The 144,179-nt window shown below is 38.4% G+C and overlaps 3 protein-coding genes and 1 pseudogene across 3 annotated transcripts; 3 read left to right on the top strand and 1 right to left on the bottom strand.

Moving 5' to 3' along the window:
- Nucleotides 1-892: 892 nt before the first annotated feature.
- Nucleotides 893-20,895, bottom strand: LOC115426607 (uncharacterized). Its single transcript, XM_030144755.1, has 12 exons — nt 20,760-20,895; nt 16,671-16,961; nt 11,471-11,710; nt 8,782-8,886; nt 8,400-8,633; nt 7,835-8,137; nt 6,318-6,569; nt 4,121-4,214; nt 3,964-4,021; nt 3,795-3,884; nt 3,626-3,715; nt 893-3,546 (listed from the first exon to the last, which is right to left on the bottom strand). The coding sequence occupies exons 1-12, from the start codon at nt 20,812-20,814 to the stop codon at nt 3,424-3,426; spliced, it is 1,935 nt and encodes a 644-aa protein (XP_030000615.1). The 5' UTR covers nt 20,815-20,895; the 3' UTR covers nt 893-3,423.
- A 7,929-nt stretch (nt 20,896-28,824) lies between these two features.
- Nucleotides 28,825-96,090, top strand: LOC115427752 (zinc finger protein GLIS2-like; annotated as a pseudogene).
- A 4,826-nt stretch (nt 96,091-100,916) lies between these two features.
- Nucleotides 100,917-106,651, top strand: LOC115426412 (beta-1,3-galactosyltransferase 1-like). The gene is made up of 2 exons (XM_030144567.1): nt 100,917-101,046; nt 105,326-106,651. Exons 1-2 carry the CDS (start codon nt 101,003-101,005, stop codon nt 106,455-106,457), a joined length of 1,176 nt encoding a protein of 391 aa, XP_030000427.1. The 5' UTR covers nt 100,917-101,002; the 3' UTR covers nt 106,458-106,651.
- Nucleotides 106,652-126,215: 19,564 nt separating this feature from the next.
- On the top strand, nt 126,216-127,546 carry LOC115417530 (zinc finger protein GLIS2-like). Its single transcript, XM_030131521.1, has 2 exons — nt 126,216-126,252; nt 126,771-127,546. Exons 1-2 carry the CDS (start codon nt 126,216-126,218, stop codon nt 127,451-127,453), a joined length of 720 nt encoding a protein of 239 aa, XP_029987381.1. The 3' UTR covers nt 127,454-127,546.
- The last annotated feature ends 16,633 nt before the right edge of the window (nt 127,547-144,179 follow it).

Here is a 144,179-nt window from a genome sequence, read left to right as displayed (position 1 = left end):
CGCACAAAAACGGTAACACTGATTCAAAGAATTTGGCTAACTTTTGATGCCCTACTTCTCTAGATACTGTACACCGATTTTGAGCTCATTTGGCCAAACGGCTTAGTAGGAGATAGTTAAAATACGTCAGCGAAAACGCTGACTCAGCATTTTGGAAATTTCAATCCAATATGGCCGACTAAGGGTTGGTTTTGGGGCGTGGCCATAATAATATTTTTTGTTTGTCTCCTCATGATGAATCTGTGTACCGATTTTCGTGGCTCTACGACAAACTTTGTGTTGGACGTGCTCCCATTGGCGCAATGCATTTCCACTTTTCAAGGGGGCGCTGCCGCAACATTTCTTTACTGACATCTACGAAACCTATATGTAAATTCAATTTTGCACATTTCTGAATTTTGGGCAAAATTTGGTGAGTTTTCGTAAATGTTCAGGGGGTCAAAATTGAGCTCAAAGCGCAGGAGAAAGAAAAAAAAAAAAAAAAAATAATAATAATCTGAGCAAGAACAATATAGCCGTTTCTATGGCAACCACATATTTGGCCTTATTTGAAAGCTCTCGAGCTCCCCCACATGTCTGTGGGGTCAGATGTCACGTGTCGTGCACTTACACACACGTGACTGACCCCAAGTGGGCGTGTCCCATTGACTCCCATTCATTCAGAGCAGGTGTAAATATGCGATTTGTGCACATGTCATGTACATCGTTGGAAAGGTCTCAGTGCCATGAATGTGAATGTGTGTGAGAGTGGCGACAGTGGCGAAAGGTGACCGCGTCACTGGCAATTTTGTCCCCATGCGCCCACTGCAGACTCAATAGGCCCTGCGCCGGCTTTACTCGGCTCGGGCCTAAAAAACTGAGTTGTCTTAGAAATACAAAAATGATACAAACCAACAAATCAGTACTTATCACCTGTTTCTACACACTTCTGTCTGCTCATGAGACAACATTTTCCCATTTACTACAAGTTTTTAAACAACACTTGTAGAAGATGCATTCACCTTTGATTTCCACCTTTGTGTAAATAAACATTAGCATTAGCATAAAAAATAGCATTAACTTATTAAGCAAACAGGCCTTCTGCCCATTTAAAATTTAGTTCAAGTAGGTACTATTTATAACTTGTTTCTTTGATATAATGACTTATTGTTTTGATGGATCATTGATTAATTACCCCAGTGTCATCTAATGGTGAAGTTGTAGTTCGCAATGAGCAAAACAAAACAAACAAACAAAAAAATTTGAATCCCTTAGTATTTGTCTTATAATAACAATATTAACTCTGGTGCACAAACAGGTGACAGTAATGCACCTTAATACAGGTGGGCATGCTGTAAAATGGTAAAAAGAAGAAAAGGAAAGTTTAGAGTGACAGTAGAAACATGGTGGTGCAACATGGCAGATGTACAGTCATACAGTCAAAAGGTTTGGCACAAATAATACAATTATACTGCTTTGACAAGCTTTGCTGCTTAATTTTTTCCCCTTCTTTTGTTCCCTCACATGTTTAAGAGTTACACTGAAGAACAACTATAAGCACTTTGTACATTTCACAGACATTCATTGGCAATTAACACATTCATACAAAGGCTCTACTTGTTACTGGAAAACTGCACATATAAAAGACTCATTATAAAAACCTCTTATTTTCATATGATTACATAAAAAAGAAATTAATATTACATTCAATTTCCTTCATTAGATTCTCTTAATCCCCCATAAATTCTGTCTTTTGGACCCATTTGTTAAATCCTTTCCTCTAACAATTGAATTTTGTGATGAACCCTGCTCCCAAAGGTCTTTCCTATTTCATGTTAAGGCATCTTCATTTTCAGGAAGCAGTGTGGTTGAAACTGCTCCCCAGGATGAACAAACATGCATGTAATATATGGTATTAAAAAAAAGCAACATTTTACATAAATTGAATTAAAGAAAAACTTTATATATATATATATATGGATTAACAGAGAGAATGGCTATTATCACATAAATACAACATCAAACTAAAAAATCATATGCAAATTTGACATGATATATAAACCAAAATGTTCTGATTAAAATTATAAGCAGTGAAAGCAAGTGCATTCTTTGCAATCCATCTATTACGTGTCACTCACCTTCAGTAAACGAATAGATGATTATAGAACCAAGACATCTCCCAAAGGCTATTCACAAACAGCAAAGAAATAATGAGAAGCAGAACTTAGTTTTACAACCATTTTCACTTAAAAAAATGACAAAACCACACGTTACAATGTTATATCTCCTCTGTAAGATGTAGTATTGTCTTTGTGTTATGGTAAGTGTGCAGTATCAAATATTAACCAGCAGGTGTCACCATGTTAAATGCATCCTGTCTGTCAAAACTAAACGACTTAATGCTTTACTTGTACCCAGCTCTCCTGAAATTATCACACGTTTTTTCAGGTTAAATGACTGAAATTATCTAACATTTAGTAGCGAATTTTCCCTGAGAACTTAAAACCGGGGCTCATGGCTAAAAGTTTTAGCAGTAACACAAATTTTCTTTTGGCAAGCTTTGCTGCTTCAGTTTTTTTTTCTACACACAGCACTGTGCAAAAGTCTTTATCAGCCTTTAGCTTTGTTGTTTTCTGGAGGGAATGTCAGTATTTAGTGTGACCTCCTCTCTTGGGTCGACTGTGTGGATGTTTTCTTAAAATAATCTTGTGTCATATTACACACCTTCAGAATGACCTGGAGGTTTTCATGGTCTTTTATCCTTTTCTCTCTCCAGATGATCCCATGTAGCATCTACAATATTCAGATTCTTTTCTGAAATGTATTTTTGTTTATAATATTCTTTACACATTTGTTGTATATTCCAGTTGTACATATAGTACCACAAAGACTGAAAAATGCATATATGTGTAATGCATTTCATAAAATAAATGTGAATTAATTTGTTTGTGTGTGTTTCAATACTATGCACATATTCCCTACATACTTCTTGTTAGGAATAAAGTCACACTTATTACAACCCAGCAAATACAACAAAGCTAAAGGCTGCGTAAGACTTTTGCACAGTACCTACCTCTGAGGGAAACAGGGGAATACAAACCTTTTATAATCAGACTTTTGTTAGCAAATAAGACATATTTTTGCTGCATCAATTTGTCACCATGACCATATAAAAATATATAGAAGGTTCAGGTTTCATAGATAATACAGATATTTTGTAATATTGGGACCAATTGTTCCTTTTTTGGACTGATTTAATAAAAGCAAAACTTGAGTAACATTACCACAAGTACTTTTTCTTGAGCAGATATATGACTCAAAGATAAGAACACTATCTGAAGCAGGAAGCTGATAGATAAGGTTTGGTAGCGTTACACTTCATTTTGTATTGTGTAATAAATTCCACCGTCCTTTAGTTCAGAGGTTTGTCTCATCTCAGAATGCTCAAACTTCTTCTGGCAGCTGGGAATCTGGGTAGTTATTCTTCGGCTGCTCTGCCTCTTTTCCCCTCGCTGCAGTCACAGGCTTCTGGGCCGTCATTGGGATGCTCTCGTAACGCAGTTCCATCTGATGTGTAGACAAACACATGACCAATCAAAACACAAACACATGATGTATTTACACAACAAGCTGACTCTGAACTCACTTTATTCTTCGGCTGCTCTGCCTCTTTTCCTCTCGCTGCAGTCACAGGCTTCTGGGCCGTCATCGGCATGCTCTCGTAACGCTGTTCCAACTGATGTGTAGACAAACACATGACCAATGAAAACACAAACACATGATGCACTTACACAACAAGTTGACTTTGAACTCACTTTATTCATTGGCTGCTCTGCCTTTTTTCCCCTCGCTGCAGCCACAGGCTTCTGGACCGTCATTGGGATGCTCTCATAAAGCATTTCCATCTGATGTGCAGATAAATACATGACCAATCAAAACACAAACACATGATGCACTTACACAACAAGCTGACTCTGAACTCACCTGATCAATCTGCACTTTATTCTTTGGCTTAGTGGCAGAAGTTGGAGTTTTCTTCCTTCTAAATTTTAATATTAGCCAGAGTGTGAGTCATTAGGTCAGCTCAAAGGTGCTGAATGTAGAAATGAAATGTACAAATATAAAAAAGTGAACATCTCACCTGATATAGAAGCAGAAGAGATATACAGCAGGTGGTATCAGCAATAACAATATCACTTTTATTGCATTCAGTATTAACACTGCTTTCGTCTGAGCTGGAAAGAGACAGATGTGAAGTTTGAATCACCAGAGCAACATGTGTTCTAATGCTATATGAACATAATAGCACCTAAGAACTTACTACAACATTACAACAGGAGCTGGAAACAGTACACAGGTTATTTAGTCCAGATAGTTTTGTGATAAAAGAGTATCGCAAAGTAGATCTAAGAATTATGCTTCTTTATTGTAATTAAAAACAAAAAAGTTTAGACTCTGTAATGTAGGAGAAGCAGGAGAAGTGAAAGTATAAAAGTAAAAAGTACTGGGTGTTTGCATGAAATGAAAGTTAAAAGTAAGATAACTGAACCTCATGTCATGTTAATAAAATACGAAGAGTTTTAAACCACTCTCTTTTCAAATAAAATATCTAAAAATACACTGAAATTGTCATGAACATCATCTTAACTCCAAAGTACACATCAGCTTTCAGTGTCTGCAATAGTTCTCGAAATAATTGGACCAATTTGGCCAAATTCACCAAAATCTAATAAGCTTTTATCAGCTAAAGTCCTTCATACTGAATGTTAAACTTGAAAGTTAAGGGTTATTATATCAAAAACAGAGAAAACTGAAGAAAAAGTCACTTTTTCAGCAAATATATCAATAACTGAACATAAAACAAGTGTCTCCAACCACTGTCATTGATCCAACTTCGTGGGTTTTACTGGTGAATCAATGTTGTAGAAGATGACGGTGTTTCCATGGTAACTATGGAGCCTCTGAACGTCCAAATGGGTCATATCTGATGACCATGAAAAGATGACAAACTGCATTTTACACCAATTATTTACATATGTTGATAGGGTTAGTGGATCAACAGTTATTAAATATTAGAGATAAGTAGATGCTTTTGGTCACTGGTGGCTTTGTGGGTCTTTATGGGTTAAGTAAATTAACCCATGAAGACCCAGTGCTACTTATATGGCAGTTCATACATGCATTTTTTTTCTCTCTATTTAACCTTTCTTTAGGGATTTATCACTATTTATTATAATATTATCCTCTTTATTTTGCTTTTTTTTTGTAGAGTAAATCATGTATTTTCTTATATTCAGTGTACCAATCATGTAGATGTTCATAAAAGTTCAGATTAAAGTTCAGGGTTATTATGTCAGAAACTGAGAAAACAGAAGAAAAGGTGACTTTTTACAAATATTTTAGCAAAGATGTCAACAACTGAACGGAAAAACAAGTCTCTCCATCCACTGGCATTGATCCAACTCCATGGGTTTTACTGGTGAATCAATGTTGTAGAAGATGACGGTTTTTCCACGTTCACTACGGAGCCTCTGAACGTCCAAATGAGTCATATCTGATGGCCATGAAAAGATGACAAACTGTATTTTACACCAATTATTTACATATGTTGATAGGGTTAGTGGATCAACAGTTATTAAATATTAGAGATAAGTAGATGCTTTTGGTCACTGGTGGCTTTGTGGGTCTTTATGGGTTAAGTAAATTAACCCATAAAGACCCAGTGCTACTTATATGGCAGTTCATACATGCATTTTTTTTCTCTCTATTTAACCTTTCTTTAGTGATTTATCATTATTTATTGTAATATTATCCTCTTTATTTTGCTTTTTTTTCCTAGTGTAAATCATGTATTTTCTTATATTCAATGTACTGATTATGTAGATGTTCACAAAGTTCAGATTAAAGTTCAGGGTTATTATGTCAGAAACCGAGAAAACTGAAGAAAAGGTGACTTTTTAAACATTTTTTAGCAAAGATGTCAACAACTGTATGGAAAAACAAGTCTCTCCATCCACTGGCATTGATCCAACTCCATGGGTTTTACTGGTGAATCAATGTTGTAGAAGATGTCTGTTTCCACAGTAACTACAAAGCCTTTGAATATCCCAATGGCTCATATCTAATGACCATGAAAAGATGATAAACTACATTTTACACCAACTATTTATATGTATTGATAATAAACCACCTTCTTAACTGGAATTTTGACCTGGTTTACTCCTGACATCTCCATAGAAACTAAATTATTTAACACTAAATAGACATATCACAGTTTTCCCGGCACTTTCATCAGGCTTCATATTCACACTTCGCTCCTGATGTAAAGTTTCACTCACGTTGAACAGTGAGAGCCTCTTCAGAGGAGCTGACGTTCTGAGGGGTTGCAACAGCGCAGGAGTAGTTTCCTGCATGTTGAAGGCCGACTGGGTCCAGAACCAGGTGTTTATTTGGATTCTCCTTCAGGGTCAGACCGTTGAAGAACCAGATGTACGTCAAGGTGTGAGTCAGAGGACAACTGGTGGTGCAGGTCAATGTGACTCTATGGCCCTCTGTCACCACGGCAGAGGGAAACATGGTCACTTTAACACCTGGAAAAAGAACGTCAAGTTGACTTAAGTGTGATAATATGCACCCATGCAACATATATGAAACAGGACATACTCAGTGCAGAAGATGAAGATTCTACTGAACATGACACGAAATTTAGGAGCATATTTATTTATCATTCTGTCATTTTCCTACATGGTATTCTGCTGCGCTAAATGTCATTATCCATATAATCCATATATTTATTTACTGGGATGTCCATTTGTTTCATTTGTGTGTTTTAGGTATATTTTACATTTTGTGTCTGTTTGACTGTCTGTTATTACACTTCATCTTCTTTTTTAAGCCAAGTCATCAACTGGAAATTCATTATCTGTATGTACTGTAGAATGACAATAAAAACGTATGTGTTGTGTCTTAATAAAAAATCCTATGGGATGATGTTTGTGTCATTTTGAAACTTAATTTATTTTTATTTTCATTTAGTCTTTAATATTAATATTTTCCCATAAGTCACAACTTCAGGAATGGACCAGTTTCAGTGAAGTGTTCATATTGTTTGAGGCATAACAAGAAGAGCTCATGTTATTGTGGTATCACCTCAAATATTTTATTACGTTATTGGCTTTGTTGCATTTAAACTGGCCAAAATTATGATGTTATTGGCCCTTATTCTGTTATTGATTGCTACAGAGTGACTGAGGATCCTCCAGGTGTTTGGATTTGGAATGACTGTCTGGGGTTTTTAATGCTATCAACAGGTTTTTGAGGTCCAAAGACCAGCTCCAGCTCATGGCGCCTAAGACGAGACTTAAAACCAGGGGGGACAGGGCTTTCTCTGTGGTCGGCCCCAGATTCTGGAATGCCCTGCCCCCCCATGGTGGAGTGTTTTGGGTCTCATCTTAAGACCCACTTTTATTCTCTGGCTTTGAACTCTGCATGAGTTGTGTGGTCCTGTGGGTCTTTTATTTATCTTGTTACTTTTAACTATTTGATTTTATTGGATTTTTTTTATAGCACTGTTGTAGTTCCATGTACTTATTTACTGTTTTTAGTGTATTTTCTTTTATTTGTTTTATTGTATTTATGATTCTATGTGCAGCACTTTGGAAACATTCTTGCTGATTAAATGTACTATATAAATAAAGTGGATTGGATTTTGTATCTTCAAGTTTCACTGTGGGAATGGAACTCAACCCGTCTATCTCACTAACCTGCCTTCAGTGGGAACACATGTTAAGATTTGCTGCCACATGTTAAAGTTGTGTCAGATATTTCATTAAAAACATATTGAACTTAAAATGACCTGTGATGATCAAAATCATTCCAGGAAAAAAATCATCAGGCCTTTCTTCTTCTCTTTTTGTCCTCATGTATTCTCCAGAGTAGTTCTTCATCAGGTGTTTCACAGTCAGGTCAGTGTGGTACTCACTCACTTCCATATAATCTGCTTCCACTTGCAACTTTACACGATCAGGTTTCGTCTCTGGTTCATACCATGACTTAAACTTCCAAACACTGTAACTAGAAGTACCAGGACTGGAAATAGTCACTGAGGATCCTTCCAGAGCACAGACTCTCCTGAGGCTGAATTTAATGGCATCACCATCTAGAAAAGAAGTCAAAACTTTTAAAGCGTGCTGGAATAAACATAGGATGACAATTTCAGCCATTTTAATTTCTTTTTATATGAATGAATCCTGTTTTCACCAAGCAGTTCATCATCAGCCCCATGTCGAAGTCAACCCCCAAATAATTTACACAAAAAAAGTAAACATGGGGACCCTTTGGGTGACTGTGTTTAATGAAATGTTGTGTTTTATAAAAGGTCATTAAAAAAATCTTACATACAGACAAAAGCTCGTACTCACCGAATTCATCAGAATGCAGATCTTCGTGGCCTTTTACAGCACAGGTGAACGTGTCATAGCTAACTCGATCAGTCTTGCGAATTGTAATGTATTGATTCTCACAGTGTCTGAACAGCTCTCTGTTGATGAACCACTTGAAGACGTTGTAAGAGTCGGCCTCAGGACAGCTGCTGTTACAGTTCAGTGCGAAAAAATCCTTTTTTTCCTCTAATAATTCTTTAATAATGACTACATCTAGAAAGATAAAATAAAAACATTTAGCACTGGTTAATGTGATGTATAAAAAAAGCCTCACAGCTGTTTATTTAAAATGAGTTTTATCCACAAATACAAACTTAAAAGCATTTTTACAGACATCCTTTTAATGATAAGAGTAGATTACTTTTGGGGTATGTGATGGAGCAGGACTTTTCCACTGACATCTGCTTATACGAACACATCCTTCCCTCTGCATAGCTCACAGTGAAACAGGCTGAACTGACAGAATCTGGACACAAGACATAGGATACAGTATTTAATAAGACATGCATTTCCTGAATGTCTCTCTTTCAATATTACAGTTTTTATTCCCACATTTTTGCAGAATTTGTGTCAAAGCTCTGGACAAAAGCTCAATAAGATGCAAGACATGGAGATGCACAACTCACTTACATTATAATTAATGCAATGGAATCACCCACAAATGTACAATATGAATAGAATAGGATAGAATAGAATAGAATAGAATAGAATAGAATAGAATAGAATAGAATAGAATAACTGACAGGAGTTATCAGATTATTAGTAATCATATAAACATAATTTATCAGACAACAGCAGAAATGTGATTAAGAGAAATCAGATTAACTCACTTGGATTACTCCCCAGTATGTCTGCCTGCATGTATACCTGTTAAACCATTTATTTCATTCTTTTACATCTGCAGACATGAAAAAACAATTACAGTGGAACCTCCCAAATTTCATTTGTTCCATGACCGTGCTCATTTTGCAATTTACTCATTTTATGAAACAATTTTCCTCTCTGAAATGAATTGAAATAGAACTAGAAGCACTCGGAGAGCGCATACCTCCGCCAAGGCTGATCAGTGGCCCCCCCCCCCGTGGGCCCCCCCACGCCAAGGAGGTTATGTTTTTGCCAGGGTTTGTTTGTCTGTCTGTCTGTTTGTCTGTCTGTTAGTGTGCAACATAACTCAAAAAGTTATGGACAGATTTTGATGAAATTTTCTGGTCTGCACCCCCCCCGTGGGCCCCCCCACCCCCGATCACCACCAAAATTTAATCATTTCTTCCTTATCCCATTTCCAACAGACCCTGAAAATTTCATCAAAATCTGTCCATAACTTTTTGAGTTATGTTGCACACTAACGGACAGACAAACAGACAGACAAACAAACAAACAAACAAACCCTGGCAAAAACATAACCTCCTTGGCGGAGGTAATTAATCCATTCCGGTCCCCCAAAAACCAGGGTTTGAGTATATTTTTAAAGCAGAAAAAGTGCAGTTAGAAAGAAAATAACAACTATAAAAACAAATAACGTGGTTTTATTAACTTATTTACCTTTAAGATGAGATGATTAGTGTGTGAGGAAGATGGTGGGGTGAGGAGGAGGAGGAGGAGGAGGAGGAGGAGGAGGAGGAGACGGAAGAAGAGGAGGAGGAGGAAGAGAAGGGGAGAGGAGAAGGACCAGGAGGAAGAAGAGGAGGAGGGTCATTCTCTGGAAGGCGAATCTCCTTCAGGTTGGAGATTCATAAGGTTGAAGAATTTCTGTTTGTTTTTTTTTTTCCTCACTTCATTTCATTTCTTCTTTCTGGCCTCACTTTCAGCACTGTTGGCACTTGCAGGTTGTTTCAGTGAAAAACCATCCAAACAAATCTGCTTTATTCTGCTTTTTAAAATAAAACATGCATTTGTCTGTATGATTTTTTTTTTCAACAAAACCATAAACCTCTGTCCTCTTTGCTAACACTTGTTTTCATTTCCTGGTAGAGATCGTCTCCTCCATTACACTGTCCTCATTCTGTAATGTCTTAATCTCCTCCTCCATCTGAATACTGGTTCTCCTGAATATGAGGTGAACCTGCGGAGGCTGCACCTGTTGGAGGAACACCTGCTCGTATTGTGGATTTACACTCGTATTTACTGACAAAAATTCCCATGAGCTGCGGTTCATAAAGTGAATTTCTTGTACTGTGGTGCGCTCGTACTGTGAGGATCCACTGTATACAATTTTCTTTCTTCTTTTGTATCAGATGACCATGAGCAGCTGAGAATTTGCATGTTTTTTTCTCCAAAGTTTTTTTTAATTTAATTTTTATATTGAAACTAGAAGCACTCGGAGAGCACAGACCTCCGCCAAGGCTGATCAGTGGCGCCCCCCGTGGGCCCCCCCACCCCCGATCACCACCAAAATTTAATCATTTCTTCCTTATCCCATTTCCAACAAACCCTGAAAATTTCATCCAAATCTGTCCATAACTTTTTGAGTTATGTTGCACACTAACGGACAGACAAACAAACAAACAAACAAACAGACAGACAGACAGACAGACAGACAAACAAACAAACAAACAAACCCTGGCAAAAACATAACCTCCTTGGCGGAGGTAACAATCATAACTGTAAAATCCGAACCCTGAGTCCCAACCCTGATGCACCTCGTACTCCAACCAAAATCTATAAACTCACACATCCAAAATAGATACATAAATAAATACATAAAATCAACTAAAGTAAAGTAATTCATTAAAAAAAAGAATATCCTTAGTTAAAATGAGAAGCTGTTTGCATCCATCTTTTCAATATAAAATAAGACAGGCTGCCAGACTGTATAAAATTTGACTGCATCGCCTCTTGTGGCATGTCTTATTTTCTCTAACACCAAATAGTTCTTAAAGTCTTTCATCCAGAGGTCAAATATCAGGAGATTTCCATCTTTCCGTTTGAGAAATTACATTGTACCTCAATTATTTCTGTGTGCTGTTAGTAGATACCTTGGGTGGTGGCAGGTCAGTTCTTGGAGGGTTAAACCGGGTTAAACTGGGTGAAATTAGGTTAAAGTGACTCACCCACTGAGACGTGAGGAGCTCTGACAGCCTCGTGTCCTTTGATGGAGCAGGAGTAAGTGGTGTCTTTGTCACCGCTGAGCACCTCCTGGTACCAGGGAGACCAGTCCTCGTACAGAAACTGTCCGTTCTTGTACCAGATGTAGGATGTGGGCTTCTCAGTCAGATCACAGCTGGTGGTGCACATCAGCGTTACTGCCTGTTCATCTGGACCTTCAGCAGGAAGCACCTTCACCTGCACGTCTGCCATCGCAATGAAAACAAACCTGTCAGCATCTGTATTAATGCTAAAGTTCATGAAGAAATGGAATAATAAGAAACCAGAAAAGCACTCGGAGAGCGCAGACCTCCGCCAAGACAGATCTGTGCCCCCTGATCACCACCAAAATTTAATCATTTGTTCCTTGTGCCAGTATCAACATTTCCTGAAAATTTCATGAAAATCCATCCATAACTTTTGAGCTATCTTGCTAACCAACCAACCAACCAACCAACCAACAAACAAACCCTGGTAGGGGGGGGTGATAATTGGGATGAAAATTAAAATTTTGGAATTTGATTACGTCCACTTCAGGAGTGATGCATAAGGCTATTTAAAGGTATTTGGCACAAGAAATTCGTATCTACCTTTTAAAAAAAAAACCACCCCTTGCGAAGAACAAATCGTGGTATTAACCTTGCGATCGGTTGTTTCTGCAGCCGGAACTTAATGCTGGTATGTGTGGTAAATGTTGGTGAAACACACAGTGGATACCTAAAATGCAGTTGTTGAACATGGTTTTAGCGTGTGTTTATTTTATATTTTGCAGTTTCACCAGAACTTGTAGCAGTCCAATAGTAAGTTACCATGGCAAGTAGTCAACCAACCCCGTTACCAAGCCTAAAACCCGCTCCGAAACTAAAGAGTTTAATGCTGATAGAGACTTTCCTCCTTGTGAACATTTCCAACCTCCATCAAAACTGCCCACTGTTCAGAGTGTGATAGGACTGCTAAGGTACCACTTGGAGGTGAGCAAGGCAAAGGTCACTACAGATATTGCGGTACGAGAAGTGGCAAAACAGATATACGCCAAGTACTATCATGACACTGTGTACTGCGTGTCGATCAGTACCATTCAGAGGAGAGTGGAGGCTCTCAGGAAGCAGTTCAGTGAAGGAAGAAAGCGGTACGGACAGAAAGGAAAAGATAATGCAAAGGTTGTGAAAGAATACAAAGAGCTATTTGAGAGGAAAGGCAAACTCTTCGATGTGTATGCTGACGATACCATGCGCCAGCAATCTTTGCAGAAGGAGTGGGGAGTCAGCATGAGTATAATGGAACATCAGTACTACGAGGACCAGAAGACAGAACGCAAGATGATCTATTCCAAAGGAGTGGACCCTGTCTGGTATCACAGTACAATGCGAGCCCAAAGGATGAGAGAAAGACCAGAGGAATACAGGAGAGAGAGAGAGCAACAGTTTCAGTACAAGACCCTCGAAAGTATCACTGAAATGCTCGTGGAGGCTGGCGAAATTCCTACAACATGCAGCAGTAGTGACGAGGATGAAAACGACCAGGCCCATAAGCGACAAAAAACTGAAACACGAGAAACACAAATGACAGAGAGACATTCTGCTGACACGAAGAGAAAAAAGAAAATACTCTTTAAAGACGTTGATGAGCAAGACACAAATGATCCACTTCCGAAAGAGTTTCAGCACATAAGAATCTCTGAGAGAAAAGTCCGCGATGAATTTTATAAAACTGTGGCCAATCTCTCTGGGAAGGGTCTTTCAGTGAATGAATCCAGCTCCGCTGTTGTTGAAGTTGGCAACACAATGTTTGGACGCCAGTGGAAAAATGCTGGAGATTCTGAAGAGAACTTTGACATAAATACCACTCCAACTAACAGGAACATCAGAACGGCTCTGGAGCAAATTGAAGCACAGAGTCTGTCACTCGTTGTTGATAAGCTTCAGGAGGAGAAACAGAAGGGTAAAATGGTAACGCACGCGTCAGACAGTACCACGAAGAAAGGTGTAGGTCAATTCATCGTCCAGGGATTGCATGTTGGTCAGAATACCCCGTTTCCTCTGCCTATTCTGTCAATCCATGGCGAGACAACTGAGGACATAGCTATGCAAGTGGACATGGGCTTCGAAATTCTGGCGTCTGTCAGGGGAGTTGAAGCAAAAGACGTGTACAAGCTTGTAGATACACATATGACAGATAGCACCGAGCACAACAAGGGGTTTGCAAAACTGCTCGCTGAGATGTACAACCTTGACACACCTGCGGGCCAGCTGTTTTGTGGCACCCACACTACACTGGGCTTCAGCAGTGCCATGAACAAAGTTATGAGGCTTGTGGAAGCGGACATGAAGATGGAACAGGTTTTGAAAGGTTTCATGGTGGATCTTGAGGTGGACAGTAAGAATGACAGCTTGGCTGGACAAGCACTTGACATGTGTCTCAAGTTAGTCGCTCCTGAGTATGCTCATAAGCCATGGAACCGCTACAAACAATTCCTACTTTTTCTCGAACAAAGACAAGTATCCAGTGTGCTATTTGCATACAAGGACAGCAGGTTTGGATGCCTGTCCAGGGCAGCAGCAGTGCTGATCTACAACTATGATCACCTTGTAGATTTCCTAAGACAGAACCCTCACATCAACAACAGACTAGCCTGCTTAGTAAGAGAGGTGATGGAGCTCCCGTACCTCAAGGTAGTGCTCGTTACGTTTGCCTGCCTGGGTGTAAATGTGGTGGAACCATTCTATGCGAGAATGATCGAGAAAGACGCCACTCATTCCCAGCTCAAGGAGTTCTACAAAGGTTTGCATGCCGGCCTGGGTCAGCCAATCAGCGAGGAATATACAATGTTCACAAAGCCAGAGTATCCTGTCGTGTCGAATGAACTGTTCCTCGGTGTCAAGAAGACATACAAAGAACAAGTCTTGAAGGCTGTGTCAGATGTAGCTGATGAGCACACAGATGAAGTGTGAAAACTCACCAACCTGATGCTACCTCATCTACAAACTGTTCTAGCCAGGCAAAGGAGAGACTATGGACTCAACGAGGAGACCTTCCCGGTGGACTATCCAGTGAGTGAGCAGGCAACGAACATTGATGAAACCCCTGTCCACAATATTGGCATGGAGTGTCAGTGTGGGAAGGTAGACTATAGGCTGAAGAAACTAGGCACGCTCAATGCAGTAAGCAGGTCCATCATCTTTCAGAAAAGTCAGGAATTGAGAGCTGGTCAGATACCTTCGTTCAGGGGTTTCAAGGCAGCAGTCGAAGCCAAAAGGGAGGTTGAACTGAAGTGGAGTAATTACACAAAGGAGAAGTTTGAGAAGGGAGCAGACCAGAAACAGGAAATGGCTCAGAGGAATGAGCGGAAAAGGCTAGATATGCTGGATAAACTCAAAGCCAGTGGTGGTCCTTTCACCGATAGTGGGGAAGTTGAAAAGTATCTTGCAAACGATACTCTGAGCGACAGCGCAAAGCAACAGAGGATGAAGTTGGAGCTACTGTTTGCCAGGGAGAGTTCCACACTTCTTCCTAAGGTAGATCCCATCTTTCGCATCCAGATGACACTGCCAAGTGGAAAGAGGAGGATGAAAACTGCAGAGGAGTTTGGAGATGCCCTTATGTCGTACTTGGGTAAAAGAAGTGACAGAACGACACTGGAGTTTGAAAGGTTCCAGCAAAGTCTTGACAAGCTGTCAGTTTCTTAAAGACGCTCTGTAGACCCTGATACATGTGTCTAGTGTCAATCTGTTGAGTATTTGACCGAAATAAATGAAGTTTATCAAATCAATGGCTGTTTGTAAAGTTTATTCATATCCGCAATATCGCTCGCGAAAATCCTAGAAATCACGATTTAGGGGCTGTATTTCATTTGCAAGAGGTGGGGTGTTTTTCTAGAGATACAGCCTTAATTTTGGTGGCAATGTATCTGTATGACAGGTGTTAATCATATCCCAAGTGGACGTTTTTGAATTTTGACCTTCGGATTTACCACCCCCTACTACCCTGGCAAAAACATAACCTCCTTGGCGGAAGTAACAATGGAACCACTAAGAACACATCTGAGAAAAATATAGTACAACTGATTCAGCTTAAACAAGAACAGCTAGAAGTAAAAATGTTAAATTAAAGATTTTTTATTGCTCCAAGGATTGAAATGATGCAGTAGAACTAGATTTTTCCACATCAGTAGAAACGTTAGAAATGTTATTAAATCAGTTGAGTTCACTGGTCCATGTTAAAGCTTAACCCTTTAAAGCCTAAGCCTAAAATGGTCCACCTGGACTTATTTTCTAACCTGTATTATAAAAGCCAAGTGGCCTCTGTGTGTGTGTTCAATTCAATTCAATTCAGTTCATTTCATTTAATTTCAGTTCAGTTCAGTTCAATTCGATTTGATTCGATTCAGTTCAATTCAGTTCTGTTCAATTCAGTTCATTTCAGTTCAGTTCAATTTGATTTGATTTGATTTGATTCATTTCAGTTCTGTTCAGATCAGGTCTGTTCAATTCAATTCAGCTTAATTTAGTTCAATTCAATTCGGGTCGATTTGATTCAGTTCAATTCAGTTCTGTTCAAATAAGTTCTGTTCAATTCAGCTTAATTTAGTTCAATTCAATTCGAGTCGATTTGATTCAATTCAGTTCTGTTCAAATAAATTCTGTTCAATTCAGCTTAATTTAGTTAAATTCAATTCGAGTTGATTCGATTCAATTCAGTTCAATTCAATGCCATTCAATTCAGTTCAGTTAAATTCAATTCAGTTTGATTCAATTCAGTTCAATTCAGTTCTGCTCAATTCAATTCAGGTCAATTAAATTTAGTTCATTTCAATTCTGTTCAATTGAATTAAGTTCAATTCAATTCTATGCTTTATTATCATTGTATAAAAAACACAATGAGATAGAAGTCCAAGCATCTTTCAAATAATACTTGTATTTTGTTTTATCTTAATTTTAACAGTATTTTAACAGTATATATATATATATATATATATATATATATATATATATATATATATATATATATATATATTTTTTTTTTTTACCCTGCTACCTTTTATTGAAATTGCTAAATAGCATTTCATTGTTTTTAAATTTCCCTCTTTAAGCAGTGATCATAAATCTGATTCTGATTGTATTTTTAGAAATGCTTTTGTGATTTTAAAGGAAAACTGAAAAATTGTACCTGCAACTTGAAGTTCACAGCCGTTCTTCCAACATTGTTCTGTATTTTCAGAGCAGCAGTAAATGTTTTCATCAGCGTCTGTCACATGGTTGATGGTCAGAGTGGCGTTGCCCCCTTCAGTCAGGTTGACTTTTATCCGGGTCGAATCTGCAGGGATCTCCTTCTGAAAGTACGAGTCGTTGGATTGGTGGACAGTGTAGCATGTCGGGTTTGGCTCAGGTTTACTGTAGCACAACATCTCCAAAGATGAACCTTTTAAGGCACAGATTCTGTTTCTCTCTCCCTGAACATCTGGATGAAAAAAAAAAAAAACAGTACACAGTAAATTAAGGACATCTGTCATTTGTATGAACCATAATAGCTGATATATAACTGTACTTACAATGTGTGTTCAGTTATTTCTGATCACTTTTCCGGGTTTTTTAAATTTTATTTTATTAAACTGTCCAAAGTGCTATCCTCTGCCGCTTTAACACATGAAGACCCAGTGCTACTTTTGTGGTGGTTCGCAAATGAATTTTTCTCTATATTTACCCTTACTTAAGTGATTTATCACCATTTATTGGAATATTATCCTCTTTATTTTCCAATTCTTCAGTAAAAATCAGGTATTTTTCTATATTTAATTCACTGATCATGTAAATGTTCATAAAAAGCTGAGAGTAAATTCATAGGTTATTATTACAGAAACAGAGAAAATTAAAGAAAAAATGACTTTTTCAGTCAAACCTATCATTAACTGAAAATAAACCCAGTGTCTCCATCCACTGTCACTGATCCAGCTCCATGGGTTTTACTGGTGAATCAATGTTGTTGAAGATGACGGTGTTTCCATGGTAACTACAGAGCCTCTGAACGTCCAAATGAGTCATATCTGATGACCATGAAAAGATGATAAACTGCGTTTTACACCAATTATTTACATATGTTGATAGGGTTAGTGGATCAACAGTAATTAAATATTAGAGATAAGTAGATGCTTTTGGTCACTGGTGGCTTTGTGGGTCTTTATGGGTTAAGTAAATTAACCCATGAAGACCCAGTGCTACTTATATGGCAGTTCCCACATGCATTTTTTTCTCTCTATTTAACCTTTATTTAGTGATTTATCACATTTATTATGATATTATCCTCTTCATTTTGCTTTTTTTCTGGTGTAAATCATGCATTTTCTTATATTCAATGTACCAATCATGTAGATCTTCATAAAAGTTCAGGGTTATTATGTCAGAAACCGAGAAAACTAAAGAAAAGGTGACTTTTAATAAATTTTTTTAGCAAAGATGTCAACAACTGAACGGCAGAACAAGTCTCTCCATCCACTGTCATTGATCCAACTCCATGGGTTTTACGGGTGAATCAATGTTGTAGAAGATGACAGTGTTTCCACATTCACTACGGAGCTTCTGAACGTCCAAATGAGTCATATCTGATGACCATGAAAAGATGATAAACTGCATTTTACGCCAATTATTTACATATGTTGATAGGGTTAGTGGATCAACAGTTATTAAATATTAGAGATAAGTAGATGCTTTTGGTCACTGGTGGCTTTGTGGGTCTTTATGGGTTAAGTAAATTAACCCATGAAGACCCAGTGCTACTTATATGGCAGTTCCCACATGCATTTTTTTCTCTCTATTTAACCTTTATTTAGTGATTTATCACTATTTATTGTGATATTATCCTCTTCATTTTGCTTTTTTTCTGGTGTAAATCATGCATTTTCTTATATTCAATGTACCAATCATGTAGATCTTCATAAAAGTTCAGGGTTATTATGTCAGAAACCGAGAAAACTAAAGAAAAGGTGACTTTTAAAAAAATTTTTAAGCAAAGATGTCAACAACTGAACGGAAGAACAAGTCTCTCCATCCACTGTCATTGATCCAACTCCATGGGTTTTACTGGTGAATCAATGTTGTTGAAGATGACAGTGTTTCCACGTTCACTACGGAGCCTCTGAACATCCAAATGGGTCACATCTGGTGACCATGAAAAGATGATAAACTGTATTTTACACCAATTATTTACATGTGTTGATAGGATTAGTGGATCAACAGTTATTAAACAGTGTACATCAGTAGATGGTCTTAGTCACCAGTGACTGTTTGGGTCTTTATGGGTTAAAAAAAAAGTCATGTTTTAACAAAAAATACTTCTTTGCCTAAATCATCAAATACTCAATTTCTGGTGAATCAATGTTGTAGAAGATGACGCTGTTTCCACGGTAACTACAGAGCCTCTGAACATCCAAATGGGTCATATCTGATGACCATGAAAATATGACAAACTCCATTTTACACTGATTATTTACATGTATTGATAGGATTAATGGATCAACAGGTATTAAATATTATAGATCAGTAGATGGTTTTGGTTGATGGTGGATTTTTGGGTCTTTATGGGTTGAACAAGTAATAATACGAATAACTGACCAGACATGACTCACAGGATTAGAGTTCAGTCAAAGGCAAAAGTTTAACTAAAAAAGACTTAATGTTGTTTTCTCTACTGACTGCTCGTCATCTGATGCATCATTTACTGTTATATTTAAAACCATTTGACTGAAATTTTCAGGCAAAATAAATTAAATTGCAGGAAAAATCCTCAGTGTTAAGTAGGTTGTATTCTTTCCACTTTGGAGTCATTTAATTGGTTTTGGATTCAATATTATTTAAGCTTATTTAGTGACATTATGGGTTTTGCTGTTTTGGTTGCCTGGTCACAGAGACACAATAAGGAAGATTGTATCAGTTTGCTTGTTTCCCTTATTCACATTTTGCAATCTGTGGTTATAAAAGTATGGTTTGGTATTTCCTTAAAGATAGGATGATGGTTATGATATCTGATGTAATAGACATTTTTTCTCAGGAGTCATTTTTTAACCCTTGTTTATGCAGCAAACACAAAAGAAGCCACGGTAGTTTGAGAAAAAATAAAGACACTTAGGAACTTTATTGCATTGTAGTTTCCAACTAGAAGCACTCGGAGAGCGCAGACCTCCGCCAAGGCTGATCAGTGGCGCCCCCCGTGGGCCCCCCCACCTCCGATCACCACCAAAATTTAATCATTTCTTCCTTATCCCATTTCCAACAAACCCTGAAAATTTCATCCAAATCTGTCCATAACTTTTTGAGTTATGTTGCACACTAACGGACAGACAAACAAACAAACAAACAAACCCTGGCAAAAACATAACCCCCTTGGCGGAGGTAACAATGAAATTATTTCCAGCTTTCTCACTCAAAATGTGCAGCAAGTAATATGAATTAAAACAGCAAATATAATAGTAAAAACTGTTAAAAAATAAATAAATAAATAAATAAAAAAGACAGTTTTACGTAACAGCAGCATGGACTATAGCTTTTATTGCACCAGATGAAACTTTTCTGTCAGTCTTTGTGTAAAATACATTTTAAAACTAACAAAATGGTCCAATTTCATTTCCTGATGTCATACTTGTATTTTGGAAATTAATTCTAAGTGAGTATTTTAAAAAACATTTTAAACATGAATCACAGATATTTCATTGCCAACACTAGAAGCACTCAGAGAGCACAGACCTCCACCAAGGCTGATCAGTGGCGCCCCCCGTGGGCCCCCCCCACCCCCGATCACCACCAAAATTTAGTCATTTCTTCCTTATCCCATTTCCAACAAACCCTGAAAATTTCATCCACATCTGTCCATAACTTTTTGAGTTATGTTGCACACTAACGGACAAACAAACAAACAAACAAACAAACAAACAAACAAACGAACAGACAAACAAACAAACAAACCCTGGCAAAAACATAACCTCCTTGGCGGAGGTAATAAACTGCATGAGGCATGATAAAATTGTTCAGTGCTTTGCTTGACCATGTAATCTGATAAAAGGAAAAAAAAAGGACACTTCACAGTTCAGAGGTTTAATTTTTCAGCAGAGAAATAATGCGTTCAAACATAACTGAACTGAACTAACTTTTCCAAGTAAACAAAATGTAATAAGATTCATCTTGTGTGAAGTCTGACCTTTAGTTAGATCTAATTTCTATGAAACTAACAGTTTATCATGTTTGGAAAGTGATGAAGAGTTATTGTTACCTGAGTTGTGCAGGATGACGCCGACAAACAAAAAAACAGCTTCAGCAAACCACATGTCTGTTAAAACGCTTCTGATCAGAAAATGCTTCGATTGATATTTGCACCCATTTAATGACAGCTGCTCCGTTCAGCACAAGGTGTTTGTACAAAGTGAAGGCGGTAAAAGACAGAGTAGACTATGGATTATTGTGAACAAGATAAACTAAACTTCATTTCCTTTCTGTCTGAGTGATGCAAGCAATTGAACTGATAAGATATTAATTATATCTACTTCTACTTCGACCATACTTCAGGAAGTCAACATTTTATCCCATCTGATGCAGCTCTGTCATACTATTGCATGCATGCAGGGAGAAAAGGGAGAATGACTTTGATGACTTCTGAAAAGTATGTTCATTTCTATGAACTCGATACTTGGTTGGGCCTCCTTTTACATGAATGGACTCTATGCACAGTCCCACTACCTCCTGAACTTCAGGTGGGTCCTTTATTTCCTGTCTTTCATTATTGGACACACTGATTAATCCAGGTGTGTCTGCTACATCTTGTTGTGACTACTGATTAATTAGGCACACCTGGATTAATCAGTGTGTCCAATAATGAAAGACAGGAAATAAAGGACCCACCTGAAGTTCAGGAAGTAGTGGGCCTGTGCATAGAGCCCATTACTGCATCAAAGCGTTGTGGCAATGGAGGCAATAAGCTGCAGCACTGCTCAGGTAGAATGGAAGCCCAGGTTGGTTTGATAGTGTCCTTCAGGTCACACTGGTCTACAATTTTTTTTAGAAATGATTTGCTTCAGACATTAAATGTGCTAAATGTTACGTATTTTAATAAGATTAATTGGGAAAAAAATGACAAAAGTGCCGGTTTGCTGATGTTTTCAAGGTATATGATTAAGTGTTATTACACATATACAGGGTGGGGAAGCAAAATTTACAATGAACATTTAGTTGTTTTTTTCTCAGCAGGCACTACGTCAATTGTTTTGAAACCAAACATATATTGATGTCATAATCATACCTAACACTATTATCCATACCTTTTCAGAAACTTTTGCCCATATGAGTAATCAGGAAAGCAAACGTCAAAGAGTGTGTGATTTGCTGAATGCACTCGTCACACCAAAGGAGATTTCAAAAATAGTTGGAGTGTCCATAAAGACTGTTTATAATGGAAAGAAGAGAATGACTATGAGCAAAACTATTACGAGAAAGTCTGGAAGATACTATTAAAGAAGAATGGGGGAAGTTGTCACCCGAATATTTGAGGAACACTTGCACAAGTTTCAGGAAGCGTGTGAAGGCAGTTATTGAGAAAAGAGGAGGACACAGAATAAAAACATTTTCTATTGTGTCAGTTTTCTTGTAGCAAATAAATTCTCATGACTTTCAATAAACTAATTGGTCATACACTGTCTTTCAATCCCTGCCTCAAAATATTGTAAATTTTGCTTCCCCACCCTGTATATTGGTTTATGTACATTTATATAATAGTTTTATAAATCTTCCACTAAATAGAACCTGTAAAGTGAATGTATTCTAATGTGCAGACAGTGTTTTGAAGTAGATCTTGTAGCTCTGAGACAAATATTCCTTTTGAGTCAAACCCATTCTCTCGTTAATTCTTGAGTTTCACATTTTGACCCAAGGCTGTATCTTGGAAAGTTCAGCCAACCAGCATTTTTGACTTGATTTTTCTTTATCAGTGACTCTCATACGGTAAAATTTCATTACTTTTATTCTGGAAGCATTTTCCTTGTAGACCAGTGTCATCTGCATTGTTAGATCTGGTGTCTCTCATCTTCCTCTTGACAATATTCTATAGCAGGGGTGTCAAACATGCGGCCCGGGGGCCAAATCCAGCCCACCGAAGGGTTCAGTCCGGCTTGTGGGATGAATTTGTGAAATACAAAAATTACACTGAAAATATTAACAATCAAAGATGTTAGAATAATTTTAGGTCAATTAATTCTAAAGTGGATCAGAACAGTAAAATACTATCATAATAAACCATAAATAATGAAAACTGCAAATTTGTCTCTTTGTTTTGGTGTAAAAAATGTAAAATTACACAAAAATGTTCACATTTAGAGATGAATCTTTTACCAAACAAAAAGTGAATATCTGAAATGTCTTAAGAGAAGTATGCAGAATTTTAATAATATTCTCCCTAGGTGTATTTGTAGATCCACTGTGATCTCTAAGTTGTGATTCACGTGTATAAATGATAAACTAAGGCGTAATATTGTTAACATTGCACTTATTTTACTAAAGAATTTTCAGGTTGTCCATATTTGTTCATGTTATGTTCAAGTACAATTCACAGATGTAAACATTTTAATTATGGAATTTAAGTGTATTTTTGTGTGTATTGTAGGATATTAAGCATATTTCAGTGTATTTTTGTGTGTATTGAAGGATTTTTGAGCATAATTAAGTGTATTTTTGCGTGTATTGTAGGATATTTAAGCATATTTAAGTGTATTTTTTATTTTACGGAATTTACTTTTTTCATTCAAAAGTTCTTATCTTATTGTTTATATTACTTTACTGGTCCGGCCCACTTTATATCATATTAGGCTGGATGTGGCCCCTGAACTAAAATGAGTTTGACACCCCTGCTCTATAGCTCTATGGGGTTCAGGGCAGGTGAGTTTTCTGGTCAATCAAGCACAGTAACACCATGGTCGTTGAACCAGCTTTTGGTACCTTTGGCAGTGTGGGCAGGTGCCAAGTCCTGCTGGAAAAGGAAATCAGCATCTCCATAAAGTTTGTCAGCAGAAGGAAGCATGAAGTATTCTAAAATGTCCTGGTAGATGACTACGTTGACTGTGGACTTCAGAAAACACAGTGGACCAACACCAGCAGATGCCATGGCAGAACAAACCAGCACTGACTGTGGAAAGTCCAAAGTCTTCTGTTCAGATGAAAGTCAATTTTGCATGTCATTTGGAATTCAAGGTCTCAGAGTCTGGAGGAAGAGTGGAGAGGCACAGAATCCCCATTGCTTGAGGTTCAGTGTGAAGTTTCCACAGTCAGTGCTGGTTTGTTCTGCCATTGCATCTGCTGGTGTTGGTCCACTGGGTTTTTTGAAGTCCACAGTCAACACCCCCATCTACCAGAACATTTTAGAATACTTCATGCTTCCTTCTGCTGACAAACTTTATGGAGATGCTGATTTCATTTTCCAGCAGGACTTGGCACCTGCCCACACTGCCAAAGGTACCAAAACCTGGTTCAGTGACCATGGTGTTACTGTGACTGATTGGCCAGAAAACTCACCTTACCTGAACCCCATAAAGAATCTATGGAGTATTGTCAAGAGCAGGTGTCTCGAACTCATTTTCGTTCAGGGGCCACATTCAGCCCGATTTGATCTCAAGTGGGCTGGACCAGCAAAATAATAGCATAATAACCTATGAATAATGACAACTCCAAATTTTTGTCTTTGCTTTAGTACAAAAAACCCCCATTAAATCATGAAAATACTTACTTTTATAAACTATCCAAACAAAAAAGATGTGAATAGCCTGAAAAGACTGAAATTTCTTAGGAAAAATAAGTGCAATTTTAACAATATTATGCCTCAACTTATCATTTATACATGTGTTTTATGGATCGGATCTACAGACACTAAACACTTAATAACTGGCAGGAAATTGTTAAAATTGTGCTTAATTTTCTTTAGATATTTCAAGTTGTTTATATTTATTCAGGTTATTCATATTTTACTGTTACAGGATGGTTTGTAAACGTAAATATTTTCATAAACAGACAAAAATTTGAAGTTGTCATTATTTATAGGCATAATGTAATTTTTTCAAACTGAGAAGAAAATATGGAGTCATTATTTTTTGTTGGTTATTATGCTGTTATTTTATTTGAGATCATATTGGTCTTTATCTGGAACTTGAGCTAAAATGAGTTTGACAGTTTTGACAGTGGAATTTTTGCACTTTGCAAATTCATCCCACGGGCCAGATTGGAACCTTTGGTGGGCCTCATTTAGCCCCTGGGCCACATGTTTGAGACCCCTGGTCAAGAGGAAGATGTGAAACACCAGATCCAACAAATGCAGATGACCTGAAGGCCGCTTTATCAAAAATTCAAATTATTTATTTATGTAGCGCCAAATCATAACAAAAGTTATCTCATGACACTTTACATATAGAGTTGGTCGAAACCAGACTCTAAGCCAATTTACAGAAACCCAACAGAATCCTCCAGGAGCAAACACTTGTGACTAGTGACAGTGGCGAGGAAAAACTTCCTTTTACCAGCAGAAACCTGGAGCAGAACCTGACTACTGGAGGATGGATGTCTGCTTGACCAGTTGGGGTTAGAGATAGAGGGTAAAGGAGGAGAAAAAGAGAGAGTGATAGAGATAGAGAGAGACTGGGGGAGAGGGGGAAGTAGGAGGAGACACATGGCTGGAACTGATGCACAGATAACTGAACTAGAACTGTCAAAAGTAAATCAGCTGGTGTTAATATAATTACTAGAAACCTGAACAAAGGTCCATAACTGTTAATATTACTACTACAAATACGAGTACTAACAGTGGATATACTACTACTAGAACAGTTAGTACAAATAATAGAAACCTCTACCATCTATGGAACTATATAATAAACACTATCATAACTATATGGATAAGTGAGTGATGACAATGAAGGCTGGAGAGAGGCAGGACCACAGCAGCAGGTCCAGAGTCAAATTAATGCAACCTGGGCTTCCATTCCACCTGAGCAGTGCCACAGGCTGATCACCTCCATGACACAACACACTGATGTAGTAATTAATGTAAAAGGAGGCCCAGTCAAGTATTGAGTTCATAGGAATGAACATACTTTTCAGAAGCCTGAAATTTCTGTTTAAAATATCCTTTTTTAAAAATTGATTTTATGCAATATTCTAATTTTCTGAGACACTGAATTTTGGGTTTTCATAATCTGTAATCATCAAAATTTCAGGAAATAAAGCTTGAAATATTTCACTGTATGTTTAAAGAGTCTATATAATATATGGGTTTCACTTTCTGAAATGAGAGACAAAAAAAATTGAACTTTTTCATGATATTCTAATTTTTGGAGATGTACTTGTATATGGTTAGTGGATAAAAGGGTATTAAACATTTTGATTAGATCAGTAGATTTTGGTTTATGTCTTTAAGGGTTAAGACATGAGAACACATTATCTGGGTTTAGTTTGTGGTTGGTTCAGAAAAAATTGAGGAGGAAGCTGAGTCTAGAGTCAACAATCTTATAATTAAGATTGCCTCATTATTCATCCTCTTTATCAAAATATTGTGTTTCATGTTTCATGGTCTAAATATTATCTTCCTGAATATGTTGATGTTGAGGCCACAAATACATGCAGCAAATGGAAGGATGTAACGCTTTCAAATACATCTGTGTTCAGTATCCAGTTGTGCAAAAAGTGCATTAAATAAAAATATATACTTGACTAAAACAGCCATTGTCATCATAAAACCTGATAAATAAAACTAATTTAACATCAATTACAGATCATAACTATATAATCAGACATAAGTATCATAGAAATGATCTGCCTTGGAGAGTAAATGTGTGGAATCTTACATAACTGGAAACAAATGACTAAAGTCCTGTTTATCTGATGTTTTCAATATATATGATAAAATGTTAATAGACACACACACACACACACACACACACACACAAACACACACACACACACACACACACACACACACACATATTACTGTGCAAAAGTTCTAGGCGGCCTTTAGATTTGTTGTTTTTGCAGCGTTGAAATGAACATGCATATTTATTTCTCAGTCTCTTTTCTTCAGATACAAGAAAATACAGAACTACACGGGTTCTAAAGGTTAAAGTCAGCGTTAAGGCTGTGCACATACTGTATTTCCTGTATTTTCTTGTTGTATCTGAAGAAAAGACACTGAGAAATAAATATGCATGTTCATTTCAATGCTGCCAAAACAACAAATCTAAAGGCTGCCTAAAACATTTGCACAGTACAGTATATATATTGTTTTATGTCCATTTATCCAATAGATTCATAAATGTTCCAGCGTAAAGAACCTGTAAAGTGAATGTATCGTAATGTGCAGACAGTGTTTTGAAGTAGATCCGGTAGCTCTGACACAAACATTCCCTTGGACTAAAACCCATTCTCTCATTAATTTTCACTATTTCACATTTTGACCCAAGACTGTATCTGTGAAACTACAGCCAACCACGATTTGGACTGAATTTGTCTTTATTACTGACTCAAACTTGGTCAAATTTCACTACTTTTATTCTGGAGGTTTTTTTTACTTGTAGACCAGTGTTATTTGTGGTCGTATTTAGTTTTGATGGTGTTTGTAAATATCTCCAGAACATCCAGATGAGGGTGCTAGAGGAAAATGTAGTTGGTTCTTATTCACAGTCACCAGACATAAGCTCATGTAGACCTTTAAGAACACAGTAACATATCTGACATAAAGTTTCTGATGTGAAGTATAGTCTCCAATGAATAAGTACTTCTGCACACCCAAGCAGCATTAATCCTTAAACACCTAAAGAGCTGGAACCAAAGCATCTACTGATCTAAAACATTTAATACCTGTCGATCCACTAATCCTATCAATATATGCATATGATTAACGTAAAATGCAGTTTGTGCATATGATACAATATGATGCAAATTAGTGACATTAGGTATAACTGGCAGAACTTTTCCAATCTTAGACATGTAGATTATTTTTTTGATGCTGCTGTTGATCAGTTCCTCCACTCAACAATCCAAACAAAACAGAAATGATTCAAAAATCAGTAGAATGTCATGAAGTTAACCCTTTCATGCATGAATTACGAGAACCTTAATCAAGATTTTTTTTCCTAAGTGTTTTTATTCCTCTTTAGGCATAAAAAAAACCAAAAAACAATGTGATTGATTTTTTTTTTTTTTAACGTATTTTTCATAGCACTACAAAAAGATCCACTCAGCTGAACACCATGTGTTTAATTTTTGAAGCAAAAAAACATGCATTTACTGACATACTGTGTGGAAAAATATGAAATAAAATCATTTTTATCCTCCTGAGACCCAGCAATGCATTTTTGTCCTCTGCAGGGGACAAAAGTGTGAAAGTTTCACTTAAAAAATGCTATCCATTGCAAAGGACATTCCATTAAAAATATAAATAAATACATACATACATACATACATAAATAAATACATAAATAAAATGTCTTTGAAAAATCAAACAAAAAAAAACCTGTTGCATTATGCAGTTTCCAATCAAGACAACTGTTTAATGGAAAAAAGCTAAAATTTTCACTTTCCTGGGTCTCAGGAGGTTAATGCTGCTAATCTGATGTTTTCTCTCATTTGAACATACTATATTTCTAGGTATTACTCCTTCAGATAATAATAAAAAAAAAAAAAAAAAAAAAAAACAAACTCTGTAAATTACAGTCTAATAACAATTAGCAAATGATTTAGATAAAAGAACAGGAACGTTACAGTAATGGTATGAATGTCAGTGTATGGGATGATGCATTAGTGTCCACTGTGTTGGTTGATATGACACTAAAACAACAAAACCCATGAATATATAAGAGAACAGCTGTAGAATAACTGTCCACTGGAGTGACCACTATGCATGAAAGGGTTAATAACATCATGAAATGTACCAATGAACATAAGGGGTCATAGGTCACCAGGTACATTCACAGAGTGTTGAGCAGCTTTTCATGACAAAAACAGTGGAATACTGAGGTCAATTCACAACAGTAGTCTACAAGGGGTTAAACACGGAGCACCAAGGGATCAAATCAAAAGAATGAATGACTAAAATGAGGCCTGGAGGAAAAAACTGACACGTTGAAACATTAGATGTCAGTTAATATGAACCATGTGGTTTCGGAATCAGCGTCTAGTGGCCATCTGCGTCACTGTGCCTCCTGCTTCCTTCACACTGTGAGGAGTTAACTGGAGGCTGGATATCTCCTCCCTGGTGTCCGTCCTCTCCACCCTCTGCCTCTTTCCCTGTATCCTCCCTCATCACCGCCGCTGGAGCTCAGTTGACCAGCGTCGCAACTGAGCGATGCGCCTCCAGGAGCGCCTTTACGCATGTGTGGCGGATTTGACATTCATATCGCAGCCTGCATCGACCCGATCCAAAACCAATTAGTTTGTATTCTCTTGTCAGTCATTGAGTCACTGATTCTAAGGGAAAACTATCACCAGGACAAGGTTTTCGATTGAAAATCGACTCGCAACAGGCATTTTTTTTTGTCTTTCACGATTCCCAGTGGGAGGATTTTTTTTTTTTTAACACAATACCAATTTCTTTCTTTCTTTCTTTTTTTTTTTTTTTTTTTTATGTTAACTTGACTGAAGATGGTTCGGGGAAAACCGACCAAGCTCGTCTGATTTAGGTGATCTGTGTCTTCAGTTTGTGTTTATTGACGCCTCGAAAGCATCTTCAGACAGACAAGTGGAGGCAGAGGAGGCTGCTTGACTTCAACAGGCTGAATAAAGGTAAATAAAAACGACATTCACTATTTTCATTTACCAAGTAGATTAATTTAACAACTCCTCAAAACTACAGTTATTATCCAAACAATGAGAGTATATTCCCATTAGTCCTTTTTATGCAGCTTTGGATAAATTACGCACGCATCTTTATTTATCATATATCGGTGCGCACGTTGAGGACAAATGTGGGCAGGGTTTACATATTCTACTGAGCCCAGATATCTGCTGCTCTATGTCCTACACTGTGTCAGAAAGCTGCTTCAGTGATGTTATTATTCTACTTGATACAGAGTTTGAAAGTTATTCTCCGTACAGATGTTGTTAAGGAGATATTTAGAAATCATGGCATGACTGTAGACATATGTAACGCCTACGTACTGTAATAATTATCAAGTGCATATACCATATTTTCCACCCACATAATCACATTCATACTTCACTGAGATGTGGGCAGGGGCGCAGTAAAAAAAAAAAAAAAAAAAAAAAAAAAAAAAAAAGGGTGGTGGTGGTGGGGGGGCTGGACAAGTTGATGGAGGAATGGATGAAGTATTCTAAGTATGGAAAAGTGGATATAGTGGCATCTCTCAGCCTTTACAAAAATGCAAAATGGCCATAAAATTGATTTTATTTGATATTTTACAGTATTTACTATGTCTTGGAATGATACCCATGTATTTATGTAAACACAAAATTATTGTTAGAGAGTGCTTCTAGCCAACAGTTCGGTTTAAATGAGTTTAGTTGTCAAGCTGCAAATCATGGCTGCACGATTTGGCAAAAAAAGTCAAATTGTGGCTGTTGCATGCAATAATATAATTTGCAGTTTGAGTTTTATTAAGGAAAATACACAGATTGCTAATGTTCAGTTATGTGTTTGTGTGTGTGTTTTTTTTTACTTGAAATAACACAAAAATACAAAAAGCAATTCATACCGACTTTGATTTTGTATGTTTCAGACAGTGTCTTTCTCTGCTCAGTGACACTAATCCTAAAATATCACCATAGAAAGAAAGGATGTGTTTAGGTCAGATCACTGTAAAACCTCTTAAATGTGGACTTTCAAGTTGCAGCCTCACCTGTCTTTTATGTGTTTTCAAATTCACCCAGTTATTACCCCCACCAACTCATCCATATGGAGTTCCTCAGGGATCTGTTCTGGTCCCACTCTTTCTCTTGTGTTTAGTTCCATTTTTAGAAAACACAATGTTAAGCTTGACTGAAATATCAATGGATACTGGCTTTTATGAGGATTTCACAGCATGTTTCAGGTTTACAGCCATGCTAAAAGTTCAGTAAGACTGAGATTGTACATATTCAATTATTCACAGCTGTGGTTTGAGCATAAACATCGGACATGGTGATATTAAGGCGGTAGAGTGTTTAGTACCATGTGAACAGACTGATGATGAGTAGTAGCATCATACCACATCAGGATGGAAACAGTGTGTCACTATGTGTCACCACTACTAATGAGTCAATATGCTACTAGTCTGGGGGCCATTAAGTTTATAACATACTCATGTATAGTTATTTTGGATGGTATTAAAAACACAGGTTTGGTTAATTAGATGTTAGGGTCTTTGATATTAAAGTTTAGCATGTCAGCTGAAGTGTGTACAACTGTGATTTAATCCAATACCATTCAATTATGTGTTATTTGAGGTCATTTGTTAGCAGTTGCCAACATATATTGTACAATTTCCACCACCAAAAGTCAGTAATAGTCAAAACAAAAGAGCAATAGAACAATATCTTCCAGTGTTGACCTTTATTACAGTGGTTACAGTGAGTCAATATTGTAGGTTTTAGCTCATGGTTTGCAGAATTGGTCCAAGAACCTGCACTAATTTGGTGGAAAAGGTCTACAAGAGGTACCTTTATTGGTGCTGTATTCACATTATGTCATTTCATTTTAGCAAAGTAGATGGAAGTTAGTAAACAGGGTAGGACACCATTGAAATGAAATATCTTGATACAGTGAATAAATTAGTTTTTCTCCAAATCATTGATGCCTACTTAGCACTTCTGTTGCTAGATATAGCAACTTTTCAGACTCCCCTAGCATCTTTTTCTCAAAAAGAGCACCTAGCAACAAATTTAGCTACTTTTAAAATCTTTGTGGAAACTTTGCAACTTTTTAAAAGTGACTAAAACGCTAAAATGCACACATTTTCCCTCGAAATGTGAGTCAGAAAAACACATGATCTGTACGCCTATAGGTGCAAAAGTTAGTGTTGCCAATTTAGCCAAATTTCCTTACTATATTTATTGATTTTTCAGACCCCTCTAGATCCTTTTTTTGATCACAAAAGTACTGAATATAAGTTTTTTCTTTTGTCTCTTTTGGTCCATTTAGATTGTTAATATAAACTGAAAATTAAAAATGTTATGGTTAAAAATGTTTATGTTTTACCGTGACTTGTTTAAAAACCAAACCAAACTTAAGAAAATGAAGCTAAAAACTAAACCAACCAAACAAACAATAAATAAAGAACCTAAGTATCTCCTCCAGAGTGTGTCTTTTAGGCCACTTTGGCCCGAATAAAAAAAAAAGAGGGTTGGAATTGTGATATAAAAAACCCCCAAACATGACCGTGGATAGTTCATTTGTTTGCAGACATATTTAGAGTGTTTTTATACTGTTTTTTTTACTCTCCCACAATGTAATTCCTCTCTCCTCCATTGCTCATGACAATTACATGCACATTTCCAATAATACAAATTGGGTGATACCATCATTTAGCAATTTCTAGCGACTTCTAAGACAATAGCTCGGCTACTTTCTGGCAACACTGCTCCAAATGTAGATACTTTTGATATAATGCAAACAATAAATAATGATAAAAAACCTAACAAAAAACCCTGGGCCTGTTCCATTTTTGATATTAGATATGGAAAAGTAAGATACAGTGGGTTTAAATCCTATAGAAAGGTACAGACTGTATTTACATGCACATTTTGTACAAACTGTCCATTGAGGTTGGGTGGAGATTAGACCTTTGCTTCCCATCAGGCCTCCTAGCAGTTTTTCGTTCACTACACCCGCTGACACCAGCATCCATCAGCAACCATAACTCCTTTATAATGATAGGCCTCAGAAATGTCGAAACTCCAGCTCCGATATTTTTCATCATTTTGCACAAACTGAAACTCGCTGAGGTCCAGTAACCCACCGGTGAGTTATACCCTCCTTATTAAGTTTACACGGAGGTCTAGTTGTCAGTGTAATGAGTTTCTGAGAATGTTAGATTTTTGTATGATGGCAGCGTTGTGAAGGTTACAGGCTTGTTGCATCATGCTGCTCTTTAAAGGTTGGATAGACACTCGGAAGGATTTTGGGAAAAGCCCGAGGCTGAGCAAACTCCTTTCCTGTTGTTGTTGGGTGCGTCTGCTTTACAGCCCCCTTCCACCCACACTGTCTGCATCAGGGTGGGTGCTGTTTATATATGGCATGCAATGTAGTCATGTGCGCGTTTGTCCTTTGTTTTTGTTGAGGAAGTAAAGAAAGAAGGAAGGAAGGAAGGAAGGAAGGAAGGAAGGAAGGAAGGAAGAAAGGGAGGAAGAGGAAAAATCACATCAGAGTACATAGAAACTCGAGGGAGAAAGTGTTGAAAAGAAAGGCAGGAGTAAGAAGCAAAGAAAAATGGGATAAAAGAAAATGAATGGCAAATGAAGCCAAAGAAAGAAAATAGAAGAGGCAAAAAAGCAGAAAGAAAATAATATAAAGTAGGAAGAAAAAAGGTGATGAAAGGGAGGGAGACAAGAAAGAAAGCAATGTTTAAAAAGACCAAAAGGAATCATCCAGGCGAAGAACTGCAGCAGGAAAGATTTGAGGCAGGTTTGGACTAAAGACAAAAAATTCCACAAAATATGAAGTACAATAAAAGGGAACAAAGGAGAATAAAAATAAGGATGAATTAATGTAGCAAAAGGCAAAAGAAAAGAACCTACCAAGACATGAGGAAAAGGAAAGTAAAATAAGGAAAAGAAGAAAGGAATTTAGGAAGCAAAGGAAGATGAAGAGAAAGAAAGAAAAAGAAAATAAGTGACAAAAGTACCACAGGAGAAATACGAAGTTAATTAACCCTCAGAGTTTCAAGGGTACTTTCTCTATTTTTTATGTAGTTTCTTAAATTCACCTTTTTAAGGAACATGCAAAAACACAAACACAATACCTAAGTGTTTAACATCAAAATGTTCAAGATAATCTCAGCTTTAAGCACTGAGGCCTGTTTTAGCCTTGACATAATTCAGCCCAAATGTTGATATTTGAAGTCAGATTAGTGAAAACTTTCAAATGTCTTGTGAAAACACACCTTCACTCAAGTGGATGATATGGGCCGAGTGAGTTTCAAGGGTTCAATAAAATGGATCAATAAAAAAATCAAATTGAAAGAAGAGACAAGTGACAAAAAAAGAAAGAGAAACGTAGCCAAGTATTCTGTTTAAGAGGCCTGCGCTGTTGCTTTTCCTGCCATCTTCATCTCCTCCTCTTCATCATCATATCTTCGTCCCTCCCCCTACCTGAAGCCCCCCCACCCCCACCTTGCCCCCTGTGAGGCTGCTGACCCCGGTTCTGTGCTGTCTCCATACTTTTCCCTGCTGTTTGTATGTGATGGGTTCAGTGAGTTCAGGCTATAAAAGCACCACTCCTCCTCTTTGTCCCCTGCGGCAGAGGAAGGAGTGTGCAGGCCTCATATGGGAGGTGGAGGAGTTCGATGAGGAGGAGGAGGCATTCTCTGGTTCTCCTCCTCTCTTTTAGAACTCTGACTTTATCTCTTCTCAACCTTTTAGCCAAAAAAAAAAGATTTGCCATTGCAGATTTCTGCAGATCTGTACAATGTTCGTGAACCAAAAATACATTTCATATCTTGGACATGTCTTGAAAATAGACTTATCCATCACGTCATCACCTATTGGTTTGTGAACTACCATTAGGAAGCCTGAACTTTGGTATTTGGCTGTTGCTATTTGGTCCTTTTGGAGCCACAATTGACCAGTGGATGGAGCTGGACATGAGTGAGGGGTGAAACTGTCCGGTGGTTAAGTCTGATGTCATATATGCCATAAAAGTCACTTTCGGGTCCAAACAGTCAATTACCAGTGGAGCCAGTATGATCCTTTATTATAACTCTTTTATTAAATGAGGCACCATTCAACCTCTTTCGTTTCTATAATAAATCTTTTGTGATTCTCTTCAACTGAAGTTTATTTTACAGTATTCCTGAGAAACAAAACACAATCAGTGAAAGAATCACCTGGATATTGATCGAAGCTAATGGGACTAGTGTGTGTAGCTCAGGTTGTATTTTATGCTGCATTCCAGGCCGTTTTTTGAGTTCATGACTTCAAACCACAACTCACGACTTCATAACGTTCCAGGCACGTCACGCCAAACTGCCTGAGCGCAAGGAATTGTGGTTGTTAGATGTAAACAAACCAGCACGGTGGACCCTACGTTCTGCTCATTTACAATCATTTCTATCGCCAAAGGTGCTTGCTCTTTGCTTATTTGAGGGAAACAGTGAAGTAAAAATGGCGATAAAGGCAAGAGAAGCTGTTCTACCTTTGATGTTATTAGTATATTTGGATACGTATTTGGTATTAATTTATTCTTGCACTCAATGGACTGAAAACTAGCTAACGCTATAGTAGCTGTTGATTATGCAGAACATTTGCAGATAAATAACATCAGAGCAATGCCTTGTTTTAATAAACAAGTTGCATAAACACCGCATCCATGGGGGCCACCATTGCTACGTAACGTCAGAACTCGGAACTGGGAGTACATGGATCTAGTACGAGTTCAAGGGTGGGAAGTCACAGGTTTGACTGACATTCCAGTGCATCTTCACCGGTAGAAGGTTGGAAAAACATGAGTTAGTGATTGCCTGGAACGCAGCATACGCCACATGATAAAAACTGAAACTAGAAGTTGTTACCTTTCAGATGAGGTGTCACTGATTTATTTTGTCTTTGTGGTTTTTCAGTGATAAGCTTTGGAACTTGGTTTGGTAAATAAGAGAAAATTACTCAAATTAGGTGGGAAGGAACGGGTTAATTAAATCAAATACAGTTATGAGTGCACTTGTATACAGTCAGTATTTTATCTGCAGTAGATAATGATTTTAATCGTCTTAAATACTGTTTAAGGCCCTGGTTCATTTACAGCTTTGTACTTGACTGCATACTGACATAAAACATGACTTTATTTATCTTCCTGTGAACTGGGCAGCACAAATAAAGAACTGACAATAAATGAAATGCTAAATGTGAAGATGTTAACCACCCCAGAGAAGCATATTATGTATCAGGAAAATCCACAAATATCCGGTTTTGCAGATGCAGTAGGAACTAATGTTAAATAGCTAACATGCTAACATTACCCGGGGCCATAGTATTTTTTCCTTTGATTCAGATTTATAAGCTTCACACAATCCTACAGCAGATTGAATACAGAAGAACAAAGAAGTTTAGATCTGGAAGAAGGAAGTGATGTCGCAACTTAATAGAAATTCACCAAGCTAATGCTACTGCTAATGTTATCAAAACACCAAACATAGCGCTAATGTTTAACACAGGCAAGGAATTTCAGCTTCTTGAGAAATGTTAACACATATAACTGGATTTGATAACATTAAAGTCAACTTCAAACATGCTAATTGCTGTAAACATGCTAATAGCACTAATTGCTAAATAGTAGGATACATTATTGGCTGAACGCTAACATTAACTAATTTAGCTATGTTATGCTAACTGGCCAGGTTGTAACTAAATAGCTGCCAACCTTAGTGTTTGATTGCCTTGTTGGTGTAATGTCTTGACCACAACACTTGTAGAAAAAGATTTTATTCAATAAGCAGTCACTCTAAAACTCTGTTTCAGTAACCAAGAAAACCCTGATAGGGCAGATGTCATAACACCTGGCCTAAAATCTCATCAATAGTGGGACGATTTACTAAAAGAAGGTCCTCATAAAGATGATATGAGAGTAGAGGGACTGTTGGAAAAATGCATCTTCTTTGGTTTTTAAGAGAAGAATTCAGTGGAAACAATTGGTACGGCTTCTTTGAAATCAACATGTTGTGGTTGTCAGTGGTGTTGTTCCCCTCACTTGTTGTAGTTGTTGGGCCATGTTTCATATCACGTCAGGATGCATAGATTGATTACGTACTTTTTAGGGTTTTATCCATTTTTAGCTCACCGGCCATGAGCTATTGTGAAGGTGTTGTGTCGTCATCTTCATTAGCAATTTCTTCAAACAACATCATCTCTGACAAAACTAATAGTCGGATTCATTTAAAATTTTATATGTAGCTTTCTTGGGACAATGTGTACAAAGTTTGTTCACAGTTTTGATAAATTCAAATTTTTACATTTTTAATGCATTTTGGAATATAAAAAAAAAATGCCTTTACTTATAATGGGCCATATTTTGATGACTTATGATATGGACATGGTTAGAGATATAAATATAGTTACTATGGAGCACTGATAGGAAGTCATATATGGACTTTCATTTAATTAGTTGAGTTCTCCTCCAGGGAAAGTACCTCCCACTTCTATTGGGAGATCAATCTCCTGCATCAAGACCACAGGACTGTAACATAGCGGCAGAACCTGACAACCTCAAACATTCAACTTGTTATTGATTAGACTGAACTTGCCAGATTTAACATGCAGATTTAAAATGAGATACAGGGCCTTTGGTTCTATTTTTTAATTGTGGTCTGACCCTCTTACCCTCTAGGTCAGTGGTTCCCAACCTTTTTTGGCTCGTGACCCCATTTTAACATCACAAATTTTTGGTGACCCCAGACATTCAAAACTGAGATTTTTTTTTTTTTTTTTGCTAAAATTAATTTGTTTTTGATCATGTAATAGTTTGCCATACTATGTTGCAAATAAACGTTAATTTTAGAAGACATTTAGTCTATATAATGTATATTATTATGGACAGAGGCAGAAAAGCCAGGTGTAGATTACTGCACAAAGTGAGAATTGTATTTTCCTTGGTCAGGATATGTACAGTCAGTCCAGCTTGGATTTACAAGGCTGACAATTAATACTGAACAAACAATAACTTAAACTATGAATTATGAAAGAGCTGCAGCATCTGAAACTGACCACAATGAACATTTGAAAGATAAACAGTACCACAGTGCTTCAGTTTCAGCTTTCAGTTTCAGCTTCAGAGTTTGTCATGGCTTTTATTTATTGGGATTGTCTCTCTCAACTCATCATATATATTTTTTTTATCAGTAAGTTGGTTTTTTTTTTAATCAATTACTAGAAATTTCAGGCGACCCCATTTGAATTCCAGGTGACCCCACGTGGGGTCCCAACCCCAAGGCTGAAAAACACTGCTCTTGAGGCAGGAGGTGGTTGGGTAGACACATCCTGACTCCCTTAAGTTTATTGGTAATAAAACAGCTTTTATCAGAATTAGGAAAATATTGTGGTTTGGTTTGAATAGTATTATGTGTATCATGGTTAATTTTAAACATGTCTTTGGGTTTTTTGTGTGTTAAACAAAAACTTGGCATCTTTCCTTCTTAACCAAAGCCTGACAGTGTCTGAATCTGACCATAAGAGTTGTCACATATGAATGTAATTTCTAAGAGATGAAAAGTGCCATGACTGGTTAAAACACTACAACGTAGACGTACATGTATCCAGATGTTTAGATGTCATGTATTTTATTCAGTAATGTTGACATTATATGTATCTGACTTCTCTGGTCTCTTCTCCTCTCCTTCCTCCTCCTCCTCCTCGTTGCTGGGTTGTGGTATCATTCCTGAGCCCAGCCCTGGACCAGGCATTCATTTTTCTCCTCTTAGTCTCTAACCACTAACTAACCACTGGCTCCCTTCAGCGCCCCCTCCCCCTCCTCCTCGCCAGGAATGCCTTATTCACTCTTCCTTTTTCTGATTCTAACAGGCTAAAGCTTCCATGCATCTGTGCCAACATCTGCAAACAGACACGAGATATGCACATGTTTTGAGTGTGCATAGCCTTAAGTTTGCTAACATGCAGAAGTAGCAAAAGAACGTACATTCTTTACCCCAGTACATGATAACTGTACATAAAAGAACCCAGGAAAAGTAGAAGTACTGATTCGATTTATTGGGGAAAATAGTGACTGTGAACTTCATTCCAGTGTGCAAATCAGTTTCCAATCTCTGCAGCTGACTGTGAATCATTAATGTGTTGTCTCTTTTAAGTCTGTTTAGTCTTGTAATGTTTTTTTTTTTATTTCATTTAGTTTTTATCTCATCTCAATTTATGTTGTTTTGATTTTGTTCAATAAGAACTCAAACCGCACTTTTGCATTGCATTTTATTCATTTTGATTTATGCAAAAGCTGGTTAAAAAAAAGAACTAAACTAGAAGAGCTGTGTTTTCATTTCCCTTTAATATTTTAATTCAGTTTCCTCCATGACATTGTTTTCATCGTATATCTCTTCCATAATTTTCACACTCTCCTATCTTCTGCATAGTTTTGGTTTAGTTTATTTAATTCTCATAAGCCTCATCGTGGGGTTAAAGAGAGAACATATACAAAGAAAACAGGAGGTTCACAGATTATCACGTTCATGTAGATTGTAAATCAATAAATAAATACATTGAGTTGAATTACTCACATCCAAATGCAGACACAATGTCTTTACAAAACTTTGCAAGTAGGTGCAGCAAAAATCACTTTAGAATTATGCAACTTTTCCATTTTTTAAACAGTCAATCTAATTTAGATGTATTCAAGCAGATATTTCTGTCTTTGCAACTTAGGCTGACTACACTAACCCATAAAGACCCAGTGCTACTTCTGTGGCAGTTCCAAAATGGTTTTTTTTTTCTCTATATTTCACTTTTCGCACGTGATTTATCACAATTTATTATACTATTATCCTCTTCATTTTGCATTTTTTAGGTGTAAATCAGGTGTTTTCCTACATTTGATTTACTGATGATGAAAATGTTTATAAAAGCTCAGATTAAAGTTGAGGGTTATTAGGTCAGAAATAGAGAAAACTGAAGAAGAAGTGACTTTTTCAGTAAAATCTGTCATAAATCCAGTGTGTTCATCCACTGTCATTGATCCAACTCCATGGGTTTTACTGGTGAATCAATGTTGTAGAAGATGATGCTGTTTCCATGTTCTCTACAGAGCCTCTGAATGTCCAAATGGGTCATATTGCATGACCAAGTGGCATTTTACACCAATTATTTCAACGTATTGATAGGATTAATGGATCAGATGTTATTACACATTTTAGATCAGTTGATGCATTTGGTCGTCGGTGGCTGTTTGGGTCTTTATGGGTTAATATAGCTGACACTCATGTCCAGACTTTACCGAATCTATTCAATGGACCTGATCTTCTACACTGGAAAAAATCAAAATCTTACCAACTGTGTTTTTTCTCATTTCTAGTCAAAATATCTCATCACACTTAAGATAAGACATAATCAAGAAATCTTACCAAGATAATTTTCACTTATTCCACAGGCAGATATTTTGCTTGAATTTAGCAAAAATTTGCCAATGGAACAAGTGAAAATCATCTTGGAAAGATTTCTTGAAATAAGATTTTCAAGATTCTGTTGACTAAAAATAAGTTCTTGTGTCTCACCGAAAAATTACCCTTTAGGTGATTATGTCTTATTTTAAGTGTGATGAGATATTTTGACTAGAAATGAGAAAAAATACACTTGGTAAGATTTATATTTTTGCAGTGTAGTGATTGATGCATTTCATCTACACTAACACAGCTACTCCTTTCATTTTTTTGTTTTTTAACTATTTCATCTAATGCAACATAAAAATTACTACAAAGTGGTGCAAACACTCGGACTAGCCATAGTTGTTGTCCAACCTGTGGACACCATGGATAATACCGGATGTAAGCAGATGCAGAAGCTTTAATCTGTCATGATTTTTTAGCAGCAAGTTCATTTGTAAACTTGTGTTACCTTAAGTGTTGGTTATGGTTGTGAAAGTGTTTTCTGTACATGATATGAACTTGTCCATAACGTCGGTCTGGTCCGTCTCCTAAAGTATCAGTGCTGACCTCGATCTACTGCAGGTCATACACTGATTTATACACCTGGATTTGATGTTTAAGGCGCAGCTTCATCACACAAACACATAATAGACACAAGTAGACTGTGGTGTGATGCCATCATTTTCCAGTCTATCTGTTTTCCCTGAATACACGAATACACATGAACCACAATTTGACAAATCTGCACTTTGGAAGGTGACCTAAAACGACATTTATGTGTAGACAAAAATATGCATTTTACAGAGTTAATGGACAAGGGATCATCTTCTGTTGCTGTTTGTCTGTTTAGGCTGAAATTGGTCTTGATGTTGGGAGATATTGCAATAAATAAACAACACACAAAAAAAACAAAAAAAAAACAACAATAATTATTACCTCCGCCAAGGAACGACGGAGGTTATGTTTTCATCGTGGTTTGTCTGTTTGTCTGTTAGCAAGATAACTGAAAAAGTTAGGGACGGATTTGAATGAAATTTTCAGGAAATGTTGATACTGGCGCAAGGAACAAATGATTAAATTTTGGTGGTGATCGGGGTTGGGGGGTGGGGGGCTGAGAGACTGATCTGCCTTGGCGGAGGTCTGCGCTCTCTGAGTGCTTTTCTAGTTCCTCTTAAATTCATTAAAAGTAGTAAATACTTTGCTCAAACAGGTCTAGTTTGACAATATAAAAAGTTAAAAGTTGTCAGAAAATACATCCTGGAAGAAAAGTACATGAAAGCTGTACTTGAATCCAACGTACCCACAGTTCAGTTAACTCGCAGACTTCCACAGACACACAAAAAAGGCCCCCCATCTGTGTGTGTCGACCACCTGTGAGGGTGCACACACATCCATAAACCTCCCTTTCTTCTCCCTCTCTTTTCCATTATCCTCCTGAGAGCCCAGCACCGGGGCCTTCACTTCCAAACCAAACATAGAGCAAATTCCGCAACCCCCCCCCCCCCATCGCTCCCCTTTTCCCTCTCTTCTTATTCTCCTCTCCCTCCCGCTCATTCCCTGCCTCTCTTTTTCTTTTAGGTCTATGTTTGAGGAAGGAGGAGATTTTCAGACTAAAAGCTGGCCTCCAGTAAAAAGCCTGACAGAGAGAAGGGAGTGAACTCTGAGCAAAAAGGAAGAAAAAGACCAAAAAAAAAGATGTCTTGGCGAGGGAGCAAATTATGATTGTAAAGGGGATCAAGTGCCACGGCAGGTGGGCGTTGGATTAGAAACCCACTCTGTCTGTGTCCCAGTGACTCATAGATTTCAACTACAATGGACAGGCTGTTTTTTTTTTGGTTTTTTTCTTCCATCCTTGTTCTAATGGCTTTTCAGATGATGCTGACCCTTAATGCTTTAGCCTCGATCCCCTCATCATATTTTTTTCTGAACTGGACTATACAATGCAAACCCCTACAGACATTAAGTATATAATAACACCTTTTCCACCAACATTCCCAGGAACTTTTATTACCAGGAACTTATTTACCTGGATACAAAAATTCCTGGTAATCTGTGTGGTGTGAGTTTCCACTGTACCTCAAAGTTCCAGGAAATTTATTCAAATCAGGCTTGGCTGTTGAATTACTTGTAGAATACCCTCTTTACGGTACTTTTCAAATACAATGTCCAGCGTATTACAGCATATTCATCTCGCACCTACAAGTTCTCTGTAATCATCTGTCTGTCCATATAAATATATAAATTTGCTGTACAGGGTGGGGAAGCAAAATTTACAATGAGCATTTAGTTGTTTTTTCTCAGCAGGCACTACGTCAGTTGTTTTGAAACCAAACATATATTGATGTCATAATCATACCTAACACTATTATCCATACCTTTTCAGAAACTTTTGCCCATATGAGTAATCAGGAAAGCAAACGTCAAAGAGTGTGTGATTTGCTGAATGCACTCGTCACACCAAAGGAGATTTCAAAAATAGCTGGAGTGTCCATAAAGACTGTTTATAATGGAAAGAAGAGAATGACTATGAGCAAAACTATTACAAGAAAGTCTGGAAGATACTATTAAAGAAGAATGGGAGAAGTTGTCACCTGATTATTTGAGGAACACTTGCGCAAGTTTCAGGAAGCGTGTGAAGGCAGTTATTGAGAAAGGAGGACGACACAGAATAAAAACATTTTCTATTATGTAAATTTTCTTGTGGCAAATAAATTCTCATGACTTTCAATAAACTAATTGGTCATACACTGTCTTTCAATCCCTGCCTCAAAATATTGTAAATTTTGCTTCCCCACCCTGTAGGAGCCAAATGTGCTCAAAAGAGTAATTTTAAACACTCAAAAGAGCAAAATCAGCAAACGGACTGTCTTCCGTTCACTTTTCATAGTTGTTCATGTAGCAGCATGTGTGTTTTATAACATCAGCAAGACAAAAAACATCATTTAGTTGGTCTGGGTGTGTTTTCTGGTATAGTAGGAACCGTGCTGTTTTGGTACCGCGGGAACCGGTCAACACTAATGTTTAAATCCCAGCCCTATGTTGTAAACCCCTCCCTGTAACTCACTCATTCCATCCTCTGCTCACGCTGTGAATGTACAGGCTGTAGCCGACGCTGTTTAGTGTAATTCATTACTTATGAGATACATTTCAATTTCAAAGAGCAATAGACTATCAACTGACCTCCCAGTAACATAAAACAACACAGAAGTGAGTTTAACACAGAAGCTGTAGCCGGCACTGGAGCCAGGTCAAACCCACCAATAGAAACTCTTCTCTCATCCATCGGTGTAGGCCCCACCCATTAAGTGCAGTTAAATTTGCAAGCAAAACTTTTGAAGTTGCAAACAAAGAGGAGTGATTTTCAAGCAAAACTTTTGAAGTCTCAATCAAAAGTTTTCAACTCACAAGCAAAGAAGACAGATTTATGAGCAAAGTGATCTTTTTTTTTTGATTGCCACTTACTGTCTTTTGCTCTCAAATCTCTTTTTTGTTTGCAAATCTATTCTTTTTAATTGCAAATCCATTCTTTTTAATTGATGAATAAAGAAACAACTTTCTCTCCATAGTACTTGAGCATGGAACATTTGCATTCACATGGATAAAATTAAGGGGACTTTGGGGTCCAGCGTACTCGGATACGGACTCGAGTACGCTGTGTGAAAACGCCCTGAATCTTACACATATTTAACCCTCTACCTGCCTGACAACACCTGTGATCGGCCAAAATCTGCATCAGATTTCCTACAGCCTAAAAATAGAGTCCACAGAAGAGTGTAGAGTTCTTATTTCCTATCACATTCGGCTGAAAGGTAATTCTACAATTCTGGGTCCAATGAGCTGTAGCCTTTGTTGTCTTCAAGAATGTTAAGGAACACTCATCTTTTCTCCTTTAAAAATAGTGAAAATAGTGTTTTCTCAACTTCCCTGCAGTTTCACAACACGCTCTTTTTCTTTTCTAGTAAATCTATTCCAAATATGAAGTCTCCCTGTTAACTCTCCAACGACTTTTTTCCAGCTCATTACTCTGATATTTTGATGGGGGCTTTATTTTCTTTTTCGTTCTTTCTCTCCTTCTTTGTTTCCCTGCTGAGAAAGAGGGACGGCCAACAGTACAGCTGGGATTGGTTATTATTTACTGGCTTGGCACACATACACACAGTGGAAACAAATTGGGTGAATCTGCTCTGCACATAGGAATGTGAGGTGCATGTGTTTGTGTATTTTAGGTCTGGATGACAGGGCTGAGGGAATGAGAGAAAGTTGAGGAGAAAGAAAGAAAAACGGGCAAAACAGAGCGATTTCAATGAGTGACAGAGGGAGAGGCAGATTGATTTCTTGGTTGTGGACCAGCTCAGTCTTGCCTGATAACAAAGCTTAAAAGCTATTTTCTCACTCAGTCCTTTTCTTTTGTTTCCTAACGTTCCTTCCCTCCCTGCTTTCATCCCTTCGTCCGCACTCGTTCTTCTCCAACATGTACGGATGTCTCCTTCACCCTCGTCTCTGTCCTTAGCGGTGGATGAAAGGTCTGGGGAAGGGGAGGGATCTGTTGCTCCGTTGATGGTGAGGAATTACAGGGAGGGTAAGACGAGAGGAGAACTGAAGAGTTTTCTGTGTTGACCTTGTCCCACTGCCAAGCGGTGGGATGGTGGTGGAAAGGATTATGGGTGGGGAGAAGGGATATGGAACGAAATATATTAAGAGATAAAGCAATTTTGTTTGAAACTCTGAGTAGAAAAAATGAGAAGGTCAGACAAAACAACAAAAACATCTGAATCTTACAAATGATTGAAGGCAGATGAGAAGCAAACAGGCCTGACACATGCACATCTCACCCCCCACCCCCATGTAATTGTTACAGTCTGGTGAGTGTTTTGCCATCTTCATGTCCTTCACTACAATCCAGGAACAGAAGTGTTTGGGTTCCTAGAGGATTGGGATGTCCCATCAAACCATCAAACATCCCAGTTTAAAGATTCAACATATGCGGTAAATTATTAATGTATGTTCAGAGCAAGTGGTGGATTCAAGTGAGAGTAAGACCTGCAGTTATTTCACTGTCCACTAGGGACTGTTTTGATTGGATAAAAGGTGGTTTTAGTTCATCCATTCATTTTCTGAACTGCTTAGTTCTCAAGAAGGTCATAGGGTGCCAGAGCCCATTCCAGATACCTATGGGGTGAAGGTGGGAGATTTTAGTCTCCGTAGTTATTTTCTTCATTCATGTTCATGCACGGGGACTGAATTTTCATGTCACTTACTTGGCTGAATTCTATCAAGATTTACCATTATGTATGATTAAGAACTTTTTGCCTACAATCTGTGGTTTACAGCTGCTGTTCCCAAACTGTGTGTAGTTGTCATTTATCAGAGTAAAAATCATAACAATAAAATGATGTGGATCCATTTGAGAAGCCATGTGAAATGCAAAGGGAAGGCCTCAGTTGTACAAGATGTGATAATAATAACATAATGTAACAACAAAGTGAAAGTTTCATAGTAAATAACAAGACAAAAATGATAGGACAAAAAGAGACGATAACAATCCAAAAGAACTATCAGCATGTAAAGTTTCACAGAATTACTGTTTTGACAGTAGAAAAGTCAGTCCGTCCTGTTTATTTGCCTACATTAGCATTAGTATTGTTACTTTTTAAAGGCTCACATGGACATAATGTTTCTAACTGTGATGTTCCAGTATTGTTTTTGACAATGGAATTTAGGTCCCAGGGAGAAACAGCGGTTAACCTTTGAGTCATGAGTCGTTCTCTTCCTCCTTAAAACTACCACATAACACTAACACAGACTTGACTCAGGCTTTTCAGCCATTTCAGGACAGAAGAACAAGCTGTAAAGCTTCTATATAAAGCTTTTTTGGTCTAATCCACTATCCAGAAGAAAAGAACCATGAACACAAACTTGGGTTCAGGTTATTTGACTGGTCAGTCAGCAGTTTGCTTTGCTTGGCTGGGGAAGTGTAAGGAGTCAAACCATGAATCTGTAAAGAGAAGTGGATCCCCCTGTGGCCAGTTATGGTTATATATATATATATATATATATATGTATATATATATATATATATATATATATATATATATAACCATAACTGGCCACAGGGGGATCCACTTCTCTTTACAGATACACAGATACAGATACACACACAGATACACACACACACACACACACACATATATATATATATATGTACAGGGTGGGGAAGCAAAATTTACAATGAACATTTAGTTGTTTTTTCTCAGCAGGCACTACGTCAATTGTTTTGAAACCAAACATATATTGATGTCATAATCATACCTAACACTATTATCCATACCTTTTCAGAAACTTTTGCCCATATGAGTAATCAGGAAAGCAAATGTCAAAGAGTGTGTGATTTGCTGAATGCACTCGTCACACCAAAGGAGATTTCAAAAACAGTTGGAGTGTCCATAAAGACTGTTTATAATGGAAAGAAGAGAATGACTATGAGCAAAACTATTACGAGAAAGTCTGGAAGATACTATTAAAGAAGAATGGGAGAAGTTGTCACCCGAATATTTGAGGAACACTTGCGCAAGTTTCAGGAAGAGTGTGAAGGCAGTTATTGAGAAAGAAGGAGGACACATAGAATAAAAACATTTTCTATTATGTCAGTTTTCTTGTGGCAAATAAATTCTCATGACTTTCAATAAACTAATTGGTCATACACTGTCTTTCAATCCCTGCCTCAAAATATTGTAAATTTTGCTTCCCCACCCTATATACATACCCTACATATATATATATATATATATATATATATATGTATATATATATATATATATAGATAGATAGATAGATAGATAGATAGATAGATAGATAGATAGATAGATAGTGACAGATGTAGCAATCCAAAGTGATAGCAACATCAGAAAGAAAGAACATGAGAAGCTCGAGAAATACCAAGTGCTGAAAGAGGAAATAGAGAAAATGTGGGGTGTGACGGCAATAGTGGCCCCAGTAGTGATTTAGGCACTAGGGCCAGTGACCCCCAAGCTGAGTGGATGGCTCCAGCAGATACCAGGAACAACATCAGAGATCTCTGTCCAAAAGAGCGCAATTCTGGGAGCAACTAAGATCCTGTGCAGAACCATCAGGCTCCCAGGCCTCTGGTAGAGGACCCAAGTCTGAAGGAGACACCGCCCAGATGGGCGAGAAAAAGATTTTTTTATATCTACACTACCAGTCAAACGTTTGGACACACCTTCTCATTTAAATGGCGTCAGATGGACCACAGATGGCCAACAAGTGCTCAGCATCACTGGGAACTCCTTTAAGACTGTTGGAAAATATTTCAGGTGACTACCTCATGAAGCTCATCGAGAGAATGCAAAGAATGTGCAAAGCCGTAATCAAAGCAAAATGTGGCTATTTTGAAGAGTCTAAAATATAAAACATGTTTTGAGTTATGTCACACTTTTTTTAACTACATAATTCCATTTGTGTTCATTCATAGTTTTGATAACTTCGCTTAGAATCTACAATGTAAAATAGCCATGAAAATAAAGAAAACCCAGGTGTGTCCAAACTTTTGACTGGTAATGTGTGTGTTTATATATATATATATATATATATATATATATATATATATATATATATATATATATATATATATATATATATATGTATATGACATTCACAAACAATATGTGCACTGTAGTCTTCAACAAATTTGTAGCCAACATACTAACAACTTAAGATCTAACTAACATAGTACTTTGTGTTGATCCAGGTGTCATGTGCATCACAATAAGCATCTGTACTTATTGCATAACAATAAAATGACGTGAATCCATCATCCATCCATCAAATTTGATTAATGGATGAATCGTTCAGCTCTAGTTTGTATGGATGAATAACAGGCTATGAAATAGGTAAACTTCACTGCCCTCCAAAAATGATGCAGTTACAGAGTTCAGCAGTGTTATCAGTGCTGGTTTGTACAAGATGCCTATATATAGTTATGTTCATCGTTCAGCTACAGACGGATAAAGTGAGATGAGGTGGGTTTAGGCTTTATTACAGCTTTTCTGCAGCCCTCCACCCTCCACAGCTGGCTGTCCTCCCATCTGTCCTACTCCCAAAATATTTGCCTGCTGTCTCTTGAGTGGGAACCTATGTTATGTATGTGCTCTACATTTTTCTATGTAATGTCCATCTTTTTTTGTGAATTACAGGAGCTGCTGTGCTAATGAGCTTCTGTCAAACTGCTTTGTTTTCTATATGAATCCAGAGATGGTGTCTATGAAGAAAGGCAAATATGCTTTTTGTGTCAGGATTTAATGACCCTTTCTTCTTGAGAATGTAATGTATCAGAACAAATATGACTACTACCACACTGAGCATTAAGGACTTCACATTTACTTTGACAGTTAAGTAAAAATACTTTCTGTCAACTAAAGTATATCATTCTACTCATTTTTCTAACAACCTTTAACATATGGTTGATATTTTGCTTTTTTAACTGGAATTATGCATTTTAAAACATTTCCCTGTGGTCTACATAAACTGTAAATGCTATGCTTGGGTCTGAATTCTTCATTAATTCAACTCCACAGGTCCATCTTCAACCCTATTTCTGAGTAATGACCCTGGAAAGGTCGTTTTCAGCACTGGCCTTTTAAATGCAAATGAGCCACTTCACGCCCCACCCCCTCCAGGTTGTTGACTGTGCTGCTGTTCAACCAAAAACTGAACATTTTAGATAATCAGCTCGAAGTTTGCTCATATTTTCAATATGGACTACAACCGCTGCTGCTGACAAACAATTATGTCGTATTCGGAGAAATGTTCGTCGAAAGTCTTGACCTTATATGTGCAAATGTTGTGACATAACTAGTTATAAAACACAACAAATTAAACAGGAATTAAAACAGGTTGTAGAAATCTACTCGATTTTTGCCAAAATGAATATAAAGATAGCTTTGCAGCACCTGGAGGGTTCAAATTCAAACTTTATGAACTATTTGGGTCCAAATACAAAAATAAATGAACCATAGACTAATAAAAGTAGGTTTAGTAAAATATTACCCCTTTAAATAACTCAACTGCACATCAGTGGCATGTATTTTTGTGCATTTGCATTACAATACTAATTCTTAAAAATGACATTTTCCGCTTTGCTGTGCAATGGGAATGGAAACACTTAACACGCATCAAATAAACTGTAGTTTAGTGAATGTTACATGGCTGATCAGCTGTTTTTGGCATAAAGTGTGAAAACATGGGTGGTAGTAGCCATTTTAGATAGAAAACATTTAATACAACAAAATACCCCAACCTACTTTTACTCTTCTTCTACTGTGATAAACTGTGACATAGCTCATAGCACCACCCTCTGGTGGAACCAAGCAGCCGAGTTTATTTGCTTTATGGAAATGCAGCAAAATTATATTGTCTACTTTTATTCTTCGAAGGTTTGTTTCCCATTTTATGGAAATATGGCGCGTAAAGCAGTGTATGTGTCGTCATCATCATCCCTTAACTCAGTGGGTCCCAAATTTTTTTGGCTTGTGACTCCATTTTAACATCACAAATTTCCGGCGACCCCAGAACTGAGACATTTTTGCTAAAATTAATTTGTTTTTGATCATGTAATAGTTTGCTCTACTATCATCAACTATGCATCAAGACCACAGGACTCAAACATAGCAGCAGAACCTGACAACCTCACACATTCAACTTGTTATTGATTAGATTTAACATGCCAATGAGATACAGAGCCTTTGGTTTTATTTTTTAATTGTGGTCTTACCCTCTTACCCTCTAGGTCAGTGGTTCCCAACCTTTTTTGGCTTGTGACCCCATTTTAACATCACAGTTTTGGTGACCCCAGACATTCACAACTGAGACTTTTTTTTTTGTTGCTAAAATTAATTTGTTTTTCATCATGTAACAGTTTGCTATACTATAATAACACTGGGTTACAAAAAAATGTTTTTTGCAAGTTTTCTAGGTTTTTTCAACTGAATTAGGACCATTTTGCACCGCTAAATCCAAAAAATGACATCTGTTTTTCTCAATCAGGTCAGGTTTTTTTGCTAATTTGATTTTGAAAAATTTGATCTTCTCACAAAATTGATTACATTTTTGTGACTTTATCAGTTGATATTTTATATAGTTCTCACCCAAAATAGGTTTTAAGAGAAAAAAAAATCATTTGATCACTTGGTTCCTGTTAGGCACAATGGTGTATTCACCGCAGATGTAGCAGAATACGTCAGGCTTATTTTTGCAAGATCTTCTAGTCGAAGCCATTTCATTCACCTGTAATATAAAAAAAACCCATTAATCATAAATTGGCAAAAGTAAAATCTTCAGAACTCGTTTATTGCAAGAAATATGAAAGAATTTTGTATCATATGATGTGAAAATGCCCGTAAATGTAAGCAAAAATGTTAAAAAGCCAATATGTAGCATAGTTCAGAAAGTTGACCTGATTGAGCAAAATTAATGTGATTTTTGGATTCAGCACAACCAAATTACCCTAAATCAGCTCAAAAAACTTAAACAATAAATTTGTTGTTGACCAGTGTAATGATAAACATTAATTTTAGACAAAATTTAGTCTATATAATGTATATTATTATGGGCGGAGGCAGAAAAGTCAGGTGTAGATTACTGCACAAAGTGAGAATTTTATTTTCCTTGCTCAGGATATGTACAGACAGTCCATCTATGATTTACAAGGCTGACAATTAATACTGAACACACAATAACTCAAACGATGAATTATGAAAGAGCTGCAGCATCTGAAACTGACCACAATGAACATTTGACAGATAAACAGTACCACAGTGCTTCAGTTTCAGCTTCACAGTTTGTCATGTCTGTTATGTATTGTGATTGTCTCTCTCAACTTACCATATATTTTTCTATTAGTAAGCTTTTCTTAATTTTACATCAATTACTAGAAATTTCAGGCGACCCCATTTGAATTCCAGGCGACCCCACGTGGGGTCCCGACCCCAAGGTTGAAAACCACTGCCTTAGCGGTTTTCTTCTGTTTCTGTAGATTTCATAAACTCCATCATTAAGAGGCAACTGTTTATTGATTCAGACAAAAAATAATGTAAGAAGTTGTTTTAAAGTGCAGAGAGTCTGGAAAGAGCATTTTTTAAGTGGAGAACTAAATGATCCCTGTCTAGAGAGATTCCTCCCCCGTCCCTCCTCCCTGACAGCCGCCACCACTCCCCTCCTAAGTGGGGAAGACGCCAATGTCAGTGCAAGAGACACTGCAGGCTTTACCGGTGGCGATTGCAGACTAGCTCTGCAGAGTTGCATCACTTAACACAGCAAAGACGCAAGAGGAGAGGAAGGCTAATACTGAGACGAATAATGGGAAAAGTGTGAGGAGAGGAAAGGAAAGGGTGGGAGCCCACGTCTAACTCCCACAGTTTCTGTATTTCCCTCCACCCATTCTACCCCCTTCCTCTCCTCCCTTGTTTTTTTTTTTTCTTTCTCTCATTGCCTGCTCACTCTCAGTCTCACTGTACGATGCCATTTTTCTTGTCCTGAGGGGAATTTACTCCGAATGTTGGCACAGGGAACATGCTATGAATCAGAGCAGACATTATATAAAACAGCAGCTGAACACATTCACAAGTTGTGAACAGTGACAGTAAATTTCCTTTGCAGCCGTGGAAGCACAAACCACCTAACAGTGACAGTGGTTTGGGTTTTGTAACTTGAAATGTGAGATGGTCATTAGTGTTGTGGATGATGTTTTGCCTTTGAAAACTGTCAAATACACACAACAGTACATTTTGCTTGCTATCTCCACTTTCCATCTTTTCGCTGTTGACTTCCCTTTGCTTCATCCCTCCTCATCGCCAACCACTCCGCCTCCTCTTGGCTTTGTTGTTGCCGTCCACTGAAATGCTCCCTGCAATTTGCTCTTCAAACAGGTGTCCAGTTTCAGACAATCCAACCATTTCCCATGAATGTACCTCAGCTTTTACAGCCTCCCTCCTCCTGTCTCAGTATGCCTCAAGTCTCAAAAACAAAGCCTCCTGTCATCTGGGCTGTTGCAGCAGTGTTGCGTAAGGCCTTATAAGGATGTGAGGCGGAAAGATCAAAGTATGCAACCCTTCAAAAAAAAAATAAAAAAAAATGGAGCATCTTTCCTGGATGGTAAACCCTTTTCTGTTGCCTTTACTTGTACATCAGACGCTAGCCATGTTTTGATCTAAATGAGTTGCAAATTCTACATAAATTTTCAGAAAATCTTCAAGAGAAATGTGCTTTTATGCATGTTTTCATATAGTGTGTAAATCTTAAGAGTTTGTCATCATAATCATTTTACCAGATAGATGTATTGCATTAGTTTTCCATTGAAAAGTTAATAAATCTAAGTAGTTTACCGTTTGTCAACTAACATTTGCATCTGAATGAAATTTGGTTGCACTGGCTCAGCACAAAGTGTAACAAGAAAAGCACTCGGAGAGCGCAGACCTCCGCCAAGACAGATCTGCCCCACCCCTACCCAATCACCACCAAAATTTAATCATTTCTTCCTTGTGCCAGTATCAACATTTCCTGAAAAATCCATCCATAACTTTTTGAGTTATCTTGCTAACAAACAAACACGCACACACGCAGACACACAAAGTAAAGTCATCACAATACCTCCTTGTGGAGGTAAAAATTATATAATGAAAATATAGATAATTAGGTTTATTTATATATATATATATATATATATATATATATATATATATATATATATATGTATATATATATATATATATATATATATATATATATATATATACATATATATATATATATATACACACACACACAGGGTGGGGAAGCAAAATTTACAATATTTTGAGGCAGGGATTGAAAGACAGTCTATGACCAATTACTTTATTGAAAGTCATGAGAATTTATTTGCCACAAGAAAATTGACATAATAGAAAATGTTTTATTCTATGTGTCCTCCTTTCTCAATAACTGCCTTCACACGCTTCCTGAAACTTGCGCAAGTGTTCCTCAAATATTCGGGTGACAACTTCTCCCATTCTTCTTTAATAGTATCTTCCAGACTTTCTCGTCATAGTTTTGCTCATAGTCATTCTCTTCTTTCCATTATAAACAGTCTTTATGGACACTCCAACTATTTTTGAAATCTCCTTTGGTGTGACGAGTGCATTCAGCAAATCACACACTCTTTGACGTTTGCTTTCCTGATTACTCATATGAGCAAAAGTTTCTGAAAAGGTATGGATAATAGTGTTAGGTATGATTATGACATCAATATATGTTTGGTTTCAAAACAACTGACGTAGTGCCTGCTGAGAAAAAACAACTAAATGTTCATTGTAAATTTTGCTTCCCCACCATATATATATATATATATATATATATATATATATATATATATATATATATATATATATATATATATGTATGTATGTATGTATGTATATATAAAATTGTATTAAATGTATAGCAGCTAAATGCTAAAATAACATGAAGTGCGAAGAAGAATTTTTTTTATTTATTTATTTTTACAAAGATATGTGTTTTTGCTGTTTTTCCCCCTTTTAATATGCTATTGCTGTTGTTTTTGTGTTAACTGAAGGAACACTGAAGACTGGCTCCATACCTGTTATACATGATGTAAGGCTGTTCTGTGACCTAGTCCAGTTACAAACCAAAAACCTAGAGCCGGAGCTTAAAATAGATGAAGAATCAGGACAAACTGCATGAAATCGACTTAATTGTGAACATCTTTTAATTTCTGTATTCAGTGGGTGAGTCAAATATCACCTAAACATTGTATCAGTGCAAACATGAGTCCACTGGGACCTGGTGGGTGTGTTTTTTTTTGTCTGTAAATTTGTGCATTGTTTTTTGACTCAGATCTACATTAGGAATCATAAGTCTCATTCCAATGCAATGGATACATGGAAGTATAAATGCACGCATCTGTTTTTGTACATAGAGCATAAATGAGCCCTGAACAGTTTTCTTTAAGCCTTTCTAGGGTTAGTGTTGTGTGTATTGGAACCACCATGACCCAGTGGACATTAAAACACATCATAAATCAAACATTTTTATTTATGCCTGTGTCCCTTCTGTCAGATGGGTTAACCCTAACACCACCCACAGCCCTAAGTAAACTTGGAGATCCATGAAAAGGGTGTTTGTTGAAAGCAGAGCTGTAGCTATCGATTATATTTGTAATCAATTAATTCATTTATTTGATTAGTTATTTGAATAGATGGAAAAAATGTGAAAAAGCTAACAACAACCACACAAAGAATAAAAGTAAAAGGATATATATTAAAAATTCTATATAAAAATAACAATAACAACAGTATATAAGTATATGTAAAAATATCTATATATGTAAAGGACAAACAAGTCAAATGACATCTACAAACTATATGTGCACTGGAGTCCTCAACATTTGAATCTAACTTATTAACAAACTTAAGATGGAACTAAAATACAACTTAAAACAAAGTCTCCTCTGAGTTACACTACATGTTGTTAGTGTTGATCCTGGCATCATGTGCGCCACAATAAGCGTCCATGTGAAATGCAACAGTGGAACTGATGTTTACCAGCAGCAAAATTAAGGAAATAAGGCTTTGATTCAGTGCAGTTGTAATGGATTTTTGAAAAAATTGATTTGAGTTGATTAATCAGCTAATCATTTCGGCTCTGGTTGGATGCTTAACCCTGTAACACCAAATGTATCATATTTGATACATGAGTTTTGAAGCCCTCTACTTGATCTGTGAGATATTTTTTTTTCTTGAAAAACCTGATGTATACAATTAGATACATGCAATGGACTCTATGCACAGCCCCAGCATTTCCTGAACTTCAGGTGGGTCCTTGATTTCCTATCTTTCATTATTGGACACACTGATTAATCCAGGTGGGTCTAATTAATCAGTGCTCACAACAAGAAGTAGCAGACCCACCTGGATTAATCAGTGTGTCCAATAATGAAAGACAGGAAATCAAGGACCCACCTGAAGTTCAGAAACTACTGGGCTGTGCATAGAGTCCATACACGGATAATTCACCAGGGGGGAGGAATTCATTCACCAGAGGCCTTTCCAGTGACACTACAAGACTGTCATTAATGAGGAAGGAGGCAGAACTTTGACAGTTTTGAAAAGGAATTACCAATTTGTTAGACATGTTTGTGTTATATTATGTTTTTGTTTGTTCAAAAGTAATAATATTTGATCATTGGGACCCAATGTATCAAATATGATACAAAATTGAAAATCATACATGGAAATTGATATTAAAAAAAAAAAAAAAAGTTTTAGTTGTTCAGAAGGACCAATAAAGGCTCCAGTTTCAAAGAACTGGGATTTTCTGTTAATGATTTAATGGTTCAGGCTTTACAGGGTTAAGAAAAGAATGAAAAAAGATATTCATCCAAGACCAACTGTGCTTCTGTTTGATATTGTCTGCTGTCATGAAATTATAAAACAACTAAACAACAAATGGAAAAGGGAGTTTAATATGAACTGGAGACTGAAAAATGGAAGAGAAGAAAAAGGAGTGGGAGGTGCAGAGGGCAGAGTAGAGGGGAGGAGAGCAGGAGAGGTCTGCTCTGCTGGAGGACTGGGAGAGGAAACCACAGGAAGGAGCGAAGAGAGGGAGAAACAGACGAGTAAAAGAAAAAAAAAAAAAAAAAAAAAAACGACAAGGGAGAGGCCAGATCAGGGCGCCGTGGAAACATAGGGTTCCTGTCATAGGAGGAAAAACTCTTTCACTTTCTTTAGTATGGAGTACCGTTTGTGTGTGAAATCTACAGAACATATATACGAGTGTGTGCGTCTGTATTCATGCACCAGCATAATTGTTCATGTGCAATCACGTGTGGAGCCGGAGTGTGTGTGTTTTGTTAGGCAGGAGGGGATCCATAAGAGGGCTCAGGCATGCTGCCCAAACGCAGGTCACTGAGGGAAAAGAGAGGGGAGGAGCTGCTGGAGGTGGAGGTGGGGGGGCAGGGGGGCGGGCTCACGTGTGGTTATGAGCCTCACGCATGCCTGATGGTGTAACTTCTGCCTGCATGCGTGCTTGAATACATATGGTCCTGTATGTGCGTGACTTCACAATACCTCCAAATAGCAGTGTGTGTGTGTGTGTGTGTGTGTGTGTGTGTGTGTGTGTGTGTGTGAGGGAGAGAGGAGTCAGAGAGGTTGCTTTGGAATGTGAAACCAGTGTGGTGAGGTAGCTGGCAAGCCGGCAGAAGGACCTAAACACTGACTTCATTGTGGTTTAGCCTCTGCCTCATATTATGTCGGGGGATCCTGTCGGTGATTGTGGAAGAATTTGTGGCTGCAGCGAGTTTAGAAGTTAAAGAGGTGTACATGTAACTGGAAAGTTGCCGGTTTGAGTCCCAGACTGTTTAGAAATCCAGCCAGTGAAAGTAAATTAAAAATGCACCTTCTGCCAACTATCATTAAAGAGCCATATAGTCTGACTCCCAGTGGACGTTTCGCAGTTGTGTCGCAAATCTTGCAACTTGAGTCTGGCGCCTCCGTGGAGGTCTACCGGAGACAAATACTCACAAAATATGAAAAGTCCTGTAAAAAAGACTGCTGTGTGCATAAGAGGAATGTGAAAGGTCTGGTCGGTCTTGGTGGTATTGTTGTTTACGACTTAGATTTTTGTGTGCACGTATGTGAAATTTGTTTTGGAGTCAGTACGTTTACATACACACCTTGGACTAAGGCAGTGGTTCCCAACCTTTTTTGGCTCATGACCTGATTTTAACATCATAAATTTCTGGCGACCCCAGACATTCAAAACAGAGCCTTTTTTTTTTTTTTTTGGCTAAAATTAATTTGTTTTTGATCATGTAACAGTTTACTATACTATGTTGCAAATAAACGTTAATTTTAGACAAAATTTCGTCTATATAATGTATATTATTATGGGTGGAGGCAGAAAAGTCAGGTGTAGATTACTGCACAAAGTCAGAATTTTATTTCCCTTGCTCAGGATATGTACAGTCAGTCCAGTTTGGATTTACAAGGCTGACAATTAATACTGAACAAACAAGAACTCAAACTATGAATTATGAAGGAGCTGCAGCATCTGAAACTGACCACAGTGAACATTTGACAGATAAACAGAACCACAGTGCTTCAGTTTCAGCTTCACAGTTTGTCATGTCTTTTATGGATTTGGATTGTCTCTCTCAACTCACCATAGATTTTTTATTAATAAGTTTCTTTTTTTTATTTTTATCAATTACTGGAAATTTCAGGCAATCCCATTTGAATTCCAGGCGACCCTACGTGGGGTCCTGACCCCAAGGTTGAAAAACACTGGACTAAGGCCTCATTTATGCTCTACGTTAAAGACGTAGACGGATACAGATGGATCGTTCTATCTGTCCCCTGCGCACATTACGTGCATAATTCTGTCCGTTTTCTGAGATACCGAGACAGACGAAACGGAGCAGTACCACCGGAAACAGTGGAGGCGGTGTTGAGATTTGAACAGAATAATTTCCATAAATAGCGGTTTTCAAAGAGCGACTGAGTGAGTTATTGAAAAACTACCGATATATTCATGACAACTACCTTTCTGAATATTAACATTAGTATTTGCATTAGTAAAACCTTCTCTGTCGCCGCCATGTTTGTTAGTATTGACTTTCTGCGTCTTCTTCTCAAAAAACTTTACTCTTCTTTGTGGTATTCGGCCAGTATTGTAATTAATAGCAGCACCCTCTGGTGGATTGATTGAGAAACGCTCATTCCAATGTACAGGACGCATGGAAGTATGACGGCAGTGACGCAAGACAACGTTAGAAATGGACAAACCTGTTTAAGTACCTAAAGCGAGCATAAATGATCCTTAAACTGTTTAATCAGACTGTTGTATGTCCCAGTCCACATGCACATGAGTGGAATTGATTTATTGTTGAAATCATGTCACCTCCACTACAATAGATGATGATATGGACTATTTCAGTTTGTTAACCTGCACCGTCACAGACCAAAACATTAGCCAATAGCAAATTGGCAAATCATCAACCCAGAGGTAAACAGAAAAAACAGTGGACAAGGTTGCAAATTTGCACATGAACTACTTCTCCAGGAACTTTCACTTTATCAGGAATTTTGAAAAACCTCGGCAGTTTTCCATCAAAAATACCCTGGTAAAAAGAAAGAAAGAAAGAAAGAAAGAAAGAAAGAAAGAAAGAAAGAAAGAAATTCGCTCGACCCCTAACTTTCCCTGAAAAAAGTTCCTAGTGGGGGAGTTGGACTTTTCAGTTTCCCCAGAATTCTTGAGGGGTGGAGCTTTGTGCTGAAGAACACTGATTGGTGGAACACAACAAGTGCAAATTACCAGGAATTCTGTTACCAGGTAAATAAGTACCTGGTAATAACAGTGGGAAAGGGGCTATAGTGTACTTTCTGTCCATTCCACTTTTTATTTTTATTATTATTTTATTTACTTTTTGTGCAGATGAGATGCATGATGTTGGACTTCTGGGTCATGATTTGGGTCTTTTAAGTCTTTTTCACCTTGCTCAAAGTTTGAGATAAAATTTGTCAAGGCAGCGGTCGTAGTGATGTGGGTAACAGTCATCTGTTTGACACTAAACCATGTGGGTTTTTTTTTACCATCTCCTACAAACTGCAACTTTCTTGGCTTATCAAAGGAACTTTTAAATTGACCAACATCATGTGTAAACGGTAACAACTAATTTTTCTCTCACCTTTGACTGCCATACATATTTTTTTCATTATTTTTTTAAGGTTAGGCCCCATGTACAGACTAGAAAGGGCAGGACTTCGACTCTATATTCCACCAGTTTCCACTCATGATACTGCAACATAAAACACCCTAGAGCTCAAAATGATAAAACAGACATCTGTTAATCTGCCAAAATTACATCTACGATTACAAAAAGGTCTGAAATTGCTCTCTTCATCAGTTTTTATATCATGGAAATTTTAATTGTCTAACATTAACTAAACAGCCAGAGAATAGAATTTAAAGTCCATGATGTCACCAAATGCACATGTGCACAGCAGCTCTTGGACGCATAACATGGAAATAACATGGACGCCATAAACTTTTTCTCTTTTTTTTTGGCTCAAGTGTCGGTGAACAGCTTTCCATTGAAAACAACAGCCATTAGTCGTGGTATCTGAAATCCAGTTGTTACATAAACTCCAACACAAATGTCATGCAGGCATATACATTTCCATATACGCCTCCTTTACTTTGAGTATTTTAATATTAAACGCCCTATTTCCTCCACCGGACTGACACAAACAGCACTGTGCAGCCACTGCTCTGCAGGTCATAGGCATCATTTTTATTCCATCTCAGGTATTGTCATACCCTGAAGTTTCTGTCTGTGTGTCTGTCCATCTGTGAGCCCATTTACATACACACTAATACTACCGCTTTAAGAGGAAGTCGATGAAGCTGATATGTAAAATTACAAATCTTAATCAAAGGAGAAAAAACTTTGGCACTAGGTAATGTTAGCACATTAGTTATCTAACTTTAGTTCCGACTGCATCAAAACCAGATATTTATGGATTTCTCTGATAGCGCATACGCTTTTCTGAGGTGTTTAACATCTTCACATTCGGTGTTTCATTCGCTAGCCCTTTATTTGTGCTGCCCAGTTCACAGGAAGGTAAATAAAGTCATGTTTTATGTCAGTATGCAGTCAAGCACAAAGTAATGTGATGTGCTGCTCTAAATGGACCAGTGCCAACGATTAATATCATTACCTACAGCAGATAAAATACTAACTATGGAAAAGTGCACCAATAACTCATTTAAGTAACTCATATCTTCTGACCTAATTTGTATTAATTTTCACCTATTCAGTGTTCAGCATAATCGGATATGTTTTATCAGATAACATCAATTATCTGATTATGACAAATCAGATTAAAACATCTAGATTTCTCCCCAATACTCTGATGTCTTCATGCATGTATACCTGTTAATCTGATTTATTTTGTTCTTTAAAAAAAGTAAAGAAATTGTAGAAAATGGAAGTGACACAGACAAAAATTGGAAGTTTGATTCTACCATCACTAAATACAAGAAATCCAATAATAGACTGAAAAGTCTAAACTAAGGTTTTTCAATTGTCGTATTTCTGAAGTGCATGTAAACACATCAGATCTGATAATTACAATTATCTGATTACTCCCAGTTATCATATTTTATGGCCTTTTTTTTTCTCTTTTTCTTTTATTTTTTACACATGCATGGATGTAAAAGAACAAAATAAATCAGATTAACCTGTATACATGCATGAAGACATCAGAGTATTGGGGAGAAATCCAGGCATGTTAATCTGATTTCTTATTGTCAGATTACTGCTATTATCTGATAAAACATATCAGATTATACTGTTTACTGGAATAATCTGGTAACTTCAGAAACTGGATACTGATTGGAGTATTAGTGTGCATGTAAATGAGCTCACTACAGTACTGGGTTGTGAGTTAGGCAGTTATTAAAGTATTTCTCTTCAGTTTTGTGCTCAGAGTCAGAAATCGTGGCTCAATTGATGTTATTTCTTGATCTCACCCCAATATTATCAAAAAAGTTTAATCAGATTCCTCCATTATCTTTGCGTCATAATCAGGTCATGCAGTTCTCCCAATCGCAAGCACATAAGAGTTGTTGTATTGTAAGGTCACAACAGTATTGACCTTTGACCTTTGGCACCAAAATCTAATTAGTTCATATTTGTGTTTGTGCCAAATGAGGAAAAAGCTTTTTCATTCTGTGACCCATTCAGAATGAGTTCATGACCCACTTTTGGGTCATAACCCACCAGTTGAGAGAGCTGTGGACTATGGACACATTACAGTTGAACAATAGACTTATAGATGTCCCCTGGTGGACAAAGGATTTTTCCCCCTTTTTTTTTTTTTTATTTTTTTTTATTTCTAAGCTCCTGTTACTTTAGGGTACGTTTACACGGCAACACTCCGCAAAGATTTCTCCTTTGCGTTATAAAATCATTCCGCGTTAAGACGAAGCCGCTATGATAACGATCTGCGTTAACATGAGTCCGCGAGGACGGCTGAATACGCTGTAGTGGCCATGCCAGACCAGTAGCTGGCGATGTAGAGCTGTAGTGAAACAGTGGCGGTAAAACACGCGCCTGCGCACAAACGATTTCCGGTTTAGACAGCCTTTAAATGAGGAGAAGAAGAAGAAGAAGAGGCGGACAACACTATTTACAAACAACAATGGTGAGTGGTCGTACAAAGACGCAGGACTTCTTCGTCTGGACAGACGAGCTGAGCACAGTTAGCAGCACGTATGTTGTTCTGAAACCGGCCATTGTTGTTGTGGTTGTTCCTTCTTTTTCTGCAGCTTTATTGTGTCATAGAGGCTGGCAAACCAGCTTGGAGGCGCATTACCACCACCAACTGGCCTGGAGTGGGTTAATTGGCGGTTCTTGGCTGCGTGCGCATGCGGTGACGTCATATTTTACTCCGGAACGCTCCGATTCGCGTTCACACAGAGCTGAAATGCGGAGCGTATCGATAACATTCCACCCTGGACCCTGGTATCAAAAGTTTCTGGATTCAGGCACTCTAGGCACCGTTTCCATGTTAACAGAAGGCTAATCCGCGATGAAATCTTCCCGGAGTCGACTGAATCCTACGCCGTGTAAACGGCCCCTCAGTCGCCTCACAGCAAGAAGGTCCTGGGTTCGATTCCAACATCAAGGACCTTTCTGTGTGGAGTTTGAATGTTCTCCCCGTGTTCGCATGGGTTCTCTCCGGCTTCCTTACGCCATCGAAAGCTCCATCCACCAGGCACTAATAGGTTAACTGGTCAACCTAAATTTGCCCACAGTGTGTGAATGTGAGAGTGATTGGTTGTTCGTCTCTATGTGTCAGTTCTGCGATGACCTAGCGACATGTCCAGGGTGTACCCCGCCTTCACCCATAGGGACCGGGGCAATGTAGTATAAAGTACTGGAAAGCCACACTTGAGTAGAAGTACAGGTACCCTATCAAAAAATGACTTTGGTATAAGTTCAACTCACCAACGGAAATACTATGTTAAAGGAGTGATATTTTGCTTTTTTCAATGGAATTATGCATTTTCAAACATTTCCCTGTGGTCTACATAAACTGTAAATGCTCTGTGTAGAGGACCAAACATAAGGACCAGGACAAAGGTGGTAAAATTAGGAAAAATGATAATTTAATAAGGTTTGAAAAAGTTAACACAAGCTCAAAAAATGACAATTAACCTGTTTGACCCTGACCATATTTTCAGGGGAAAAATGCCTAAAAAGACATACCCAAAGTAAATGAAGAATTACTCCACAATAATAAGGTTCATATGGATGTTCTTGGTGTCTATGGACATTTAGAGACCTCACAGAATCTATTCCCATTGTCTAAAATATTCTATCTATTACTACGCCTGAGTAAAGTGTAACAAACTGAAAGAGAAATTAGAATTTTTTTTTATCCTCGCCTGTTTTTTTTTTCGGCTGGATTGACGATGATATGCATGAATTAATTGTTCGTGTTGGAGATTTTTAGTAGTGTATATTTCACCCCACAAAGATTAAAAATCATTTTTGAACATTAAAGTTTGCACTAAAATACACTTTTGATGTACTTTTATTAACATTAGGGTCTAAACTTTGAGCAAAAGTTGAAGAAAACATCCATCGTCCTGATTTATTATATTTTTATAGTAGATGAATATTAATATAATTTTTTCAGCCCGCGGGCGGGCTGATAGGGCTAAAGAGGTTAACAAAATGAACAAAGATGGGCCCAACTGAGGTCAACGAAACCAAACTGCAACAGAACAAAAACTCACCCAACCAGATAAAGAACCAAGCAGGGCTTAAATAGAAAGGTGTTACGCCCCGGCTAGGGGACCCTAGGGTGCAACATGAAGTTTGTGATCACTTTTCCTCACTCCCAAGCCATGGAGGAAAAAAAACCCTGGACACGGGTTTTGCAAGTTTAACAAAAAAAAGGTGATTTATTTTACAAGGTGCAACATAAGGATATTGAAAACTAGACACAAGGTAACTGAAACTTCAGGGTGGGCTCTGGCCAAAACAACAAACAAAACTGCACTGAGAAATTAGGCTGACCTGCAAAATAAAAGAAACCAAAATACAAGGTCTAACCTTCCTACCAAAAACAGGAGAAAACGAGATAAAACAACAGGGCAGCCCACCCCTACTTCTGAACAGGACTGCTGGCGGAATGGAGGCGGGGTTGGGAGTGGAGGAAAAGCGACGGAGGTCCGGCCCAGCTCCGCGGTCTTTAAAGGTCCGCCTCCCATTGCTGCTCCAATCACAGGGGAGCATCTGGCTTGGCACCTGCAATATATTATCCACTCACACGCACAAAAAAGGACACACCCACAGAATGACACTACGACCCACCAATGGGTCGTAACAAAGGGACTAGCCCAAATCAAACACAAGGGGGAGGTATTACACTATGAAATTAAACAAAACCATTAACTTAGTCGAAATAACATAAAAAACAAATAATCATAACTAGACACAAAATACTAACTGTGTGAACCCATTGTGATTTAAACCAAGAATTTAAACAACTAAATTACCACAAAGAAACTAACAGTGTCCCCCCCCCCCCCCCCCCCCCGTCTTATGATGTTAGTTCCTTCCCCTGTTTTAAATACTAGCCGAGCCCCTTTTTCTGGTCCTTTATCTGCAACTAAAGAACCATGTGAGTAAATAATTCAAACATAACTAATGTGTGTGCACCCACATTAGAATGGTTAAATAAAATACTTAAACTAAACTGTGTCCTGTAATCATTAACTGTAACTTAACAAAAACTCATGATACAAAAACTACTAAGACAAGATGGTGGTGGCAAGGGATCCACCACACTCTGCTTGGGTCTGAATTCTTCCTTAATTCAACTCCACAGGTCCATCTTCAACCCTATTTCTGAGTAATGACACCAGAAAAGTCATTTTGAGCACTGGCCCTTTAAATGCACATCAGCCACTTCAGGCCCCGCCCCCTCCAGGTTGTTGGCTGTGCTGCTCTGTCCCTTTCAACTAACAACTGAACATTTTAGGTAATCTGCTCAAAGTTTGGACATATTTTCAGTATGGACCACAACCGCTGCTGCTGAGGAACTATTATGGGGTACTCAGAGAAATGGAAGTTTTGACCTTATATGTGCAAATATCGTGGTTAAGTAGTTATAGATGTAACAAATTAAGACGGAATTAAAACAGGTTGTAGAAATCCACTCAATTTTTGCCAAAATGAATATAAAGATAGCTTTGCAGCACCTGGAGGGTTCAAATTCAAACTTTATGAACTGTTAGGGTCCAAATACACAAATAAATGTACCAAAGTACAAAAAAAAGTGGGTTTAGCAAAATAAGACCCAAAATTATCTAGTATTTACTGTACTTAAGTATATCAAGTAATGTACAATTAAATGTATTCAAGTAATGTAAGCAAAAGTCCAAGTAAATGTTAATAACCATTAAAGGCTGTCAGAATGTTGAATATTATAAAGTTAATCCAGGATTTTAAAACATGGTAAAGTAAAAAAAAAAGCAGTCCAAATACTGACAATGATGTCGACATCACACACTTCAAAAACGAGGTTTCAAAAACCTAAACAAGAGTAGACGACTGATGTCAGAATTTTAAAAAAAGAAAACTATGAAGCTGATGTGGCACCTAAAAACATGGAACCTACATTACACTTCGTAAACGAGGAGTCCATTGACATAAAACCATCCTGTTTTATGGCGTAGCTTCATTCACCTCTCCCTCACATCTCCAGATCACGCACAGGTTAAGTGTGGACCGTTGATTGCACTTGTTCAATTTACGATTAGGCCCAATGACCATTCATCTTCCTGACTTTGTTGCAGGCACTGTCAATCTCAGCGGTGAAAACACCAAAATTCCTTTCCTTTCTTTTTTGTTATGAGTAACGATACTGTGCATTGAAAATGTATGGGAGTAGAAGTATGCAACTGAGTTAGGAAATGTAGTGAAGTAAAAGTGAAAGTAAACTCCCAATGTATAAGTACTCTCCCAAAACATCCTTGAGTACAGTAGTGAGGTATTAGTACTTCGTTATAATCCAACACTGTATAAACTGGAATCGGCTCCAGCTCCCTGTGACCCTCTGGAGGATTCAGCGGTTCAGAAGATCATTCCGTCCCGGCCTAGGGGTTTACCAAGACGTACATAATATGCTCACTTTGTCCCCTCCCAGCTCCCAAGCACACAAGTCAGTCCAAAACTAAAGATCACAATATTTATTTTTAAACAACTAAAGGAGGGTTAAGGGAGGGCTCGGCTAAAGCAAAAAGTCTTCTTCAAACTTCAAACTAAATTACCTGACCAAAAATAAATGCAAGAAATAAAATACATGAATCTAACTTAAACTCCCTACGAAAAAACAGGAGATAACGTGAAACAAAAGAGCCGTCCTCCCCTACCAGAAAACTTACAAAAAGATTCTATTTACAACTATATACAATTACGAATTATCACACGAACACACGACGACTGACGATCAACACATGCAGGAATCACGGTTGGGAGCTGGCAGCAGACAAGGAGAGACCGAACTGCCGGATCCAGGGCCATTTTTAAAGGGGCTGGGTAATCTTGTTCCTCCAATCAGCTTCCTACATGAAACAAAAGACACAAGACAGGCACAGCACACCTACAGGACTGGGGGGAGAACACACATAATAGAGGGAATGCACATACGTCACTTCCCCCCTGGGCCACACCCCTCTAAGTCAGACTGAGTGGCAAAAACAAACCGGCTCAACATGGTGGAGTACAGCAGTAACTACAGCGAGACCGGGAAAAATGTGGAATATAACATGAAATTAACCCTTTCATGCATAGTAGTCACTACAGTGGACAGCTATTCTACAGCTATTCTCTCGTATATTCATGGGTTTTGTTGTTTGAGTTCATATCAGTCAACACAGTGGACGCTTATACATAATCCCATAAACTACAATTCATCCCATTACTGTAACTTTGCTGTTCTTGAGAAACCTGATCTGCAGTAACATGTTTTAGTGTAAATCAATTGTTATTTGTTAGACTTTTTTTTTTTTTTTTTGCATATTATCTCCATGAAGTGAGTAATAACTAGCAGTAGAATATGTTAAAATGTGAGAAAACATCAGATTAGTAGGATTAAAATCTTTTCATTTGTTTTTATCTCACTTTCTGTTATTGGGTTTTAAACACGTTTCTTTACTTCAAAAATTAAACGCATGGACATTTTTGTAACTTCATTAAAAAAAAAACTCAATTGCTTTTTTTTCATGCCTAAGGGGGGATAAAAACAAGAAGAAAGAAAAAAATCTTGACTACGGTTGTCATAATTCGTGCATGAAAGGGTTAAAGACAATTGGACTGGACATGGATCCATACAAGCTACCAAACAACAAGTGGTCTACGAACATTGATATGTGATTGATATGTGTGTTAATCACGTATCCTGACATTTATATGAACCTGATTTCAACGCCGGGAAAATACCCAATGCAAAGTCTAAAAGCATACAAAAGACAAAGAGTTGTTGACATCCTTGTCATCGTTAATTAGAGGAATACAGCTGCTGAGTGTTTACAATTCAACATACTATTGTTTTTGAGGTTTTCTGTCAGTGCAGACGTATTGTCTTGGTGGTGATTGCCAAGGTAAAGGCCCAGCAGTAGTGCTCACAGTTCACTACTGATTTACTGGAGTTGAACCCTTAGTATTGACCCAAGTGAGTGGATGATCTACTGGTACTGTGGAGATTTAAGTAGAGTTAACATCAAATACTTGATACAACACAGCTAGAACAGCTTTGTGCTAGAGTACCCCCTTATTTGGAAAACTAGGTTAGCCTCAGTTTAAGCTAGTTTACAAATTATGTAGAGTACAAGGTTCAGAATTACACAGATGAAGACAAAAACGTTTCAGTTATGAAATATAGAACTAAATGACAGATGCTAACATTAAGAGCTTTACTAAGGAGTAACGTTAGCCAAAACGATATGTAATTTAAGGTATGATTTTATGCAAGAACACAGCATAAATTAACGTCACCTGACACAAATCCAGGTTTCGTTGCCTGGATTCCAGTTATTTCTACGAATTGCAGCGATCCATCTGCTTCTTCTGTCTTTGACTTTAGGTAGCTGCTAAAACGATAGCTCCGAATGCTTTTTAAACCTATTTGTGCAATCAATGACACAACAGCTCTTCTCCATTTTTTAGATTGTTCTAAAGTTTTCGCAGTATTCAAGCCAAAGCTGCTACTCATCTCCCTCTTTCTGCCACTCAGTGTACAGAACTGCGGTGACTTCTGCAAGCGGTGACGTCACATGCATACACTCTATACAGAAAACATATAAACACAAATAGACAAATGATGACCCAGGCTCATAACAAGATGACTGACTGTTCCTTTACCGTTGTGGTATCAGCTGGATTGTTTCCTCAACCATCTGTAATATGTGTGTAGATATTTGTGTTTTTTATAAAGTACATGCAGAAAAACAGATACAGAGCAGGTATTTGTATCAAACACATGAAAACGTGTTGGGCAGGTGTGAACGCTGCATGACAGATGCGGACGTTCTATCCACTTTTCCTGGCAGCTGGAGACCATATCCCCACAGGTTTGGTCCACTCAGAGCACGGTTTTCCCCATTTGGTTTCCTCTTCTGAGATTTATTTCTTTGAAGGAGATAGCTGAGTCTTGAGTCATTCAGTCTAACGCGTACTCATGGTTGAATCATGGACCAGAGCTGGTTTTTCATCTGATGCTTCACCCACAGTGACAGATTTCTATGTGTGGAAAACTACCGTGAAGTCTTGTTAAACCCCTCAGTGAGGCCACGCCACAGAAATGTGCAGGCTCACAATAACAAAGCACATTATAATCATTGTCAGAGGTTTTTCCTTACGAACGGAGCAGCAAACTGAAAGTCAAAACATAGAACTGGAACCTGGAGTTAACCAGATGGACTTTGGATACTTGGACGTACTCTGAAGGACATCTTAATCCAATAAACTGTTTCTGATGCTGGTTAAATAGGTCTGTAATCAGTTATGATGGGACTGAAATATGTTGGCAGAGGAAAAGGCTTCATTAATCATTATGCAAACACATTTATTATTACTTATTGTAAACGGGTCTTTCTATGAAACTGGCTTTATTTTGGTTTGTGGGACATTTCCAGCTTTTTAGACCCAATAATAAGGAGAAATTTAGACATACAGGGGTTGGACAAAATAATGGAAACACCTTCACCTCAAGATGATAATGCCCCAATCATACAGCTAGAATTGTTAAAGAATGGCATGAGGAACATTCTAATGAAGTTGAGTATCTCGTATGGCCGGCACAGTCCCCAGACCTCAACATTATTGAGCATTTATGGTCAGTTTTAGAGATTCAAGTAAGACGTCGATTTCCACCGCCATCGTCTCTAAAAGAGTTGGAGGGTATTCTAACTGAAGAATGGCTTAAAATCCCTTTGGAAACAATTCACAAGTTGTATGAATCAATACCTCGGAGAATTGAGGCTGTAATTGCCGCAAAAGGCGGACCTACACCATATTAAATTAGATTTTGTTGATTTTTTAAGGTGTTTCCATTATTTTGTCCAACCCCTGTATTTCCCCCCAGGATGTACATAATGATGACCTCAGATAAATGCAAAAAAAACAAGCTATACTCTTGCTCTGAGCCATCCCAAAATTAATACATTTTTAATAAAAGATTAGGTTGGATTATTGAATATATTTAAAGTAGCAAGATAGTACTGAATTAAAGAAAATAATCCAGATAATGAATGAATGAATGATTTTCAATCTAATCAAATACACTTAGCGCTACTTAAATATTTCACATAACCCAATGCATTTCATGAGAAGAGTAGGTTATGATGAAATATGTCAAAAATCTTAGATTCGCTAAATATCTAATTTAAAACATCATAACATTACATGACATTTCTGATCTAATAAAGCTCTAGACAATATGTAAAGGGGTGCTTCTATGAAACTGGGTTCGTTTTGGTACCTGACACTTTTCCAGCTTTGTAGACCCAATAATAAAATAGAAATTTGGACATATTTCCCCCTATCATGTACTTAATGATGACCTCAGATAAATGCAAAAAAAAAATTATACTTTTGCTTTGAGCCATCCCAAAATTAATGAATTTTTAATAAAATACTGGGGCCAAAAATAGGATCAAAATTGGGACAGGAAAAGGTAACTAGGTATCAGTGCATTTTATCTTGAAAATGTGGCTGTAAATGGTCTCATATACCACCATAAATAAAGACACTGTGTTAAATTTGACGATCCTAGTGGTTTTTCTAATCCAGACATGTGGGTTTTTCATGAGTCTCAGTCTCATTCCAGGTTCCATGTGTAACCCATTGTGTCCACTAGCGTTACATGCAGAACCTGCCCATTTAAACACAGATAAATCGCAAGTGATTTTGCAACAGCGGTCATTCTTGTGAAACACTCTGCCTTGCATATTTATGTCAATTCCCAAAATTAACTTCAGAGAGAATAAAGTAATATTCCCAAAAACAGTAGCACTTAATTTTTGCGTCCTTTTTCACCTTGGTACCGTCGGGGTAATCATTGCATGCAGAATCATCCGCGCACTGCTGGAATACTGACTAGTCATAATTTCAGGGGAAAACTCAGATATCACTGAGTTGTCTGTGGATTTGCCTTGTGTAATAGTGTGGGCACTGGGAAAAAAACCTGAAACAAAAAGACAGGGGAGTTCATTATAGAAACCTGGTGCCCGTGTTACATGCAGATTTTTGTATTTTTGTCCTTTATCTCAGTAAATATTTAGTTTTAAAATAGACCAAAAGTGCTTCCAAACTTGCTTCATAGCATTAATCTCCATCTTGTTTGAATTTTTAGCCCCTCTGTCCTGCTTTTAGGGACCAGTTTCATAGAAGCACCCACATACAAACTGCAGTCGCTGAAGGAAATTTTCTGAAGGTCATTTTCAACAACATCACGTATAACTTTTTTATGCATTTTTTCCACAACCAGAGGGTTGTGTTCTGTGTTCTGAAGACTTGAGTTCGGCATTGTAGTTGTTGCCTTCTTATTCGATTTTTTGGTAACACAAGTGCTTATATTTAGCCAAGATGTTCCGTGACAAAACCCTCTGAAGGTCTTGTTAGTTTAACTTCTGAACCACAACTAAAGCAAAGCACAGAGGACATGGACAGCACCCACCACTCAAAGCAGAACGCCCTAAATTATGCATAACTTCAAGCCTTAATATAATTTAAATGGGTGCGTTATATAAAACTCGACTTTCAGATGCACAGATGGTGTAGATGTACTTTCCACATGAAGTCTGCATTCCATTAGATGCCTTCATTTCATTCAGCTCTTGAAGATCACACGCTGTAGACTGTAGCGTTTTAAGTTGAATTCTTGAGTTGGACTTGATAGAAAATAAAGCCTTTATCTTGTTGCTTCTTCCTCTGTAGACGTGAGCAGAAGCCATGTTGTCATTGGACGAACCGCTGGACTTGAAGCTTCCCTCGGGCCGGACAGAAGGTCCAGTGAGATTAGGAAAGAGGGCTTGTCCTTCCTCTACCTGCCCCCCCCTCAGCGCTGTCCGGCCTCGCCTGCTATGCACAACGTTTCCCTCCCCGCCTTCCTCCCCAGGTAAGAAACACAACTTCTCCCCAACACAGATGAAACCAACTCCTTCCTGTTCTAACCCTTCTTCCAGGAGCCTCTGGTGCCATGTTGAACTAATTAAGACTCTCACTCTTATACTTCATTCCTATAATTTAATAGCTTAATAGGGAGGGGGGTTTCAGTCCCAATTCTCCTGGTAACTTAATATTTGCAGTTCCATGAATGCCAGTTCTTTTCTGACCTCAAACCGACATAAAGATTTGTCAGTGTAGCTCATAACAAGAGCAGCATGACACCAAAAAGGTCCCAGTGATGGTGACTGGACTCTACAGTTCTATACTGACCCAGCAGGTGTTCAGACGTATAGCGCTTATTACCTTCGCCAAGGAGGTTATGTTGTCATTGGGGTTTTTCTGTCTGTCTGTCTGTTTGTTTGTCTGTTAGCAAGATAACTCAAAAAACTATGGACGGATTTTCATGAAATTTTCAGAAAATGTTGATACTGGCACAAGGAACAAAAAATAATTAAATTTTGGTGGTGATCAGAGGGACGGGGGGTGGATTTTTAGTTTGTTTGTCTGTCTGTTAGCAAGATAACTCAAAAAGGTATGAAAGGATTTTGATGAAAATTTCAGGAAATGATACTGGCACAAGGAACAAATGATTAAATTTTGGTGGTGATCGAGGGTACGGGGATGGGGGTGGATTTTTAGTTTGTTTGTTTGTCTGTCTGTTAGCAAGATAACTCAAAAAGTTATGGAAGGATTTTGATGAAATTTTCAGGAAATGATACTGGCACAAGGAACAAATGAACAAATGATTAAAATTTGGTGATGGGGAGGCAGATTTTGATGAAATTTTCAGGAAATGTTGATACTGGCACAAGGAACAAAAAATAATTAAATTTGGTGGTGATCAGGGGGACGGGGTGAATTTTGTTTTTGCTTGTCTGTCTTTTAGCAAGATAACTCAAAAAGTTATAGAAGGATTTTGATGCAGTTTCAGGAAATGTTGATACTGGCACAAGGAACAAATGATAAAATTTTGGCGGTGATCAGGGGGGTGGGGGTTGTTTGTTTGTCTGTCTGTTAGTAAGGTAACTCAAAAAGTTATGGAAGGATTTTGATGAAAATTTCAGGAAATGATACTGGCACAAGGAACAAATGATTAAATTTTGGTGGTGATCGAGGGTACGGGGATGGGGGGTGGATTTTTAGTTTGTTTGTCTGTCTGTTACCAAGATAACTCAAAAAAGTTATGGAAGGATTTTGATGAAATTTTCAGGAAATGATACTGGCACAAGGAACAAATGATTCAGTTTTGGTAGTGATCAGGAGAGGGGGGGTAGATCTGCCTTGGCAGAGGTCTGCGCTCTCCAAGTGCTTTTCTAGTTTTTAATGTGTAGGATCTCAGACAGACAGCGTCAGTTCTTATGTGTCAAATGATACTGTGTGTGAGCAAAAATGTTATTAGGAAGTGGTTGTGGCTCTTTCTATCCCTAAACCTACAAAAATCACAAGCAATTCATTGTCTATACATTTGAGAAAATAATATTCTTCAGGTACCTCATGCATTGAATTGTGACCCCCTGGCCAAATGTCACTATGTGACAAGATGGGATGGAGAATGTGTCAATGAAATGCACTGTGGCACCAATATTATTGTTATTTGCAGGCAAGAGCTTCTTTTCCATCAACATTTCCAGGAACTTTTTTTTCAGGAGTTTATTTACTTGGGTAAACAAATTCCTGGTGAAAAGTCTGATTACATATGGGAGACTAGTAAGAAACTGCACTACACATCCAGTCCAGTAGTTGGCGGTAAGAAGAAGGTTAGGGCCAAACAAGCAAAATAATGCCATAAATGGTGACTAACAAGCCACATCATCATTTATGCAATACAATACTTCAGAATTTATCCCTTCATAAGCCTCATAATATGGAATTTGGACTCATAAACCAGTGGGGGGTGTGGTCTGTGTAGGTGTTAATCCATATGCTAATGAGCAACTTTAACGTTTAAAATCATTAGCATAAGGATTATAAATCCAAATACCCCCACCAGCTATCAAAACAAAAGAAGTACCGTGGATGAGAGACGAAATGTTTCCAGAAGAACTAAACAAGTCCAGTTGAACCTAGAAGAGCTGACTGCTACAGTTTGGCATGCTTATGTATTTTTGGTCAAGGAGGAAACGAGCAAAAACAGCAAGCTGATAGGACCAATATTTTGGGAGATATTAGTAATTTTGGAATACAATACAGTAGCCTTACAATCACATTGCTATGCCCATGACGGTTGGCGGGAAGCGCAGTACCACACTACATGGTGTGAAATGAAGTTAAAAACAGGAATGACAGTCCCTAGATATCGGTATTAATATATTATCATTTAAATTTTAAAGAATGATTTATCAAACAATTTTTATGTCAGCACTTATAAAATATAGACTAACATCTGTTCCCAAAAGTCAGCCCACGGGTCAACACGCTAGTAAGGCATTAACTGTATTCTCAAAAAGGAGAAATGGAAAATGGTTCATGTTTATGAAGCTTGAATTAGAGAACTCGCGTATTTTTTCTTGAAAAATGACTCAAGCTGAATGTTGACGAAGTGTTATTGTGTATGTGAATGGCCTGGTCGAGCGTCCACTGGAGCTGCTGTGACTCCTGTCTTACTCCTCTGCAGATTCCCAGTCTTCCTCTCAAGATCGACCCAGGTCTTGCTTCACTCCACCAGCCATGGACCTCAGCTTGTCCCCCACCTGCCGCCACACCTCCTCCCTCTCCCCGTCTCCTTCCTCCCCCTCCCTCCCCTCGCCCTCCTCACCCCGGAGTCATCTCACAGCAGCAGCAGCCCCCAGCCTCATCTCTTCTCACGGGTGAGTCCGTCGGTCAGGTTTCAAAACGACACGAGTTTAGTTCAATAAGTCTGGTCATGAGAGACAGTCAGTAAAAATAATCAACTCAGCATGAAATCAGAAAACAAAGACTGGAACTGGAGTTTGTACTGCAAAAACAGCCCCACAAGAAAGAGGCCAAATATTCATAAATGTAACCAGATTGTCTTGTATTAAACAAAAAATCTGCCACTGCGGTGTACACATTTTTACTTGGCTTGCTTTCCTAAAACATGACTAAAAGTTTAACCACCGAGAGACAATAATGGACCTTAAAATACCATAAAGAAAAATACCAAATTTTAACCAGGTTATGTCAATGACAAGCAATAAAAACACAGTTATCTAAGGTAGGCTTAATATTGTTAAACCAAGAGGTTACACAGTCTCGTAGACCATAGTTTTAGTCTGTTACTGGTTAAATCTAACTCAATAAACTGGATTAAAAATTAAAGCAAATTGAGTTATTCATTTTTCTCAGTAGAAAAAAACCCTCTCATATTCCAGATAGAAAGCTTTTGTTTTACTGTACTGAAATTCCTTTTTTGCAGTGCAATTCAACCCTGATTTATCAAAAACGTCTGTGTCTTTGCATGGGGAAGAAAAATGACACTGAAGCAGCAACTGAAGCTTCATCCAAAAATTCAGGATATTAAATTCATGCCCCGTCTACACTGATGTGGATGTTTTCCATATCGATAAGTTCCTGTACATTTGAATCTTTTGTATGTATGTAATGGATGTTTTAGGTCACAAAATCAAACCGATATCTCGAATCATTTGTCCCATCTGCCGTTAAGTTTTTAAATAGCCTGTAGACAAGCCTGTTGGGAACAATGCCCCATTAACGATGATGATTTATTTTTTATTTACTGTATTTAATGTATTTATTTTACTATATGAGATTGATTGTTTTGGTGATATGTGAGATATGTACATTTCTGTTGCAAATCAAATTGCCCTTCGGGGACATTAAAGATTTTTCAGTTCAGTTCAATTCAGTTTAATTCAATTCAAAAAAGGAGATTTGTGCTTTCCAAAGTGTATAGTTTTACACCCTGTATGTTTGTGTGTATCTGTGTGTTCAGAGAAAACACAGAGATTAATCAATATGCATCCGTCTCCATTTTGTTCATGTCTGTTAAGCATTTGTGTAATGAAGCTGCACCTGAAACATCAAATCCATCTTGACGGAGGTCTGCGCTCACCGAGTGCTTTTCTAGTTGTTTATGCGGACCCCAAGGTACTTGTATGAGTCGACGATCTCCACCTCCTCACCCTGGATGGTGATTGGGGCAGGTTGACTCCGGTTCCTCCTGAAGTCCACCACCACCTCATTCGTCTTGCTCATGTTGAGTTTTATTTGGTTGTGACTGTTCCATGCAACAAAGCTTTCCACCAATTCTTTGTGGTCCTCCTTGTCATCGTTGCTGATCCATCCGACTATAGAAGAGTCATCGGAAAACTTTTGGAGATTTCAAGATCCAGAGTAGAACTGGAAATCAGAGGTGTAGAGGGTGAAGAGGAATAGAAGCAGAATGGAGTCAATGAGGTGTCACTGATTCATTTTGGTCATGTGATTCTTGTTACAATCTTTGGAAAAAAGTTAGTAAATAGGTGAAAATTAACACATATTGGGCAGGAAGGAGCAGGTTAAAAAATCTTGCATAGGGCTGCACGTAAAATAAAAAAAAATAAAATCCCGATTTTTTTCCCCTAAAAATTCGATTTTCGATTTCAATTTTTGGGTAAAACTACAAAAGACAACCGAAGTCAGCATGTCGTTTTTGTGAGCAGCCCACAATGCATGCCACTGCTCTGACCTCAAATCTGTGATGGTATCACGTGATGAACCCACAGAAGTTTTTTTTTTTCTTCATTAAATCTTTATTGAATGAAGTACAGTATACAAACAATGTATACAACAAGAAAATAACATAAGTTTGCCAGGGGGAATACACTACAGTACAATGTCATCAGAGCAAATACTGATGGTTTTTTTAATAACCTTTTTATTTTCAGATTTATCTAACAGCTTTAAATAAAGTTCAACATCTTTAAAAAAATAAATATTTGGTTTTGTGTTCCAGAACGTACATTTGTGAATGAAAAATTTAGCAAGTAAGATGAAATCGATTTGACGATTCCCCATTTTTAAAAATGTCCTTATTAAAAAATCCGATTCCAATTTAAAATCGATTAATCTTGCAGCCCTAATCTTGCAGTATTTAAAGGGGTCATATTTTCCTAAACCCATGCACTTTTATTAGTCTTTGGTACATTTATTTGTGTATTTGGACCCTAATAGTTCATAAAGTTTGAATTTGAACCCTCCAGGTGCTGCAAAGCTATCTTTATATTCATTCTGGAAAAAATCCAGTGGATTTCTACAACCCGTTTCAATTGCTTCTTAATTAGTTACATCACAACATTTGCACATATAAGGTCAAGACCTCTGATGAACATTTCTATAACGCCATAATTGTTTATCAGCAGCAGTGGTTGTAGTAAAAACTGAAAATATGTCCAAACTTCGAGCTGATTACCTAAAATGTTCAGTTGTTGGTTGTATTAACAAACTCAAGTGGTTGAATGGGACAGAAAGCATGGGCAACAACTTGGAGGGGGCAGGGCTTGAAGAGGCTCATGTGCATTTAAAGGGCAGGCACTCAAAACGACCTTTCTGGTGTCATTACTCGGAAATAGGGTTGAAGATGGACCTGTGGAGTTGAATTAATGAAGAATTCAGACCCAAGCATAGCACTTACAGTTTATGTAGACCACAGGGAAATGTTTTAAAATGTATAATTCTATTTAAAAAGCAAAATATCACTCCTTTAATGGGATATTTTAAGGTAATAGAATTATGTGCAATTAACCTGAGAGAAAAATGCAGTAAAGTAATGTTAAAGCCACCTTAGTCTGAACATGTTTTTTTTGAGATTTGTAAAGGTTCTGGGGTTTAAAGTTGCACAGTACAAGTGTGTATCGTTAACAAGTTAATCATGTGCATAGTCATGATCAGAGTGTCCTCAGAATAATGTGAGGGCCAATTGTGGCTCAACATGCTCCGTTCTTCTTCCTCTGGACTGAATTGAATTTGGATTTTGTGCGTGAATCTAATTTGTTGGTGCAGCGTCTGGACACAGCCGCTCAGTCACTTTGTGGAAATCCAATTCTAGAAACATCAAACACACATGTCTTTGTTGGAGCACAGATATTAGATCGCTTCACTTGGGACATTTTGATCTCTATTTTACCTCCGCCAAGGAACAGCGGAGGTTATGTTTTCATCTGGGTTTGTCTGTTTGTTTGTCTGTCTGTTAGCATAAATAACTCAAAAAGTTATGGATGGATTTGGATGAAATTTTCAGGAAATGTAGATACTGGCACAAGGAACAAATGGTTAAATTTTGGTGGTGATTGGGGGGGGTGATCTGCCTTGGTTGGAGGTCTGCGCTGTTTGAGTGCTTTTCTAGTTTAGTTTAGAAAGCACCCTTTGAAAATCCAGTCTAACATTAAACAATATGTGAGAGGTTTTCAATTTGTCCACAGACTCTACCTGTTATGGGTTTATCTGGATATGTCTTCGATCTGTTAGCAGCAGGGATGGCTGGGTGATACACACCTAATCTTTTATCACAGTAAATTTGGTGGAAACGTGCTGTGATTGTTCAAAAATCAGAGTCAAGTTAAAGTTCCTGGTAAAGCTTCTCCAGTGGAAAAGGAACTACTGTATTTATTCCATTTTTTTGCTGTGTGTGTTTACAGTTTTTCTCTTTTCTCTCCACATTAATGTCCTTCCTGGTCTCTTCAGGAACTGCCTCATCATCACAGTGTTGACGGCGGATCTTCTTCGGCCAGTCTTCCGTTTTATTTGCCCATTGGAAGCCCACCCAGAGGCTACAGCTTCCCCTCCTCCATGTTCATCGGACAAAACAGAGAAAAGCAACTTTCCCCCGAGCCTTCGCTGGAAGGTCAGCTGACCTGCCGCTGGATGAAGGTATGCGTCATCCAGAGGTGTAGTCCAGGGTATACTGGGGTATCCAGAGTATGCCCACTTGTTTGTCAGTCAGCATTGGGTATACCCACTTCTAAATCCTCCTGATGTGCACCATTCAGTAGTATCTGAGCTAAATTTCCCATTTCTTCCCCTAGGATGGTGAAGCCATGACCCGCCCTACTCTACTTCCAATTGGCTAGTACTCACTGCCTTCACTGATTAGATTGGTTAACCTTAGGCATGAGGACTGATGAGCCAATCAGAGGCAGAGTATGGTGGGTTATGCCAAGGAAAATATTACTAACTAGCGCTGGCCACCTCTGGAACTTGACAGGACGCCTTAGGTGCCAGTGCCACCCCAGTTGATTGACAGGTCACTGCATGTCTTGTTGAAAGATGCTTGATTATTGGATATGCAAATGAGAATAGCAGAATAAGTGTCTTTCAACTGACTGACACATATTGAGAGAATCATCTTTGATGGAATACATAATTCTGAGGTAAGTTTTAAGGTGGTTTCAAAATGAGTCAGTCTTTTAAACTACTGGTCACATGACTGCACATTTAGAGAAGAGATGTTGTTGCCAATAGTTAAATTGTATTAGTAGGCTAACGTTATGAAAGGCTAACGTTATCCTATGTTTGTGATGGTCTGAGTACGAAAACTGAACCCACATGCAAGACCCAGAGACAGACGTAAAAGTTCAGTGTTTATTAAACACACAGTTAACAGACAATTCTCTGGTTGTGATATTGAACAGAATCTTGAGAACACAGTCCTGGGTTCTTCTCAGGGTTAGTGAACCGAACCGGAGACGAAAACCCACAGTCCGGGCCGGTAAAACACGTCAGGAGTCCGACTAGGGGAACGCAGAGGGAAGTCAGTAGCAGAACCAGGTCATACACGGGAAGGCAGATGGAAAGGCAAAGGGACATAGGGAACAGGCTAGCTCACGTACCGTCAAACAGGCGAATAGGTCAAACACACGTTGAGGCAACAGCAGCTGAGGCACAGACAGGGGTCAGGCAAAAGGCAGAGGTCTTGAAAAAACAATTTGGGTCAAAAACAGGCAGACAGACAAACAGGATCCAAAAACACTGGTAAGTAACACACTACACGATACGAACTGGCACAGGACAGGGGAAAACACAGGGCTTAAATACATAAGAGGGAGGGAAGACAATGAGACACAGGTGGAGCAAATCAGGGCGGGGACAGGTAATCACACACAGGTGGAAATGATTAGGGAAAGGAAGCAAAGACACAAGACATGACACATGAGGAGAACTTAACAAAATAAAACAGGAAGTGACAGACAAACACACAAGACAGACAAAACCAGACTAATGTCTGGTGGCAGATGTGACAATGTTTGCCTAATGTTGAATACATTTACATTCATGCAGCTGCTTGTGTGACCAGTAAAACCTACTACCTGCTCCTGATCAAGTCATGATAATTTTATAATAGTGAGCAAATACTACTGACAGATTTTTGGGTAAAGTAAATAGAGTTGTCTTACATGTCACTGTTTCTAAAACAGCATTTTTCTGGACTTGGAAAAAAAAAAAAAAAAAAAAATGAGAGTATACCCACTTCTCCAGGGACCACTACACCACTGGCGTCATCACAGGAACAAACCAGAGCATAGCAAGACCCCCTTGGCCTGAAAGTTAGACCAAAATATGGTTCCACAAACAATCTGCAAAGGCATATGTAAACGTACACTGCTTACATCGCTCCCTCAGGATACTGACAGGTATCACTCCAGCTGGTGAAGTCCGAAGGGAAAGAAGGAACTCCTGGCGTTTCACATCCCTCCCCTCCATGACAGGTGGAAATGCCAAGGGGTAGCATTGTCACATGAGAAAGTATTAACAATGTCAGCAAGTACTCCAATAAAATGCATCACTGAATCACTGATGATTCACTCACTTACTCACCACCACATTAAGACAAGTTAAAATCGACAAAGACAGATTAAAACCATTGCAAATCCACACTTAACAGTGGAGCGCCCCCTCCTGTACAAATGCATAAGGAACCCTCTGCATTTGTACAGGATTTATGGGCCCAATCCCAGTTCACCCCTTGGCCCTTGCACTTGGCACTACCCCTTGAAACAAAGTTGCGAGGGTTAGGGGTTGAAACGTTCCCCTACGAAATGGGACAACCTTTCGAGGCCTGTTACATCATCAGCAGTCAGCGATGCTGCAATAAACAGGTTCGACAACTTTGTTTCCAAAAGAATTCACCATGCCATCGGCAGCTGTAACCGTCTGTGTTGCATGGGCTTTGGTCATCTTATAGCAGCTATCGACCGCAAACTGCAGAAATGCGATCTATAACACATTGAAACGGCAGTAAATGGTCAATCAAATGGTTAAGGTATTTGCAAAGAAAATACGTGCATTTGTGATTTGTGAACAAACAAATATTATAATAAGCTCCGGTGATTTGGAAATAAACTTGCATTTGTGTTTTCAGTCATGTAGGTGAAGCAGATACTGACACTGTCAAAAGCAGGTTCACCACTCACATTAAAGTGTTGAAAGACAAAAAAAATGTTCCTAGCTGTAGCTGTCATACACGTCATCATCCATCTCATTAACTTTTGAGATGTCATTTGTCTCTCAGATTTGACTTTGCTCTTTCAGTGAACGTCCGTGCTGTGTCCGTCATCAGGAAATAGGCTGAATAAATGAACCACACACAGCAGGACGCCATGGTTTTTGTGTGACTTACTACTTTGTTTTACATATTTTTCTGGCAGATTAAATAAGGTAGAAAGCAGAATAAGAAGAAGGCTGGGTGAAAAACCTGCTGTTTTCTTTTATAACCACTAAGTGGCACTATTGACAAAAAAAAAAAAAAGCCATTCATCACAGATGTAAAGGCTGAGTAATGAATATTTGTCCAATCAGCAATTATTTGGTACATTTTGGCAAACATGTGGGTCATTCATTCTTAAATACTATAACCCTCTAGCTTTTATTTAGTTCACATTTCAACTTTTAAAAAACCTATGATAAGAGATACATTTCTGATAAAACAAAAAACAAACAAAAAAAAAAAAAAAAAAACCCTGAATATATGCATTATATTTCTATTTAGATCTCAATCTAAATGGGACTCCATCTGGTTAAATAAAAGTTTTAAAAAATTCTTCCGATATTTGTAAACTGTCTTCTGTTTATTTTATTGTTGAAGAAAAACAAGAATTATCTGATTTATAAAGTATGTAATAAGGTTATGCATTTTACTTTATTAATCCCTGTCATAGCAGCAGATATGTTAAAAAATAACATACATAAAATAGAACAAAATGTGTTTACATTCAAGAGAAACTATCATGCGGAAATAGAAGTAAACAGTCACAAATATGCTCTTACGATAAGCAAATGAAGCCTGTTTTGTTAAAAAGTTCATAAAACACTGATTTGTATATTAAGCTATAAGACAGAAATTGGCACTGATAAAGTTTTATAATCCCTAACACAGAATATGTCTATTCGCTCAGAAAAAGAAAATAAATTAAAATTAAATTAAAACAAGTAATCAGTGAATTATTTCCAGATTATTATTATTATTATTATTATTATTATTATTATTATTATTATTATTATTATTATTACTATTATTTACAGAATATTCAGCCTATAAGATATGGAGTTTGATATTTGCTTATAAATAATTAGTTTGATGTATTGGACGTTCAGTAAAACTCTGGACTGGGTCTGTGTGTTCAGGGTTTATTACAGTGGTTCCCAACCTTTTTTGGCTCATGACTCTATTTTAACATCACAAATTTTTGGCGGCCCCAGACATTCAAAACAGGGACTTTTTTTTTTGGCTAAAATTAATTTGTGTTTGATCATGTAATAGTTTGCTATACTATGTTGCAAATAAACATTAATTTTAGATGACATTTAGGCCCAATCCTAATTCACCACTTAGCCCTCCCCCTTACCCTTAACTCTTGAAACGGAGCTGCAAGGCTTAGGGGTTGAAACATTCCCTATGAAATGGGACAACCCTTCGCGACCTGTTATGTCATCAGCAGTCATCGATGCCGCTATTAACAGATGCGACAACTTTGTTTTGCAAAAGTATTCACCATTCTGTCAGCAGCTGTAAACATCTCTGTTCCATGGGTGTTGGTCATCCTTTTGTGGCTATCAACTATAAACTGCAGAAATGCAAACTATTATACATTGAAACGGCACTAAACAGTCGATCAAATGATTAAGCTGTTTATGAAGAAAATATACACATTTGTGTGTTTCTTTCATCACACTACTGTGCTTTGTTGCTTTGTTTACCTCCATCTTGCCAATGATTTGAACAGAATTATGGGAAATTTCTCCTACTCCTCCGTTCATAGTGTGGTCCTGAAATGTCTCAGTTTCAAGGATTATACAGCCCTTCGCCTCCCTTCATGTGTAGGCGCAAAACGGAGGGGTAGGGGTAAGGGGGAGGGCCAAGGGATTCAGCCTTAGTCTATATAATGTATATTATTATGGACGGAGGCAGAAAAGCCAGGTGTAGATTACTGCACAAAGTGTGAATTTTACTTTCCTTGATCAGGATATGTACAGTCAGTCCATCTTGGATTTACAAGGCTGACAATCGTAATACTGAACAAACAATAACTCAAACTATGAATCATGAAAGAGCTGCAGCATCTGAAACCGACCACAATGAACATTTGACAGATAAACAGTACCACAGTGCTTCAGTTTCAGCTTCAGTTTGTAAGGTCTTTTATCTTTTGGGATTGTCTCTCTCAACTCACCATATATTTTTTTATTAGTAAGTTTTTCTTAATTTTTTATCAATTACTAGAAATTTCAGGTGACCCCATTTGAATTCTTTGTGACCCCATGTGGGGGTCCGACCCCAGAGTTGAAAAACACTGGTTTAATGTGTGCTTATATGTTTAATGTGTTTTTCTGCCCTCTAGTGCCACCTGCTGTTTGACTCTCTGCAGGACCTGGTCGACCACATCAACGACTACCACGTCAAGCCTGAAAAGGATTCTGGGTACTGCTGTCAGTGGGAAGGCTGTGCCAGAAATGGGCGGGGCTTCAACGCCAGGCAAGTGTACACTAATGTCAACCCCAGGGCAACATATACACTAGATAAACTCATCACAGACAAACAGGAGGGAGTGTGCTGCATGTCAAACTGGTCACACTAGTCACTGCTGCTTCTGGTTTATCAAATTTCACTTTAAGACTGAAGTGATCAAAGTTTTTCTTCAAAGCTGCGTTGAAGTAAAATAATCTGGATTCTTTGGTCTTATTTTACACACACGAACATATGACATTATGTTGGACGGAGTTTAAGTTTTTAACACGTGTGCAGCCAAGATAACACATAATGGGCCAGATCTACTAAAGGTATGCATGTATAAAAACGTGTGCGAACTCATTGCACACAAAAAAATTGTACAAACTGATTTTCTAACAGTGTGCACTAAGGGTTGCGTCTTTCAAAAGTGCAAAATAACGCCTCTGCATCCAGTTAGTGCATTTGCTACAATGAATATGCGATATGGGGTGTTTACAGGAGGAGAAAATGTAAATATATTAATTTAACATGCACAAAGGGATTTATCAAACCCGAAAGCAATTTTGCTCATAGAAACTGCGTCTATATTTCCCACGTCTCTGCGGGAGGTGCAAACGGTTTGTATGCGTAGTTGCACATACATGGGACACATTTTTCACCCTCGAATGAACATTTTTTAATGACTGAGGAAACACATAGTAAAAAAATCTCACCTTTCCAGTCTTGTCATTTTGGAGTTCAAAGTCAGATCAGATTAGGCACCAGCCATGAGAAGGAGTCACACAATACCTGCAATGACCAAACTCCTGGCAAGTTTACATTTTTTTAAATATCTGGGTCAGTCCAGTGTACGGTAGCTATTCCACCTGGGATCTCCCAATCCTATTTTTCAGATGTGCTGTCTGAAGTCCTAAATGCCATGTCGCGTCAGATGGTCAGGTTTATTAGGTTTCCACACACTCGGGATTCCTTAAATGAGACCAAACAAAGCGTCTTTGCTGTAGCTCGTTTAAATGTTTATTTGCTTCATCTACCAACACCTTTAATTCTATAGGGTCGAATTTAGCTTTGCACTTTCGCCTCTCCAAAATGACCATGCTGCACACCAACAAAAAACATGCAACACCCTCATTTAAATAGGCATGCCTCCAACATGTTTATGCCTGTTGTCATTTACTGTCACAGAAATTCTCTAGTTCTGAAAAGTGAAAGGTGAAAGTGACTCTGTTTAGAGCAGGGGTGTCAAACTTATTTTAGTTCAGGGGCCACATACAGCCTAATAAGATATAAAGTGGGCCGGACCAGTAAAATAATGTAAATAATAGGGTAAGAACTGATAAATAATGTCAACTCCAATGTTTTCTGTATGTTTTTGAGTGAAAAAAGTAAAATTCCATAATGAGAATGTTTACATCTACGAACTGTACTTGAACATAACATGAACAAATATAAACCTGGAAACTCTTAAGAAAAATAAGTGCAATTTTAACATTATTACACCTTAGTTTAGCATTTATACATATGCATTACAACTTACAGATCACAGTGGATCTACAAATAGACAAAATATTTAGTAACAGGCAGAATATTGGTACAATTCCACATACTTCTCTTACTCTTAGGACATTTGAGGTTATTCATATTTGTTCAGGTTATTCATATTTTGTTTGTAAAAGTCTAGTCTGTAGATGAAAACATTTTTGTGTAATTTTCCTTTTTTTTTTTTTTTTTGCAGTTTTCATTATTTATAGGTTATTATGATAGTAGTTTACCGGTCAGACCCACTTTAAGTTGAATTGACCGAAAATTATTTTAATATCCTTGATTGTTAATATCTTCAGTGTAATTTCTGTACTTCACAAATTCATCCCAGGGGCCAGATTGGACCCTTTGGCGGGCCGGTTTTGGCCCCCGGGCCGCATGTTTGACACCTGTGGTTTAGAGCATACTGCATCCCTCAGTACACCGCACATTTGTGGGTGAATTATAAAAAGGCCAGCTTCCACAGACTGACAGTGGCAGACGATGATGCTCCAAGGCTCTTCTTAAAAAAGCCCAGATGAACTAGTGCCAGGGAATTGTTTATGTCTAATCATGTAAATTTATTGCGTAGTGTCTTGAGAAATCTGATGTTTAAGTTTATGTGTTGCCTGAATCATTCAGAAAATATTGTAATTTTATTTAAAGGCAGATCACCCCCCCCATCACTGCCAAAATTTAATAATTTGTTCCTTGTGTCAGTATCAACATTTCCTGAAAATTTCGTCAAACTCCGCCTCCCCCCACCTACCCCGATCACCACCAAAATTCAATCATTTGATCCTTTGTGCCAGTATCATTATTTCCTGCAAATTTCATCTAAATCCGTCCATAACTTTTTGGGTTATCTTGCTAACAGACAAACAAACAAACAAACAAACAGACAAACCCCGATGAAAACATAACCTCTGCCGTTACACTTGGTGGGGGTAATTAAAGCATGCAAATAAATCAAGAAAAATGCATCAAATGCATACCATGCAAATGAAGTGAAACATTCCCCTCTGTGACGTATATATACATTTGTTTGTATTGTACGTTAATCATATTGCTATTTGTTCAGAAACATTACAGATTATCCATTCTCCTACATTACATTAACCCATAAAGACCCAGTGCTACTTTTATGTCAGTTCCCAAATGATTTTTTTCTCTATTTAACCTTTCTTAAGTGACTTATCACTATTTATTATAATATTATCCTCTGTATTTTGCATTTTTCAATGTCAAAAAGGTATTTTTCCCTATATTTAACTCAGTGATCATGTAGATATTCATGAAAACCCAGAGTAAATTCAAAAGTTATTATTTTATTCTGACAGACAAAATTCAAGAGAAAGTTGTCGCTTTTCCATTGACCCTCAAATTGTGCAAATATAACTTGCACGTAAAAATTTACCTAATGGAAAAATTACAGTTTCGTCAAAAGTCTCATTTTTCGATTAAAAGTTTTTCGCGCTGGCAAGAAGTGGTTTTTCAGGCATAGCGCAAATGGTATATCACGCAAAAATGCAATTGAAAGACCTTTTTTTGCAACTAGAGTCAGAACAATTAAAAAAACGGATGTTAACATACGTTACAACAAGCGAAGAAGAAGAAACATGTCGCGATATGTGTGGACACACCAGAAAATCCAATCATTTTTTTAATTTAGTACGAGATAGAGGGATAATATATAATAATAATGCATAAATCTGTAAATCAACACCATATTTATGTTCAGCGCCATGTTTATGGAATGACTTCTCGTGTCATCTTGCGATAATAAATAAACAAATCATCGCATTTGGGATTTAATGGAAAAACCAACGTTACGCACTTTTGTTTTTTGGACGTTTAGTAAATATCGGTAAAGTTTTACGCAAATGTCCAATGGAAAAGCGACTAGTGACTTTCTCAGCAAAGATATCAATGACTAAACATAAAAACAAGCAGCATCTAAACAAGCATTTGTCAAACTCCATGGGTTTTACTGGTGAATCAATGTTGTAGAAGATGACGGTGTTTCCATGGTAACTACGGAGCCTCTGAATGTCCCACATGAGTAATGCTTTTGGTTGCCGGCGGCATGGGTCTTTATGGGTTAAAATAAAATAAAAGCAACTGTTTTATTTACACTTTTAACTCCTCATATTAAAATGTTATCTGTGGATGTCTGACAGGTACAAAATGCTGATTCACATCCGGACACACACTAATGAGAAGCCTCACCATTGTCCGACCTGTAACAAAAGCTTCTCACGTCTGGAAAACCTGAAGATTCACACCCGTTCACATACAGGTGAGTCCGACAGAAACCAAAAGAAAATGCAACCAGACAGTTTGATTCAGTGGCTTAGGTTCTGTATAAAGTTGGTCCAGCGATGATTAATTTAAAAAAAACAAACAAACAAAAAAAACATAAAGACCAAATATATTTTTACTATAACTGTGTTTTGATTTTATATTCGATTATATTTATTAATTCGACTAAAATGTACATTTAAGCCTCTCTCAGGTTGTGGACATGTTTTATTTGTACAGACTGGCATTTGCATAATTATTTTTATCATATTATTTTACTCTATTTCTTCTGTTTGTTGTATTTTTTCTGTTTTAGTACATTTTTATCTTGTTATAAATGCTAATGATTTATGGTTTTTATTTTGTGCCATATTTACTTTGTAAAACACCTTATAAGTATGTAGAAATAAATTATTATTATTATTATTATTATTATTATTATTATTATTATTATTATTATTATTATTATTATCTAAATTACAGCCGTGGCCATTCAATTCTTAGAATACTTGACATATTTAGTTTTGGTTTTTCTTTCATTTTAATTGGCCCATAAAAGGAAAGGAATCAACAAAATCATCATTATGCTCTATAAACCATAGAACAGAACAATTATAAGGAGATTTAGGTCATTTTACAAAATACCAAGCTGGGCCTACTTCACTGTCGATCATGTTTGTTCTCAGTAGAATCCAAATTCCTTGTGTGATCATTGTGTGATTGTGGTTAAACTGATGCTGGTGGTGAGTCTGTGATTCTGTTGAACGTACAAGGCCTTTCCTGCTCGTTAAGGAAATATTACTGTTAAAAGTGACTAAAAATAGCAGGACTCACTTTATCTGATCTTTGCTGTGCTCAGACCAACCGTCTGCAGGTCTGATGAACATTGTCATCGTTTCATTGTCATGAATCATGTAAACACCTGACAGCAGGTCAAGCAGCGGTCATGTAGTTGAACCCAGAAGGAGGAAAATGTGATGAGTTAAAGTTAATGTGGATGTTGTTGATCCATGGTTAGTCACTGTTTCCTGTTGTTATTCCTGTTTTTTAACACTTAGTGTGTTTCTTCACAGGACATCTGTATTATAAAACTGAACCAACAGTGTGTAATAGAGCAAACAAAATAGGACTCATCTGATAAGATAATAAGCGATTGTTGACTTTGGTAAGGTGTGTTTGATTTCCTGTAAATCCTGTCTATGATGAATGCGTGTTGCTGTCTTTTTGACGTGCAGATGCAGGATGTGAGATAAAAGATAAAAACTGAATCCTGAAACATGGGACATGATGTTAAACTGTCCATTGTGCCAATAGATGGTATGCATATGAGGTTTACTTTGATGTTGAGGGGGCAGGGCCAGATTAACACTTCATTGTACCCTGGGCAACAATATTCAAGGGCCCCATCATCACAACCCCAGGATCCCTATAATCTGGCAAAATACAGAATAAGTTCCAGGAATATATGTAAATATACCCCATACTTCAATATCTAACTATCATCAAATGCATTTTGATGTACAAATGTGTAAATGCTCGTAGAACTACAAGTGCACCACTATAGCCTCTTGTCAAGGCCACTCACTTGCATATGATGATATGAAAACAAAACGCATTAGCATCAGTATAATCTAAAATTGATCCACTACATTAGAAAGAGAGGGAAGTGTCCTCCATTTTCACAAAAAATAAATAAGAAACCATTTCCAAAGTATCCAGTATTTATTTAAGAACACTTTTTGCCAACACAAATGTATTGAATCGTCAGAAAAAGCCCACAGACAAAACACAAACATAATCTGATAGAATCAGATATGAATTTTAAACAGAAATCCCCTCGTCACCTCAGAATTCAACAAGAGAGTTAAAGTAGGTGCAATGTAAACATCTTGAAATCTGCTTTCTCTCAACAATAAACATATCTCAACATTTTCATGGAGCCACCACAAGGAAAAAATAAATATAATGCAGTATAATCTGCTAAAATAAACATTTTGGTCCCAGTTTAACTTTTAAACAGAAAACACATCACAATTCAAGGCATGTCAAGGCAAGGGTTAAACATTTTAATACTAAATACTACATATACTAAATACTATAAACATCTGGAAAACCGTCAATTTCTCTCAAAGAAATACTTATCTGACCAATACAAAATTTGTATTCTAAATGATGGGGAAGTGCATGTTTAAATTTCACATTCCTGATTTTATTACCTATTTTAGGTATGTTCTTTAAATTTTCAGCTTTTTTAACATCCCTCTCCTTTTTTAATTTTCGTTTGGCGCTCCCACTTAGCTGCTTCTCCATGTTTGCAATGTTTTGATTCACGTAGTTCTTGACATCTCACATCCCGCTCAGTGCACGCACGTTGATTTGTGTCACCGCTGATTCGCTTTTTGGACTGACCAATGAGGAGAGGGTCTCAGCTCACGGTCACAGACAGCAGGAGCAGGGTTTCTGTGCAGTGCAATGGCTCCGGGCAGTGGACAGTTTCATTTATAAGCAAAAGATAACCAGATATTTTCGTTATGCCCGAGCTACCCAGGGCCCTTCAGAGGTCGCGGGCCCCTGGGCAATTGCCCAGTTGCCCATATGGTTAATCCGGGCTTGTGAGGGGGGGGTAGGAGCTGTTTCTCAGACATGGGAAGGATGTAAATTTCCAGACACATCATCAGTAGTATTGCCAATATAGATGTTAGAATCAACAGTCCACAATACTTAGCCCAACTCGCTGGACCTGAGGTTTGTTCTAGCTAGCCCACTCTGAGGTCCAGTCCTACACTCAACTACAGCTGGGGATGAAAAATTCGAGGGAGATAATCTATCAGTGCTGTTACATATGGGGTTTCCTTTTATATATAAAAAGGAAACCCCATATGTAACAGCACTGATAGATTAGATCTATTCCTCTAAAAAACAAAACAGACATCAGTATAATCAGGCTGCGGAATCATTTACACCAATTAAAACATTAACATTTGTGGTTGTGGTATTTTATTTATTTTTATTAATTTTATTTTATATATTTATTTAGACAGGGACAATGCACATTATACATTAACCTTAAAAAGGAGAAATGTAGTGTGCCAGGTTCTAGCACTAGTGCTAATTTCTACCTGTAGTCCCTGGGCAGGCTGATGTTATCATTAAAAAAAAAAACAGACATTAATAAAAACTAAAACATTAAAAAACAGTTCTGAAAAAATGCATATTTATAACTCCATCTGTACATCATTAAAATAACAGACATTAATAAAAACTAAAACATTAAGAAAACAGTTTAAAAAATGCATATTTATAACTCCATCTGGCCCTGCGATGAACTGGCGACTTGTTCAGGGTGTACCCCACCTTCGCCCCTATGTAGCTGGGATAGGCTCCAAGCGACCCCCGTGACCCTAGTGAGGATAACGCGGGTTCAGAAAATGAATGAATGAATGAATGAATAACTCCCTCTGTATAAAATATTCATTCACATCCTACCATTCACTCTTATTCAGCCCACTCCAGTCTGTCACACACACACACACTCTGAGCATGTTTACATTACATGACATTATGTCTACAGGTTTACAGTGTGTTTTGATAGCAGAGCTGTAATGTTCTGCTCTACAACAGAAAAAAAAAAAAAAACAATTTACTTGGAAGAATCTATGATTTAAATATGGGTCTTGTCAGAGTTTATTGCAATGTTTGTTTGTTTGTTTTTTAAATTTTTTATAGTGTGGAGGTTCAGTTAGATTAATGATTATTTTATCACTGAAGATGGATCCAGGCCACACCTCAGTCAAAGTATGATGAACTGCCAGTCTTTTCACAGTTAAATAAATCCTTTGTGTTTGTGCTTGTGAGTATTTCCTTCTCTCCATTCTCTCAGCTCTCTCATTGTCTTTGGTGAAATGTCAAACTGTTAAGCTCATCTTTTGTGACTGGTTCAGTGGGCTTCAGCAGATGATGACAGTCTTACTTATTACAGTGAAAGAACTTAGTGGGTGTTTGCAAAAAGCAAAAAGTATTGTTACAATATTGATGTTTATTTCAATAAAAGTTATAATTGCACCACTGTTACAATGTTGTTGGTGTTAAAGGGGGCCTGGAGATTTTTCATCCTTCAAAGGGGGGCCCGACAGAAAAGGATTGAGAACCAGTGCTTTACTGAGTGATCATGCAAACCTTTGTTTTGTCTTCCTTTTGGTGAAATATAAGTCAGTACTACCTGAAATGTCTTTTCAGGTGAGAGCAGCCATGTTGTATGGGTTAGACCAGTGGTTCGCAGTCTTTTTTTGGCTTGTGACCCCATTTTAACATCACAAATTTCTGGCGACCCCAGACATTCAAAACGGAGACCTTTTTTTTTTTGCTAGAATGAATTTGTTTTTGATCATTTAATAGTTTGCCATACTATTTTGCAAATAAACGTTAATTTTAGACGACATTTAGTCTATATAATGTATATTATTATGGACAGAGGCAGAAAAGCCAGGTGTAGATTACTGCACAAAGTGAGAATTTTATTTCCCGTGGTCAGGATATGGAATTATGAAAGAGCTGCAGCATCTGAAACTGATCACAATGAACATTTGACAGATAAACAGAACCACAGTGCTTCAGTTTCAGCTTCACAGTTTGTCATGTCTTTTATGGATTGTGATTGTCTCTGTCAACTCATCACGTATTTTTTATAAGTACTTTTTTTTTTTTTTTTTTTTCAATTACTAGACATTTCAGGTGACCCCATTTGAATTCCAGGTGACCCCATGTGAGGTCCTGACCCCAAGGTTGAAAAACACTAGGTTAGAGACAGTGGCGCTGAGGAAAAGACAGGAGGCAGAGCTGGAGGTAGCAGAGGTTAAGATGCTGAGGTTCTCTTTGGGACCAGGATGGATCGGATCGGAAATGAGCACATCAGAGAAACAGCATGTTAGATGCTTTCAGAGAGGCCAAACTGAGATGGTTCAGACATGTACAGAAGAGGGATTGTGAATATATTGGTAGGAGGATGCTGAGCTTGGAACTGCCAGGCAGGAGGTCTAGAGGAAGACCCAAGACAAGATTTATGGATATAGTGAAAGAGGACATGAAGGTAGATGGTGTGAGAGAAGAGGATGCAGAGGACAGGGTTAAATGGAGGAAGATGATTCGCAGTGGCGACCCCTGAAGGAACAGCCAGAAAGAAAAGAAGACTACCGGAAATATCTTTATTTATTTTTAAAATATCTATATTTTATCTATATTTCCTTCAAATAAGATTACTTTTCTAATGGAAAATATAATTGACAAGGTTGTTTCAGGGAAATGAACAAGCTGCACAAGCTTCCTCCATTCCATTCCTTTACTTATAGTGACATATCCACCTCGACACAACCATGATCCTATTGGACTTTTTAATCCACTGTCATTGTGTTTTTACTTTGTCATTGTGTTTTTAATGTATAGATTGTTTGGCTTTCAGAGTGATAACTGTTATGGAGTGTGATTGATGTGTGCTGAACATTATGACAAATGGAGAACACTGTCTCTCTTCCATATATTCTGAAGGTACTTGATGAAAGTGATAATAAAGTACTGAACTGAACTGAACTGTTTTCCACAATGACAAAAAAGTCAAAGTACATTTACAAATCATGGTGTTCTGTTTTATGCTTTTCTGCCATCTCAGCTTCTTCTGGGCTCGCTTGATTTCATGTTTTTCCATCTCAGTATTTCACCAGCTTCATTCTTCTGTCTGTCTTTTGTCTTCTTTTAGGAGAGAAACCCTACATTTGTCCGTACGAGGGCTGCAGCAAGCGTTATTCCAACTCCAGCGATCGTTTTAAACACACCCGCACTCACTACGTGGACAAGCCTTACTGCTGTAAGATGGCCGGCTGCTTGAAGCGTTACACAGACCCCAGCTCTTTACGGAAACACATCAAGGCCCATGGGCATTTTGTTGCTCAGGAACCAGGAGCTCAGAGCAGGCTGGGGGTGGGGCTAGGCCTCCCTATGCACCAGGTCAACGCTGAACGTCCCTCCATGGGCGGGGCTCAGATCATCATTCCTGGAGCAGCTGCTCTCCTGGGGGGCCTGGGGACCTCTTTACCTCTTGCTTTCTGCCACCCCAGAGCCCTGGCCCCCCATGGTGCACCTCTGTTCTCTGTGGGTAGGGGAGGAAGCAGCAGCATGGGGCCGCTGAGCATCTCCGAATCCTCTTTGGTTCACTTCGGACTTTCCGCAGCATCGGTGTTGGGGCTGGGGGCGCTGGGAAGTCTGGAATGGATGGTACGAAAGGATCCGGAAGGTGAAGAGGAAGATGAAGAAGGTGTGGGGGAGGCAGAGGGGGAGGCGCTGAACCTGTCTTCAGGGGTGGGGTCCAGACAAAATGACCCTTTGTCCTGGGTGGTGGTTCCCCCGAGGGCGCTCTTCCTCAAACCAGCTGTGGTCAGCTAGAATGTGCACTTAGACTCCTTCTAATGAGTACTGGGTTTGTGTGTTCATGTGTCTGTTTTCTTGTGTGTTTACTTGGATCTGTGTGGCGACAAAACTTAAAGGTTCAGTTCAACCCATCTCTGTCACATTAAAGGTATAACTTGTAAGATGAGCAGCATTTGACCAGAGAGTTGTGGTTCCTCTGCCAAACTATTGGGCCTCTGACAAATGGCAGTTTAAGTGTATTCTACACGCTTTGTCTTCCCATCAGTCTGTCTTTTCCGATATGACCTGTATTTCTCCTCAAAGCCACCAGTCTCCCTTCACAACTGTTCATTCATTTGAAATTGCAGTCCATGGCTGCTGTAATCTGTTAGTGTGTATATGTTACCCACTGGTAGAATAGGAACACTTTGTGGGTAAATGACTGTTTTTGACAATGGGGTTTGGTGGCTTTGAAGAGGGTATTATAACTTGCGTTCTCCAGTTTTTAGAAATAACATAATTGGTGTCCAATGTACTCGGTATGTCTTCAAATACACAGAACAAATATATAAATGCAGCAGTTTTGTTTGTGCTCCAGTTTCTGAAGCCCACATTTTGGAGTGGTCTTTTCTTTTGACTACCCTAAAGTAATTATACTATCTAATCTGCATCCTGGCACGTCTCACCATTTTGAGTACAGTAGATGGAATATCTCAGCAAAGCAGAAGTGCTCGGCAACAAAATCAAAGTTTTACATCCTTGATTTCAGCCTGCCCAGAACTGGAGCAAAAACAAAAGTGTCGTATGCATTTTTTTATGTGTACTTGTGTACTGCATCATCAAGATGTAGCACATATTAGCAGAATTAGCACATACTTTGGTATTGTAACAGCTAATGAGCCAATCACATTACTATTAACTGCATAGCAGAGTGTTGCTCCTGTTGATTAATGTTGCACTGAAGCTGGATGTTTTATTTCTCTGACTACATCCCCAACAACAACCAAAACGGCAGCACAACATCTTATTCTTCCATTGTCAGACAAAGGACAGACTGATGCTACAGTGACTCTAGTGTTACAGAGTGGTATAACATGACAGGACCGTGAGGAGCTAGTTAGCCACTATTGGCTGCACAAGAAGAAATATTACAGATTATACCTTCATATCAGACAGAAAGACTCAATGTTTCACTGTGGTTGGATATGTGGCTGGTTATCAGTGATCTTACAAGAGAATATATGAGCGATGTAGGTGAACTGACCCTTTAATAGTCATTACCAGTCTACTGTGGTTTACTGGCACCTTCTTAATGGTCATGCATTGCAGAGAAGATATCACAGGTTATAGTTTTTCCTAAACTGGGCCATATAAAAGTAATTCTTCCTTTGTTTGTAATGTGTTCATGTTTGACAAACCCCACTAACTGCTTCTGTAGACATGTACATTTCAGTCATGACTCGGTAAGGTGGCAGTCAACACTAGTGGGGCGCACTGGCAATTATACTGTAGTCCATACACGATGATTAAATGTAACACAAAGCTTTCTACACACCATCCAAATCGACCCACAGTTTTGAAGGATTAAATCACAGAGTAAAAATAATGCTGCAATCAGAGATGATCAGGCAAATGTGGTATCTTTAGGCCTGGAATCTCCTCAGAGGTTTTTCCACAAATGAGATAGATCAAACAGCTGAAATGGAAAAACTAGGCAAGTGCTGTTGGATGTCAGAATATGAGCCCAAGTGGCTGTAATGTGCATCTGTAAACATTTGCTTACCCAGTTTTCTACATCTTGGTGAAAACTCATGCAGGGGTGTATAATTGGAAAATTTGTAATGGGCAAAAAGGTCAATACTCACCTTGCTGACGCAGCAACTTCATTCAATGAAAAGTCACCATTGTCACTGAATACAATAATGGAAAGTTGCAAAGACAAAGCAAAAGCTGCGCGTTCAAATCAATTAATCGATCAAAATTGCAGGCCTCTTCTTGGGTTTGGCATTAAAGCTTCAAGCAACTTTTTTATTTTGTGTATCTGGATCTGAAATCTATAATGATGGCCGAAAACAAAATGTATATCTGAAATATGTAGTTTGTTGAGAAAACTAGAAAAAACAGAATGCAATTTAGTAACAAAACCCATTAAATAATACACAATTCTGGACTCTATTACTTCTTACAAATAGCATTCTGCAAGAAAACAAGATATTTTAAATTTTCTCAAAAAAGTGCATTTTTAGTTAGGAGGTTTTGTTCTTAGACCATCGATTTGTCCCAAATTTGGCCTCATGTGGGGGCTTTTTTTTTTAAGTATAAAAGGGGGCAAAAATGCATTTTTTTGTAGTTTGCAAAACATAGTCCTAGTCTTCTACAACTTGTAAATGACTGTTATTCCTCTGGGGGTTGATTTTGGTAGACTCTGGTAGAGGGAATCTGCGCTCACATGAACTCTGTGAGGAAATTTGAGTAACTTGCCGAACCTATAGAAGAAAAACTGCAACAAAACTATTGATCTGATACTGATACTAACCCTGGTACGATACTATCGATGTTTTGACCAATCCCCCCACCCCTAGTAGACTCATTCTTCAATACCCCATGAAATGATCGCACCTGCTTTATTTCCAACCCCTCTGCAAACAAAGCAAGTACCCCCAAGAGTAAAAAAAAAACTCTCCATGGTCTGGTATTATGATGACAGGATTAGGCTGAGAAGAATGCAACACTACAACAGAAAGGTGATCCACACAGACCTATTTGACCATGTGATTTAATCAAGTCACAAGAAAAAAAGAACTGTGCTGAAGCATGTGAATGTAGGTTTGTGTTTACTTTTGCTTGTGCATTCTAGTGAATTCCCTTCTCTTGTAGTATTTCCAAGACAATGATCTGAACAGGATCAGCCTTATGTTTTATGAAACTACGTACAATCAAGAAACACACTCAAGTGGGAACAATGAAGACAAAGATGTGTATTAGGCAATAAGAACAATACATTTGCTCCAGATGAATGTTACATAATAGTCACAAAAAACAGCCTCTTGAAGGACAATGTTTGACAATGGTCACATGTGGCCAGTATATGTGTTGATTCATATTCTTCTTATTTTTTTGCACATTGATCTATCCTAATCAGTATTTCAGAAGTATCCAAGTGCCTTGTGTTTCAGCTAAAATATATCATACACTATATGAAACTGTTCATACTAATGTAAAGTGTATAATTGTACTTTTAATTAAGAACTGACAACAGATGTGACTTGTACATCAAGGCCAATGCAACATTTTCCGAGGACGTCACCAATGTGGATGACTGTAACAATGACTCCATGTCAATAAAACTAACTAATGAAAAATCCTCCTGTTCTTTTGATCAGTGTTTTGCCATCAGTGTGTGTGTGTGTGGATCTGCTTCACCTTGTAGAAGCCAATAACGTAATAATGACCGATAACGTAATAACAGCCGATAATGTAATAAATTTGCCATTTTTAAAATGTAATAGGCAAATAACGTAATAAAAGTCCCGAACAGATAATGTAATAACTTTACTAGTCATTACGTTATTGGCCTAGTAAAATAAAAAATTCTTTGCAAATGTAATAACTGAGCCAATAATGTAATAATATAATAATATCACTGTGTTTAAGTTTGTCTATTTAATTTGATGGTTAAATGGATCTCTAGTCCTGTCTGCTGCTCCTTAGCCTTTCAAGCTATCTCCAAACAAAGTGGAAGCACACATGTTTACAATCATAGACAATGGTATGAAATGAAATATGTATGAGATGTATGACATAGAACTCACTCTTGAAGATAGTAAATGTTTATTCATTATTAAGGATTTTTTGATTTCCCATAATTGACCACTAGATGGCAATGGTGTGAGATTGACTTTCTTCAGTTGTCCAAACTTCCTTGCTTCCTCTGTAGGACACATGTTGAAAGATAATCAGTGATCAATTTTCTATGGTGAACAGTTCATTTTGTTGAAATTCTTGCATGTACCACATACAATCATATATTTAGTGCAAGAGGATACAACATTATTGAGAGTGTTAGTTAACTGACTATACCTAGCTAACTGTTGGCTAGTTATTATAATAATAATAATAACTTTATTTATATAGCACCTTTTAAAACATAGTTTACAAAGTGCTTTGACAAACAAATAAAGGGCACAACAGCAGGATACAAGATGTAAATAAAAACACTAAAAACACTAAAATAGAAGCAACATAATAGGAGAGATGTGTACAACAATGCAGAAACAAGACACTTCAAATAGATTAAGTGAATCGGAATAAGGAGTGCAGGGGTAATGTAACATGATGCTGTTAAATCAATGCAGAAGTAGAGGCGTGAGATAAAACAACATCATGTATGAGAATATAAACCAGCAATCAAACAGGATAAGATTCAAATTAAAAAAATAAATAAATAAATAAATAAATTAAAAGGGACAAACATCACACAAAAGCAAGTCTATAAAAGTGTGTTTTAAGAAGTGACTTAAAAGATACCACTGATTCCGCAAGCCTTATTTCCTCGGGCAGGCCGTTCCAAAGTCGAGGGGCCCTGATGGAAAAGACCCGGTCACCCTTAGATTTAAGCCTCGACTTTGGAACAGCCAGGAGCCCTCTGCCCGAGGATCTAAGGCTACGTGCTGGCTCGTAGGTAGCTCACATGTCATCTATATAGCTTGGGGCCCGACCCATTCGGGCTTTAAAAGTAATCAGTAAAATCTTAAAATCAATTCTAAAACACACAGGGAGCCAATGGAGGGATGCCAGGATAGGGGTTATGTGATGTCGTCTGTTAAAACCAGTGAGAAACCTAGCTGCTGTGTTCTGGACCAATTGGAGGCGGGACAGTGATTTTTGATTGATGCCGGACAGAAGTGAGTTACAGTAATCGCATTATTAGCATTATTAACAATTAAAGTTTGACAATGTCAGGGTTTCATTAGCCCTAAGATGCACGAGTGACTGGACCAGCCGGCATCTAGTCTGGAAATAAACTGTTACTGTAACATAGGTTATGTTCAGACGGCAGGTCTTGAAGCACAATTCTGATTTTTTGGTGAAATCCAATTTTTTTGTGTGGTCCTTAATATTTCACTTTAAAATGCGACTTGTATGAGTTTTGAGTGTGAACTGAATGCGACGCTAAAGTGGCCCGTAAGCGCCAAAGAGGTCCTGATGTAATATGTAACCACACAGGCCCGCACTGTGTTTACGGGTGTAACACTCCTGAGAAGCAAAATTGTGACACTTGTCGTATTTCAATGACGTAAAGGTCAGATAAATGTGACCTGACCGTTCAGACTCTAGTTATATTGCAAAATGTCAGATAGCTATGTATCGTATTTAGGACTGTAATATGAAAGTGGCCTGGGTCGGATTTGAAAAAACTGGATTTGTGCTGTTCAAACTGTCTTTAACAGATCGGATACAGGTCACAAATGGGCAAAAAAATCGGATTTGGTCCAGATTTGCCTTCAGTCTGAATGTAGCCATAGTGAAGAGTTATGGTTACTCTCAGTCTCTACTACTACTACTACTACTACTACTACTACTACTACTACTACTACCACTAACTGTGACTCATTCACAAGTGGTTATATATACTTAATTACTTACATTATTTATTTCCCTAAATCTTTTGATGTTATTATGGACCAGAGATGATGAAACCCTATATTACTTGCAATTGTACATTGAGAAACATTGTTGTTAAATTCCTGAACCATTTGCTCATGCAGTTGTTCACAATGTGGCGAATTGTGCCCTTTCCTTGCTTGTGAATGACTGAGCCTTTCATTGATGCTCCTTTTACACCCAAACATGACACTGACCTGTTGCCAATTAATCCATTCACCCACAGAAGGTTCCAAACAGGTGTTTTTTGAGCATTCCTCAACTTTCCCAGTCTTTTGTTGCCCCTGTCTCTGTTCTTTTTGGAACTGTTATAGGCGTTTAATTCAAAATGAGTGGATATTTGCAAAAACAACTATATTTTCTCAGTTTGACCATTAAAAATGCTTTTATTGTAGTGTATTTAATTGAATACAGGTCAAAAAGTGTTTACATATCATTAAATTCTATTTAGGTTTTACACAAGTCCCAACGTCTCAACTGGATTTGGGGTTATAAACTGGATATTTTTGTTTCACCTTAGGCAGGTATCAGCTTCCAGTTTCACTAAGTTTCCAGTATTTCGCAATGTGGTAATTGATCCCCATGCCGATCATTTCTGCCTCCAACACATAATAGCAGAACTCGGCGAAGGTACACACTTTTACTACCCTTGGGTTGAATGGCTTAACCCATAAAGATCCAGTGCTGCTTTTGTGGCAATTCCCAAATGATTTTTTTTCTCTATTTTTAACCTCTCTAAAGTGATTTATCACCATTTCCTCTAATATTATGCTTTGTATTTTGAATTTTTATGTGAAAATCAGCTATTTTCCGATATATTTAATGTACTAATTTATGTAGATTGCTTATGAAAGCTCAGACTAAGGTTGAAAGTTATTATATCCAAAGCAGAAGAAACTGATGAAAAAGAATATTTTTTCAGTCCAATCTGTCGTTATCTGGACATAAACCTAGTGTCTCCATCCACTGTCATTGATCCAACTCCATGGGTTTTACTGATGAATCAATGTTGTAGAAGATGACGGTGATTTCCCGGTAACTATGGAGCCTCTAAACGTCCAAATGGGTCATATCTGATGACCATGAAAGATGAATACCTGTATTTTATGCCAATTATTGACATGTATTGATAGGATTAGTGGCAAACCCCACATGCAAAATTCTAGATTGTGCATGCAAATAGTACACACAAATTGGGATCTTAGTAGATCCTGCACCAGGGGCCTGATTTACTGAAGGTTTACACGTGTAAAACATGCACAAACTGGACTGCACACGTAAAAACCTGTTGAAGCTTATCTACTTAACAGGACGCACCAAGGGTTGCACCTCTCAAATGTGCAAAATAGCTCGCACAACCCATTTAGCATGTTTGCCTTGACAGTCATTCAATTCAACAACCCCCACCTCTAAAATGAATCCGGCGCCGCTGCCCAGTCATGCCATTTTAGAACTTCTAGATGAACTAGGGGATGATTTGGGACCACTCACAAGGAGGGGTCATGCAAAACCTTCTATGACAAAACTCCTTGCAATGTTGCATTTCAGTGCATCTGGATCATTCCAGCACACTGTTGTAATTTGTGCTGGCGTATCCCAGAGCAGTTTTTTCAGTGTAATGTCTCCATGACAACAAACAGTAGCACATACAAAATCCTCATTTAAACAGGACGGTCTCCAAGGCTTTGCACCTGTTGTTATTTGCACAGGCAGTCTTAGTTGATCAACTGTGACACGCAAATTAATAGCGCACATATTTTTTAGTACAAGAAAGTAAATTTGCGCCCACTATTTATCTTTATTTTATTTATTTATTTATTTATTTATTTATTTATTTATCTTAGTAAATTGGGCCCTAAGAGTGATGAATTTTATGTTTCTCGTGATTAATTTTTTGAGTGTGTAAAGTAATTTAAAATTGATAACAAGTATCAAGAATAGTGTCATAAAAATCAGTAAAACTGGTAAATAGTGAGTTAAAACATACATGTAAAACAACAAACAGATGATGTTAATTCTACACATGGTTCAAGAGGTGCAAAGCGGTACATGATGTTTATTGTTCATAGTATATTTAACATTTCTTTATGTACTTGTACTGACACTGATGCGTTTTTTACCTTACATTGGACATTTACATGTAAACACCCCATATTGCATATCCACTGTGGCAAATGTGCTAACTGGATGCAGATGCACTACTTTGCACCTTTGAAAGACCCAACCCTTAGTGCGCACTGTTAGTAAATCAGTTTGTACATTTTTTCGTGTACAATGAGTTTGCACACATTTTTATTCATGCAAACCTCCAGTAGATCCGGTCCTTATTGTCTAATTGTTGGGAAAGCAAATGCACTGAAAGAAAGTACAAACCTGTCGGGAAAGTTTATGAAGTGGACAGTACAGATATCTGTGTGTAAGAAAAGTTCTTCCCCACCTCTGACTGTGTTCCAGTCAGTCCCGCCCTCCTTCTCCTCCCTTTCTAGTTGTCCTTTGTCACTCACTCTTAAATGTGCTCAGACGAGGTGAGGTTATGATAGAAATAATGGATCATCATTGTCCAGGTTTGAGAACAAACTGACGCAATAAAAAAATTGGGAGTTACAGCAGTCATGAGGGAACATGAGAGTTTCACAGGTGAAAGTATGCTGAAAAGGTAGGAAACAATTAATTTACAATTTAAGTGGATTTTTAATAGGCACATCGCAATACTGTTACCATAAAAATCTGTAAATTAGTGGAAGAAATACAACAAACAATGCAAGAAATACATGAAATGTAGGTAGGCAGATTGTGTTAAAAGTACAAATTTTCTAGTGTAGCTACTTCCAAAGGATTTTTAACCTTTCGCATGTGACTTAACCCCATTCATTAAAATAGCATCCTCCATTTTTTGCATTTTTAAGTGAAAACCACGTACTTTTCTTATATTTAATTTACTGATCATGTAGATGTTCATAAAATATCAGAGGTTATTATATGAGAACAGAAAAAAATGAAGAAACAATTAACTTTCAACAACATATGTCATTAATTGAGCATTAAAACAAGTGTCTCCATCCACTGTCATTGATCCAACTCCATGGGTTTTACTGGTGAATCAGTGTTGTAGAAGATGATGGTGTTTCCATGTTCATCAAATTATTATTCAATATTGGTCACACTTACATGTTTCCCAGAACATTACTTAGACAATAATTTTTCTGGATCACAATCAGTTTATTAATCCTACTCTGAGTCGTCTTCTTCCTTCAGTCTTGGCCTTGTGCTAGTAACGCGTGGGTCTTTTTTTTTTTTTTTCAACCCGCTTTTGTGGAATTATTTGACCCACCCCGAAAATAAAGTGACTTTTTTTTTTTTTAGATTTTTGGATTCTAGGATCAGAGGTTTAGGGGTGCTGAGCACCCACCGTTCTGGCCAACCAGGCAAGAGAAATTTCACTGTTTTGCACATTCTAACATAATTTCGGACCATTATTCTCACATTTGTGAAAGAAAAGCATAACACGTTTTGGGTTGGGGAAACTGACAAAACCATCACATCTGATAAAAGTTATTTAACCTCCTAAGACCCAGGAAATGTCAGCAAAGTACAAGCTTTTTTTGTTTTTTATTAAGTAAGTGCCTATATTGGAAACATCATGATGCAACAGTTTTTTCAGATGCAGTTTTTACATTTTTTATGGAATGTCCTTTGTGGTGGACAATTTTCGTTTCTTTTTTTTTTGTATAAAGTTGTGAAACTCTTATCCACAAATGTGGACAGAAAACCCATAGCTGGGTCTGAGGAGGTTAAATGCGGAGTCACACTAAAAGAGGAATGGATTAGAATCATAAAATAAATATGTCCTAACTATATACACACTCATACACATAAACAGTATATGTATGTTTCTGGAGTAAAACAGCCCCTATAGTGAGAACAAAAAATACCGAAAATGGACTTTGGACTTTTATTTGAAATGCACAACATGTAAAACACATGAACTGAAATGGACTTTTTCAATATTTGTTTCTGCCTCTTTCCTTCTTGTCTTTATTATGTAATACAAACACTTACATAAAAATAAACTTGTGTCCTGTTTAGAGTCCACTGGTATATACGGTAAGTGTACGTGTGCTTCTACCAGGGGCATTTCTAGCCTGTTTTTGGGGGTGCTAAATTGAATCCCAGTACCCCTAAAATGTAACAGATTTTTTTAATTTTTTTATCATGTACAGTACATAGTTGAAATGTAATAATTTAACAACAAAACCCCCCCCCACACACACACACACACGCACGCACGCACGCACACACACACACACACACACACACACACACACACACACACACACACATACACACACACCTTATCTTGAAAATGGTTTGATCCATTCCGCCCCTCCCACTTTTCCATGACTTGGAGGCTCAGACCAATGTGCAGCCTTTCAGAGTCGGTCAGATCCAGTACCTGGCTTAAACCAGGACATGTGACATTCCTTTACTTCTCCCACTCAATACCAACACATTATTATCATCACTCATCCCTATTTTTGCTGTATTGAAATGTAGATCACTGTTTATGTTGTTAGGTAGGAGTTAGCTGATGTTTTTTCTAACTAGAGAATGTTCCAGGTGGTTCAGTCAACCTCTGTCCTCTATTTGAACTGTACTGAGAGAAGCTGCTGTTGTGTCATCTATGTATGTGTTAATATTAATGCAAGACAGACAGACAGACAGGCAGACAGACATCCAGCCTCATCATGGATACAAGATTAAAAAAAAAAAAAAAGAGCCAGGTTCAGGTACGAGTGTAAGAACAAATGGTGTGACTTCATTTTCCACAGCAAACAAATACATCATTAGTTATTATGATATATTATAAGTTGGATAAATGCACCAGTTTATGTCTTTTATTAGAAAGAAAATGCATTGCTTGTTTATTTGCCTTTTGGTTAAAGTACAAAGAGAGAGACAGCTTTATTTATTAGTATTCTTATGAGTATTTTCTCTTATTTATGTCATTTTTCATCTAGTTGAATACAATATATTCGTGTCTGTTGTCAGTGCAAAGAGGGAGAGATGAAAGAAAGGAAGGAGAGGAAAGAGTGAAAGATCAGGAGAAACAGGTAAGAAAATGGGCAGAGCAGAGTGGCAAAACAGGAACTGTTAAACTGAAAAACAAAAATGTTCCATTCACTATATAGTTCCAGTTAATGGCACTTATGTGCTCTCTCTACATTAAACCCTGTCTAGAAGCCAGGGGTGACTGCAGAATTCTGGAATGTTTTTCTTTATCAGTTGAACAGTTCCTGGTTTGCCTCTATTCTCTGCCCGTATTCTTACCTGGTTCTTCCTGATCTTTCACTCTTTCCTTTCCTTCCTTTCTTTCGTCTCTCCCTCTTTGCACTGACAACGGACACAAATATATTGTATTTCAACTAGATGAAAAATGACATAAATATGAGAAAATTTTGGGGGGGGGGTTGTTAAATTATTACATTTCAACTATGTAGTGTACATGATTAAAAAGTAAAAAAAAAAAATCAAAAAAATCTTACATTTTAGAGGTGCTGGAATTCAATTTAGGGGTGCTTCAGCACCCCCAAAAACAGCCTAGAAACGCCACTGACCCGTGCCAACCCGACCTGGGTCCACTGATCAGTGCATTACTACCTTGTGCTCCACGTTTTCATGTAGAAAGATGAGAGTATTGACATGTGCTGAATGAAGGCTCACGGTGTTGAGTGATGGAAGGGAGAGAGAGCATAACAGATGACTGCTTGTGATGGAGTCATCTTCGAAGTTGTTCATCGTGAAGGAGGTGACTTAGGTTTAGCACGGAAAGACTGATGGATTAGTGATAATCAGGCTATCACTGAGGTTTTACAAATCTGATAAAAAACTACTGATGAAAGTCATACACTGCTTCAAGGAACAGTAGTGAGGCACCAATAGCAGTCTTTACAGTCCTGTTGAGTGGTTGTTGCTTGTGGGACCTTATTTTTTTTATTTAACCCTTATTTAACCAGGAAGTCCCTTGAGATGAAATCTCTTTTTCGAGGGGGACCTGACCAAGAGGCACATCAGTAGAATACAAGGTGCATCAGGATGTTATAGATGGTGCCCTGTAAAATGTGATGTGGTGAGGTGTGGGGAGTCCTACGTTTCTGAGTTTCTGGAGGAGGTGGAGACTCTTTTGTGCTTCATTGATGACTGTTGTGGTGTTGGTGTAAAAGGACACATCATCAGATAGGTGTACACCCAGGAACTCAGCACTGGTGTGTGTGGTGATCTTTGCCACACTTCCTGTAATCACCATTTCTTTTGTTTTGTCCATCTCCATTCCGCAAGCAGGTTCATCATTGTCAGTAATGAAACCAACTTTGTAAATTTAACAGTGTGGTTGGTGCTGTATCTGGCACACAGTTGTGTGTGAATATGCCGAACAGCTGTGGGCCCAGGACACACCCTTAGGGTGTACCTGAGCTTACAGACATGGATTTTGAGGTCTTTATTCTAAACATTACAATTATACATGTAGGTATTTGTTTATAGTTGAAAGAAATACTGACATTAACTTCTTTAACATTGCAGATCACCACTGACCCAGTTAAGGGTTAAGGCCACATCTAATTCATGTTTGATGGTTGTGGTTCCGGCTGTGTTTTAGCCAAACATTAAGTACTGAAACTAGTGGACCTTCCCTTGTAAATGAGTCCAATACTCATATTTGCCATTTATGCTTGAATGAAATTTTGTGGAGGGTTAAGTTTCAATGTAACAATAATAATAATAATAATAATACATTTTATTTTGGGTGCCTTTCTTGACTCTCCGAGTCACTGTACAGATAAGATGTTGTTAATTTTACATGTTAAAAATGTTGAACGTTTTTGTTCTGAGGTGTGCAGGATATTCTCATTCTAATTTTGTCTTTCTTTTATATCTAGGCAGAAAATTGAGAGCGTGTCCTTTCAGAAGAAGGACACCTTTTGCCTCCTGTTTATGATCCTGCTGTTATTTGTGCTCTGCATCATGTGTTACACCGTTTACAGTGACTCATTTTCATCATGGGAAAGTGTTCAACTTGATTTGCAGTATGAGGAGTATTTCAGGACCAATGAAACAAGTCCCCCTCCCACTTATCGAGTCCATCCAAAACCGACAGTCACACCTAATGACACAAATTCAACCACTAACCCACCCCCTACAACACCTCCAGGTCCTCAGTACCATGTGGCTTTCCCAAAAAACTACCACTTTATTTTGGATCAAGCTGATGCATGTAAGCTCAGACCCCCTTTCCTGGTCCTGATGGTTCCAGTAGCGCCGAATAATGTAGAAGCTCGCAATGCGATCAGGCAGACCTGGGGAAAAAGCGGCGAGTTCCAGGGTGAAGTGGTTCTTACTCTGTTTATACTGGGCCTCTCTGGACAAGCTGATGTTGAGAAGCAGCAGGAGAAGATCCAACATGAGAACCTACAACACCAAGACCTGATCCTGAGTGACTTCATTGACTCATATTTCAATCTGACCATCAAAACCATGGTGATGATGGACTGGCTGGCCACTCACTGCAGTAATGCAGCTTATGCCATGAAGATCGACACAGACATGTTCTTGAACGTTGATAATTTAGTCAACATGCTGAAAAAACCAGAACTCCCCAAGGTAAACTACCTGACAGGAGTGCTGGTGAAAGATGGAATAGTTGTCCGCAAAAAATCCTCAAAGTGGTACGTCTCAAAGGAGGTTTACCCGCATCCTACGTACCCACTGTACGCTGAAGGGCCAGGATATGCCTTCTCCAATGATCTTCCAGGGAAATTTGTGGAAATCTCAAAAACAGTCAAGCCTGTCAACATAGAGGATGCTTATATTGGAATGTGCATGAAAAAGCTGGGGCTGAGTCCTTCATCACCTCCAGGACCATCCTTGTTTAATGGCCACCACGGAGCATACAACCGCTGCGCTTTCTCCAAAATCATCACCTCCGTTCTTAATTCTTTACAAGAGTTGGTGAAGTTCTGGACAGATCTAAAGAAACCTGGCCCACCATGTGAGAACAAGACAAATTCATAGACGATCAAGCTGTCGTTATTGTATAGGCCTATTGTATTGGCCTCTGATTGACATTCATACATAGACCCTACATTGTCCACTGGACTGTGCTCCAGTCATCGCCACATTAGACTGGTCAGAACTGATCTGTAAATACAAACAAGGAGATAGGGTAATATTATGATACATTTGCACTCATTGAAAGTCATCATCTGTTTGTGTATATATATATATATATATATATATATATATATATATATATATATATATATATGTATGTATATATATATATATATATATATATATATATATATATATATATATATATATATATATATATATATATATATATATATATTGTCTGCACATGTTGTTCTGTAGTACTATGCCCAAAATAAATATCCCCTCGGGCAGGGCCGGACTGAGACTCATTTTCAGCCCTGGAGTTTCATACATCAGACCGGCCCACTTTAGATCACGACCAATTATTATTAGAATCATGTAATTATAACCTTACATGTTAGGTCTACACACTGTTCTGCAAAGCCTGAGACAAACAGAGCAGTAGAGAGACAGATTTTTTTCACAGTAAGTCAGCCACTTGCGGTTTGTTCCATCTTTTCTATTAAAAAACTTTTGGTATAGTGATATTAGGAGTTTGACGAGGATGATAAGAAAAAAAATGTCTGTATATTCTATGACTGAGGGCGAGCAAAGTAATCAAAGTTAACAACAGACTCCTCTTCATTTGTCTCATTTGTGCCTAGTGGTTCAGGGTTGTGCTGCTGAGCTGCTCCTCTGTCATCAGTAGACTCTGCTCTCCCTTTCACACTTCCTCCAGTTTCCCTAGACTCGCCTGCACCTGGATCACAATAAAAAATAATATCTACAGACATTTTGACTTACTTAACCAATTAAGATATTTACATTGGCAAAATATGCAGGCTTATTTGATATGACTTTATCTGGAATTGAAATGGGGTCACCTGAAATTTCTAGTAATTGATCAAAAAAAAAAAAAAAAAAAAAAGACTTGCTAATAAAAAATATATGGTGAGTTGAGAGAGACAATCCCAATCCACAAAAGACATGACAAACTGAAGCTGAAACTGCAGCACTGTGGTTCTGTTTATCTGTCAAATGTTCATTGTGGTCAGTTTCAGATGCTGCAGCTCTTTCATAATTCATAGTTTGAGTTATTGTTTGTTCAGTATTAATTGTCAGCTTTGTAAATATTGGAAAATCTAAAATGAACACTTTGCTATTTTTTAACTGCACCCCTTGTCCTTTTCAGCATGATAGCACCCGGATGCTGTTTTAATGTGTTTAATTTAAATGTTTGTGTTTTTAGTGTGCTGCTGTATACAAGCCTGTCAAAGACGAATTTCTGTCACTTGTGACAGACAATAAAGTCTATCTATCTATCTATCTATCTATCTATCTATCTATCTATCTATCTATCTATCTATCTATCTATCTATCTATCTATCTATCTATCTATCTATCTATCTATCTATCTATCTATCTATCTATCTATCTATCTATCTATCTATCTATCTATCTATCTATCTATCTATCTCCAGAAATTTGTGATACTAAAATGGGGCCATGAGCCAAAAAAGGTTGAGAACCACTGCTATATTTACTCTGCTGACGTCATCCTTCTTATGGTTTCATATCAGGTGTATGTCCCCTTCTGACCAGAAATGTGGACTTTTCTGTTGAGTGTTCGTGTTAGTGATGGGACTTTTGGCTCTTTGAAGGGAGCCGTTCACTAAAAAGAGCCATTCAAAAGACTGGCTCTTTTATGTTTTTTGCATTATTTTGAAACACCAATGTTTTAATGACTAGATAGACTACATGTGATGATTGACATTACATTTTAAAGGTGTTTAATTGGCGCGGCAGTAAATATTATCTTACTGTAAAAAAGAATAGTTAGTTAAAATGTGTGGGCTAAATCCATGACATGAGAGGTGACATTAGGCAAATGCTGGAATTTGACAAAAAACATCACGGTACATTATGTGGACTAGTCTGTAGCCTAAAAATGAAGAAGAAAATAAAGCATTTTCTCATGAAATAACATTTTAGTCTCCTCAAAACAAGAACAATAAATGTGCGTAAACAAACAGAAAAAAATTGCACAAAACACAACAGTGATTAATCACTGCAATTACAGTACTTAAATACCTAAAAAACTGTAGTGCAAATAAAATACTTCAAGTAACATTGCAAAATACCTGATATCTCTAATGTAAATTGAAATGATACCACATCAGGAGTTCTCTCACTTCTACTCTGTATATAAAGCCAGTGCCTCCCCAGTCACGCTAAACTGACAGGCAATCGGACACTCCCTACTTAAACAAAAAAAAAATGAACAGCTCTTTACAAAGACTTGGTTCCCATCGTTCATTTCAAAGAGCCATTCAAAAGACTCGATTTGTTTGTGAACGTCACATCACTAGTTCGTGTCAACCAGAGAGGATCTTTTTCTCCACCCCTGCTGCCTGCAAACAAGAGCACAAGTGTCTCAAACTATAACAATAATATGACTCCCCTTCTGTGGAAATCACAAGCTCAAAGCATTCTTGATATGAACAGGCATTTATTCCATATGTCTTTAACATGCCATGCCATGAGAACTAGATAAACAAAAAGAAACAAATCACATAAAATGACCATAAAGCTACACAACCATTCTCATAGAGGATAATAAATAAAGCAAATCAATATACATTTTCCCTTACATCCATTTATCTATTAACAGATTATGCTGAACGTTTACATAAAGTTTACTTTAACCTTCACAATGCATGAATGCTAATTTGCATAATTAAACTGTAAACGAAACGTGCCTCCTTGGCCGCTTTAACTCAAGGGGAATAAGAAGGAAACTTTGGCGACAAGTCTTTACAATCCAAATGTCCAGCAAAATCTGCTTTCCACAAAAGAAACAAGGAAAACTTTACAGGTGCTCTTCACCACGTGTCTGCTTTAGGGATGCATAGCAAGTGCAGCATAAAAGCTTCCTGACCCCACAACGACACAAAAACATTGGTTCCACTATAACACAGGTGTCAAACATGTGGCCCAGGGACCAAATCTGGCCCACCAAAGGGTCCAATCCGGCCAAACCGATATCATTGGTGTCAAAATCGTTTTAATTCAGGTTCCACATACAGACACATACAGTCCAATTAGATTTTAAGTGGGTCAGACTAGTAAAATATTACAATAACCTATAAATAATGACAACCCCAATTTTTTTCTTTGTTTTTTTGGTGTAAAAAAGTAAAATTACATGAAAATGTTTACATTACCAAACTATACTTCTACAAAAAATGAGAATAACCTCAACAAATATGAACAAATGGAAATGTCTTAAGAACGGTAAATGCAATTTTACCAATATTCTGCTTGTTACTAAATGTTTTGTGCGATTGTAATGCACATGTGTAAATGATAAACTGATAGACGGAGGCAGAATATTGCTAAAATTACACTTGTTTTTCTTAAAACAATTCAAGTTGTTCATGTTATTCAGATTTTTAAGGAAACTTTGTAGATGTAAACCTGTCCTGATCATAATATAATTTTACTTTTTTCAGTGTTATCATCTTACTGGTTCAGCCCACTTGAGATCAAATTGGGCTGAATGTGCCCCCTGAACTAAAATGAGTTTGACACCCCTGCACTATAACATCAGACAGGTCTTATTAGACTAATGTTCCAGGTTTCGTGTTGCTATTTGTGTTTATGCACAAAAAATTGTCTTTATCATACCGAATTAATTTTTATATTCGACTCAAATTATATTAACTGAAATTGTATAACTGACGAGCAGCTACAAATAAGTCTAATTCAGGGGCATATTGTAAATATGCTGTAAACATATCTAAAATATACTCCTTAAACCTGAATAATATCAACATATGTCACATGTCTGAACTGAAATTTCCATTTGGCATATGCTGTTCACGTGACACCTGTAAAACTCAGATTAATGTTGTATTTGGAGTCATGGTGGAATGTTTGTGTACATTTAACATAGTAAATGTCTGCTTTTACAATGAGTAACAAGCAAGAACACATCTCACCATCACCTTAACGTTGTATTATTTTTCTGCCTTACTCCACTGAGTGGACAGAAGAATGTCGGCCAAGCTGACATCCATCATGGCCAACCCCTCCCACCCCCTGCATCACACTGTGGAGGCACTAAGCAGCTCCATTCAGCACTAGACATCCCCAGTGCATGAAGGAGCGATACCTGACAAGGAAATTGCAGAAATGTTATGTAGTGACATTATGTCTGAAACTCAAGCCCCGAAGTTTGTGTCAAGCAAAGGGGTGTGTCCAAATGAAACCTGTTTTGAGACCTGTATCTTTTTTCCGAGTATCACATCACAAAACACAAACAAAGCCCTGTTTTCTGAAATCATGTGACTGTCTCGTTATGTGATTCCATTTCCTTAAAAAAACCCAAGAAATACTTCTTCAGTCCCCTGTGAGCGAGTGTTTTCTAGGGCTGGGAAAATATATCAAAAAGAAGGAATCACCTGAGCCCCAACACTGTCAATACATTTTTATTCCAGAGTAAAAATCAATGAAGTACCCCCCATCCGCCACCCAATTTGCCCAACCTCAATTATATCCCAGTCACACAAGCACTTCCTGAAACTGTTTATCCACAAACAAAGCCATTCATCATATATATGCAATACTTTATTGATATAAAACAACTGATCTACAGGGGGTCTCTGAAGTCTGGACATAAAACTATGGTGTGGTTTGGGAAAGCTCATGCGTTGGGGCCATTTTTCTTGAACATGAACATGTTACTGGTGAGATTTATCTCACCATGTTGAGAGACCAGTTAATGCTCCAACTTGAAAAACAAGGTGAGGGACATCCTGAGTGGTTCCAGCAGGATGGTACCCCTACCCATTTTGCCATAGTGGTAAGAGATTGGCTGAATGACAATTTCCCAAGCTAGACTGGAAGGTGTGGTCATATGAAGTGGTCTCCTCGTTCACTAGACTTCAGCCCCCCTAACTTTTTTTTCTGGGGTATTCTAAAGGAGAAAGTGTACTCAATGAAAAATGTAGATGGAACACACTTGATTGAACACATAAACTTCAAATGTGCTAAAATGGACAACAATGTGAAGTTACTGCATCAAGTTCACATGAATCTTGCAAAGCACATCTACTTTTACATCACAAATGATGGAAATCATATTTAAGATGTTGTTTATTCAGTTGAATAAAATGTTGAAAATTTTATTTCTTGAAAATATCAATTTTTGCCTGTTTGGCCAAACTTTAGGGACATCCTGTACTGATACTTTGATATACGACCAATACTACTTCACTGATATACCATGATCAGGATAGATTTATTTAATCTGGCTTTACACTACCTCAAATGGAGATTCTGACTGAATACTGGAATAATTATATCAAGAGATCCACCAGCCCACATGTAACATACCAGCGGATGTCAGTTCTCCCAAATGAGCAATGCAATGGGGCTTTGTCTAATTAGTCTATTAGTGAAGCAGTTGGCCGGAATGATTCGATACACTTATGGGGCCGCCTCACACCATCACTGATGTTAAGGTTCTCATTTTAACACACCACCTACGGAGGTCAGTATACCATAACTGTAAAATAGATGATGCATGCATATGTGAAAAGTAAAACCAAACACTTATGTAACAACTGACCTTTCATATTATTGGCCTAGTGTAGGGTTTCTCAACAGGTCCCCCAGAGGACATTTGAACAATGTCGGGGGGCGTTTTGCACGAGAAAGCTGAGACATGGGCATATTAGTCACTGTTATTCTACACAATGTATAAGTATCTATATCCAGTGGCAGATTTACCTACCGGCGCCCTCAGTGCCACACCCTGAGGGAGAGTCTGATGAGATGAGGGGGCGTTTGCTCAAAAAAGGGTGAGAACCACTTGCCTAGTGCTTTTGTCAAATGCTTAAAACTATCAAACTTCTATATTTGGCAGACAGCAGCAAACAAACTCTGAAAGTGTGGTAAGTTGTCTCAATATTTTTGCAAATGTAAAAATATACCTGATTTTACCCTGATTCAGTGACTTCTGTTTTCTTCCAAATTGTGTCCTGAGTGGCAGAAATCTTCAATTACATACCACACATCATTCCATCCCACAGCAATCAGAATATGTATACAACAGTTCACTGTAAATCCCCTCATATCATATCAGTTTATCAGCATCATGGGCAATTATATTGTAAATATCATTAGTGTCACTCTCATAGCATAATTGCAAATTTATAGTTTTTTCAGGTCATAGCCAATGATGCAAAATGAAGCAGCAGTGTTAGGAGAGTAAAGTTACATGGATATCACAATTTAGCCGAAAAATATGACACTACGAAGTGAACAATATGTAAATAATGTCCAAATAATATGTAAATAATCTGTCTTCTGCACATTACTTTCTGTATTTTTGCTGCTGTAAATACTGCAATTTCCCTACGGTGGGATGAATAAAGCCATATCTTATCTAATAGGAAAAAAAATCATAACATCCATTCATCCTTCTTTCATTCCTCTGGCAGAAATGATTTGCATTAAAAGCAGGAAGTGAAATCCAACTTTATCTATGTATGACATGACGTACTACAATGTGATTTATCACTGATAGAGAAAGTATGACTGGGACTCAGTATGGAATCATTGTACCTGGTGAAAGGTGACTACTGATGGTTAGAAATAGTAATAAAAACAAGAATATGTCTGAAAATAAAAGTATTCCAACTTTATGGCCAACAGTGTATATGAATTTAAAATTCTTCTTCTCTTTTCTCCTTTCAGTGTCCCAGGTTATATAGCTGTTTGTGTTGATGTTGGTTGTTGTTCTTAGTGATATTTACAGTATATAATCAATGTTTCTTGTACTCAGGCATTTTTCTTCTTTACAGCTGCTAATTTTTGTGCACATAGTTCACAAATGTTGCATGTTTTACAACCAACCAACCAACCAATCAGCCAACTGCAGACAAGCAATAGGTCCAACAGTATGAAAAGTGCACATTTAAAAAGAATGCAGTGATCTCCAAATGCACTGGTGTGCTGTGGGTATGTTGTCACATTGCATTGTGGGAGTTTGACATTCTAAGCTCCATGTTTTGTGTTATATGCAGAGGTACAGGGGGTTATTGTGTTTATGGGAGTTTAGGTGAGCGTATGGGTATGACAAAAGCTTGTATTGCATTTGACATTCATGTTTGTTTTGCTGAATTGACACCATGAGTGTAAGTTGTAGGCCAAACAGTGCATGTACCTGTTCAGTGGTCATCCAGTGAGTAGATCCCTGAGGATAAACCACCCCAGGCCACATTAACCCCTGGGGTGTAAGTAGCCTAGGTCAGACCACACCCCTCCAGACTACAATACACCCCTCTCATGTTAAAAGGATTTGAATGTGTTTACACACTTTAATTACTCACTTCCATTTACAAAGAGATCAATTAATCAATTAATAAAATTTTATTGATATAGCACCACATCACAACAAAAGTTACTTCATGACACTTTACATTTAGAGCTGGTCTAAGCCAGAATCTTAGGCCAACATGCCTTAAGAGTGAAACATTTGGCACGGGACACAAATGTATTTTCTTGGACACATGTAATACTACATCTCCACTGTCCAACTACTACACATACTGTCCTTATTACAGTCTTTCATAACATTCCGACCCGAGTACATGATCTGGAGAAAGTGTGACCTTGAAGCATCTGAAGGTGTTTAACTTTGAACATTTATATTGTAGCAAGGACTTGCTATTCTTAGAACTTGAAGTTTCAGGACGTGATGACGATCATTATATTATGAACAGTCAAATTAATTGAACAATCATTCATTCATTCATTCATTCATTTTCTGAACCCGCTTTATCCTCACTAGGGTCACGGGGGTCGCTTGGAGCCTATCCCAGCTACTTACGGGCAAAGGCGGGGTACACCCTGGACATTTCACAAGTTCATCACAGGGCTGAACATATAGAGACAAACAATCACTCTCACATTCACACCTATGGGCAATTTAGATTAACCAGTTAACCTATCAGTGCATGTCTTTGGATGGTGGGAGGAAGCCGGAGTACCCGGAGAGAACCCACGCTGACACGGGGACAACATGCAAACTCCACACAGAAAGGTCCCACCCCCCCCCATCGAGTGGTGTTGGAATCGAACTCAGGACCTTCTTGCTGTGAGGCACGACTGCTATCCACTGCACCACCGTGTCGCCTAACTGAACATTATGCTATAATTATGTTATAATGCTTTAGGTATGTGCTTTTATTTTAACGTGTAAATGTATAAGCCCTGAAATGGGAATAATAATGAAAAGAAGCAAGGGCGCATCTTTGTTCTTTCCACGTTTTGTTATGACTGAAATTATGTTAAAATTACTTTGTACAACATGAACATGACTCAGTAGTATAGGTATAAAAAAACAAATAAATGACCATGTATGACATCACACAATCAGGTTCAACACATACGACTGTACAACTCCTCCTTAACACATTAGCAGTATGATGCTAGCTTAGCTAGTGAAGCTAATTCAGTGTAACGGGCTCTATGCACAGCTCCACTACTTCCTGAACTTAAGGCCGCTCCTTTATTTCCTGTCTTTCATTATTGGACACACTGATTAATCCAGGTGTGTCTGCTGCTTCTTATTGCGACTACTGTGGTCAGACACACCTGGATTCATCAGCGTGTCCAATAATGAAAGACAGGAAATAAAGGAGCGGCCTTACGTTCAGGAAGTAGAGGAGCTGTGCATAGAGTCCACTGTCATGGTCCACAGCAGCTCACACCTGCAGCTCATCAGCCAATGAGCATCACATATAAGCAACTCTGTTTTTTCCAGTCTTTGTCAGATTGATGCTCTTATTTTGGAAGAAGACTTCAAGTCCCTCAGTCCGCCTCAACCAAGACGTGTAAGTTTTATCTGATGAGTTCTGTGTTCTAAGCCTGAGTTGAATATGAGATTTTTTTGTGAAGAAGGTTTCTGAGTTTTTTGTATCACATCCCAGAGTTTGTAATAGATTGTCAACCTGACTGCACTGTGCATGTGAGTCCGTCCCCTCACCTCATCACACTAATAAACAGTGTATAGACCAAACAATGCTTTAAAATTTGTAAGACCTAATTTACAGTTGTCTAAACTTATAAATATTTTACTTGAGGTTGGTTATATTATTTCGTTACCATACCTGAAAAAGGGGAATAATAATGAAAAGAAGCAAGACAAGTCTTTCTTTACGGAAGCGTATTGCATTCACAAAAAAAAATAATTTCGGCTCTGTTTTTCTGAATTAATGAGATAATTATCTCATAATTACGAGAAAAAATAAGTTAAAAAAAAAAATCGGCGCTGTTTTTCTGAGTTTATGAGATACTGTTTCCTGAAAAAAAAAAAAGCTCTGTTTTTCTGAGTTTATGAGATACTGTTTCCTGAAAAAAAAAAAAAAAAAGCTCTGTTTTTCTGAGTTTACGAGATACTGTTTGCTGAAAAAAAAAAAAAAAAGCTCTGTTTTTATGAGTTTACGAGATACTGTTTTCCGGGAAAAAAAAAAAGCTCTGTTTTTATGAGTTTATGAGATACTGTTTTTGAAAAAAAAAAAAGCTCTGTTTTTATGAGTTTACGAGATACTGTTTTCCGGAAAAAAAAAAAAAAAAAAGCTCTGTTTTTATGAGTTTACGAGATACTGTTTTCTGAAAAAAAAAAAAATGTGGCTGTGTTTCTCTGTCAGTGGGACAGTGGTCCCTGGTCCAGGCAGGAGCTCCTTCTATCTGTGCTGCTGAAAGCCTCTCGGGGGAGCGTGAAGTTGTTTCCGTTCTCGTAACCGGTTCCGATTACGGATCATGGAACTAGTTTCGTTCACAGAAATCAGAACCAAGCCCCGCTTCGTGCAGGGATCAAGCCCTTCAAGCACACCGGCGCTCGGAGCCTGTAACCCTGCTTCCTGACAGGGCACGACCGCGGTGATGGGAGTTGGCATTAATGAAGTCAAATAAAATGACATTCACCAGCATTAAAGAAAATATACACAGCAGAAGAGTGCAAATGTGGATTCATTTATTTGTCGGACCTGATGGAAAGCATTAGTCAGAACTAGATCCATGGAGGAGCGGCTTGGTGTACCGGTTCGTCCCCCCCCAATAACTTTCCATCAGGTCCAGGTGGACAGCTATCCGCTCCCCGGTGTGTAAGCCGGACTGGAGCGGGTGGACGGAGCAGCTCAACTCGACAGAACAGCGGCGGTCGGAGCCTGTAGCCCGGCTTCCTGACAGGACAGGACGCGGTGATGGGAGTTGGCATTAATGACTACCACTACTACTAGGACTCCTGCCATGGGGCGGGTGTCCCGTCCCGGTGCATTGGGCCGACCAGGTGAACCAGTGTTTTCCATGGCTGGTGGTCCTGTGCCAGCTGCTCTGCGTCCTCCATGGTAACTCCATGTTGTCGGAGGTCGCCTGCAATGACGTCGAGCCATCGGGTGCGGGACTTGCCTTGTGGTCGTTTCCAGTCTGCGGCCTTTGGGTCAAACTGAAGGATGGCTCTTGTTGGATGGTCAGGAGGGAGGCGGAGGACATGACCGAACCAGCGGGGGCGACGTTGCGCGGCCAGGCTGGATGCTTTGGGCTGGCGTGTGCGGGCTCCAAGCACCTGATTGGAAACCCGCTGGGGCCACCTGATGTTTTCGATGGTTCTGAGAGCCCTGCTATCAAAGCCATCTATTCTGGCAGCCAGAGTCTGGTTTAAGGGCCGTGTTTCCGAGCCATAGAGCAGGATGGAGAGGACGGCAGAGTTGTAGATCCGGGGCTTCGTCCTGCGTGAGATGGTCTGGTTCCGCCACAGTGGTTTCCAGAGAGACTGCAGAGCTGATGCTGCCAGGGCTCTTCTGCGGGTAATCTCTGGTTTTAGGTCCCCGTTGTCTGTCATCACCCCAGATACACAAAGCTCTTGACAGGTTCTACAATGTCATTACTAAGCTGCAAGGGAGGTGGATCTGGCCCATCACTGACATGCATGAGCTTGGTTTTTGTCCAGTTCACTTGGAGGCCAAGCTTCTGTGCCTCTTCACTGTAACTGCCCAGAGCATCTGTCAGCTGACTGTAGGATGTGCTGAGCAGGATGGTGTCAGCAGCGTACTCCAGGTCCTGGCATTAATGAAGTCAAATAAAATGACATTCACCAGCATTAAAGAAAATATACACAGCAGAAGAGTGCAAATGTGTATTCATTTATTTGTCGGACCTAATGGAACGCATTAGTCAGAACTAGATCCGTGGAGGAGCTCTTGGTGCCCCGGTTCACGCCCCACCCCCATAGCTTTCCACCTGGACCTGATGGAAAGCTGTCCGGGGGTGGGGGGTGAACCGGGACACCAAGACGCATATTTTCTTTAATCATGGTGAATGTCATTTTATTTGACTTCATTAATGCCAACTCCCATCACCGCGTCCTGTCCTGTCAGGAAGCCGGGCTACAGGCTCCGAGCGCCGGGGTTCTGTCGAGTTGAGCTGCTCCGTCCACCCGCTCCAGTCCGGCTTACACACCGGGGAGCGGATAGCTGTCCACCTGGACCTGATGGAAAGTTATTGGAGGGGGGACGAACCGGTACACCAAGCCGCTCCTCCATGGATCTAGTTCTGACTAATGCTTTCCATCAGGTCCGACAAATAAATGAATCCACATTTGCACTCTTCTGCTGTGTATATTTTCTTTAATGCTGGTGAATGTCATTTTATTTGACTTCATTAATGCCAACTCCCATCACCGCGGTCGTGCCCTGTCAGGAAGCAGGGTTACAGGCTCCGAGCGCCGGTGTGCTTGAAGGGCTTGATCCGTGCACGAAGCGGGGCTTGGTTCTGATTTCTGTGAACGAAACTAGTTCCATGATCCGTAATCGGAACCGGTTACGAGAACGGAAACAACTTCACGCTCCCCCGAGAGGCTTTCAGCAGCACAGATAGAAGGAGCTCCTGCCTGGACCAGGGACCACTGTCCCACTGACACAGAAACACAGCCACATTTTATTTTTTTTCAGAAAACAGTATCTCGTAAACTCATAAAAACAGAGCTTTTTTTTTTTTTTTTTTTTCCGGAAAACAGTATCTCGTAAACTCATAAAAACAGAGCTTTTTTTTTTTTTTCGGAAAACAGTATCTCGTAAACTCATAAAAACAGAGGTTTTTTTTTTTTTTTTTCGGAAAACAGTATCTCGTAAACTCATAAAAACAGAGCTTTTTTTTTTTCCGGAAAACAGTATCTCGTAAACTCATAAAAACAGAGCTTTTTTTTTTTTTTTTTTTCAGCAAACAGTATCTCATAAACTCAGAAAAACAGAGCTTTTTTTTTTTTCAGGAAACAGTATCTCATAAACTCAGAAAAACAGAGCTTTTTTTTTTTTTCAGGAAACAGTATCTCATAAACTCAGAAAAACAGCGCCGATTTTTTTTTTTTTAACTTATTTTTTCTCGTAATTATGAGATAATTATCTCATTAATTCAGAAAAACAGAGCCGAAATTATTTTTTTTTGTGAATGCAATACGCTTCCGTACTTCTTGGTCCCACGTTTCTTTATGACTAGAGAGGTCACTCATGGCTTAAACATGAGTGTAGAGCTTCCCCTGCTGGTCTAGTACTGTAACTACAAAACATTCAATACACTTTCCAGGGTATAATCTGTCCCAGGGGTTCTAACCCCAGGTATAGTCTGGACTATACTATGGCCTATTACACCAGCACTAAACTGTGTCCTTCCTGTCTGCACACCTACAAATACTTTAGTACATTGACTTAATTTGCATTGTAGACAAAATGTATACAACATTTGAGTTTCAGACCCATTCCTCTTTTTTTGTCCACATCAATAATCACCTTTGACCAAGGAAAGTGATTTAGTATTGACACCAGTTATACTTAATTTATCAAGAACAAACCACATTGTCATAATCATTTCATGAGAAGATGAAAAATATATAAATGGTAAATGGACTGAACTTATATAGCGCATTTTCTACACCTTAATAGTGCCCAAAGCGCTTTACAATTCCTACATCCACTCACACGCACATTCATACACCAGTAGGCGGTGGCTGCCATGCAAGGCGCTGCCAGGCTCTACTAGGAGCAATTTAGGGTTCAGTGTCCTGCCCAAGGACAATTTAAGCCCCAATTTAAGTCCAACTTCATGGGCAACAGTGTAGATGCATACATTCACACGCCTGTCTTTCAGGAAATCATAACTCTTAGTCTTTATAGTGGCAATCTAGCTACAAAAAATGCCACTTTGGGGATTTTGAAGACATTTCCAACTCATGATGGTGCGTAAAATTAAGGTCCGCCATGGATGTGTGTTTAATATTTTATTTACACACAAATCTTAAAAAACACCGGGTGCCGAATGACTTAAAATGAGCTCCTATACAAAAAGACAAAAATATTAATACAACACCCATTCAGACGGTCACACACACAAGCATGGTTGAAAAACTGTGTGGCTTCCCATGGCTCACATCCCCCTCTCTGATCACTTGTGTCTCCCTTATACAGGGTGACTGTATACTGTGAATTTCATCCTGAATTCTCTGTTTTAACTCATCCAGAGTTCTTGGTCGAGTCGTGTACACTTTACTCTTGAGATAGCCCCACAAGAAAAAAATCACAAACGGACAAATCTGGCGATCTAGGGGGCCAGGGAACGTTACCGAATCTTGAGATCACACGGTTACTGAACAATTCTCGCATAGCTGCCAATGGTTACTAAAATGGGGGTGTGTTTACTTGCTCAAGGTCACTGTCTCGCAGTGCTGCCACTTGCTCATGTCTGCCAATACTCACTTCAAAAATTCCCATTTTTTTGGGTCACCCTGTAATTTAAAAAAAATGAAAATTCCAGCATTGTTTCTTAAATGGCATGTTTTAAGGTGTCAATTACTATGAATAAAATATTTTTCTTCCATCACTCTTGGTTTTATTGGATTGTTAAACAGTTCCCATTTTTTTTGTGTCACCCTGTATAACCTCTGCCTGGCTGATTACTACCTATGCCCACAGGTGTGCAGGTAACCCTAGCAACCAGGTGCCTCACCACAAATGCACACCCACTTTCACACATACAAACACACACATGCAGCACAAGTCTAAATTGGCTACAACAGTCTTAATCAGATTTAAACAGGTGAATGTCATGTAAATTCACGGCCAACTGCTCTTTGTACCAGGCTTCACTTCTGCTGTGGATATGGGGGTCTCAGTATGAGTGCTTATGGAAATGGACCAGCATCAAGTGGAAATTCAACTACAGGTTTTAGCTCTTCCATGTTTCAGTTCTGGAGGTTTCCACTTGGTCTGGAGACACTCTTTTGGTGCTAACCTCCTATGAGGAGGTGAACTGAAAAGGCAAAATATTTACTGATACAGTGCCATCTAATGGACATTTTTTTGAAAGCACAGCATAGATGACCCAAACAGGTAGATGATACAGGATATTATAGGGTTAATGATTATCCTCTGGCTCTTTGGAATGCTTCACCTATTTATTTTCAAGTTGTATGAAAACACACTGTCTCCATTTTGCAAGCAGAAAACCCCAGATGTCATAACACAGACAGACCTACTCCTCTTTAAAGAAAAAAAAAAGTGGACATATATTAACAGGCTGATGAATAATTTACACTGTTTTAAACATTAATGTTTATGGTTGTGATATTTTACGGCAGAGCTGTAACATACTAGGAAGAATCTACCCTTCCAACATGTGCCTTATCGGAGTTTATTGCTGCCATTTCTTTTACGGTGTGGAATGTTTAGTTACCATATCTGGTTTATTGGGTTTTTTTTGTTTCATATTTTTATTGATGTGTATACAAGAAAATGAAAAGTACATGTCAATACCATGTCACACCGATGTCAACATTAACCAGGTTTGTAAACACCATTACTTTTAGATTTGCGTATTTTTTTGGAACAAATAACAATGAAACCTGACAAACAGAGATGGGTATCACGGCCAATTTCCTTAATCGATTCGATTTCAATTCATAAGGTTCTGAATCGATTAATTGCGATTTGATTTGATTCAATATTAATTGATTGATTCAGATTCATTTAGTGATACCAAACTACAATTTTCAGTTGTAACTTGATTATTTGACTACTGCAGCCACGCAACACAGAATCAGTATTGATATTAGAAAGGAACTAAATCTGACACTTCAGCAGTAAACAGATGAATCTGCCCTGAAATAATGAACAGGACACAAACATGTCAATGTTTCTACATTAGCTCAGAACAGACTTCTTCGTCATCTTTATTCTGTTTTATACCTGGTGCTTCCAGCCTTAAGGCACATTACTGTCACCCTGGGGCACTGACACCAATTTGGCCCCCTGAAACAGAATCATGTTGGGCCATTGGTACAAGAAACTCACTGCAGGGGGAGGGTGGGCGGAGCTTCGTGATTTCCTCTTTATATATTCCTCTAACTCCACACTCAGCCACAGGGGATCGAAGTTAATATTTCTAGAACGACTGGCTTCCGTGACCCACCTCTGCCAGCCAGCTCCTCTGCACTGCAGGTTCGAGTTTGAGGCTGGGAGGACCTCCCATAGGGGTTTTCCCCACCCTTCCTCCATGTTCCTCCAGCGTCAGAACTGTTGCGAGCACGACCAAGACTCTCTCCACGTCTCCACGAGGGGCTTGCGAGACGGAGCCGGCCACACTTCTGCATTGGTGGTTCCTGGGTCATTGACTCACGGTCCTGCTCTGAAAAATCAATCTCATCCACCATTAATTGATTACGCAAAATTAAAAACAAATCGATCAAATTGATTTTTTTACCCAGCCCAACTGACAAACAATACTATGAAAAGAATACTAAGACATAGCCTGAATAAAATAATTAAATTGGTGGCATAAACATAAGAAAATAAATAAATAATAAATTATAATGGGGAGAAAAAAAGGGAGGGGGAAGGGAATTACATTGTCTCAAAAAAATCCATAAACGGTTGCCATTTATTGTAGAATTTGTTCAAGTTTCCCTGTTTTGAAAATCTAATTTTCTTTACTTTTAAAAAGGACATAACCTCATTAATCAATTGTGTGCTGGAAGGGGCAATTGTAGATTTCCAACTAGAAGCACTCGGAGAGTGCAGACCTCCGCCAAGGCTGATCAGTGCCCCCCCCCCCGTGGGCCCCCCCACGCCAAGGAGGTTATGTTTTTGCCAGGGTTTGTTTGTTTGTCTGTCTGTCTGTCTGTCTGTCTGTCTGTCTGTTTGTCTGTCTATTAGTGTGCAACATAACTCAAAAAGTTATGGACAGATTTTGATGAAATTTTCAGGGTTTGTTGGAAATGGGCCCCCCCGTGGGCCCCCCCACCCCCGATCACCACCAAAATTTAATCATTTCTTCCTTATCCCATTTCCAACAAACCCTGAAAATTTCATCAAAATCTGTCCATAACTTTTTGAGTTATGTTGCACACTAACAGACAGACAGACAGACAGACAGACAGACAAACAAACAAACAAACCCTGGCAAAAACATAACCTCCTTGGCGGAGGTAATTAAAAAGGAGGTGGCGTTTAGCAATCAGGGAGGTAAAAGCTATTACTTCTAATTCTTTAGCAGAGTATTGGGTATACTCTTCTAGGAGACCAAAAACACCAATGTGTGGTGAAGTGTCAATAGTTTTCAAAAATACCTTGGACATGGTGTTAAAATAAATTAGCCAAAAATTTGTCAGGGCTGGACAAGAAAAAACACATGTGTGTGAGATTGCAGGGTGAGTCTCCACATCTGTCACAGACATCTACCGTATTTGGGAAAATCTGAGCCTGCCTTGTCTTTGAATAGTGACATCTAAATGCAACTTTAAACTGTATCAAGGTCAAACGAGCACAAATAGAGGTTTTGTGAATGACCTTCAATGCAGATTCCCACCAATGTTCCTCAAAAACCAGTCCTAATTCACGCTCCCAAGTTTCTTTTGTGTTGGAGGTTAAACAACCATCGTTTAACTGAATAGTGCTATAAATTTTCGAAATTAAAGACCTTAGGTGCAAAGGTTCACCCCACGGTTGCTCAGGTGGAAGGTGAGGGAAATATCTGGTTCATTAATGCTTTATCAGCAAAGGTATGATAGTCTGTTGGATAAATGTAATTAAACTTGTTGATTGAATCTTGGACAGGATTTTGGCCACTCCTCTCTATTTGGTTAAAGTTCCATGTGACATAAAAGCTTTTCTACACACAGGATTCAATAAAGTACCTTTATTTACCTTTCACACACCTAAGGAGTTGGCTAATATTTAGAGTCTGTAATATATGACCGTTTTCATCTCCAGGATGGTTGTTTTGTTTGCTCGGTTCATTCTAGTTCCCGAAGTCTTACTGTATGAGTCAGTGCATGCCATGTGAAACTGGTAAAGCTGGTCAATGTTCCCCCTGTTACTTTATGAAACTTATCCCTTTTTCGTGCAGTTCTAGTGACTGATTTTAATTTATTTACACTGAATGACTGTCTCTTTGGTTTTCCACTAAACTCAAAATGAAACAGTGTCTTTTTAGTTGAGTTCAAATCATATTCCAATCATTGTCTTAAATGAGTGATATTTAGCCTTTTTTAAATGGAATTATGTATTTTAAAACATTTCCCTGTGGTCTGCATGAACTGTAAATGCTATACTTGGGTTTGAATTCTTCATTAATTCAACTCCACAGGTCCATCTTCAACCCTATTTCTGAGTAATGACACCAGAAAGGTTGTTTTGAACGCTGGCCCTTTAAATGCACATGAGCCACTTCAGGCTCCACCCCCTCCAGGTTGTTGGCCATGCTTTCTGTCCCGTTCAGTCACTTGTGATCGTTAATACAACTAACAACTGAACATTTTAGGTAATCGGTTCGAAGTTTGGACATATTTTCAGTTTTCAGTAGAACCGCTGCTGCTGATAAACAATTCTATCATACTCTGAGAAATGTTCGTCAGAAGTCTTGACCTTATATGTGCAAATGCCGTGACGTAACTAGTTATCAAAAACATAACAAATCAAACAGGAATTAAAACAGGTTGTAGAAATCCCCTCGATTTTTGCCAGAATGAATATAAAGATAGTTTTGCAGCACCTGGAGGGTTCAAATTCAAACTTCATGAACTATTTGGGTCCAAATACACGAATAAATGAACAAAGACTAATAAAAGTAGGTTTAGCAAAATATGACCCCTTTAAGAAAAAGATTCATTTTTGTTTAACTGTATAAAGAAATGTGTTGACTTTCTCCTACTATTTCTGTATACGCATTCATTTTACAATACAATACAAGATATCTGGAACATACCAATAATCTATACTTACTCTCACACATGCTCAAATTAAAGGATTTGGTGAAAATTAAAACAGCACAAATATTATACAAAGCAAGAAATAAATTACTTCCAAGTAGCATACAGAAATTATTCACAGATAGAGAGGGTAGTTTTAACAAGAGACAGAGACTAAATATGAAAAATTTTACCAGAACAAATCTTAAAAAGATGTTCATTTCATGTTGTGGAGTGGTTTTGTGGAACAGATTGGAACTAAAAATCAAACAGAGTGAAAACATCACAAAATTTAAAAAGATGTATAAAAACCTTATTTTTCAGAGATTTAGTGGCAGTGAATGTGAGTACAACAGTAATTTTATCACTGGTGATGAAATGCTTTGAAAAACTGGTCCTAACACCAACCTTAGACCCACATCAGTTTGCGTGGAAGGTGAACAGTTTCATGGAGGACGCCATAGCTACAGCCCTAAATGATGCACTGTCCCATTTGGAGCACCAGCGGAGATACGTGAGGCTGCTTTTTATGGACTACAGCTCAGCGTGGTACAATAGCTGCACAGCACCTTAGAGGAAAGCTCTCCAGAGGGTCGTTAAAACACCTCAGAAGATTGTTCCACTGCCTCAAAAAGAACAGAACATTACAAAGGACAGTTCACATCCTGGTCACATTTACATGATAAGACAAACAGACTAAAGAACATTTTTTACCCAACAATGCAGAAAAACATATCTGATGTTCAGTATGTTTTAAGGGATCAGTACAATGACAGAATGTATGTTTGTGTGAGTGAATGGTTTCTGCTTGTTTTTTTTTCTCTTTTTTTTTTCCCCCACATATTTATTTTATCTGTATGATGCACAGTGTGGATGGCATTTTGATTTTTGTTGTACTTACAACAAATGACAATGCAATGACATAAATCTATTCTATTCTATTCTATTCTATTCTATTCTATTCTATTCTATGTCCTCCTTTATGTTTGTTGAATGTCTTTTAATTGGGTTTGTGTGGATGCAGTACAGGTGGACTCTACATTACAGGACAAAGTCAATCTTGAGTCTTGAATTTTACATCTTATCCACCATTAGTGCTGGGTGATAGCGTCACTTCATTCGCTCCCAGTTCATTTTCACATTGATTTTAAAACTCTTTTATTTGTTTTTAAATGTTTTCATGGTCTTGTCTGACCTCCTACAGCCGGATGCTTCCTCAGCTCAGCATATCAGTCTCTGCTTGTCATCGCCAAGACAAGGAGGAAGTGTTTTCAGTTGCTGCTCTGAAAATGTGGATGAGTTGCCTCACTTCCTGGTTTTATCCTGTTGTAAAACATATTTTTTCTCTTTGGCTTTTAATGCATTTAGAGATAATGGCTTTATTTTACTATCTGTCCCCCCGAGAGGGAGGTACAGCAAGGGGTATTATTTTTGGTTTGGTTTGTTTGTTTGTTTAACATTCTAGCACCAAAATTATGGTTGAATTCATACCACATTGGGTTTATAGATTGCAGGTGACCAAGAATAGACCTGGTTACATTTTGGGAACAGCAGGTCAAAGTTCAAATTTTTTATGAATTTTCTTTTTTTTCTCCCATTTACTTATAATAGGTGAAAATTTCACGTCTATAAATACATCAATTTTGTTTCAATTTACTTCCAGCTTCACACATATATAGAGGCAGTTCATATGCTGACATCAGCACATGCATAGACATGATGACATCGGTTGGATCGATGCCAAAATAAGCTACAATATGTGTGAGAGGCGGGGTTTGTTGTGCCTGGAACCACTGGTTTTTATTGTTTTTAGGATTGGATTGGGGTGACACAGTGGTGCAGTGGTTAGCGCTGTAGCCTCATGGCAAGAAGGTCATGGGTCCATTTCCAACACCACCTTCTTCTGTCTGTCCTTTGTCTTCTTTTAGGAGAGAAACCCTACATTTGTCCGTACGAGGGCTGCAGCAAGCGTTATTCCAACTCCAGTGATCATTTTAAACACACCCGCACTCACTACGTGGACAAGCCTTACTGCTGTAAGATGGCCGGCTGCTTGAAGCGTTACACAGACCCCAGCTCATTACGGAAACACATCAAGGCCCATGGGCATTTTGTTGCTCAGGAACCAGGAGCTCAGAGCAGGCTGGGGGTGGGGCTAGGCCTCCCTATGCACCAGGTCAACGCTGAACGTCCCTCCATGGGCGGGGCTCAGATCATCATTCCTGGAGCAGCTGCTCTCCTGGGGGGCCTGGGGACCTCTTTACCTCTTGCTTTCTGCCACCCCAGAGCCCTGGCCCCCCATGGTGCACCTCTGTTCTCTGTGGGCAGGGGAGGAAGCAGCAGCATGGGGCCGCTGAGCATCTCCGACTCCCCTTTGGTTCACTTCGGACTTTCCGCTGCATCGGTGTTGGGGCTGGGGGCGCTGGGAAGTCTGGAATGGATGGTACGAAAGGATCCGGAAGGTGAAGAGGAAGACGAAGAAGGTGTGGGGGAGGCAGAGGGGGAGGCGCTGAACCTGTCTTCAGGGGTGGGGTCCAGACAAAATGACCCTTTGTCCTGGGTGGTGGTTCCCCCGAGGGCGCTCTTCCTCAAACCAGCTGTGGTCAGCTAGAATGTGCACTTAGACTCCTTCTAATGAGTACTGGGTTTGTGTGTTCATGTGTCTGTTTTCTTGTGTGTTTACTTGGATCTGTGTGGTGACAAAACTTAAGCCATGAAGAGACTCAGTGTTACTTTTGTGCCAGCTCCCAAATTAATTTTTTTCTCTATTTCATCTTCCTGAAGCTAGTTATCATCATTTATTATAATATCATCCTCTTTATTTTGCATTTTTTCAGTAAAAATCTGGTATTTTCCCATATTTCATTCACTGATCATGTAGATTTTCTTAAAAGCTCAGGATGAAGTTGAAGCTGAATTATATCAGAAACAGAGAAAATTGAAGAAAAAGTGACTTTTCAGCAAAAAATATCCATGACGATCCTGCACCCTATGCTGTCCACTCTGGTGGTTTTGCAAGTGGAGCCACACTGATGATTTCCACCTGCCTCAAGTGGCCCACTTATTTAAGCCGCACAAAATGGCTGTTCAGCTCTCTGCTCCAGTCTGTTCTGGTCTAGATCCTGCCCTATTCTGGTCTGGTCTGGTCTGGTCCACCTGGCCCTGCTCATCTCAACTGGCTTCGTCTGTTGTTTTGTTTATTCTGTTTAAGTTTTGACTGAGTTATTGACAAGTTGAGTTTAATAAATTACCATTTGACTCTTTACTACCTTGTCTGTCTCCATCTTTGTCACAGCCTAAGAGCCGGGTTGTGAAATACCCATAACTGAATGTAGTGAGTAGTGTTAATCAAATGCTGGACCATGTAGTAGAATGACAGAAAATGGTTAAAAAAAAAAAAGAAAGAAAAAAAAAGAAAAAAGAAAGAAAGAAAAATTTGCTTATTCATATCGATTTTATTTTATCTTATTTTATTTCAGTTTAGTTTAGTTTAGCTTAGCTTCGTTTAGTTAATTATTCATTAACCCAGGAAGGTCCCCTTGAGATCTAGAAACTCTTCTTCCAGGGAGGAGGATAAAACAAATGCAAAAAGAAAAAGGCAAATACACCATGTCAGCCACGTCATCTATGAACCATTTACGAGTACAGACAACGTGCATAGCAGGAACTGGAAGCAGGAAATAAAGATAGTGTTTCAGATGAGAATATGTGGTTGTGGTGTCTTTACAGAACACAGTCCTGATCTTCCAAAATGAATTCAAACTTAACACTAGAACTGCCATGAAAACATTTTAACACCTCTCACCTATTAATATGCATGTAACTCTGTTTTAATAAAAACCCAATAACTTTTTAAAACAATATAACAATAAGAATCAAATAATGATAATAATGATAATAACATACAATGATAATTTATAGAGAAGATAGATCTCTTTGCTTATTTAGGCATTTATAACATATTACAGCAGAACAGGCCTGTGGTGCTCTTTCTTTGTAAATATTTCTGAATTTATGTTAATTTCCAACAGCAGCAAGGGACTGTTATTATTGTAATGCTTAATATTTATGGGCAGTTTTCTTTTTTTTTTTTTTAATCTATCTGACAGTTTTCTCATATTTTATAACCTGTATTTTTCCATTGATAGTTGAACTGAAGTGCATTCATATGGTTATATTGCTAAAATAAAAGAAATCCTAAAGTGGAAAGATTCATAAAATTATGATGTTATATTATTCCATCTGTTTTAATGAGCTATTTACAAAAAAAAGTCTAAATATTCCAGTAACAGACTTCTTTTAATTTATCCATATAGTTATGATAGTGTTTATTATATTGTTACATTGATGGTAGAGGTTTCTATTAATAGTACTAACAGTAGCAGTAGCAGTATATCCACTGTTAGTACTTGTATTTGGAGTAGTAGTATTAACAGTTATGGGTATTTGTTGAAAGTGTTAGTAATTATTATACTAGTAAAAGCTGTTCTAGTTTTTTAACAGTTGTAGTTTGCTGTGCATCCACGTGTCTCCCCTTTTGTCATGATGTGATGCTATAGAAATAAAATTTGATCGACTGATTGATCATTTGTAATTATAATGCCTGCAGTAGGACAGGGTTAAAATGACTTAATGGTGGTTTAAGGAGGTACTACATTTTTGATGCTTCTACTGTTTTTTAAGTTTTAATTTTAATTTTTTAAATTAGATTTTTATCCTGTTTGATTATTAATTTATTTTCTCATACATGATGTTGTTTTATCTCATTTCTTCATTTTTTTGAATTGATTTAACAGCATCATGTTACATTATCCCTGCCCTCTTTACTCCGATTCACTTAATTTATTCGAAGTGCCATATTTTTTGTATTTGTTGTACACATCTCTCTTATTGTGTTGCTTCTGTTTTGTGTTTTTACTTGCTTCTTGTTTCCTGCTGTTGTGCCCTCTATCAAAGCACTTTGTAAACTTTGTTTTTAAAGGTGCTATACAAATAAAGCTATTATTATTATTATTATTATTATTATTATTATTATTATTATTATTATTATTATTATTATTATTATTACTGTTCAATCCAATCCATTTTTATTTATAAAGAACAAATTTAAACAAACACAAAGGTTTCCAAAGTGCTGCACAGTTAAATAAATGCAATAAAAACATAAGAAAAAGGCAAAATGCTCAATAAAAACACAATGAAACACAATAAATAAATAAATAAATAAATAAATAAATAGACTGCATGCCTCAGAAGCCAATCAGAGGACAGGATTCAGTCTTGTGGTTACTCAGCGGCAGCCAAAACACAACATTGTCTCACATGGAGGAAATATGCAGGAGTTCCGTCTCAGCAGATGACTTCATAGTGAGACGTGGGTCCACATCACTAGCCTGGAAATGATTCTGTTTTGACAAGACTGACGTCGGTCAAAATAATAATATATGCAAGATATGCCGAAAAATGGTTGTCGTGAAGAGCAGTTCAATGACAAATCTGTTCCACCACTTGGGAACAAACCATATGAAACAGTATGAGGAATATGTAAAACTTTATGACTCCAGAAGCATGACTACAGCTAAAGAAAAGATGAGTAAATCTGCACAACACACTCAGCCTAACCCTCACTGAGTCATTCAGCAGAAGATGTAAGAAGCACTTTAAATACGAACAAGAGATGTTGTTCTGAAAAACTGTGTCTATCCATAGATGTCCTGGTAAGCAAGTAGAGTTTTGCACCATTTTTTGTAAAAGAAAGAAAGAAAGAAAGAAAGAAAGAAAGAAATTCATGTTTTAAAGGATATTGTCAGAGTATCGTTATCGGGAAATTTAAAAGAAATAATCGAGATATTTTTTTTGCCCATACGGCCCACCCCTACTACGAGGTGTGAAAAGCCAAAGAGAAGAGGTGGGTTTTAAGAAGAGTTTTAAAATTAGACGGTGCGGAGGCCTGTCTAATGTGCAGCTGCAGTTCATTCCATAGTTTTGGAACTGTGACAGAAAATGTTCGGTCCCCTCTGAGCTTCAGCCATGTTTTGGGAACCCTCAAGAGCAGCGGGTCAGCTGACCTGAGAGATCGGCTGGGTGTGTGGGGGTGCAGAAGCTCAGGGAGGTATGCTGGGGCGAGACCGTTTAGATGTTTAAAAGCAAATAAAAGAATTTTAAAATGAATTCTAAAATGGATGGGAAACCAGTGGAGTAGGAATGTAACGACTACCGGTATAACAATAAACCGCGGTAAAATTCCAGACCTTTAGTATTACCGTTTAAGTTCTAATTATCACGATAACCGTGTTTGATTACTGCACTTTGAAAACTCATGGTACTGCTCATTTCCCGGAGAAGCAGCAGCATTCCAGGCACACATGCCAGTATGCAATGTCTATTTATCTATGAATAAGAAACTAAAACAACTTAAACTTGATATGAAAAATGGTCAAACAATGGCCATAAGGTTCCATCTTTAATGCACATTTGTATGTTTGATGTTTACATGTTAATATTTGAATGTTTCTGCAACAGAAAGTACATTGTGCCTATTATTTTATTGTATTTATTAATTTTTTTTTTTTTTTCAGAATACAACTTTATTATATTATTTCAGTGTATGTATAAGTATTTTTTGAACATTTTGAGCACAATTTCAACAATATCGCGAGAATAATGATAACCGTGATAATTTTGGTCACAATAACTGTGATATGAAATTTTCATATTGTTACATCCCTACAGTGGAGTGAAGCTAAAATCGGTGAAATGTGCTTAAACTTTGTTGTGCCAGTTAAAGACGTGCAGCGGCGTTTCTTAACCAGTTGAAGACATGTGATGGAGGGCCCACTGACGTCCCCCATATGAAGAGCATTGCAGTAATCCAGCTGAGTGGTCACAAAGGCGTGGATTATGGTTTTAAATGTGCTGTCTCTGGAGAAAAGGTCTTATTTTTGCCAGCTGCCTTAACTGGAAGAAACTCCATTTTACCACTACAGTCTACAGTTTGTCCAGAACTCTGCTGCGAGGCTTCTGATCTGCACAAACATCACTCCCATTCTTAAATCACTCCATTGGCTCCCTATTCTATATCGTTTTCATTTTTAAATTCTGGTGCTGACTTTCCGGGTGTTAAGTGGCCAGGCCCCTGCATACATTGCTGCCCTGACTCAGCCCTACAGCTGGGCTCGCAGCCTGAGGTCTTCAGAACAGCACCTGCTGATGGTTCCACACACCTGTCTCAGCACACGGGCTGACAGGTCTTTTAAAGCTGCAGCACCACGGCTCTGGAATGACCTGCCTCTACACCTACGGTCCATGGACTCTGTAGAGTTTTAAAAAAACACCTCAAAACACTCCTGTTCAAGCAGGCCTTTTAATTTCCCAACTGACTCAGGGCTGCTACAAACTGACTGCACTTCATGTATTTATCATGGGCGATTTTAGCCCATTTTTGGGGGTGCTGAAGCACACACACACACACACACACACACACACACACACACACACCTTGTCTCAAAAATGGTTTGAGATTACGATTAAGTACGATTGTTTTTTCTAAAAATAAAAAAAGAGCCAGATTCAGGTAAGATTCTAACATCAACTCGTGTAACTGCATTTTCCACAGCAACCAAATATTCTATTACACTGACCTTGTAACTTGGATAAATGTACCAGTTTATATCTCTTATTAGATATAAAACATACTGTTTGGTTATTTGCCTTTTGGTTAAAGCACAAAGAGAGAGAGGGGAGCAGCGAGACACTGAACATATACACTGGTCCACAGTTGTTTGTTTTTTTGTTTTTTTCTTAAATTATCTGCCTCAGAGATTAAATGTGCTAAATGTTATGTATTTTAATCAGATTAACTGGAAAACAAATGACCAAAACTGGTTTGCTGATGTTTTGACAGTATATGATAGTGTGTTCTTCCACATATTTGTTGGTTTCTGTCCATTTCTAAACAGATTAATAAATGTTCCACTGATAGAACCTGCACAGTGAATGTACTGTCATGTGCAGACAGTGTTTGAAGTAGATCTGGTAGCTCTGACACTAATATTCCTCTGGAGTTAAACCCATTCTCTTGTTGATGTATATGTTGAGGAGCTACTGTATATAAATGGAGGATTGTCTTCCACCACCAATTAGAGTTGGGGTATATTTCTTTTATGATTCCAGTCCATTCCTCTTTTACTGTGGCTCAGCATTTAAATAACTTTGCTCAGATTTGATGGTTTATTCAGAGTTTCTCATACCCAAAATTTTTTTTGGCTTTTCTTTCACAAATGTGGGGATGATGGTCCGAAATTGCATTAAAATGTACAAAACAGTGAAATTTCTCTTGCCTGGCCAGTCAGCACTGCGGGTGCTCAGCACCCCTAAACCTCTGATCCTAGAATCACCCCTGGTATTTATCATGTTTTAATTGTATTTTAACTGTGTTTTATTGTGTTTTAATGGTATTTTAATTGTATTTTTTTCATACTGTTTATTTGTACTTCACATTGTAAAGCAATTTGTGACTCTGTCTGTGAAAAGTGCTCTATAAATAAAATTTACTTACTTACTTACCACAGCTTTACTTTCAGAATCAGAATCAGCTTTATTTGTCACGAGGGGGAAAATGAGAGGACTCAAATGCACAGTACTGAAGGGAAAAAATAACAAGTTTATTTAACAAAAAATGAAAACCAGACAACAAAAAACCTAATACAAAAACTAAAGTAGAGTCCATAGGAAAAAAAACATACAAAACCTGAGTCAGAGTCCGTGGATGAATATGATCAAATGTCCGGGCTATGGAAAGGAGAGAGGAGTAATGGACCAGCGCTGCATGGCTGCAAACCTAATCCTTAAATAGGCCAATGGTAATTGGCTGCAGCCACGCAGCGCCAGCAGGTGAGTATGATGATGATAATGATTATAACAAAAGAGGAGCTGAGGGTCACACAGGCACAGGTCCATGACCAAAAGGGAGGAGCAAAGAGTCACCCAGGCACAGATCCTGACAGGACCCCCCCCTCAAGGGACGGCATCCTGACGTCCCCAGAGATGCGAAAAAGCCCCCCACGAAGACCAGGGCATCCTGGCAAAAGGGGCATGAAGAACCACAGGGGAGATAGGCTGAAGTACCTCCCGGTGGGACGGTGTGAAGAGCCTCCGGGCGAAGAGGGTGAAGCACCTCCCGGTGAAACGGCGTTAAGAGCCTCCGGGTGGACTGGCTGCAGAACCTCAGGGCAAACAGGCTGACGCACCTCCCGGTGAAACGGCGTGAAGAGCCTCCGGGCGAAGAGGGTGAAGCACCTCCCGGTGAAACGGCGTGAAGAGCCTCCGGGCGGACTGGCTGCAGAACCTCAGGGCGAACAGGCTGAAGCACCTCCCGGTGAAGCGGCGTGAAGAGCCTCCGGGAAGACTGCCGAAGCACCTCAGGACAGACCTCCGGACCAGGACGTGGAAAACCTCCAAACCAGGATGATGTAGCCCCTCCGGACCAGATCATGGAGAAACCTCCCGACCAGGACGTGAGAACCCCTCCAAAACAGGACAGAAAAATCCCCTGGTTCGTGGACCTCCAGGGCTGTGGCAGACAGGACTCCAGCTGGGCTTAGGACATTGACTGGAACTGAATATGGCTGGACTAGTGACTCTAACTGAGACAAGACAGACCGAACACTGACTGGACTACAGACATCGACTGGAATTGGACTATGGCTGGACCCATGACTCGAGCTGACTGAGACTGGACAGACAGGGCTATGGACTCTGAGACTGGACAGACAGGGCTATGGACTCTGAGACTGGACAGACAGGGCTATGGACTCTGAGACTGGACAGACAGGGCTATGGACTCTGAGACTGGACAGACAGGGCTATGGACTCTGAGACTGGACAGACAGGGCTATGGACTCTGAGACTGGACAGACAGGGGAACGGACTCTGAACTGACAGGGAGACACAAAGAGCGAGGCCGAGACGGGGAGACACAAAGAGCGAGGCCGAGACGGGGAGACACAAAGAGCGAGGCCGAGACGGGGAAACAGGAACGCTGCGTGGACGGACGGAACCGGACTTCAGGAACGTTGCCGGACGGAACCGGACTTCAGGAACGCTGCCGGACGGAACCGGACTTCAGGAACGCTGCCGGACGGAACCGGACTTCAGGAACGCTGCCGGACGGAACCGGACTTCAGGAACGCTGCCGGACGGAACCGGACTTCAGGAACAGACAGGAACAGGCTTTAAAAAACGCTGCGCGAACAGACAGAATCAGATTGCAGGAACGCTGCACGGACATACTGAATCAGGCTTCAGAAAACGCTGCGCGGCCGGAACCGGACTTCAAGGAGGGGAAACTACCAGACGGCGTACTAGCCTCCAGGTAGTACTGAAAAATACACAGAAAGACAAATACACGGAGAAATACACACGGAGAAATACACACGGAGAAATACACACGGAGAAATACACACGGAGAAATACACTCAGAAAACGGCACACACGGACAGAGAGAGACAGGGAGGAACGAATAAAACAAGCAGAACAAACAAACTAACATGAACAGGCAGATCAGAGCTAATAAACTCACTCAAACCATTAGACACACGAAGGAAAAGACACAAGAGAAGAACCCGGACCCCACGAAGGCCCAGGTCCCCACAAGGAATAGGACACTGGAACACGAGGCGGAAACAGACGAGAGACAGAAACTCACCGGAAAAAACAACACGGGAGGAGAGCCCGGACTCAGCGTGGTCCGTGGCCCCACACAACATGGGAACGCCGGTAAAACAAGGCAGGAAACAAACAGGGAACAGAGACACACTGGGAGAAAAACCGGGGTATGCACCCGACGGCTCCGGGACCTCCCGAACCAGCCGGCACGGAGGAGACCGAGCCGCCGTCGCTGAGGACAAGGGTGAGGACAAAGGTAAGTCTCAGAAAAGCCGGATATAGGACAGGGAAGCGCAGAGCGACGATATAGAGGAGAACTATGGAAAGGCGAACGAAACCAGGGATGAAAAAACTAAAAACACGGAAAAACGAAAAAACGGGTCCCTTCAGTACCGGCTGAGTCCAGGTATGGCTGGTCCATTCTGTCACGAGGGGGAAAATGAGAGGACTCAAATGCACAGTACTGAAGGGAAAAAATAACAAGTTTATTTAACAAAAAATGAAAACCAGACAACAAAAAACCTAATACAAAAACTAAAGTAGAGTCCATAGGAAAAAAAACATACAAAACCTGAGTCAGAGTCCGTGGATGAATATGATCAAATGTCCGGGCTATGGAAAGGAGAGAGGAGTAATGGACCAGCGCTGCATGGCTGCAAACCTAATCCTTAAATAGGCCAATGGTAATTGGCTGCAGCCACGCAGCGCCAGCAGGTGAGTATGATGATGATAATGATTATAACAAAAGAGGAGCTGAGGGTCACACAGGCACAGGTCCATGACCAAAAGGGAGGAGCAAAGAGTCACCCAGGCACAGATCCTGACATTATTGGCCAAATATGTGAACACATACAAGGAATTTGGCTTGGGTTTTTACATTGCTCATGACATACAGTTCTGACATGAACCCAGACAACATGGGGACCTAAACATAACATAAACAAACATTCGACTAGAGACGAGGACAACAATGGGTTGAGATTTACAGTGGTTTTATAATGTAATATGTACAGAGTGCAAATTGGAGTTTTTATACAGTGAGTGGGTATGTACAGGAATATGGTCTGTAAAAATATATGTTTATGCATATGTTATTGTAGAGCAAATAGAGTTTTTTACATAGTACGAATTAGACAGTTTTGTACAGAGTGCAAAATATAAGTTTGTGAGTTGGTGAATTGGAGTCGGGGGGGTACTGACACTGGATGGCTCATGGAGTCTGGCTGTCAAATTTTAAGATTAAAGGTGTGTTATATTCCCGTAGACTGTTGTGGTAGACTCATGCCCCTGTGCCATGTGACCTGCTGTATTTCCAAGCCCTCACCTCGGCAAACAAAGTAATTACACCCATGAGTAAAAAGAAAAAAAGAAAAACCTACAAGGCCTATTATTATAATGACGCAGGATTTGTGGGAGGAGAATGTGACACTCCCACACAGACCTGTTTGTCCTACTGATTTTTGCACATTCTGATGAATGTCATGTAAGTTTCAAATTAAATTTCCTTGTTGGTTTTAAGGAGTTCACTTCTGCGATAAGGATCTGAACAATGTCAGCCTCGTATTTAATGAAACTACGAACAAAAGAGAAACCAACTCAAGTCAGAACAATGAAGTTACAGTAAAGATGTGTATTAGGCAATAAGAACAAACATTTGCTCCAGATGAATGTTACATATTAGCCCAGTCATAAAAACAGTGTTTTGAGGATCTGTGAAGGAAAGAAGTTGAATGAAAGCTACATGTGGCCAGTATGTGTGCTGATTCATATTTTTTTTTATTTTTCCTGATCAGTATTTCACAAATATCCAAGTGTATTGCGTGTGTTTTATGAAACTGTATAGTCACACATTTCATTTCATTTTATAAAACTGAATTTTAACCCTGATGTAAAATGGTTAAAGGGGTTATATTTTGCTAAACCAACTTTTATTAGTCTTTGGTAAATGGGTGCTTCTATGAAACTGGGTTCATTTTGTTACCTGGCACTTTACCAACTTTTTAGACCCAATAATAAAAGAGACATTTTGACATATTTCCCCCCAGGATGTACCTAATGGTGACCTCAGATAAATGCAAAAAAAAAGGATACTCTTGTTCTGAGCCATCCCAAAATTAAGGACTTTTTAATAAAATATTGGGGCCAAAATAGGACCAAAATTGGGGCAGGAAAAGCTACCTAGGTGTCAGTGCATTAGATCTGGAACACGTGGCTGTAAATACTGCTATAAATAAAGACACTGTGTTAAATTTGATGATCCTAGTGTTTTTTTCTAATCCAGACACGCGGGTTTTTCATGAATCTCAGGCTCATTCTAGGTTTTATGTGTAACCCATCGTGTCCACTTGTGTTACATACAGAACCTGCCCATTTAAACACACAGAAATCGTGAGTGATTTTGCAACAGTGGTCATTTTTGTGAAACACTCTCCCTTGTATAATTTGCTCAATTCCCAAAATGTACCTGTGAGAGAATAACGAGATATTTAAAAAAAATAATAGCGCGTAATTTTAGTGTCCCTTTGTGTTACATGCGGATTTTTGTATTAAATATAATGTAAAATAATATAAAAATGTGTTTTATCGGAAAAATAGTTTCTCTTTTATCTCAGTAAATATTTATTTTTAAAATAGACCCTTGGTGCTTCCAAACTTGTCTCATAACATTAGTCTACATCTGGTTTAAATTTTTACCCCCCTCGTCCTGTTTTTAGGGACCAGTTTCATAGAAGCACCCACATTTATTTGTGTATTTGGACCCTAATAGTTCGTAAAGTTTGAATTTGAACCCTCCAGGTGCTGCAAAGCTATCTTTATATTCATTCTGGCAAAAATCGAGTGGATTTCTATAATCTGTTTAAATTCCTGCTTAATTTGTTACATCTATAACTAGTTACGTCACGACATTTGCAGATATAAGGTCCAGACTTCCTACATACATTTCTCCAAGTACGACATAATTGTTTATCAGCAGCAGCGGTTGTAGTAAAAACTGAAAATTTGTTCAAACTTCGAGCCGATTACCTAAAATGTTCAGTTGTTGGTTGAACGGGACAGAGCAGCACAGCCAATAACCTGAAGGGGGTGGGGTCATTCGCATTTAAAGGGCCAGCGCACAAAACAACCTTTCTGGTGTCATTACTCAGAAATAGGGTTGAAGATGGACCTGTGGAGTTGAATTAATGAAGAATTCAGACCCAAGCATAGCATTTACAGTTTATTTAGACCACAGGGAAATGTTTTAAAATGCATAATTCCATTTAAAAAAGGAAAATATCACTCATTTATTACCTGTTGTTCCACTCATGCTATCAATACATATAAAATACAGTTTGTCATCTTTTCATGGTCATCAGACATGACCCATTTGGACATTCAGAAGGTCCATAGTGAACATGGAAACACTGTCATCTTCGACTACAACACTGATTCACCGGTAAAACCCATGGAGTTTAATAAATGACAGTGAATGGAGACACTGGGTTTATGTTCAGTTAATTATTTTCTGAATAAGTCACTTAGTCTCCAGTTTTCTCTGTTTTGATATAATAATAACCTTTGACTTTGCTCTGACGACCAGTAAATTAAATATAGGAAAATACAGAGTGGGTCTTCAGTAACTAGGCATTAGAAATAGCTTACAGATTTTTTAGTATCACTGAAGTCATGACGAAAATATTTTTTGAACAGACAACACAAATGGGGATTTCTTCTTTTCTTATTGTCTTATTTCTTGGAGACACGGATTCAGGAGGTTCTCAATGATGTCCCAGATGACGTCCTTCAGAGGGCTCTAGATTCCATCCCTGGCCGTTTGAAGAAACTGGTTGGCGCCACTGGTGCTTATGTTGAAATATGTAGATTTACTGTTACTTCCCCATGTAATAAAGAACATGTATCATTTGTTAAAAAAAAATTGAAATAGGAATATTGATTTTATTACCAATTTTTAATGCCTAGTTACCTGTCACTTGTATTTAGTTGACATTTTAGTATATCTAATCATTTTTTATTAATAAGTGATTGTTTCCATAATTAAATGATTATGGAATTTGTAAAGACATGATCATAATGAACATAAAAAAACATTTTTTATTATTTTTTTTAATTTTAATAAAGATGTATGCCAGATATATCCCATGGACTTCAAAAAGGCCCTCAGTCATATATTGACCCAACATTACATTAAATGGTTCTAAATCACGTAAGAAAGGTTAAAAATACAGAAAAAATTATTTTGGGAAGTGCCACAAAAGCAGCACTGGGTCTTTATGGGTTAAGGACTGATAACAGATGTGATATGTACGTCAGGGATGATGTGGATGACTGTAACAGTGACTGCACATCAGTGAAGTTAGTCAGAGAGATTATTAAAACAGTGGCGTCACCCGGGTCAAGCACGGCTATAGTTGCAGTGTGTACTGAACCTGCACCTGAAACATCAAATATAGGTGTGCACATCAGTGTATGAGCTGCAGTGGATCTGCTGAAATGCAGGTGAAATCTACAGAATAGAAAGAATAAACCTCAACAACCACCTCTCAAAGGACATTATGTTTATTAATTTCCTTGTTTTAACTCTTCATTGGGCAAGTGACCACTTTTGGTCATTTCCGTATACATTACAAGACAGTGACAGTAATTACCGTGAGGACAGTGAGGTAACAATCTCAGGTCCAATGTGGTCTACAGGGTCTGTAAGGTCTACCTCTGCATGAACAGTGAGCGTACCTGCTTTGTTAGGCACCATGAAGTAATGGTACTAATGGAAGGAATGATGTGTATGTTGAGTCAACATACACACTATCCCTAAGTGCCCTAATGTAAGTGCTGATCAGCACTTGTGTTGTTCTAATGTTCTATAAAGGATGTTCTAATGTTCTAAAATACATGTTCCTTTCACATTACATGTGCTTTCTTGTATTTTTCATATACACTTTTTGGACTTTATTTATTTATTTTTTTTGCCACTTACGGGCAAGGAACCAAATATGGTAACGTCAATGACCTTGATTTTCTACATAACAACAGAACATTTTGAATATTTTCACAAACGTAATAAAGACTTGTCATGTCCTGCAATAACACACAAAGGGTGTATTCACACCTGCTTCATTTGGTCCATTTAAAACAGACCAGAGCTTGTTTCCCCTGAAAGTCCAGACTTTTTTTAGGTGTGAATATAAACAGGTGAACCCTGACTCAAATCAAACAAATGCACTCTGAGCCGGTTCACTTCTGGTGTGAATATAACCAGCCTCAAGCTGAAACAAACCAAGGAAGCATGCACCTTTTTGTGCTTGGTGAGCCACCGTAGCCGCTGGAAGTAGCTGAGCCCCACAGGTAGTCAGAGGTAACAGCAGCAGCCAAGAGCCGTGGAGCAATGAGGAGACTGAATGTCTCACTGACATCTGGTCAGATGACCATATTATGAAGCTGGCTCCAAATGAGCTGTTGTTGACATTTAACATTATTTTTGTAAATTTCTGTCTGTGAAAACAGAAAACATATTCCAAAAACAATAACTGTAAGTAGGACCTCCATTTTTTTTTCATCCATATTGGCCATCTCTGAAAAACCCCGCCCCCTGACTTTTCTGTCCAATGCCAGTGCAGTTCATCACATGCTGCTTCTGTTTGCACATTTTGGTCCACTTGCAAAAAGTGCAGTGAGAATGCAATCTGACCCAAACAAAAAAAATAAAGTCTGCATTCGAACCGAATCAAATAAGCGGACCAAAGGACTTTCCAGGTGTGAATACACCCTAAGGTTGAAATTTTGAATTTCAGAGTATGTCTGAGTGTCCTATAAAGGGTTAACTTGTTTCTCAGACTACATCCTCTTTGCCCCTTTACAATAACATGGCTATTTTTCTAAATAGATATTTTCTTCCTCAATTTTTTTTTACTTTTTTTTTTTTTTTATCTGTCCACATTATAATGCAAAAATGACTACAAACCAGTAAATATGTTTAGACAAAGCACTGTTTCTGTTGGCCACCAGGGTAATACTGGATGTATCACAGACAGAGGCTTTAATCCAGTGTTCTTCAACCTTGGGGTCGGACCCCCACATGGGGTCGCCTGGAATTCAAATGGGGTCGTCTGAAATTTCTAGTAATTGATAAAAATACAAACGTACTAATAAAAAATATGTGGTGAGTTGACAGAGACAATCCCAATCCATGAAAGACATGACAAACTGTGAAGCTGAAACTGCAGCACTGTTCTGTTTATCTTTCAAATGTTCATTGTGGTCAGTTTCAGATGCTGCAGCTCTTTCATAATTCATAGTTTGAGTTATTGTTTGTTAAGTATTAATTGCCTTGTAAATCCAACCTGGACTGACTGTACTTATCCTGACCAAGGAAAATAAAATTCTCCCTTTGTGCAGTAATCTACACCTGGCTTTTCTGCCTCCGTCCATAATAATATACATTATATAGACTAAATGTCATCTAAAATTAACGTTTATTTGCAACATAGTATAGCAAATTATTACATGAACAAGGTGAAGCAACAGCCAGTTCAGATGTAAACTTAAGTTACTTTCATTGTTGGTTGGAGTTGTTGATGTTTATTCTTTGCATTACATGGATTTGTCCATAATACCGATGTGCACTGTTCCCTCTAAGCTGCGCGCGTGCACAATTGCGCACTTCTAACACGAGCTCTGCGCACAGAAAATCTGCGCTGCACACAAAAAAAATAAAATCCAACCTGAACTGAGAAAAATAAACACATTGCAATTTATTCTGTACCATTTTGCAGTGTGACTTAGAGTGACAGGTGACGGGTCAGCCAATGAGATGATGCAGTTTACACACGTATTCACGCAGCTAATCAACGTCATTGTTACCGTCCTTACGTGCCGCCAACCGGTGTGTTTGCCTGCGAAACGGCGTAGCAGCGGTGGAGTTAAGAGCTACGCATGATGCTTAGTCCTGCTAATGGTAACTTCTTACAATAATGGCGAAACGAACGGGCAGTGGCACATCCACTCACCAAGCCAAAGTAAAAAAGAAATGCACTTCTTTTAGGATGGAATGGCTGTCGGAGAATGTGCAAACGGAAGGAAAAACAGCAAAATTGGGTGAGATTTTTTCTTTTTCGAGTGAGAAAGGTCTGCTCTGCAAAACATGTAGCGAAGCCAAAGTAGCCAGCGAGTTTTCGGAGGGAAAAGTGTGGACAGAATGGAAGCTGGACTACCTTAAGCGTCACATTCAGCACAAAAGTCATTTGAATGCGGTTGGAATTATACGAAGATGCAAGATGGGAATGGGGATCGGTGCATTATTGGGGGAGAGCACCACAGACCGAGAGATGAGGAACGAGCTGTCACTCGTCAAGAAATCCAACCCCGAGCAAGTTAAAGTTCTCATTGACAATATTCTTCTGGCCATCAAAATAAATGCATCAATGCTGTCGGTTCAACAAATTCACGATCACATGGCAAAGTACGTGAGTATACCAGAAAGCTGGCGAAGCAAAAATTATGCCTTTGAATTTGTGAATTCAATCAATGAGATAGTGCAGAATGAGACGATGTGCAATGTTAAAAATGCACCTTGGCACACCCTGATAGTAGATGAGAGCACAGATATAACAGTGCACAAAATGCTAGTCATGTATATCAAATACAGGGAGAAAAATGACGTCACCCATAAAACTGTGTTTGGCAGCATCATCCAGCTGACAGCGTGCACTGCTCATGATATTGTCCAAGCAATAACTCAGTTTTACTCCAAGCATGAACTGGACATGCAGAGAATGGTGATGCTGACCTCTGATGGCGCCTCAGTAATGCTAGGAAAGTACAATGGTGTTGCCGCTTTATTAAAGCGGCAAATACCACACTTAACTGAACAACATTGTGTGGCCCATAGAGAGGACTTGGGCATTGATGATGCATGGAAAGATGTACTTTTGATGCGTGATGTGGAAACTCTTCTTAGAACGGTATACTCCACTTTCTCTAGATCCACTAAAGAGGAGAAAATTGGAAGATCTAGCAAAGATTCTCGATGAGGATACATTGTCATTCAGGCCTTTGAATGAAGTGCGATGGCTGTCACGGCACCAAGCTGTGAATGCTGTTCTGAGGAACTACGCTGTGCTTGAAGAACACTGCAAGAGAGAATCAAGTGATAACGGAGATCCAGTGGCAAATTACTGCTACAAAAAGCTGACTGATTCAAAGTTCAAGGTTACTCTCACTGCTCTGGGAGATGTTTTGGGTGAATTGGCACAACTTTGTCTTTCTTTTCAAAGACGCAACCTGACTGTGATGGAAGGACACTGCTTTGCAAGAGCAAAGATTGAGAAGTTGCGTTCCCAATACCTGAGGGATGAGAAGGATGTTCAGTGGAGTGACCGTGTCAAAGAGGCAATGAGGGCCTCATCAGCGGATGGCAGAAAAACCAGTGAGATTATCCGTTTTATTCGTACGCTCTGTGATCACTTGGATGCTCGTTTTCCAGAAGATGAATTAAAGGAGTGGTCTGCATTTGACATTGAGGCGTTGAGCTCAGACATCAGTTTTGAATATGGATCAGCAGACATTGTGACACTAGCAAAGAAGTATGAGGCTATTCTCCATCACCCACATTCTGTGGAGGCCATTAACAGTGAATATGCTGAATTCAAGTATATAATGAGGCAAAAACTTAAACA

This window comes from Sphaeramia orbicularis, chromosome 1, assembly GCF_902148855.1.
Source record: "Sphaeramia orbicularis chromosome 1, fSphaOr1.1, whole genome shotgun sequence".
Classification (NCBI taxonomy): domain Eukaryota; kingdom Metazoa; phylum Chordata; class Actinopteri; order Kurtiformes; family Apogonidae; genus Sphaeramia; species Sphaeramia orbicularis.
The sequence above is the reverse complement of the archived record's forward strand: the minus strand, read 5'-3'. Positions and strand labels throughout refer to the sequence as shown.

Bases quoted from the DNA above. Each gene is read 5' to 3' on its own strand.
- LOC115426607 (XM_030144755.1), bottom strand. From the start codon at position 20,814: ATGTGGTTTGCTGAAGCTGTTTTTTTGTTTGTCGGCGTCATCCTGCAC. The intron at 8,634-8,781 runs GTAATCTACTCT...TTATCTTTCTAG, and splicing joins CTCCATCACATACCCCAAAA to ATGTAGTCATTATTAAAGAA. The intron at 3,716-3,794 runs GTGAGTTCAAAG...TCTACACATCAG, and splicing joins CAGAGCAGCCAATGAATAAA to TTGGAACAGCGTTACGAGAG.
- LOC115426412 (XM_030144567.1), top strand. From the start codon at position 101,003: ATGAGGGAACATGAGAGTTTCACAGGTGAAAGTATGCTGAAAAG. The intron at 101,047-105,325 runs GTAGGAAACAAT...TTTTATATCTAG, and splicing joins GGTGAAAGTATGCTGAAAAG to GCAGAAAATTGAGAGCGTGT.
- LOC115417530 (XM_030131521.1), top strand. From the start codon at position 126,216: ATGGCTTTATTTTACTATCTGTCCCCCCGAGAGGGAG. The intron at 126,253-126,770 runs GTACAGCAAGGG...GTCTTCTTTTAG, and splicing joins TCTGTCCCCCCGAGAGGGAG to GAGAGAAACCCTACATTTGT.